Source organism: Streptopelia decaocto (genome assembly GCF_964273445.1).
Source record: "Streptopelia decaocto genome assembly, chromosome: 11".
NCBI lineage: Eukaryota > Metazoa > Chordata > Aves > Columbiformes > Columbidae > Streptopelia > Streptopelia decaocto.
This window is the reverse complement of record NC_138666.1, coordinates 4,673,126-4,809,462: the sequence shown is the minus strand read 5'-3', so window position 1 is coordinate 4,809,462 and position 136,337 is coordinate 4,673,126. Positions and strand designations below refer to the sequence as shown.

General features: G+C 40.4%; 2 protein-coding genes across 2 annotated transcripts; both read right to left on the bottom strand.

Annotated features, from left to right (window-relative positions):
• Positions 1-27,931: 27,931 nt before the first annotated feature.
• MMP2 (matrix metallopeptidase 2) lies at positions 27,932-62,035 on the bottom strand. The gene is made up of 13 exons (XM_082062381.1): positions 61,733-62,035; positions 57,569-57,795; positions 55,874-56,022; positions 53,643-53,771; positions 52,049-52,222; positions 46,620-46,793; positions 44,484-44,657; positions 43,229-43,384; positions 41,422-41,569; positions 35,581-35,717; positions 33,819-33,978; positions 30,262-30,371; positions 27,932-28,954 (listed from the first exon to the last, which is right to left on the bottom strand). The coding sequence occupies exons 1-13, from the start codon at positions 61,874-61,876 to the stop codon at positions 28,851-28,853; spliced, it is 1,986 nt and encodes a 661-aa protein (XP_081918507.1). The 5' UTR covers positions 61,877-62,035; the 3' UTR covers positions 27,932-28,850.
• A 3,535-nt stretch (positions 62,036-65,570) lies between these two features.
• Positions 65,571-91,999, bottom strand: LOC309444808 (uncharacterized protein; the record flags this gene model as incomplete). Its single annotated transcript, XM_082062936.1, has 4 exons — positions 91,861-91,999; positions 88,998-89,063; positions 87,906-88,891; positions 65,571-65,803 (listed from the first exon to the last, which is right to left on the bottom strand). Exons 3-4 carry the CDS (start codon positions 88,876-88,878, stop codon positions 65,571-65,573), a joined length of 1,206 nt encoding a protein of 401 aa, XP_081919062.1. The 5' UTR covers positions 88,879-88,891; positions 88,998-89,063; positions 91,861-91,999.
• Positions 92,000-136,337: the final 44,338 nt, after the last annotated feature.

The following is a 136,337-nucleotide window of genomic DNA, read 5'->3' as shown; positions in this document are numbered from 1 at the left end:
AGCTTGATGGATGTAGGGTTTCCCTTGGCTGGTTTCCAGGGTCTCCTTGTGGTTGCCAGTCCTTGCAACCAGCACTGTGCTCAGAAAATCCCAAGGGCTTTGTGCAAACCAGGTCAGCACAATTGTCACAAAAAGTAAGGCTGGGGGAACTCCAGAGGAGTTCTTGACAGATGATTGTAGAAGCACTTTTTAAAACCCCATGACTTCTCTAGCTGATCTGTTTCAGCACTTCTTGGATGATATCTTGGAACGATTTTTTTCTGTATCTGAGCAGAGTCTTTCTCATTGCAATTTATATCCATTCTCAGCGGACATGAGAACTGTTTGCTTTTTCTTTGCAGCTGCTTTTTGCTTGCTTGTGTAGTGTTACAATTCTCTCAGGCTTTCACTAGACTAAACAATCTAGTGTTCTCAGGTTTTCTGTCCGAGATTGTAGTTTCTAGGTATCTGAGCATTCTTAATACTTTCCTCTGGCCTTTCTCCAGTGAGTCACACCTTTCTTGAAGTACACAAACTGGAAATACTGCTCCCTAGGAGGACTGACCCGTGCTACTGAATGGGCAGGAAGGATTAATTTGTGTGTGACATGTATTACTGATATATCACTATACAATGTCTGTTTTTTTTTGTCACTAGCCTGACCCTGTGACTCACACTGTGATACACAACACTCTGGATCTGTTTCTGTTATTTAAGAAACACTGCATTTGTCCTCACCAAATGGTAATAGTGATCTTACCTCTGGAACTGGGACATACGAAAATACCTGGCTTTACAGACGTGATGCTTTTATTATGTAGAAGAACGTTTATGGTGACTTGTAGGTTTGTTAAAAACAGTGATACTGATCATAAATATTTTACTCTTCCAAGGCTGGTTAGCCAACCATAGCACCATCAAAAAGGCTTAACGTCACAGGCACCAAAATACAAAGTGCAAAAAACTTTTTAATGTTCAGAACGTGTGAGAAGGTGCGATCATATGTAATTTTTTGCCAAAATTGATGTCAGCATCTCTTTTGAATAATAATTCCTTTTTAGTCTGTAATCTGTAGTAAAATTAAACTTGATCAGTGGTCCACTAACACAAAACACCACTAACCTTTTGTGAAATGGATATGTAGAAGAATCACCTCAGTATCTTTCCTTCACCAAAAGGTACATATAGTGCTAGAGATGGGCACTGAGGGAACAGTACCATTAGCTTGCAACTAATTACTTTTCTAGGTTGAAGGTGCAGTTTTAGTTCTGCAGGTCGCTAGGAAGATGTATGCGTTCTCTGAAGAGCTTTACCCTATATTGCCTTGATTCTGCCTCAAAACTGTAAGAAAAGTGGCTCTGGAGCGGAGGTAGCTTCCCTATACAATCCAAGTGAATCATTATTAGTGATAAATGAAAACCCAGTAAAAATTTCTGTAGTGTAAGACAGGGATTCTTCTCTCATATAAACAGACAAAGCTTTTTAAAAGTCTATGGAGCTTTATAGTTTTTAATATAAATTATATATACAGTTTAAATTGAACTAGGATCTTTGCCTCATTATAGCTGCCTTTGGGATAGTTTATTCTCTCCTCCTGGTAATTGTAAAAATACTCTCCAACAGATCTTCTTATCATAAAGATTTTAATAAAGGTGTAGTAATTTCAAAGTAACTCTAGTATATATCAATTCTATAAAATGTGGGGTGAGCAAAATCTTGTACTACAAAATATGAAATCCTTGCAAACATATTTTTAAAATCTCCTGTCAGTTATTCCTAATCTGAATTGGAAGCTGAAAGAAGTTGCCCTTTTTAGCATTACGCTGTTTAACTTTTTTTCTGATTAGGGCAGTTGTCTTACCTTTATAAAAAACACTCACAAAGGCATTTTTGGGTATAGAAATTGTCAACCTAGTTTTTGTTTGAATTGCTCCCTGCTTGTATTTGACAAACACCCGCCATCTCGTGGCCACAGTCATGTAATACTGCTGCTGCCCAGAAAAGTTAGGGCAGCATGTGTTAACTGCTTGTGTGAGAAGCAACTACCTTTTCCCAAGGATTAGCTGCAAAACTCCTTAGTGCAAAGTACCATTCTGATGTTCCTGTTTCTTTCTATGATATTAAATGTGCAAAATGGGTATGAGAGCAGAAGTAGATTGCCAACGTGTTTTCATTGTCAATTTAACAACTTCTTTCTTTCTTTCTTTCCAGGCTGTGGTCCCCTAATGCTGCTGGTTCAGTCTCTGCTTCCCTCCTGGAGCAATGCCGCTTGATGCCTTCCAAGAGGCAATCTGGGCACAGCTGACAGCATTTTCTCTCCAGGGACCAGTGCAGCCAAAAAGTGTAATGCAAGTCACATCAAGTTTGTCTTTCTCTACCTGGGACAGTCCTCCAGTGTTATTCTGGTAAGCCAGATACCCTTAAAGGTCTTTGTGCCTTGACCATGCAACACACAACCTCAATGTCATGCAATGTAAATGGCACTGTGGCAGGCTGCCGCAGGTATTTTGAACTAAGAAGCCATAAATATTTTTGATAATCATATCTCAGTATCAGAAAGGGATTTGCGAGGCTTCAAGGAGATACAGGCACAGCACTAAGCAGTGTGGATATACTTGTCTCCTTGATAAGGTCTACAGGGATAAATTTGATCTGTTGTGCAGACAATATCAGCTGCAATAGTAGACAAAATACTTATTGCAGAAGAGGAATTACATTTGCCCTGTACTGTTTCAAGATCTGTACTGATAAAGGACAAATCAAATGGCAGATCTTGGGGAAAAAAAATCTGTTTATAGAAAGTAACTGAAACAAGAATTATTTAACAATCCTTAGAGCTAATATATTTTTAGCATTGAATAAAAAATGCGATCCATGGGAGTGCTCAATGGGCCGGATAACACATGGTGTAATTTGTTAGGGCTCCATCCATCAATTTCAGTGTGCTGGGAATCTAGCTCTGCATGTCCCCCAGTACAATTTATTATTTTAGTGTGACTTCAAACAAGAAAAGCTGTTATGGACTGTTCATGTCAGTGCTCCAGTACTTGTGGACTGGAGGATGTGCTGACTGGCATACATGTATCCCTCCAAGCAGGCACACACGTGTGCATGTGTGTGTGTACACAAACCCAGGCACACTTTCTCTTTTATTCTAAGACATTTGCACAGATATATATATCTTGGAGTTTTTATTTAATCTTAAATAGGACTGAAACACTGCTCAAGCTAAGCTTTCTCCTGTCTATTCCTAGATGTTTTCTTTTACAGAAGTTCCTTTCTCTGCCTCTCTCACTTCTTGCCTAAATCTTAGATTTTCTGTGCTGGTGTTATATCCCTTATATTGGTGCACACAGGGTTTGCCTGGTAAGTTTCCAAATTATTTGCTCTGTTTGACAGTTGTTTCTAGCTGGTTTTATTAGAGGGAAGTTGCTGTCACAGTATCACAGTATCACAGTATGTTTGGGATTGGAAGGGACCTCAAAAGATCACCTAGTCCAATCCCCCTGCTGGAGCGGGAACGCCTGTCCTGGGTCTCTTGCAAATCCAGCCCATAGGTGTAGGTAAAATAGTCCAAGAATACGTCCTAGGATTCTGCACCAAAGTGAGAAACCTCATGCTAGGAGTTCCCTGGAGCTCCTTCTGCTGGATTCCTTTCTTTTTGCACTGCTTAAGAGACAGAAGGGAAGTAAAATCAGAAGCAGGACCCTAGTCGCTCCAGCTGGCAAATCGTACCCAATACTGACCTCTGCAAAGGGAGGCACTTAAGTAAATGCTTAGCTTGTGTGTTCTTAGTCCCAGTGGAGTAAATAGGACTTGTGTTAGATTTTTGGTCCTAGACAGGCAGATAGATTGCTGAGCTGACGCTGTTAACAAATTAGGAAAAAAGAGCACTGTGTCTTGCTGATGCTGAGTGAAAATAAAGGTAGCATTATCTCAGGGAATCCATCGGGTATGTCCCCTTGGAGAACCTTCCTTCCTCACCTGAGCTGGCTGCAGAAATGGGCAACTTGACAAGAATTTATCTGTTGTTTCTCTAGGTAAGGAAAGCTCTAGACTGATGATGGGGGATCTCCTGCTCCCAATACTCTCAAACGGGCACCTTCACTGATTATTGAATTCACTTTAAAATAAAAGAAAAAAGTAGATTTACAAGAAAAAGAGAGACTCCAGTGAATTCTGTGAGACTAAAATATAAAATTAACTTTTTTTTTTGTTTTGTTTTCCTTTGAACTGAACCCAGGAGCCTCAGTAAAGTTTACCCTATTTAAAGCATTAATTAGGGAGCTGACTGTACATAAAGATAAAACAGAACTCTTAAAGAAGTCTCCAGGGACTCCAAAAAACCCAGTTTTGTCTACATGAGGCAAAAGAATTTTAATTAGAAGCAACTGAATTGAAGTGAACTGATATGAGCAACAAAAAAGAGAATTTATCCCACAATGTATTCAGGGAACATAATTGAGTGTTCATTAGCTAAGAGTTATATACTGACTGTTAATGAGCAGGAATGAATATGTATTACTTCTTATTAAGCTAGAAATGTATGGAACTAATTACATTTAAATATAGTAGCTGTTTATTTAGTGTTGCTACTAAGAACAGGAAATACATAGGTGAATTTGTATTCTTTACTGCAGTATCCTTTTAAATATTTATTATGCTAAGTGGTATTAATACATAGTTTTTTGTGGAAATGGTTATTATGTTGTGCTAGTAGGATTCAGTGGTGCCTTCATTTGGATAGGGTTTATGCTTTGTTTATTATAAATCAGGGAAGGCAGCACAACCAAGACAGAAGCTTTCAGATTACTCTAAGACAGTGTTATTTTTGTTTCTCAAAATGAGAGTCCTCCATTATTCATGGTCAAATGGCACTTGGCTTCTTGATATTATGGCCTGACAATAATTTCAGGAGAGAGACTTTGCAAGGTTTCTTTGTTGAAGAGGTACAGGAGAAAGCCATCTTATTATTAGGTGTGGTGATAGAAGAGCAGAAGTAATTTGTATTGACCCAGTGGATGTGCTGTGCCTGGGAAGCCTCAGCCTACAGGCTGAGCCTAAGAGGAAACTGGTAGGGGATGGTGGCCTATGTAGAGAAGCGAGTCGGGGTAAGCAATCACAGAGTTGTTTAGGTTGGAAGGACTCTCTGAAGATCATTTAGTCCAGCCCCCCCAAATGTTAGTAAAGTGTGCGTGAAGAGGGCAAAGCAGAGGGAAGGGATGACGTAGCCAGCCAGAGGCTTAGGGCAAGGTGGGAAATGGAAACCCTGATGTCCAACAGCTGGTGCTGGCCCTTGCTTTCTCTCATCTTTGGAGTTTGGTGAGATGAGGGGTGGTGGCTTTGCCTGAATGTTTTATGGCTTTTACCATTATTTCAATGGCCTCTTGGGAAAGGAGAGGGACAGGAGAGGGAGAAGGAAAGGAGCAGCAATACCCTGAGCATGTGCAGAGCATCAGGGAAGAAAGTAGTGCCACAGAGAGGAAGCTCCTTAAAAATAACTCAGTAGAGTTCTGATGGTTTCCCAGTGTCGAGTTAGCCAGTTTTCTTCTGGAGCTGCTGTGGAGTGCTGGGCCTAGACACACCTAGTCCTGATTCTGGGAGCTTCACTGGGGTCTGCAAACAAAGTTAGATTTAGACCCGTGATTATTCATTGCAGCTGAAAGTCCACCTCTTCTCCTGCATGGCAAAAATAGATGTTTTCATCCTCCTGCTCCTTTTGAGAATAAGGGTACTTTGGGACTGCAGTCAGGGAGGGTTAGCACACCTCTGAGCTAGCCTGAGCCATTTGACATCAGTGCTGTAGGCAGTGATTTTGTGGAATTTAGATTGCTGTCTTCCTTCTTAAATGGGAAAAAATACCTTGTTCACGCTGACTTGAATTTGGCAATTTATACTTTTCTGATTAAATTATTCTAGATTATTACAGTGGCCAGTAGTTCTGCCTTTAGTAATCCCAATTTATGTTTATTAAGTGTACAGTAGCAGCAACAGCTGCACGTTCATTTTCTGAAGGATTGCAACTTTTCTGCTATTCACAAGGGGGCGATAAATCCCTAGTCATCTTTACCCAGCCGTTATTAAGTGATCAGTACCTTACTGCAAAATCACATGAAAAGCAGCTTGCTGTCAAATAACATATATCTACTGATCTGTATAAAATGTTGTGACTCCTTTTCTTTTGTTTTATGGGAAGTTTAGGCCAGGCTCTGTTCATTTCATGCCACTGTAGATCCTATTGTTGGTAGAAACTAGGTGTGGAAAAGTTATTTATAACATTCCCTCCTGCTACAAGTGCAAGTGTTTTCTTCATGATACACTTACAAGTATTAAATTCAGATGAATGTCAAGTGCTTCAAATAATGTGATTTTCAGCATACTCTTTGGGAGAATTTCCCATAGCCTAAAGGTTGTTGCATATGGTTATTTCTTCCTCATAGTGAAACTGTTTCCTTCGTAATCAGAATTTTCCATTTCTTAACTTTAATCCTTTTCTTCAGTTAAAGTATCTCTTCTCTTGAACCTCCCTTTTAAATGCAATGTTATTTCATCTAAATACAAGGACCACAACTTTAAGCCTTTTTGTGGTGAGATTATCATCATGGGAAGCTGCCCTTAGCACTGTAATCTCTCTGTGTAGACAATTTTATAGTTTATTATTATATTTTAAAATATTCATATTTATTCACTTTTGCATCCATTGTCTCTCTTAAATAGTTTCTGGTTTACCTTGTGTAGTAAGAATAATTTCAGGAGTTTTACATGGAATAAGGAATAAGGGAAAGAAAAAAGAACAACTGGTTGGGTATACCAAGGTATCTTATGCCTTTGTTGATGTTATATGAATTCATTTCAGGTCCTGCATATGAAGGAGCTGGATTCCTTCTAACTTTAAAGCTCCACCAACTCAGCCCATGCAATTTTTAAGCTGTTGGTATTAGAACAAATTCTTAATTGTTTATGGTCTGGTATGGTCTCTGAAGAATTTTTTCAATCTTTGTCTTAATATGGAAAATAGATGCTCAAAGTCTCTAGTAGTGTACTGAGGCATTTGCTCAAGGTGTTAGTACAGTGTTCAACTGCATTTAAGAGCCTCAAATGATGTAACTTCCAATATATCCCTTAAATAATAAGACAAGACCATGACTCTCAAGTCTCTTTCTACAATCTGAATGGAGTTCTGGGGCTGTCTCAGATAGCTGAGACAAAACCACCTGTGTATTGTCTTTCAAGGACTTAATCAGTCTTTCGCCATAGAGGTTGTCTTGCCTGGCCCCTTGCCCAGTCTCTGGTAACCTCAGGCTTGTGGTCAGAGAGAGCTGTTGGAAAGCAGGGCTGCCCTTAGCTTATTTATTTCGATATTATCTTGCCTGTAAGAACCTTAATAATTCACCTCCACCCCCTCCTCACTACTGGTGTCTGCAGGGGCAGAGTAGTCCTTGTTCTCCTGCGCTGCTGGCAGCTGTAATGCAAACAGGAGCGTGACTGGACAACAGGTGGAGCTTGGGAGAGGTACAGATTGGAGTTTTGGGGAGAAAAGCTATATCTTGCTTAGTCAAAGTGAGATGAAAGTCTACCCCTTGCCTAATCACCAGAGATGGTCTACGACCTCTTCACTGGTTTTTGTCAACTGCAAAGCCCAAGAGTTTTAATGGGTGTCTGGCCACAGTCAGTAGTTCCTTGTTTGAGAGCTCCACTTCAAACACAAGCTCCTTCACAGAGATTCTCTCAGTACAGTCAGGCATTTTGGCTATTTTAGTTAAGACCAAAATTATATAATAAAACCATGTGACTGTGTCTGTTGGTTTACCCTCAGCTTTCCTCGGGACAGCAGCAGAGTTCTGTGTGCTTCATCAACGTCTCCTAACTTATGTGGCAGATGTAGCCTCAGTTCTGCTGTGTGTTCGTGGGTATGAAAGTCTTAATAGGGCAAATTCAATTGTAAATATGATATGCCTCACAGTAATGTGTAACTCATGTGTTTCCAGCTAAGGAAAACAAACCCTCTTTACCACAACTATGCGCCTTCCAGAACTCTATCCATATGTCAGAAAGATACTTGAGTCATATTATTTAAAGTTTTAAGTATACCACAACAGTAGGAGAGTAAGTATGCAGATGGGCCAATTCTTTTTATATATTTGCAAGAAATAAAGAAGAATTGAGCAGAAAAAGCAAGACCAAATGCAGCATTTCCAATCAACTCACTTAACTGTGACTGAGCTTATTTATCTGAGGAAGGTAAGACACTGGTGACTATAATTAAGGAGGGAAAAGAAGGCATGCAATAAATATATTTATTGTAGCAACTGTAGGAAGATGTCCTCCACCTTTAGATAATTTTATTGGAGTCTGTCGGCTTCTTACAGTGAGTGGGATGAGAAAATCATCAAGAACTTGCTTTAGCAGTAGAAAGCTGAAGATTGAGTAGTATCACTGACTGAGCAAAACCAGTGGGAAGCCAGGGACACAGCATGGGTTGTGTCAAACCATTAAGTCAGCTTCACCCTGTGTGTTGAAATAAGCCTGGACATGACCAAAGACTATCTTTCTGTAGTGTTAACAGCTGCTTTGCTCAAATAAGTTTCTGGATGCATTTTAAAGTGCTAACACTGAAACCATCCTAATGCCATTAATAAGACAGTTGTGGCTGCAAGACTGTAAGGAGAGCAACAAAAGTCAGGTGTGTGAGCTCAATTAATGCTAATGGAATCTGCCCTGCACCACACTACCTTTTCAAGTGCTGCAGATTTGTTGTTGATGATGAGAAGCTAGCTAATTTAAAGCAAGACCAAGTATTCATGTGGTTTGGCAGTCAGAACTCATGAAGACCACAGCAGTGTCTCTTCTATGCAGGTGCTCACAGGTAAGGTTGCTATGGAATAGGGATCAGCCTAGAATTTTGCTATGAAGTACATAGCAGAGATGTGTTGTGAGCATTGGAGTACCAATTAAATAAAATATTTTTTGAGAGGAAAAGGGTAGGAAGAGTGGAAATTGACAGTACTGCAAAAAAGGAGTGAATGCTAGGGGAAAGGCCTGCTATGACTTGGTGTTTTTCAGGGACCTGCTGCTAGTAGTGCATTAAGAATGAACATTCTGCTTTTTCTGCTGAGAGTAGCCAGAGTTGGTGCCAAGCCAAAAGGCAGGAGAAGCTCTGAAGAGCATGTAACCGGGACATTTCAGATGCTGGTTACAGGTGCTTTGCCCATATGTTGAAACTCCTTATTTCAAAGAAGGTTTGAGCTTCGAAATGTGCTTTAGGATTAGAAACACTGCCTAAGCTTTACCTGGCTGTCTTGGAGAAGCTTTTGGACACTGATATGTGAGGCAGGCTCAGGAAATTGGGATTGGAGCTTGAACAGTAGAACAATAACTTTTTTTTTTTTTTTTTTTCCTGTGGAATCAGATCACAGATGTATATGTTAATGATGGATTGTGGAGCTGTAGCTCAGTTCTCATCAAGAGAAACAGTGATTAGTTACAGAGACTTGTGAGCTGACTTTACCCCAGCAACAGAGTGGCACAGACCTGCAGGGGCCGGGTGTTGGAATTTCACCCGTGCTTATCTGGGCGAATGACAGCAGCTCTGTGCTGGTTTTCCAGTCTTTGGAATGATGTGGTTGTCTTACTGAAGGGATTGAAAGGCAAAATCAATTGTAAAATGCATTGAAATAGAAAGTGCTATCTCAGTGCAAAGTGGTTTTATCTGCTGCTGCACACCCAAAGGATTTAATTTTGAGGTGGAGACACATTTCCTAATGCCTGCGATTTGTGCCAAAACAAGTGGAAATTATAAAGCCTTGGGTTAGTGGTGTTGGAACCTTGTTCTTACTGAGGTCAGTGGCAATTCCATCACTGATTTCAGCAGGAGGAGGATCAGGCCACTTTATCAGTTAGCATTAAGTAAATACAAGACTTCCAAAACTAAGGATCTGGGATTTTTGGAAGGCTAAATCAGGCAGTGCCAGTCTTCACCCCAGCAGTCCAATAGTTCCATATAGACACTTTATGTCAACTAATTACTCAGGGATTTATTAACTGGAAATTTTAAGGATGGCTTCATTGCTGTCTACAAACGAAACAGAGTGAAAAATGTTTGAATAGCCTAGGGATTTTGGCAGAAAGTGAATGTAAGATAAAGTATGTTAATTAAACGAAGGTAATTTGAAAGGATGTGTGCTATTAAAATGGATCGTATGATCCATGAATGAAGTCACAAATAAATGCAGCGCACTACTCTTGTGGAAATCAAAATGAGACAATAGATGGGGAGAAACCAATAGAAAGAAAGATAGAAAAAACTCCACAAAAAAACCCAAACCAAAAAAGACCTTGTGGAGATTTACCCCAGCATAAATCTAGTTTAAAATGTATTGATATTTGGGAGATGCCTCTGACAGTAGTGAAGTCAACCAAGAAGCATGGCTTTTGCTCTGAAGAATTTCAGAGTGTATAGATCTGCTAACAATTTATATATCAAAGCCATCAACAAATGGGCTGGAGAGGCAGAGCAGCAAATCACTTCCAGAAACTGCCATTATCAGGATTTAAAAGTAATGTTAATCTCAGTGTTGCTACAAAAGTGAATATTAATGTCTGTATTTTAAGTAAAATCTGATTTTGATTTTGGCATGGGGGCATAGAACTCCTTGGAATTGGTCTTGGAAAACTGTGCTCTAGCCATGTCAGCTGGAGTCTGTCGACATAAAAATGACAGAAATCTGGAAAGCTTTCTAAACTATGTATACTGTCTTGTTAAATCACAGTGCACTGTTTCATCTGACCATTGAAGACCTGTATAGTAAGTAGAGCTAACAGACGGGTGCAGAGGTGACTTTCTTATTAAAAATCAGAATACCCCTCATTTATTTCTGATGTTTTTCTAAAGGATTTGTGCTTCCAGATGATTTTATGTGTTTGCATTCATTTCTTATTTTGGAAAGGAAGATCTTTTAATAATATTTAGCATCAACCTCTCCCAGCCCTGCAATTTTCTGCTCTGGTAAAAGTGCTGTTCCTCTGCAAAAGCTCATAACATGCTATATGAAATGTCGAGAATGATAAAGCAAAACAAAGAACCTCTGAACGAAAATGTGCTGCCATGAATATCTGAAATCTACTGAACCACTGCTTTATTATACTTAAATTTCAATAAACACTTTTCTTAAGAGCTTATGTTTCAGTAGGCAGGGAAGTATGTTTTCTATGTAAATAGCAGTGTTTGCCTTTTCTTTAAAAAATGTATTCTCGCCACAGTGGTAAATCCTACAAGCAAGCTAAAACACAGTTTAGGCCATGAGATATGGAATAAAATATCTCTGTGCTTGTTGGGTTACTGTTTGTGGCCATAGAGCAAGAATGCCTCAGAGAACTGATTTTCACTGTGTTTTTCCATATGTTCAAGGTTCAAAAATAAGAGAGAACGGAGGAAGCCCAAACCTTCAGAAGGGTGCTAATAAGCTCACTTGCCTCTTCCTTGTTTTATGTCTTGCTCCAGATTTTATAGTTTCACTTTTAGCAGCCATGGTATGGCACAAGATTTATTTCTGAGTGCTTATCACTCCTTAGTAGAAAGCATTAAAATTTTTCCATAAGAATGCTTTCTGTTCACCTCTTCCTTTATAGCATTTCTATCCACTTAACTTTACCCTGAGGTCTCACTTGGAACGCTGCTCCGGGGTTGGCAAGGGTCAGTGTAACCATTAACGCGTTGGAGTTGGCTGCTGGAGGTGTTAATGCTCTGCTGCCCCTTGGATTGCAGTGCCAGCTGTCTCTGCTGTTGAGGACTGCCTGTCCTAAACGCAAGCCCAGCGTTGTCCTTATCTTCCCCAGTAGTTCTACTAACGCTCCCCATTGCCACTTTTTGTTTTGCAAGACTTAGAGCCTTGAAAGTTTCAAAATGTATTTGTAATTGTTTTTACAAATGTTTGTAAATACAGCTGATTTTACTTGGTGTTAATTTCAACATATTTCATTTGCATGTCTTGAGGGCCAATTTAGGAACCAATTGGGAAGACAAGTAAGAAGGGTAGAGTGTAACAGGCTCAGTTTGTGACTCCAACCTTTGCAGAAGTTTCACTTGAATAATATTTTTAGAATGAAAGGCAGATCCTCCACTTCAGTTTTATATTCTGCTTATGCTTTTGTACTCCTCTCTTCCACATAACATGTGAGAGCTTTTGTGTAGTTTTTCAGGTGAGAGAACAGTTATCTGTCATGCAGAGCTTTCTCTTTTTCTCCTCCTTCTTTCCAAAGAGGAGTGTTGTGAGGGAGTATAATAATAATATTGCTGCCTGTACTACATTGAGTGCTGTGGTGATTGCTTAGTTTTGCATGGACTAGACGAAGGCTAGATTTGTAGTGTTCTTAGGGCTGCTGGTGGTTTATTCGCTGAGGTTGGATTGGTTCTCAGGCTGGTTTAGAAGATCTGTGTCACTGTGGTGAAAATAGGCAATCACAGGGCTTATCTGCGAAAGCGAACTTGCTTTTACTCAGAGTTAGGGTACATCTCCTTGGAGATAATGTCATAGAAGAAAGTAGTTTAATGAAGGAAGAATAGAAACATTGAACAATTTCCTGTTTTTTATTTTATTTTTTTTTTTTTTGAGATTTCATCTTCCTGTTCTCTGTCTCAAAGTAAATATGTTCTCTGTCTCAAAGTAAATATCCTGTCCTTGCGTAAGTTGCACTGTACGTCAAAACCTCTGAATGCGCTTGGATGGTTTAAAGTGAAGAGGCTATGTTATGGCGTGGCCGAGTTTAAATGCTTCTGAAGGGAGAATAAACATGTTTAAGGAACTTTGAGATAAAAGGCCAAGGATTTTAGCACGCACAGTTGTGCAACAGCATTCCAGCTTGTGCTTCATTAGAGACAAAAAGCAGTGTGAAGAACTACGAATGTCCTGTGACACAGTGGTCTAATCAGATGCCACTGGGCAGATCCTAGGTACAGCATGGGTTGAAGCCTTATTGAAATAAAGAAAAAGCTAATTGCTATTTTGGGCTGCACTGTTGCATGCTGGGTCGATTGCCTTATCCATTTGGGAATGTCTAACGTAATAAGCTAGAACATACTGCCGCAGGTGCAGAACTTCCTATCATGTTGTCTGGGGAGAAGTCCAATAAATAATTGTGCAATTTTTATCAATAACTCTGAAAGCTGTGTACTCTGCCCTTGCCTTTCTGAAAGGGAGACTCTATTCTGTTGTCTCTACACATTCTGCAAAGGCAGAGTCATGACACCAGCTGTATTCTTTAGTGCTGCTGGGCTGGAAAGCTGCTGGCTCTTGGGCTAGCACTGGTAGTCTACCACTAGCTGCCCATAATTGTGCCAAAATCAAGATGCTCCATAATTATGAATACGGACATGGTTGCTTCTGCCCTTCCCTGCCTGTTGCTTGCCATCCAAGTGTTCATGGGTGAGGGATGAGCGAATGCCTGTGGTTGCTCTGCAGTCCTTCAGAGAAGGAGCCATTCTGGATCTGGTGCCTCTTCCCGTGGCAGCCCAGACTCCACAGCTCCACAGCAAACTCCCCAGTGCTCACAAGTGCTCCATGGATTAATTCGTTCATGTTTATAATGTGCCTTGATGTAGAAAGTGCTCTTATTATGGCAGGCTCTTGAACTACTTCTTGGTATAGTGATGCAAGAGTAATAGGTTTTAATTACAAAAAATACGTATGCTGAGAAACACAATCCCATTGTCTGAATTCCAGTGAATTTTTCTTTGTGGTTTCCTGTTGCCATTCAGTTGACTTTTAAGAACATGTGATATTTTTACTTTTTTATTTAGAATGGAAGTTGCTTGATGTTAAAGTATTTAGATTTATTCTGATTTTATTTTTAATTGCATAAAGAACTGGTTTGATTGAAAATATTTAGACTGATGAAACCCACGCTGGTATGCTGTATTTGTATTTGGGCTCAGCTCTTCAGGAAATTGCTTGTCTGTGGCTATAATGCGCTTAATGAAACCAGCTTTTTGTTGTTGTTTTTTAGAGTAAATCTGGTGTAGAGGCTTTGGAAAGAAAATGCTGCTGACTTCCCAAATAATTATAAGAAAAAAAGTGTAAATCAATTTGTGTGTAAGCTGCATTATTTCCCATTCATTGTTTTCCTTTGCGTCAGAAGCCTTGGAGAGATTAGAAATAGGTTTTGGTGTGGGCAAATGATGTAACTGATAAAATGAACATGGATTAATATGGAGTAGTTGACAGTCCATCTGTTTTAGAGTTATTTATTCCACTACGTGTTGATCACATGTAGTACTGCAAGCTGATGAAAGCAAGAGCTTATTTTTACTTCTTGTTGTAATGAGGAATTGTTTCCTTGACTGAGTCTCACCAGAGGCTGAGAAGTCCAGACCTCATACATGTCTTTGCCTGAAAAGATGGACACAATGATTAGATATTAATAGTTGTGTTACTGCAATTTACCTTGTGAAAAGGTGAAGTTATCCTTGTCAATGCTTCAGTTCTAGGAAGACCAAGTAGTTCTAACTTCTGCTTAGGGTACTAGGGTTAGCCTGAGTTAGTGAATACTGTAAAACAAAGTGGCTGTCAACAAACTAACGTGAAGCACATTTTAAGAAACACATCTGCAGTCAATCTTGAAGAGTAAAGACCATTATGGACAAATTCATTGAAAGTGTGATCTATATTGAATATGAAATTCTTGTGCACATGTATGAACTGCATAATTCTTGGGCTCTGGAGGATGATAGAGGGCTTTGGATAGACACTCAGCTGCCAGGGTTTGTATGTTTGCACATAGTTCGTAAACAGCATGATTTGGAACCCAGTCATGTCCTGTGGTTTCCTCATATCCTTCATGGTGGATGAAAAATAAGCTGTCATTTATGGCATTGTGGAAACAGAACTACTTAAAAAGACAGTCATTGGATGTGGTAAATTTTCTGTTGTTTATAGCCTTTAAATCAATGGTTGTTGCCTATCTAAAAGTGACTGTGATAGATGTAGTAATCAGTGGCTGAAATTTGAGGGGACATTTAAGGAGATCAAGCTAAATTATCACAGTGTTCTTTCAAGAGTAAAAGCTACAAAAGCAATGCTGAACATATGCACAACCAGAATTTTATGTACCACATTTATGTGGAAATAGGTATCTTCTGTTTTAAAGCACTTTGGGGGGGAGGAGGAGAAGGAGACCTTCACTTTAACCCTCCTTTCCCCAAATCTGCAGAAAGACTGGGTTATTTTACAGTGCTGTGCAAATAGGAAGGAAGAAAATAACATCCCTCCTTTATCCATAATGCAATGCTGTTATGTTTGATTCTAGGTCAATGTTGTTTCCCCCCCGCCCCTGCCAATAAACAAGAGAATCTTGCATTTTGATAAACGAAAAGCGAATAGCCACCAGCACTGCAATACAGATAAAACCTGTTCACATTAATAGTATGTGCCCATCCCACCAGGGAAATGGAGGGGTCTTGCCAATATAGATGAGATTGTGATAGATATTTGACAGTAAGGGAGAACAGATTAATCTATATAAATATGAAGTATTTAGTGGTACTCTTCAGCTCCAGATAATGAAATGCCATCGAGACACAGTTATATTTCTGTTTATTGACAAACATCTGCTGCAGTAAAGAGCCTGCCAGGAGCATGGTCTATGTTTTGAATTGATTTTATATCCTGATAACTCTCCATATTTGTGTGAAACATACCCAAGTGCTAGAATGGAATTCAGTGGTTCTGTCTGTAGTAGCAATTTATCTGTTACCTTGTTTATGATTATTCCTCTTGACCAAAAGTGTAGCTTTATGTCACTGCTCTTCAGGATCCGACAGGTGGGGGGGTGGTGGGGGTGACGAGACCAGTGCTGGTTTCCCAAGGGTGAAACAGCCGTAAGCGCTGTGGAGATGAGCCACATGGCTGCTTAGCTCCACTATCCCTTTACTCTAACACTTCCCTTGCTCTTTTTCTATGGTTGTTCTCACTTATGGCCTCTATATATTTTGGTTAGTTCTGTGAAGTTACTGGCTGGTAGCTCTGGAGTTTCACTGTTAATCCTAGACTCGGTTGTGCTGTCATTCTGCAAAGATGTGTGTTAGGAGTACGAGTGTGCAACAATCACCGCTCCTAATTAGCAGGATTTCTCACTGTATCTGCTATATTCTCAAGTACACAAAGGTATTTCAGACTATATTTTCACTGTGATGCCATAGTTGTGCCATACTTTCTATTTGTAGTGGCAAGGCCTGCCTAATTTCCCATTCTCCGGGCTGGGAAGTTGGCATGCTAATCACATGCCAAAATCTGTAACAAATCACTTTGTTTATTTGTTTAAATAAACAGTTTTCTGTGTGGAATTATACGAGAGAATTGCAATAAGGTGACCCATTAAGGTCACATTCAGGTGTTATCAGTTTAGAGAACAAAGAATTTAACAATATGCATGTCTGGAAAAAATACAGTTAATGTGTTGGAATAGAAACAGTGCATGGCTGAGATACTGCTGAGACGTGGGCCAGGGCAGAGGTTTACTGGCAGCACACTGTGCTGCTCTAAAGACCATCTCTGCTCCTCAGACTGGCAGGAACTGCTGTGGGGGACGTACCTCCTACCACGAGGAAATGCCTTGAAGCCGGCTCAATCCCTCCCCACCGTCTCCTGGCTGAAGGCTGTGCAGCTCCGCATGACTTTCCTCATTTGGCTGGGAGGGATGATCACTAAAATGCAGAGCCTGAGGGACATGGGGAGGGGGGGACAGACAAGGGAAAAGCTTCTCCTAAATAAGTATGGAGTACATATATCAGGCAAGTATATAGGAGAGTTGTGGGAGATAGTACAACAGTTCTCCCTCTCTTTAAAGAAGTGCCTTTGTAAATAGATTTTCACACTTATTCCCAACAAAATATGCTTTGCTTTTGATGTTTTAAATACCCTTTATCTTTCTGAATAGCTTGGTATTACCCCAAAATAACTGACACAAAGAGAATGAAATCCTGCAAACCTGCTTGGCAGTCTTTTGCTCTGCATGGAGGACTCGGAGGGATGGAGCTGTTTTCTATGCTGCCTCTGGTACACAGGCTTGTTCTGGGGCCGAGATTTGGCTGTGTGGGACGAGTGGGTTTGGGCTGGATGAAGACACTTTTCATGAGCTCGGACTGGACGAGCTCCATGGGGCGGCTGGTGCAGTGATTCGGTTTAGCCTGCAAGTGGCATTGTTTGTCCAGTTACCGGGGATTCAAGAGTCTACCCAAAGGGAAGTATTTCAGAATCGCTCTTTCTTTTCAAATGTTTGTCTATGACGGCCTGTCTGCTGACTCTGGAAATAAAATCAAACTAGAAGTGGTGCTGTGTCAACTGCAATAACTCTCCCTTGGTTTGCTCTAAACTCATCAATTACTGTAAAGCCACTTCTTCACACTGCAGAGGCTTTTCTCTCCTTGAACTTAAGGAACACTTCTAGTTTACATCTACATTTCACAAATGCCCTTCTGAATAAGCTGCCTACCTTGTGATTGAACATTGGGAGAACCTAGGACTGTGTGTCATGAATTTTGGTTATATTATTTCCACTGTAATTTCTGCAGAGGTTCGTTTGGCATGTTCAGCAGTGTGCCTTGTGGTGTCTACAGCAAGTCAGCTCACACCACAGTTATTTGGGTCATACTCTGTTATTTAAATAGGGAGCTACATCTTCTATTAAGATAAAGGTATTAAAACAGCATCTTTGTTTCTACTTTTTGACCTGCTGCAGTTAATTTTACTCCTGTATCTCCTTAGCAAGAAAATGGAATAGAAATTCTGAATAGTTTGCTATTCATGACATTCCAGATGTACCTGAAAACAACAGTGCATTTCCTGTTGGTCCACTTGGGGTGATACTTCACTTTTGAAAAACTAGAATGTATTCCCATAAAGGGTGTGAAACCCAGGAAGGCCTCTTATAAAATTTTGATTAGGAAATGTGGGAAGGTGGTTCTCCTGTGGGGCTGTATTGTGCTGAGGAACAGATATGGAGCTGGGAGTCTGGATTCTTTTATGGCTTTGAGAAGTCTTTGCACTTATATACTGAAGTTATTTAGTCAGGATTCATGGTACACTTACAGACAAAGTGTGAATCATTATCTTTATTTTTTTTAAGGAGAGAAACTAGGGCCAGTTCAATACATGAAAAAAAACTGAGATTAATTTCAAAAATAATCACTTAAATGTATGTTATAACACATGTGTTCTTAAGCCCTTCAGGTTCCACAGAATGTAGCCTTTGCCAGCAGCGATTAAAATACTAATGAGGAGGAATGAAGTATTCCAAAGAGAGATAAGGAAGGTGAATTAGGCTTGGTGTTTACCTGTAAAGATTTAAAAGGCAAGAAAGAATGTATTCCCTTGATTCTAGACCACTTCAACTTCATATAAGAAAAATTCCCTGTGAATTTAGGACTTCACTGCTTGTGTGTAACAGCCTTTAAACAGACACAGTTTTCTCAGGCACACTAAAAGCTCCCAGTGTGCCCTAGAGACATAATATATTTTAGCAATATTTATTATGATGTTAGTTTTAATTTTCACAGACCACATTCATTTTTGCATGGCTAGAATTTATGGAGCAGAACTTTTCAAGGACTAAAACTATTTTAAAAGAAATATTTTTATTTTTCACTGGCAGAAGCCCTGTGATGTTTCAGAATCCGCACAGCTTTCCATTTTAGGAGTATTCTTTCCCATGTTTTCAGGAACTTTTCACATTCCTGGATCTAGTTATGGGATTTTCCCCCTAATTTAATCCAGACTTAAATGCTGGAGTCACACATTCTGTCAATTACTACAAATGAGTTCTCTGAACTCAGTTAGTGAGTACAAATAGTTTTTATTTAGCACTGTAGCACTGTCTCTTCAAAGTATTTTTTCACACTCATGCAACAGACTCTGGGATGTTCATACTTCTGAACTTTCCAAGAAGTTTGGGAAAGGTTCATTGTGCAGTGCCAGTCAGCAGTTCTGCTCAGCTGGTGTTCAAGGTGCTTTTCTGCTGGTGGTCCAGCAGCAGAATTAGTTACAGAGCTTTTCTGTCTCGCGGATGCCCATGCTGTGGTTCCCTAAGGTCAATGGAGCACTGGTGGAGGCCCTGACTGGACCAGTGCAGTCCTGGGTACTCCATAACTCTGAGCCTACATGCAGACATCTGTGTGGCTTGGGGGGGCTGTGTCACTGAGCTGTCATTCTCTTAGGGAGCATTGAGAACAAGTGTGTGGAATCCTTTTCTCAAAAATGGTGGATTTCCTTCACAGAATCACAGAATGATTAGAGTTGGAAGGGACCTCTGGAGATCATCTAGTCCAAGCTACCTGCTAAATCAGGTTCACCTAGAGTAGATTGCACAGGAATGTGTCCAGGTGGATTTTGAATGTCTCCAGAGGAGACTCCACAACCTCTCTGGGCAGCCTGTTCCAGGGCTCTGTCACTCTCAAAGAAATTTTTCCTCATATTCAGATGGAACCTCCTGTGCTTCAGTCTGTGCCAATTGCCCCTCATCCTGTCACTGGGCACCACTGAAAGGAGTCTGGACCCATTCTTTTGACATCCACCCTTCAGATATTTATAAACATTAAAGAGATCCCCTCTCAGCCTTCTCTTCTCCAGGCTGAATAGACCCAGCTCTCTCAGTCTCTTTTCATAAGAAAAGTGCTCTAGGCCCCTCATCATCTTCCTCCTTCTCAGTGAAACAGCAGATCTGCCAAGATGAGGTCCTTGCCCACGTGCACCCTGGGAAACCAACAGTGCTGTTGGCATCAACAGCCTATGGAGACTTCTTGGCCAGGTTTCCGGCCACCTTTGTGGTCAGTGTTCTGTTTTTCTGTTCTTGTTGTACAGTCATGTACTTATGACATACAGTCAAATGCAGAGACCCGTCCTGGTACAAAATTTGGCCTCGGTGAGGGAAAACAATGTTTATTTTATGTTGTGGGAGGTTAGTACTGCACAATTGTAAAATCTTGTGCCCAGAACTTCTCTTACTGCTGCCTTTACTGAAGTATGTTAAGTAAAAAGCTAGCAGTTGGAAGAATAGTGGCATAGACAAGACCTCCAGGGTCGTTTTACTCTGCCTGTCTAGTTGTGTTTCCTATCATAGTATCTTGTGCAGACTGATGAAGTGCTCCTGCACTGTTTGATTATTAGCTCTAGCATGCTGAAAGCTTTCAGCAGGCTAAAATCCACTGCAGTGTGTATTTCATGGGGAGACTAAAGATCTCATAGTATTGTAAGCAATCCATATTTAATAGCTTTCTGGATGTCTTGGTGAGTGTGGCTTTCCATAATTTAATGTGGAGAATTGCTAACACAGTAGAAAAATCAATTGTATTTATTGTACTGAAGGTAACCTGGTATGAGTGCCATCTGTGGGTGCCTTTCAAATCAAATTAGTGTATGAGTGCATAGTTATGTCAGTGATGGCAGTGATACCAGGTAAGTGGCTCATGATGAAATGTTCATACTGCTTTAAATTTGATATTTTATTCTTCACTTTCCTGTTAAAATCTGCTTGTGCCTAATGGCATCATCTTTGTTTGGAAGTGTGCCTCCTTGATCCAAAAAATTGGGAGGGGTGAATTAGCTCCTTACTACCTTCTTACCCATAAAGGTCAGTGGGAATTCCTGTGTGAAGAAATACAGATTCAGATCCTGAACAGGAAATGTAAAGCTTTGGAGTTATAACTTTTTTTTAAACCAACTTCATTTATTTGCAGTTTAATGTGAGGATTTTGTAAATTTTCTGGTGTTATATTTGCTAATTTTTTTTTAATTAAATGCTTGGTTACCTTTCAGAAAAGCTTGTTTTCCACATGGCAAGATGGGGCTGTGTTTATAGTAGACAACGTGAAGAGTACTTGCTGGGTGCCCTATTGCGATAAACATTGGTTTACCCTGAAGAGAAAATAGTTTTAAAAAGGATGTAAAGTAACCTTGTTTTGAAGTCTTCAGTGTAATGCAATTTCAGTGTGCGTGATTATGTATAAAACTTGCCAAAACCAACATGGCCAAATGACGTAGCTTGAAAACTGCTGGGCCGCCTTTAAAATGCCTTTGGGAGTTAAGCAAGAGGTGGTTACCTTCATGTAGTTCAGGCTCATCTGCAATTTCTTGGCTCCTAAATATTTTTAAAAATATGACTTAAATCCTGATGTGCTATTGATTTCCTATGCCTGTGACAGGTTTTCTGTGAGATCTACATAAGCATCTCACCATATTCTACCTCATTTCTCCGGTTTCTGCCACAGCTCTCCGGTTTCTTTTTGTCTTGTTCATTTTAGACATTAGGACCTCTGATGTAGGGACATGTCTTGCTGTCAGTTTGCCATACATTGCACACCAAATGTCCGCTCTCAACTGTGAACTTCCACGTGTTGCAGGTATACAATATTTTACACAAATACAGTTATACAGAAATATCTACACATATTTATTAGGATAAATCCACAATAAGATAGTTGGCATTAAAATTCTTAAGTGGCCTCTCTGGCTCGAATACATATAGAAGAAACTCCCTTATTCTGAACTCAAAATCAGAGGAGTTTGTATAGCAGATGTGTTAACATAGGGGTGCTGAGATTCAAATGGAAAAGTGCTATTTAAGCTCATGGTTCCACTAAAAAAATACAGCAAATCTAGCACAGAATCTGCTTGCAACTTCTACTGTCTGGTATTTCCTAGTATTTCTGTCCACAGTACAGAATTTGCATACAAAAATATCTGAAGATGACATGATCTTGTTTCCTAGAGTGGGTTCAAACTGATGATTTACAGGTAATGGCCAACTCCTCCCTGACAATTTCTCTTTCTGGTCCAAGTGTCTAGTTGTTAATGTATGAAAAAGCTGAAAGAACAAAAGAGCAAAGAGGTGATAAAAGGACAGTGAAACCAAAACAAAATCTGTAAAGGCTGGGTGTGCTTTGATATATTATGCATTTCCTCAAAGGACTTGCTTGAAGCAAAAGCCGAAGCAAAACCTGAAAGCTGAAGATCCCTTAGACAGGTGCCCTACCTTTTGGGTTGAGAACTTATTCCTAGATTAAAAAAATATGGCATGAAAGTGAGAGGAACTGGAATTTACCTATTTGAGCATAGAATCAAGCCATAATGGTACACACATAACCAGTGATACAAGAGAAGAGCAAGAAGACTGAGATAGTGCTATACAGTACTATATAGGGAGGCATCTAGATGTAAGAATGGATGAAAGGCATTATTCACAAGGAAAGGAGTTCTACAAAGTCCTACAAATGAGGATTTTTGAAAGGCATAAATAGGAGCCTCTTTGACCCCATGGGAAACAACAGAAAAAGGATTTTCAGGGTAGGTCCTCCTACTTCATACTTTTGAGCTGTTGAACAAAAGAATTGTCAGTGGCCTTGAAAAATACATGGGAAAGAGAAGCATGAAAATGTAATGAGCCTTGCCAAGCCTTCAAATAGTGAGAAATCACTCTCTCCCTTCAGAGGCCTGGGTTCAACAGTTAGTGCATTGACCACAGAGAGAATGCAGGCTTTTGCATGCAAGACTTGCCTCTTGGTAAATTGCTTCAACTTGTTTTTTCTAATATGAGAGTCAGCTGCCGTCCTGTAGCCATGAACTCTACTGTGGTGGGATTCTGCGTAAGTCAAGTTAATGGACTTGCAAAATAGAGCAATGGAGAGAGACAGTGGCCAGAACTGTCTAATAAAGCACAACCACAGAAGAAATATTGTCTCCATGGCTTAACTAACTGTGTGGTGTGACACTGGCTGGGAGACCTGTGGCTGAATTTCCTGATTCCTTGGCCGGTGGTGATTAGATACTTTGTGCAGGGGAGGTGCTGGATCTTCGTCATTGCCTGGCACCCAACTGCAGAATGAGAAGCTGCTCTCTAGCTTCAGCCTTTTTGGCAGCAGTATTATGGCTACTGTAATAGGCACAGGGAAGGCAGAATAAAGCTGTCCAAGGTTAAAGCAGTGGTCAGAGACCCAAAAAATAAGGCCACTTGGATAGCTTAATATTGTGAATTGCTGTCTTTTAGGAAGGGGGGACCACCCCCAAATAATTCCAGGGACAGACTGCCAAGCTCCAGGCTAATGTAAATTAAAACAATTATGCTCTTACAATTTTAAGTTTATTTTGGCAATGCTAGCAAATTCTTAACAGCGAAGTGAGTTAGTCATTCGGGAGAAGTTCTGAGAAGTCCCAGAGGAAATTACTGGGAATAACAGACAGCTGAAAGCTCGACAGTTTTCCGTTTTGTCACCCTCTGGTTCATTGTGCAGAGTCTGCAGTTGTGTTAGCAAGGGACATGTGGTGACCTGAGGTCTTTTATTCTTATCTCCCTTTTCCAGAGTGGCTTGTGGGTAGTCTGGTAAAGTCTGAGCATGCATGTGGTGAAGCTGGCTGAAGCTGAACATCAGAAGTATACGAGGAGTTTGGGGATTTGCAAAAAGAGGTGAAAGAATTATCCAGATATAATAGTGGCAGGCAGTGCAGATACAGCATTGGTCAGGCTGACCAACCTGGCGGTGTTGGTAGAAGCTGCTATGACCTGTTGAATGGTCACTTGTTCAGCTATTGCAGCTATGGAGAAATTATTTGTTGTTTCAGCACTAAAACCAATAAACTACTGATTATTTTGAAATTCTTGACTGTTATCTCCACTAGTGCCACCAAGGAAGAACACCTGTGCAGACTGAATACTTGTACTTTTATCTCACCATGTTGTCTGTTGCTCAGAATGTGATGTATTTTATGGAGAAGGGAAAAACTAGTGTGATGCACTAAGCAGGTTAAGGTTGATTAGCATTCAGGCAGTTGGACTAGATGATCGTTGTAGGTCCCTTCAAACTGAAATATTCTGTTCTAATGTTCATATTAAATCCTTAATACTAAATAAAATATTGTAATCTGGCCATGAGATATCTGTGTGTGTGTATATATGCATGTATACATGCAGGTATATATTTAATACATATTTTTTTTAAGCTATTGTATATACTTAAAATGATATAAATAAATTCCATAGCCTAAGGCAGTCCAAGGCTAGAGGAGGCTATTGCTTTACATAATCCAATCCTGACTTGGTCCAGGCCAGGATTTTTTTCCCCAATAGGCTATATTGACACCAGAAATAATATATCTGAAAGATATTCTCTGAAAAGACAGTGTCTTGACCTAAAGACATAAAGAACCCCAAAACAAACAAAACTACAAAAAAAAGGTCTCTCACTTCTTTTGACAGCCTGGTACACAGGTCTGTTATTTTTACCACTAATAAATTCTGTATTTGTTTCAAATTCTGTTATTTTCTAGGCAATGGTTCATGTCATATCTTTCTCCATTAGATTAAAGAGTTCTGAGACAATAACAAGGTTTCCTACTATCTGTCTCAATTACGGAAAGACCAATTGGAGATCTTATTAGAAAACATTTTTAATGTGATGATGAGAATGATTGAATGTTGTTGAATTGTCTTGTTTATACTGAATATCATATACTCGGAAAATTTGAGCCCATTTATTTCTGCAGGTAGAGACTTGCTGTCACAGTTGGGGTGGGGAAGTGATGTACCCAGTCCTTCCTGGCTGGTTGTGTGTGAAATCGTGGCTGTGTGTGCACAAGTGTAAATCTCAGAACTGGACAGTTTACCCTGAGATGCCATTTTGCTCTTGCTTCTGTTTGAAAAGGCAGAGCCAGGAGGAGCAGCATTCCAAGGAACAGCATGTGGGTCTGACTGGCTGTGTGTGCAGACACCTTTCTGGAAGCTTTGGAGACACCCCAGTTCTGCCTGACTGTGCCGTTTCTCTGACTGGGTCTCAGAGTTGTTAGTTTTGTTGTTGTTTCGGGGGTTTGTTCTGGTTTTATGATTTTGTCCTTGCTACAGTTTCCTACGTTGAAATACCTTAGTACTTATGAGTGTTTTACATAACCAGTCTGGAACAAGTCTGTTTCCCCTTGCAGGTATAAATCTCTGTGTTTGCAGTGGTCCCACAGAGCCTGATGCCTCTTATTTCTTGGCTTCATCTCTTCCAAGAGCAGAAGAATGTTCATTCACCTAGTCTTTGCTGCTAAAAACATGCATGTCTGCCTTCAAAAATAAAAAGTTTGTCCAAAATAGACCCAAAGGACCTACTTCCTCTTGAGTTACAGCAGCACAGTTACAGTCAATTGCCTAAATTATTGATAACTTCTGCTTTGTAAAATCATGACAGAATAGAAGGAAGAAAATGTGTTTTTAGCAAATATGGAGTGTTAGGGAGACATAAACTGTTTAGCCTGAAGTGTGAATCAGGCTTCTGTGTTTAAGTATTTAAACTATGGCATTTCATTATAGCCTTGGCTGCCTTTTATGTATTGTGACAGAGCAGTTACCAAACTGCTGCCCTTTACTCCATTGGATTGGAGTTGCCCTGCTGGGTGCGTGTGGCCTGTCCTGCTCCTACCTGATGGAAAATTTCCTTCAGCTCCAGGAGCAAGAGGGACTGAGCTCTGTCCATGTTGCAACAAGCCCCCGTGCAGCACGTGTGCAGCTGTACCCTGGCACCAAGAAGTCCTAAGTGAACCTTACTTAAATTTAATAACACTGTAGGAGTAGAGCAAGATAGATAAGGGCGTGATAGAGTTTTGTGCTGGTTTTCATATGGCTTTGATGTAAACATTTATGCTTTTGGACTTTTTTTTTTAATTCTGTAAAGAAGGTAGGTAAAAATCTTGATTCAGTTCTGAAAATGTCTTAGGAGAAACCTGTTGTGGACAGGAGAGGCAAGGGCACAGTCTCGTAGTGCCAAAGGAAGGTGAAAACAGCAGGCCTGGGGAGGGTAATCCAGTCAGCCAGGAGTCCAGGGGTCACCGGAAAAGTCCATAGTGCTGGAGCAGATCCAAAGTCAAACAGAGAAGCAGGTCAGTGGGACAGATGGGCATGGGACATGGCCAGGTCCAGGCAGAGCTGCAGTGCTGCCTGAGAAAGGACCTTCCATCTCACGGTTAACTCATTACAAACAGAAAATAAGAGCTACAAAATCATTGAAGAAATGTACAATTTCTCAGGTTTTGACCATCAGACAAAAAAGCATCCCTAACTGCAGAAAATGCATCAAAGTAACTTTAGAGTTTCTTCTCCATTATCATGACTAAGTGATATCCTGGAGGTGGAGCAGGTTCCAACAGTGAAGTTTTGAAAGTGGCTGCCAGCAAGTAGAATTAGAGCCAAAGACTTTTTCAGGACACATTTTGTGACTTTTGACATTTCACGGGTCAAATGTGAAAGGTTAATGAGAAGGGTCAGTACACTCCTCCAGCTGGTCTGATATACATAGGTGATAACCTGGCAAATGTTATAGTTCATGAACAGAGACAGATGTGTTTACAAATGACCTGTGATAAGCTTAAGGTTGCCGGTCTGAAACTGAGCACAAAGAAGAGTGAGTTGGTTTAAGGACAGAAAATTTGTGGTTTTCTGTCAGTCATGTAGTCGTTGGGGAATAGATTTACACAGGCAAGAACAAAACAAGATGCTGAGCAGAACTCCTTAAACCCAGCAGATGTGCAGAGTTTTGTAGGATTGTGATCTTATTATTACAGAAAGTAAGCTGGTAGATTTGCCAATGTTGCAAAACATATACGTAAGTTGTAGACAAAAAGGAAACTATTTCAGTCATGAGTAGCAATGTGATTTCACAAGTTCAGAACTGAAAAGACCCACTGCAGATGTTCATCTAGTATATCTGTGTTTCAAAACCCTCCCATATTAAATACAGATGCTAGAGCGTGCAGTTTGGGGCAGTATTGACACAAGAACATAAAAGTCTTGAGGGGATGTTTATTGAGGATTCTTAAATCAGAGTGCAAATTCTCTAGGGAGAAATTATTGCAACACTCAAAAGGAGCTCCCGGCAGTCATTAAAGCTACAGAATATTTTCAGCACTAGTATAGGAAGATATTTTTGGTCAGGACAGGCCATACATCTCTGCAATGGCTCAACAGCTCCTGCTATCCTGAGAAGGTTGCCAGGTGTCTCTAAAGCAGCAACGCTAACATTTTGCAATTACAACTTATTTGTTTTGTGCCTTATTTTGTTGTTTGTTGTGCAAGACTAATTGGGAAGGCAATTAATGATTTCTGAAGAGAATGTGGATGCTCAGAAGGAGATAAGCCATCTTTTCTTTTGGTATATGTGAAAATAGTACTGGCTCATCCAGGTAAGAATTGTCTGTGGTAATCAAAAGCTTCCCAAAGTGGGAGTTATGTCTGGCTAGTGTGCAGTGGGAAGGTGATTTGGCAAATGCAGCTGCTGTAGAAGCGGCATCTTTTCAGAAAACTACAGCAAAAACCCTGTGCTTAGAACAGGAAAGCACTGAGTGTAAACATGAAGTTGTAGGGGATGTAAGAACTAATCATTGGTTCAGGTGTTAGTTGGTTACCAGCCAGTTCTGTGAATCATGGACTCAATGTGAGAGATGTTGTGGAGGATCTGGGCTGACCACTGGTGTGGTGCAGCCCATAGAGTCTCACTAAACGTTTCACGTTCATGACGCTGGACAAGATCCTTGGCCAAATGGTGTCTGATCTCACAGTCAGGAGTAAGGTTTTACATCTCTGTTTCTCAAGCTTACCTTCGCTATAGGATGCATTTGCTACTGTGTGTGTGCTGACTCTCCTGTCTGGGTTGTGGTGAGGCAGTTTGCTGATAAGGAGGAGGAGCTCGGATGACAGACAGACACGGTGACTGTCCTGAGGAGGCAGTGGGCTTCGTGGAGCTGTGGGACCATATCAGCTCAGTAATGGGAATTGCTGCAGTTACGTCTTAGAACTAACAGAAAATAATCTAGCTTTCTAAATAAATCCTGTATGCAGTTACATATTGGGGTAATATTGTCTTTCCTTTGACAGGCATTTTACTGTAACTTGCTACTGAATTTCTAATTTCAAATGATAAAAGGAAGCCTGGCCATGAGAAGTGTTGACAGTGTAATTTGATTTTATTTGTATCGTTGGCACTTCATGTGTGGGACATTCTTTTCTGTTTTATTTTTTTTAATGAGAAACATTCCATCAGACTGTGAAAAGAACATTTTTCTGTTGCACAATGCGTAAGCAAAAAACCTAACCAAAGAAAACCCCAATATTATAAAGAACAGAAAATAGAGTTAAACAATAATACTTGACTTTTATGTATAACGCATTGACTTCAAAAATCTGAGTCATTCCATCCATATAAACAAGTTATATAGTAGTAACAAAGTGCATGAAGCAAATTGCTAAATTTAACTAAGGTATTAAAATAAAAAGTACTTTAAAACAATACTTTACACTTTCTTGCCATGATTCCATCATGCTTCAACACAAATCAAATCCCGAGGCAACCCGTGCCTTTGACAGTCTTTCTGTATTATTATGTAAATAAATGGAAGTAATGATCAGACTTGCAAAAGGGTGAAAAACATCAAGACAAACCATCTATTTATAACAGAGTTGTATTTAAAAAAAAAAAAAAAAAATCAAAGTGCACTGCTGGTACATCTCATCTGAGCCTATTTGGGATGTGTCTAACACAGGGGGTGATCCAGTCTCCAATGGTTTCAACGCTTTGTTTAAGCACCAGGGGAATAAAGAATGATGGATAAAGATGGATGTTCTGTCACTGGCATAACTATGACTAGCATGAAAACGGAAAAATTGTACCAGAATATATACGTAAACATCTTTTGTATACTGAGGAGGCAAACACTCTTAAATTATCAGATGTGTACAGTACTGGTACTTAAAGTTTTGGTGCCAGTACCAGACTGGTCCAGTAATTAGCGTTCAATTCTATTTCTAATTACAGATAAGGCATATAACAAAAAAGTAAATATTTGGTTATTAATATCTCATACAGTTCAGCAACCCAACCAGTCAGAGTTTATCTTGCCAATTTTAACAATCTTCAAACTCTTGTCTTCCATTTGTAGATAGTACTGATCTTTGAAAAAGTAGGTGTATCCTGTGAAGGTAAATAAAAAAAGCATATTCGGATTATAGAGCACATAATTCTTGATCAAATTTTTTTAGTCTGTTTGATTTCATGAAGCATAATGAACTTATTTCCTGAAATATTTATACACAATAAAAAGATTTATTTTTAAAATACATAAAAATTCCTATCCTGGAGAAGAACAGTCTTCTTAAATGGAGCCTGAAGTCAGGTTACCATTTTGTGAGCCAGAATTTTCTGGGAAGAAATGCTTACTGACAAAATAGATGTTGAAAATCAACTAGAGACTAGTGATATCAGCAGTGCTTCCAGGCATTTACACGTATTCGTGTAAAATATGAGGCCACTTAAAACCATGGGCCAGGCTCTCAGCTGCAGTTGATAGGAGGTTAAAAAAAGAAAAGCAAAATACAACCCATTTGTGCCTGTGATCAAGGAGATTACCACATTTGGGTTCTGGCTGTGCTAGAGCAGGGTGATGCTGGGGCCGAGGAACCTGTGGGGCTGTCAGAAGTTGTAAATTTCTGAGCCACGGACACTGGTGTGAGGACACCCTGTGCATCAGGCCTTGGGTGGCAGGAGTCGCTTTAGTCTCTGTCTCAAACTACACTAGAAGGAGAAATCTCAGAGCTAATTTTCCCCATGTCCAAACTGGAAAACCAACATGGACCTGGATCCAACCCTCAGGGAGACCTTGACATACAAGGGACTGCATCATGGATTGCTTTTCTCCATAGCCTGCGGGACGCTTGTGTGGCAGGTTTCTAGACCTGAACATCATCATAATGGAAAGCAGTAGGATGCTTCAAGATGCTTAAGGCATTAAAAACAAACAAACAAAAACAAAACCAGAAAACCAACCAACCAACCAAAAAAACCCACAAAAGGCAAGGAAGGAAGAAAAGAGGGAAGATGCTAATAAAAACTGTTTCTTGCCTTGTTAAGCTTGGCAAAGTGTTCAGCATCAAGGAAGTAAATGATAAAGAGTAGTAGCAGATTGAAAGTAAATAAGCTTCATGAAAAGGGAAATTAGCATAATTATTATTATTTGCTTGGGTAAAAATATTCAGGAGAGGTCATATTCCCTAAATGCTTCATTTTAAAAAGTTTAAACTGTTACTAGTAGGGAATTTAGCAACTGATATTTAATGGGAAAATAACGAGATGAAACAAAGTTTCTTTGAAACAGTAGTTTGCAAATTTGAATGGGAATTTGGTTGCTACTCATGGGCCACAAGAAATTAAAGTCTCCAGGAAGTTTAACAGCAGACAAATAGGAGAGCTTGGTAGAGATTTAAGTCAGAATTGCAGCTTACCACTGTCACCAAGGCCCAGGACAGCATCGAGGTTATCTGGAACTCCATTCCAAGAGTCGGCAATGAATTTAGGGGATGCAATCTCCATTTTCTTCTTTTCTTCATTGTACCTAAAGAAAATTATATACACGCATTAAAATTCTGTACTTAAAATTTACTGGAATTTTTCAGGGAGTCCTCAGCAAATGTGACTACAGAAAACAATCAAACAGAAATGTAATAACTGAGATTGTAACATTGTTTCTGTTTCATTATTATTCCTGAATCCTTTAAAACCCTGTGAAATTTTACATTTTTCCTTTTGGAAATGCAGTTCTTGCTGAATTGAAAATATACTTTCTAAGAAAAACCCTTTTCAGAAACATGGCTTTACATTTTAAAACATGATTCTAGAAAAGGTAATTTTTTTTCTGGCAGTAGCCAGTATCTGAAGGTATCAGATTTTAATGTGAAATGGCTATCTTTAAAAAATCTTACATGAAATATGCTTTATAATCCATGTAATTGATAGTATGCTATTAAATTACTAATTACTTTCCCTAACATTTCATTTCAAAAACCTGTTATTTTCACCCAGTCCTATCTCTTGGTGATGATCAACAGATAAATGGCAAGCTGGGAGAAAACAAACAAACAACAAACCAACCCAGACCACAATGGGTTTCATGATCTATGCTTTAAAGAGGAAAAACCCAGCTGGTGTAGATGTGTTGAATTGCATGGAAATGGCATCTGGTTTGCAGTGTCCTTCAGAAGCGATGGCTCTGTCTGTACCCACATCTGCAGATGGCGAGTTGTTTCATCACCCTGTCTGCTTCCCACTGGAGTACACAAAGACAGGTCTGTGCAAAGCCAGTTTTACCTTCCCACAAGCAAGTAATCCAGGATCTCCCTTTCCATATATAGGGAATAAAAGTCTCAGGGGTGCAGAGTCCTTGAGAGTGAAGGTGGAAGGAGCAAACCTGTGTCCTTATTTCCCCATTTTTCTGCTTTATAGCTGGGAGCCAGTGCTGAGCGGGAAGAGTGGGGACGTCCTGTGGAGCAGTGACACGGGATAGAGTTTGAACCAGGCTTTCGATGTGAGGCCTCAGTCACCCCAGCAGCTCTTCAGGAGCAGTGGACCTCAGAGAGGTTGTCTGAGACTGGTAATGGAGGGAGGAAAGCATGTATATTCTTGATTTTTATTTATCTGTGTCTGTATATGTGTCACCTTTCCCTTGTTGCTGTATGGAACTACTTGGATTGTATCCAAAGTTACACCAGTGCAGATGAGCAGTAGCTTGGTCAAAGTCAATTTAAATGATTAATTTAAATTACTTACTATTTTTAACTTTGATATTTAAAGGAAGTCTAGTAGATTGCCTGAGTAGCTTTAAAACTTCATCTGTGAAATCTGACCCAGCTCCTCTTCTCCCTTGCAAAACTTCACTTTGCTTAACAGTCTTGTTATAATAACACTAAAATAGCTTGGGGAGGGAGAGGAGAAGGCTTCCAAAAAATCTGCTTAAAGTAAGTGTGATAATGGCACAGGAAGGACTATGGTATGTAACTGCTTTGATTCCGTGGGGCAGAGTCCTTGTATAAAACAAAACAGCTGCATACTTCAGGGTTGTGGTGTCCGTGTTAAACAGATGCATGCTTTTCTGAAATATTTGTCAACTGCTTGCTTTCTTCTTTGCACAGCTAGAAATCACTTAAGCTTATTTTGATTTCTTAACAATAAATTATGCATTTTGCAGTGACTGCAATTGATAAGGTACTTTGATAGAAATACTGTCTGTGATTAGAGTGATGAATTAGTCAGAGGCCCTGGAGTGCAGTTAATCAAAACAATGGTTGGTACAGAGGAGACAAGCAGCTTTGCAAACTCATCATCTGTAGTTGTTGCTAGGAATCCGAATTATTGCAGATGGCTGTATTAGAACTGTTTGCAAATGTTTAAGATGGTCTCTGCAGTATGATATTAAAAAATGAATAGCATTCTTTAGCTTTTAAGGTTGTTCTTTTCTTTTCTTTAGATAATGGAGAAGAGTGCTGTCCTCAAAGTAATTGAAAGTTATGATCAAATGGCAATTGTGAAAGGATATTTTATTTGCTTACAGGAATCGACAGCCATTAGGATATAAAAAAGATACTCATCCAGTTTGATCATAACATGAAATTAATGTTCATATAAAACGAACTCAGTTATAGTGACACCTCCTTTGATATTTTATATAGAGCATCTCTCAGAAAGGATCCTTATAGCCTGGAGAAGCTGCTGGGTGCTTCTGATGTTTAACTTTTCTCTAAATTGTCAGTTCATGAGTGGTTCAACTTTCAGCCTGTTGTTTAATGTCTGCATTCCCAACTTCAGGTCCTGTTCTTGGAAAAGACCTCTGATGGTGAAAGCAAGAGTTAGTGTCTCTGGTTTAGTTTTGTGCCATTCTGACAGGCAGCACAGAGCTAACCCACAAAATTCCTCAAAGCACCGAGGTGTGTCTGCTTTTTCAGATGATCTTTTGTGCCAAATCTTCCTGCAAGTTATGATCATGAAATTCTATCAAATACTGTTAGTAGACTCTTCATTAGGTGCAATGTAGGATCTCTATTTCTACCACTGTTAAGAGACTTCAGGCATTTTAAAGGCATTCCTTCTTCATCTAGGAGTCCAGGATCTCTTCTGGAAAGAGTATTAGTAGCAGGTCACCTGAGTTTGGTTGCTTATCTTGCATCGTATTTTGTTTCTCATACAGTCTTTCCAAGAGAAACCTTAGTGCAAATACAGTTACACACATTTGTGGATATTTGTGGAGTAACACATTTGTGGTGTTCTTTGCAACAAAAACTTCTCTGAGTGTGGACTGGAAACATGAGTAAGGATTGTAGAGACTGTCAGAATGAATTGAAGCCAAGATTTTTCCCAAAGCACTAACAGATATACTTCATGTGGTTTGTTCAGATCTCCTCAGTGCCAACTCTGTTAGTAGAGCAAATGTACTAGTGACTGGTGCATCAGCTGCTGGAGGGATTTACAGCCATCCCCAGTGTGCTTTGCTAGTCACATGGCCACTTCTTTTACATCTAGTGCCTCTGAACTTGGTGGCTTAGTGAAAGAATTTCAGAGACAATCTGGTCAGTCTTTGGCTTCAAGTGATTGGAGATCAGCCCATGTTTTAGGAATTCCTGTCCGAGTCTTCTTGCAGGATCTATGAACTGACAGCAGGGACAACTTCCCTCACTTCAGATCCTGAGGCTGTCCCAGGCAGCTGCTGGTATGTAGGGGCGGAGGGATGGGTTGTTAGTGAGACTCGCAGATATCTTCTTCCATTGCAAGCTGTTTTCTCAAATACCTACCAGTGTCCTGCTGCTGTACGGAAACCCTTTCCTAGCCACACTCCCTGGTTTGGTACCCTTGCTTACAGCTGCTGTCAGCGCTGTCCCGGCAGCTCTTATTTTGTATTCTCAAAGGGTGAACCCCCCGGGTTTGGTTCCTGCCTCCTGAACCTCCTTGTGCACTCAGCCCTAGAGGCACAGCGTGGCTAACAGCACACCACCACCGCTTCAACGTATCTTACTTCCAGTATCTGTCTCCAGCAAAAATGTACGTCCTCTTGTTTCTGCCCCAGTTGAAAGCTGCATCAACACGCTGTACGTCAGGGGGTAGTCCCAAGGCGGTGAGTTTCTTTGGATATCCCCTCTCCAAGTTACTGGCGGAATAAACCCAGTACTCATTGCCTAAATAGGAGAGAAGGCAGAGCAAACAAACACTGTTTATTAATCAGATACAGAGGAATATTTCTTCATTTATGCTTTGTTATGGGCCTTTTTATTGCACTAACTCTACTACTAGTCTTTATAGTATTTTACCCTCTGTGAAGCACTAGTTAGAGAGCAGGTGTACTGTGATTACAGTTTCTACTTCTGCCTCTCCACAACAGACATCACCTCATTGTGTTCTTGCTTCCTTTCTTCTTAGCTGTCTCAGCTTAGTACAGCTGAGGTTATGTTAAAACAAATTAGTAGATTTTCTTGTATGATGAAGATGGTCTGAAACCAGGCGTGGGCACCTGAAGGTCAATGCAGAAACTCATGGTCACCCTTCATTTGTTTTGTTGAGTAATTTTATTGAGTGATTAACAGCAAGTTTTTGCCCAGGCTTCCTGTTTCTATGGTCTTCTGTCATACAACATTTTCTAATGTCTCTCCAAATACGTACTTGTGGAAGATGTTCTGGTATTCTTTATTCCTTACACGGAATTAGAATTTACTTAGTAAATACCCTCACTGGATTCACTGAAAGCCATGGAAATATTCTTTTATGAAAGGACATTTGTTTGATTTTGTGCTAGTGAGAAAGAAAGTAAAGCATTAATGTAAGTATAAGGTGTAACATTTGAGTTCCTGAGAAGTTCAGGATAAAAGGGGGGGTATCAGTAGCAAGTATTTTAAGATAGTTGGGTTACAGGTCACTTTCAAATCAATCTTTGTTTGTTGATAGTTCTTATGTATTTATTTTTTTAAAAGCAGTTTAGTTACATTTTCCTGGGAATTACAGAGAGAGGGAGAGAGGTGTAGATGCAATAGGCTTATATATAGTATATGCAAGATTTAAAGTGTTTTGGCTTGACTGAAATAAAACTTTTTAAAACTTCTTTCTTTTTCCCCTCCGTGTAAACTACAGCAAATGGCCTTTGAGACATATGGAATAGATTATAATTACTTTTTTCCCTTCTGTACAGAAAATGTACAGCAGCATCTGCCATATGGTTTTTACATGATTGGAGGTGTTTAGTCATATTTTAGTAGATATTGGAGCCCAGTTTTTGCTGGCTCAGTTTTTCATGTTGAAAACAGCCTTCCAGCCCCACTGTTGTGGCCAGTATGGCTGAGCCATGTGTGTGATTTGGGATGGGCAGAGCAGGGCTTCACTTGCCCTCCTCTCCTGTGGAGGCCACTCACCCGGCCGCCCGTACCCGCTGCCTCATGAGCCACCAAGGCAGATAAAACAGAGACTGAGGAAACAGCTCACACTGTTGTTGCATTTTATGTTAAATATGGACTCTTGTTCAGTCTTGCTTACTGTTAAATGTATCTTTCCAGGTGCTCATAGCTCCCCTTTGCTGTAATGAAGGCTGAATGCTGTTCAAAGTCCTTCCAATCCAGCCTTTGTCCTAAAATCCTCAGCATGGGATGTCTGAGATCTGTCACCCATCCCCATGGGCTATACTGGCTCTTGGGCAGGCCATTCCCTGGCCCTGTTACAGCCCAGAGGAAACTGAGCTCCAATGCAATATTTATGCAAATGGCTACTTACATTTTAAAACTTAAAGCTAATACCTGAAAAAAACACAGCCTTCTCGTCCTGAGGGGCCTCATAGACAGCATCAATTTTCTCTGGTAGGTCAGGCCAGAATGTAGCAACAAGAAGAGGACCCGTGGGTTTTGCTCGGGGGTTTACAGTCCTCCACATGAATCTGTGCACAACAGAAAATGGTACGAGATTTACAATGAACTAATTCACCAGCACATCTGTTTCTCATCAGTTCTGGCAAAGGCCACATAAGCATTGCACATACACACATGTTAGCAGAAACACATGCTTGCAACTCTTTTCCTGCAGTGACTGAAAAGAAAATCATTCATCTAAAAGCATGTTGATAAAACAGTCGCACAATAGGCTGCACACTGGACTGCAGGTGAAATTGCTTATGCTGATTGCACTGGTTGCTTTTTGCATCAGGGCAAAATGTATTCTGTGCTTTGAGTTTACAAATAAATTCATTTATACAAGGCATTTAAACTAATAGAGCTCTCCTGCTGTTGTGTGTGGAACAGATGGATGAACATTTGACAAAACCAGAGATTTGTATTCCCTGATTTGCTCTTGCAATTACTATTGTAGTGACTAAAAGTTCAATTTTAGTAACGGTATATCAAACTGCTCGGAAGTGTGCTTGGCTGTAAAAGAAACTGCTGGCACTAAAAATGTTCATTAGACAAATGCAAAGGGTAATTTATTGGCTATTTTATGTTTAAGTAGTATCATAATTTGATTTAAGCTTTAAAAAGCTGTAATTATCTTTAAATGGCAGAGCTTTGTGCTGAGGGCTTTTGGTATTAAGAATGATACTGCTATTACCTCCTTCATAGAATGAACAACTTCTTCCCCCAACAGAACAAAAGTTTTGCCACAGTCATGAAATGAAATATCAGCAGGCTGGTGGAATTGCCTTTGCACCAAGCTATAACTATGAAATTCTCCGGTCAAACAACTTGTGCTGTTATGATGTTGCTGAAGCTCAGGATGCTACTGGCATCTTATTTTTTGCAGACTATAAATGGTCATTACCCATTCCTACCTAGAATAATGACATCTTTGAGAAACCCATGATCTGAATCAGAATTTTGGTTTTGACTAAAGCTTGGAGGAAGAGTCCTAAATTCACTTGATACACTGCTGGATTTTTATCACGAGAAGTTTGCGAATAGAGCTAGCTAGGACAACTAAAACATTTTGAAATGCATTTGCAAGTACAATTAGTTGCTGCATACTGAATTATGATAATCTATAGTGTTTGATATGAGGAAGAGTATTACTGGCAAATGCATAATTTTTTGTCTCTTAATTAAAAATACATATTAATTTAACCTGACATATGGTACTAATAATTAGGATAGTAATATGTTAACTTACTCTCATATTGCATACATATATGTATTTTTAGCATGGACAAAAATATCTCTGAGCATAACTCATCACAATTTTCATTTAAAAAAAGAGACAAGGGATAAGGCATTTAGCTAATTACTCTTGCTCATGACAGTGTTTAAACACATATGAAATGCTATAAAATGTAATAACATTTGTTTTGTGCATCTTTTTTTTAGACAGAAAAGCAGATCCAATAAGATATGAAATGGAAATCCATATAGCAAATATTTCTAACACTGCATTCATAGAAGTAGTTCCTTTAAAAATCCAAGTTACAGAATTCTCAGTCAAATTTGGACCTGATTTATGGCTGAGTCAGCACTAATAATTACTATCTGCATGAATTCCAAAATTTCCAGACCCAACGGAGACTTGAACGCTGGGTTTTTATTAAAGCAAACATTTCAAGGGACTTATTAAAATGATGAGGCTTTCTCGTGGAAAGGAAATATTTATCAAAGCTGAATTTTCGTTTTGAATTGGATAGGAGGTATTTTTATTTTTACTCATCAAGGAAACAGTGAAATTAATTATTTCGCTTTCTCATTTTGCTTTGGATATGTGAAAATGTTTTAACTCATTCAGGTTAAATTTTAATATTACATATATAGAGAGATTTAAAACTTTGTTATAGTAAGTATTTTACATTATATTTTAACATAATCAAGATTAGCCATTGTTATTATTACATGCAGTTATGTGAAGGGACCAAATCAGTGCGTCTCTTTTAATGTCTTGGGGAACTTCAGAAGTTTTGTTCACTTTCAAAAGAAAAATATCTGTGTAAATGTTGTACTTGGGCATTCTAGTTGCTTGGAGGATTCTGTGCCCAGTGAAAGGCTCGACTGCTCCGTATGGCCAACACCACTTCCAGTAATTACCATTGAGTTCCTTGGTTTGAGACATGATGGGAGGGGAAGGGGAGAACCACATTTTTTGAAAGAATTGATTCGATCTGACCTCTTTTTTGCTATTTACTCTTTCTGCCTGTGTAATATGATAGTTGGATGCTGTGTTTGTTTTCATGAATCATAAAAGTCACACGACACATGACAGACATTTGTTTTTTGAATTCCAAAACTGAGTCATAATGCTGCTTGCCTGATATTTGGAAAGCTGCAAGACTGACAGGCAGAGCCATTCCACAGCAAAACAATTCCACAGTTGTCAGCTCTTGCTGTGTGTTAGATAAAGCACGAGTCAATTTGAACAGATTGGTTTGGTATTTGCATGGTTCTGTGACCAGCTGTATCTGAATGCAAAATGCTTCTGTTTTGTTCAGATTGTATAGAATACTGAATCGCTTTGCTGATTTAGGAAGAGATTTAAAATTGTTCCTTATTGAATCAAGCCTTGTGTGATTACTAGTTTACAAAAGCAGAGGCAAGGTGAAGGTCTGGCTGAAAACCAAGGCCCATAAGTGAGCAAAAACAATGAGTGTGTTGTGAATACTGCAGAACTTGCAAAGTTTTTCCACGTGAAGACCCTGAGCTGAGGTGAACACATTAGCTCTCTGATAACTGTTGGTGAAAGTGGGCACCGGTTTTGGCAAACATGTCAGGTCAGGGCAGTGGGGCCAGCTCTGTGCAGCTCGTTGGTGGAAAGGGCCAGTGCTGCCTTGCTGAGGCTGATCTGCTGGTACTATGGGGGCATTTTGTGCCTGAGAAAGGGCTGGCTCTTGTCATCGGGGGTCACTGGATTGTAAGGAACCTCAGCCTGCCACTGACAGAGCCAAGAGGAATAGTACAAAAGGTATCACACATGTCCCCACAAACATGTTGAATTTGCCCATAGCAGCTGTAGTAGAAATGGGGGACAGTATGTTCTTACAGGCAGGAGTTTTTAATCCCAGTTTCTGCATTGCTAAAACACAAAGCTTGTAATAAAGATTAAGTCAAACTTCAAACCCAAAGCACTGCGTCACTATCTGGGTGTCACATAGATGGGAACTAGAAGGAAATGCACAGAAGGAATTACTGCATACCACAGACTATAAAATTACCCAATTGCCCCTGATTTTTTTGTTATGAGAAACCGGTGAGTAGAGTTAAACTGTGCATCACAGTAATAAACCCTTCACATACTCTTGCTGAAAATGTACATCTGGAGAAGGTGGATGGACTTTGAACCAATGGCAGATAATAATAACTATTAAATTGTGTTTTGAGAGGGGAACCTTGTTTGTCAGATCCTGCTCCTGTTTAAATTTCAGCTGTGACATCTAGCAAGGAGCAATGAACAGGTGAGTTGTAATAGTTGTGGCAGCTTCACATGCTTGTGTATGTTCCTGTATGATAGGAGACAGTGCTTGATTTGGGTACATGCAACGAATATACATGGGCCCAGATCTTAAACGGCTTTGGGAGAATGTTCAGGGTAACTGAGCATAAATGATTTCAAATTGGGCCTTGATCTATGGCAAGAAAAAAGAGCATTAGTGTCTCTCCCCATGGTGCTTCCAAGTCCCCTACTCCTTAGGAGATGCTCTTCATTGCTGAGCAGCTGGGTAATGCAGGCCCTGGCAAAGGCAGTGGGAGCTGCAGCTGTGCAGCCACTTCGTTTTATCAGGAATGTCTCTGCTCTTGCATCAAAAATGCCTTTTGTGTCTTCTGTGTTGGAGCCCTGGCACACAGGGAGCCTATCCAAATCACCAGGGTCCTTGATTTGTTATTACAACAGCCGTGAGTCACATAATACTGTTATTTAATGATTTTAGACTCAACCTGGATTAAACCACTCGGAGTTTAATCACAAGATTTTGCTCACAGATTTCCATAATTGCATCTTTATGAACATGGGATAGGAACAGATCTCCTTCAGACCAGACCTTCATAATGGAAGTTATGCTAACGCTGAAGATTTGCTTAAACAGTGTCACTATGATGGAAGAGGCATTTGAGATTATTGCTACTAACTTTGGATGAACTACTTTTTTGGAGGGGTGTTTTTACAAGCTGAGATTGGAAATTTTCCTGCAATCAAATTTGAAGCTTTCCCCCAGAGGCAGACTCTGTGGGATGGAATCAGGAAGAGTAGAGCCCCCAGAGCTCTGCTCCACTGAAAGTAATGGGATTTCCATTGCTGAATTACAGTCCTTGTAGTTTTTGCTACAAAAGGCAAGCATTCAGAAATATTTTATAGGGAATGAATCCTTCTTTGGCAGGCAATAGACTCACTAATGTATCTCTTCTCTTGCTAATTTTGTGATTAACATTACAGATGGGTAAATCTCTTAAGCTTTTTGAGGTCATATCTGGTTTGTGTAAGCCTTTAGAAGTTTGGATGCATCTCCCAGTTACTTCACCCTTTTGAGCAAACCCCTGTGACTCTTCGGAAGCCAGCAGAGTTTGACACCAACGTCAATTTTAGTGCTTCAGTCTCTAAAATGGGCAGATAATATAACAGGCTTTTTTTGGTGGGGTTTCTGTCATTTCCTTGCTCTGATTTTAGCTAGAACTACCACCAACCCAGTCGTTGTCATAGCATACGCAGTCCCAGTGTAGGGCATAAACCAGAAGCTAAAAACCACCACCAAACTGCCTAAAATAATCATTGAAGCTGGAAATTCCAGACTCTCAAAGAAGTTTGTGAGTTGGTGAATTTATGGCATAATCATGTCACCTGTCTCTAATTACAGGCAATCTTTTGGACATGAAGGTGGCTGGGAGTAGTCAGATTCTGAAATGAGAAGTCATGCTTGACCAACCTGATAACCTTCTATGATGAAATGACTGGCTTGGTAAATGAGGGGAGAGCAGGTCAGAAAGGTTTTTGACCCTGTTTCCAATAAGAGTCTCCTAGAGTTGCTGTTCAAGTATGGGTGAGGTGATCGGAGGTGGACTGAAAGCTGGCTGCACAGCCAGGCCGAGAGTGTGGGGTGTGTGGTAAGAGGTCTGGCTGGATCCAGTAACCAGTGGTACAGCCAGGTGTCAGGGCTGGGTAGAAGCCTGTTTAACATCTTCAGTAACAATCTTGATAATGGGGCAGAGTGCACCCTCGGCAATTTGGCAACAGCCCAGCACTGGGAGGAATGGCTGATACACCAGAGGGTTGTGCTGCCATCCCAAAGGGACCTGACCCCAGGACAAATGGGAGGACAGGAACCTTACACAGTTCAGCAAAGGCCAGTTCAAGGTCCTGCACCTGGGGAGGAACAACCCCAAATACCAGCATATACTGGGAACTAACATGCTGGAAAGTAGCTTTGTGAAGATGGACCTAGGGGGCCTGATGGAAACCAGGTTGACCATGAGCCAGCAGTGTACCCCATGACAAAGAAGCCTGTATTATTTAACCGTAAAGCCAGAATTTGCCATCACTTTCCCTTAGGAGTTGCTATCTCTGAACACACAGAAGAAAAGGCAGAGATTGTGCTTTGTGCCTGATAATAAATTTCTGGATTTTGATGAATAGGTCTGATAGATTCCTTCACTTGAGCCCATTGGTAAGTAGTTTATTTCACTTACCTATCTTTGAAGAAAAATGTTTCTCCTCTAATTTGTGCAACTCCATCAAATACAATGTCGTGCTTGCAGAGCTCTGGTGTGACAGGTCCAAGGGTTGGACGTGGGCCTGGCCCTGGTCCTGGCCCGGGTTCAACGTCGGGCGATACTTCTGCAAAGGTGAACAGAGATGTTCTGTTACACTGAAATACAGTGCTGCATAGGGAACACAGGGAACATGAACTGTCATCATTCATGTTATAGAAGGAGAAAAATTTGGAGGCAGTGCTGGAAGGGGGAAACTTATAAAATCAGAAGTCTTTATACTGGGTTCTAATGTTAACATTAACTAAAATTAACATTTTTCTTTTAATTTTACTGCCTTCTAAAAAGAAAAGAAATGCATTTTGTAGTCCTTCTATTCAAAATTATCTGCCACTCCACTAAGAGAGAAATAAATCAAAGTGGATTTCTCTTCTTTCTACAAGTGCAAATATTTTGCAAGTTACAAAGATGCATTTTGAGCCATTTGTATGATCTCACTGCCTTCATCAATAACCAAAATGTGCCATCTGGTTTGTTTTATTTTGTTTTCTCATTTGGCTGCTGCTGTATTGCCTTATGAGGCATTTGCCTTTTTTTCTTAGATATCAGGTCGATTTACTGCATGAAATAAAGTGAGTGTAGCTGATTTGAGATAATAATGATGGAAGAAAACAAAGGTGGTTTTGAATACTTGCTGTATATAGAAAGCAGTTTGTAAATGATTATATCAGTTATAAAGAGCCAAGAAAGAGTTTTGTCCCAGGTTTTGAAGCGTGCCTCGAGAGAACTGTGTTATATTCTGAAGTCTTTCAAAGATATGCTTCGCAAGCTTAGAAATTTCACTTACCCTTGCCCTTATTTCAACTCCCAGTCTTAATTAAAGCAGCTAAGGGCAAGGTAATAATGAAGATTCAAATCAGATTTTTGATAAAAAGGTGTTTTGTGGTAATCATTTTGGTATATTCTTATTACGATTTGTAAGGTGTTGAATACTGTAGAATTTAGTAACTGACAATTAGGAAGAAATCTCACTAGAAAAGTGAAAAGCACAGAAAGACAGATAGTATAGATTTTCTTCAACTCCTTAGTTGACTGTAGTATACTTGTGTCTCTATAAGATAGAAAATATATATATGTAGAAGGAATTTTAATAATAATTTCTATGTATTTTCCTAAGAGTATGTCTGGAGAAAAAAATAAAATTTAAAGATGTACTAACACAAAAATACTTAAACCCACTCCTTCCTCAGGAGCTTGCCAAATACATTTACACAGAAGTATATCAGCTCCCACGTGCTCTCTGGAAATGTTATTGTGATGGTTCAGCTGGAATTGTTGTGGGAAGGCAATGTGAACCGTTTCCAAGCTGGGACAGGAAACAAAGTCTTTCCCCTCTCACAGGGAGCTGCAGTCTGGGAAGCTCAAAGTGTGGGAGACAAAACCACCCCAAAACGCCCACGTCAGGTATTTCAAGCTAGAGAAAAGCATGACATTTCATTGTCACAGTACAGGCATTAGGAACTATCATCAAAAGGTTCGGCTATCAAGGCAGTTTTGGTGCTCCTGTTAGTTCAGTAAATTTAATGACTCCTCATCCTTAAATTGTTATATTTGTTTGAAGTAGAAGCCCTGACAATAATATGAAGAAAGCAGGGAAAGGAACAGAGGATGTTTCTGACATTTGTGATCTTGCGCGATATGTTATTTACTGCAAGTTCCGAGTCTCAGATTTCAACCTGTACTGCACGCTTTTCTGATAAATACAGCTGGTGAGGGAAAACTTTACCATAGAGCTCCTGGATCCCTTTAATGTCATCCTGTGAAAGTCGGAAGTTCTTGGTGTAGGTGTAGATTGGGGCCATAAGAGCTCCTGGGTCCTCGGAGTGCTCTAATCCCATAGCATGGCCAAACTCATGGGCAGCAACCAAGAAGAGACTGTATCCTGAATAACACAGAGACAATATCAGCCACTTGCATTGCAATGGAAGTGTACAGCTTATTCGTAGTCTCATAATTTTATTTTCCTTGCTACCCATCAAAAAGCTCCCAATAATAAACATCATAATTAGCACGTACAGCCTCCAATGGTGCATGTCAACATATTGCCAGAGATGACATTTCATTACAGAGATTCTAAAACCTCTTCTGTAGTTGATGTTTGCTGCTGTCCTCATGCAAGTGACTTTGACCACAGTCTTAATACTTCTGTGAAAACAGAAGTGTAACTTTTTTTTTTTTTTAAGCAAGAAGAATTAAACTTGCAATCCAGACCTCAAATAATATTTTTCATCAGTAAATGACATGCAGGTGGTAAACAGGTTTGTAAATCTGTGCGTCTGTGAACAGAGCATGTATCAGTACTGATGTACCAAATATTGTTAGGGCAAAAAAAATCTTTTCTCATAATTTATCAATTATGTCCAGTTTCTGAAAATTGTCAGGTATTTTCCTTCTAAAAGAAAAACATGAATCCAAAACTTTTTTGTAAATGTGTAAAAAGCTTTTTGCTTTATTTAATTTTACCCATGCTACAAATCATGGTAAAGATTATCCAAATTACTTTTCAATACTGATGTTGACCATAAAAACTTAATACTGTATCTTTTTTTAAACATGTTTTTCGTCTTTGTCAATATCAGTTACGAATTTCTTAATTTACATTTAACATTTATTACTAACTTGGCCAATATCAGAGTATAGTTCTTATGCACTAATGAAATACTGCAGTAGTTGTGGGTTTTAGCCATCGAAGGAAAAACTGGTGAGGAGAAAAATATTTCTTCTTTTATATTTTTTAATATATTTTGGAAAGATACTTCATCATTATAATTTTAGAAAATCTGAGTATTTCAGGCAGATGGGCTCTGTGATTGACTCTTTGACATTAGTCTCACATTTAAACATAGGGTTTTTGCTCAGATTAAGGGTTGTGGAGAAGGACTATAGCCAGACAGGAGTGAATAGCATGGGAATGAAATGATCCTGTTATTGGTGTGCTCAACACGCTGTTCCCATTGCATCGCTTTGGCAAAGTGTGTTACCTTGATCTGGACAAAAGCCCCATTTGCGGTCATCGTCATAGCTGCTGGTGGAAGCACACCACAGCTTGCCGTCATTGCGACCCGCACTCGTGCACGACTCGTATTTATTCCCAAGGAAGATGAAGGGGAATACGCAAGGGGCTCCCTCTGAATTTCCACCAACGGTTGACATGGCTGTGGAAAATGACAGAGAAACACAGTGAGAAGGGAATCCCTTCTGTGAGATTAAGCTGATGCATCTTCTCCCAGACTGTGCATTAGAAATAGAAAGCGAGCAGAAAATCTGCAATCCTCTTAAGAACATGAAGAGTAAGATTAGAAGTAATGTTTGAAAGGAAAATTGTCTGACATGGGGAAAAAAGAGGAAAAAGTCTAGGTATTGCCACGAATTTGCCATTAGTTTTGGTGGGAGTAAGAAGGAGCCCCAGACTCGTGTTCCCAGCTGGGGAAAGCAGCAGTTGCCAGCGGTTTGTGGAAGAGGGTTGTGTGGCGAGTAGCTTTGTGTGGTCATTTTGATCCTCCTTCCTGGTGATGTTTTAAAGTGTGTCTCAAATAGTTCAAAAACAGGTTTAGTGTCAGAAAGGTTAAAGGGCTACAGGGCTATTGCATATCCAGCTGGTTAGTAGATGTCCCACTGAATTATAAGCTTTTTTACTTTGAAGTAAAAAAAAAAGTCCAGAAGAGGAGTCTTATCAAAATAAAATAAATGGAGGAATTGTTTTATGCTGACAGAAGGGTACAGTTTCAAAGCATATGGTTTCTAAAGAAAAGGTTATAAAATATGGATGACTTTTCTTAACTACTATTTAGACAAAAACTTGTAATTTTTTCCTGTGCTGTCATCTATGTAGTATATGGCAGTAATATATAAGAAATAGCATTCGTATATGCATGTACAACTGTTTTCTAGGGGGGAATTATGCTTTAAAATAGATATCGTAAACAGAATATGAAAATAATATAAAACTAACTGGAATTCATTTACACTGCTACCTTGCATTTACAGTTCCATTCAAATTATGGTTTGTCTTCTGGGAAGGTACAGGAGAGCAACACAGAGGCAAAGCTGGTTGTGTCCTTTATTATTTATTATTTTTTATTTCTCATTCATTATTATTAATTAATAAACCAGATTTTTTTTTTAAATCACAGCTACCTCAAGCAGTAACTTTTTATGCTGAAAAACCCCTTAAACTAAGTATATTTCTTTGTTCAGTTGATAGACACTGTTACCTAGGACTTTGGATAGATTGATACTAGGTATATTGGCTCTTTTGATTGTTGAACTAGCATTTATTTTTTTCTCTTTCTAACTCTGTAGCAAGTTATAATGAATTTGATTCCCCCCCCCCCCATATTTAAGGTAAAATCGAAAGGTTATACCTGAATATCAAAAATAACAGGAAGCCAAATACCAATACATCAAATTCCTATTGCATATGGTTAGTGCATTTTCAAAAGACTCCCAAACCAGGGTGTGTGTTGGTTTGAATGCAGCTGCACCTCAGCCTGAGGTCTTAGAGCTGCCATAGCTGACTTATGCAGTCTAAATGTTATTGCTCTAAACTGCATCCCAGAATTGAACACCTGCCAAGCTACACAGGGCTAGAAATGATTTTTTTTTTTCCCTCCTACTTTATGTAATAAAACTCAAAAAGCATGAAAAACTCTGAAGAAAGCAGAAATCTATTTTCCTGGCTAAACCATTTCACTCTTGAATTGCTTAAAAGATCTATTAACTCAAGCTTAACATACCAAACAAGATTTCTTTTTTCAAGTGTAAATGGTAAGTACTAAGCTAAAAAATTATTCATGCTTTCTTCTGTCACATAGGGTGAGACATCTCTTCCAGGGCCATTAATGAACTGTAATCTATTCTTAATTATCCTGCAGTGGTAGACATTGAGTCCTGCCGATCAGTGACATTTGTGCACCCCGATAAATGTGGTGTGCTATGGCATGCAGTGTCATTTGCACAGATCGCTCCTGTTCTAGTTACTTCCTTGGCCACCTGTGCTGAAATTGTGCCTAACTCATCAACTTGTATGTGCTCTGCTGAAGGGGCAAAACAGGAGACTTTTTTTACTTAAAGCAATGACAAATTAGGCTCTGTTATGAAAACAATGTTTCTCATACCAGTCTCTGGACAGAATCCATATTTCTTATCTCTGTCGTAGTCTTCTGTGGTTCCACACCATCGGTAACCGTCCGTCCTGCCTTCTGTTGTGCACTGGTCGTAGGATTGCCCTTGGAATTTGAAGGGAAATTTGCATGGCTGCCCCTCCCCATTGCCGCCCATGGTAAAGAGTGCTGTAGGGAGAATGAAAAACATCAGTACGCGACGCTCAGCACCAACAAGGAATCACAGTGTGCCTATGGTAACATGCAAAGGTCTTGACAGAGATTAGCCAGCCATTGTGCATGGTGCAGGTCACACTTAGAATCTCTACTTTACAGCAGCTATGAAGTGTTTTGGCAAGATAGACAAGAGGTGCTACAGTCCCTCAAATGTATAGAAAGGGATGACTGACTGGGAATGAAGAAAATTCCACCAAGCTGCTTGGACGTGGTTTGAATAGTGTATATCCTTTATAGCCTACCCCATAACATAAATGAATATCCCTTCTTGAAGCAACATTTAGAAAGTGGATGCTGGGAAGGTCACTCATGTTTAATGCTCTGCTGGTTCATTTGTCTTGCATCAAAAATGTTAGCTGGGATGGCAGACTTTGTACAGAGCCACGGACAAGCCAGATGGGTTTTTCCTAATGGCCATCTGTGTACATTTTCAGTTTCTTTAAGATGATAGTGTACAGTAGAGTCAGAGAACACGCAGAGGCTTTTCCTCTAGGCTTTGCTTCACATTTTTGAGGATCCCTGCAGCTGGGCTCAGGCACTCAGCAGGTAAGCACGAGAGGACAAATACGAGTCCTCCGACAAAGCATAACACAGGAGGCTTCACCTGTCTTTTGTTTCATTAATGTTCCTGCACATAGTGTATTGGTCTTCTAGGGGCTATTTATTGTCCATCCACATACACAAGGCCATGTAGCTCAGCCCTGAGAACCAGAAATATCTCTTATGGATGGAAGAGTACAGATTAAACTGAGTCAAGTGTTCTGAGATCTGGTTTAGGATTTTAGTAAACTTTCTGGAATATCTAGAGAAATGTCTCATGCTGCTATTTTAAAAAAAGTATTTCCAAATTGAGTTGCATGAAAATGCAGCTGGCCTGGAGCATCTGACGTCTTGTGAGTCTGTCTGTGACTTCTGGCTGCTCTATCAGTGGGAATCCTCAATGGTGGGACAGTGTCCATGAGTGCCATGTGCTGGGGACAGGAAACCATGAGGGCAAAAATGGGCTTGGCCTTGCACTGAACAGACACCAAAAATCCTTCATGCAGCCTTATGCTAATTCCTCTTGAGATTTAAGAACAATGCCTCAGAATGGAACACGTCTGTGTGAATTCCCAGTGTGCAGTATGCATGATTTGGCCTTTTTTAAGGTTCCCAAGGGGACACCTTTCTCCCTCTCCTTCTCCCAGTTTAAAGCTACAGCTCAAACCTAAACATGTATGTGGGAAAGCTTGGCAGGTTATTTCTAACTTCGCTGTCATCATTTTTGATGACCAAAAAGCTGTCGTAACCTCTGTCTTGGTGTAGGATTTGAAGGGGTTTGCCTTTCCTTAGTCTTATACATCAGTGGAAAGAGACTTTTTTTTTTTTTTTTATGAGCGTGCTTCACTTTTTAGAGTAGTAATAAATAAAAACCAAAGACCTTTTCTGTCTGAAGGGTGACTGGGAAGGCTGTTGACAATGTGCTATTGTGACACAGGTGATTCATTTTGCTTTTTCAACTTAAATCAGTAATTGGCCACAGCATGAGAGGCACGAACCAGTAAGTTACTGGGGTCAGTTCCAGTCCCACGAAGGAGAGAACTTGGAACTTTGCAGGCCTGGCTCAAAGGCAGGAGTTTGTAAACTTCTCATCTGTATCATTCTGCATCAGGGACACGGAAGCAGCCACACAGGGTCCTGTCTCTGGGCCAAAGGTACTTGTCAAGTGCTACACGCACTGTGCCTCCCCAAAAGAGCAAGCTGCAAATGTTTGTGTTTGTCTCAGATGCTGTAATAAGTTAGGAAACGTGAATTAACTGGGACTGTGGGTATTGTGATTGGAGAAAGACTTTATTTTTTTATAAAGAAATGATAGAATTGGAAGGCAAAATTAAACAGAATTGTTTAGATGACTCATTTACCACATGAGCTCCTTCCAGCTCTAGATCTGGCGAACTCTCTATATTAATAGCCTTTTTTTATTCATTTAAATGTGGCTATGTTGCCAAAACCTTATGGAAAGTCAGTCTCTTACTGCTGAAGTCTGAGTCACAGTCAAAATGCAGTTTTTCATTTTGCTTGAGGTAACATCATGTGATGGTAATAACAGCGGTTTATTAAGTTTTCAAATCCTCCTCCCTACCTTAACTAGAAAATTCTTCATTTTAATATAAATGAAGGTTAAAGACAGAGACTAGTCCAGTTTGCCCCAAAACAAACCAAAAGCTTTATTTAGTTGTCAAGGGGTCTTAAAGGACCTGACTCTTGTTCTGCATCGTGGTGAGCTCAGCAATTTAAAAACCAGTAAAGCTATGCTGATGTGAGAGCAGAATCAGCCTGGATATTACTAATCTCTTGCAGTACTATGCTTTAAAAATGCTTCCAAATCCATAGTGTGGCTCTATAAGGAGAATAATTGAAACTAACTACAGTGAAATAAACAGGTGAGAAACAAACACCAATATCTAGGAGTGTTGCCCCCAGCACAGACTCTGTGATGTAAATCCTGCCCTATCTGAATTTATTAACTGGGTTTTAGCAAATGGTGTCTTGGAATAATGAGTGAACAATGCTGCTCTGAATTTAATAAGAAACATCTGTGCATAACTGTACAAGGATCTTGCGAAACAATTACATCAGAAACAAAAGGGTGAAACCCTCTGTTCCATTTCAGAAACCTCGTCACAAGCATTTCCAGGAACATCAACTTCCAGAACTGATTTTCCCTGAGAGTTCTTCACTGCTTACATTTTCGGTCCTCTATGACTGGGATTTTACAAAGGTATCAGTCAGGATATGTGGATCTAAGTTTGTCCAGCTGCCTATGATCTGGGCTTCGTTCTGACCATATCTGAGCATTTGGAATATTTTGAAGAAATAAGCCAAATTTTGCTCTTTTCCAGCTGGAGGGATTAACTTGGGGGGAAGGTGGGGATGGAAGAATAGGGCAAAGTTTTAGGAAAAAATGTTTGTGTGGGTATGTGCATGCCTATAATCTCCTGAAGTAATTGTTAGGCTAAAGAAGCTAGTTCTGAAAGTCATGTAACTAATGATAACTTTTTTTTTTTTAAATTAACTGAAGTCTGTTAGAAGTTCACACTCTTGTTTGTTCATCCCCAACAGTTGTTTAAATAGCTGTCGCCATGACAGATCACAGCTCTAGATGTGATCTATAATGGGCAAATAGGGTTTTGGAAATCTAAGAATATTTTTTATCACATTAGGGCTAGAAGACAGCTATGTTCTATAACAGATTATCTGTGTAAACAGCTAGCATCCTGATGCAGAAGGTTTGTAATCTCATATTGGAAACTGTATGGTCTTGCCGATGAACTTGAGAAATTCCCCAAATTTGTCAAGCAGGAATTCTTTCAGTGTTTGGCTACAATAGGATAGCAGAGAAGTTTTGAAGACAGGATATCTGCACTTCTTCTGCATACACATATCTGTGGCCTTTCAAAAGATTGCGCATACTTACCTGACACATCCATATTAACGCACACACGTGTTTGTACAGTACTGGTTGAGGCTTGTCTGGGCCGTGTCAGGCTGTGCTTGTGCATTCTTGGTCTGGCAAAACCCCAACATGTCTTGTTTTTTTTAGCTTTGCATCTTAAGCATCACTAATGTAGCCCTAATATTATAAATAAGTTTAGTACTATTGCTCCAAGCAGGATTAGCATGAGTCCAACAAAAGCTCTGTTGTTTTCTGTTTCGTTCTCATTCATAACTCCCTTATTATTTGTTATGACACAGCACTAGCAGACAGGAGTTTGAGTGACCCAGTGGGTCCATTGCTCAGGACATAAGATAACAATAGGGGTTAAACACTCCCTCCTGCCAAAAGCTTAGAGCAATCGGTTATATACGAAGGGGAAAAAAGTGAATGTGGGAAAGTGCAGTCCTGGGAATGTCTGTGAGTACAGGTGCCAGCACTGGAGCTGGCAAACAGGAGATGGAACCCGTGGCTAAAAGCCCCACACCCTCTCTGCTTTGCTCTCTGCTGATAAATTAGCACAGTAGGCTACAGCCAATTATACTTAATTGTTTCTCTGAAGGTTTCCTGCTGTGTGATATACAAGAAATCAAATTAACACTCATATAATAATAAATTATCTGAAATCTTATATCTAGTAGACTCATCAATATTTTCAAGCATATAAATATGAGTTCCCAGTGTTTAACAGGAAACATATTGCTATAACTTCATTTGAAAGATAATAATAATGTGTATATTTTTTAAAGGTTATGGCTACATGAAAGCATTATACTAATTGTTTAATTTGTAAAGGAGTGTTTCCAAATATGAAATAAATTGCTTATGAAATAGAGGATTCTGTGCATGTTCCAAAAAGTCAGAAGTTTGGTACAATCTTAGATTTCCTAGGCCCTCTAAAGTTTTGTACAGACACTAACGTGGAGTTATGATTTCTGAAATACAGTGTTATTCCTGTATCTAAAGTGAGCTGTTGGCACTGCTTTGTGAGTAAGAGTCCCAAGACCTGCGGTAAAAATAAAAACCTGAATTCTGAAAACGTAAGTGCTCTCCTGGCTAGCAATTTGCACTGTGCTAACATATAAATAGCTTTGTACCAGTATGGATACTCACTTGAAATTCAATCCTTTTTATTTTGAACAGCAGTATAATGTCATTTAAAGGGTGATTTGTGACAATAGTAGTGTCACATTGTACTAAAAGGGCTCCTAGACTCAGAGCACCAGTTGGTGAAATTGGTATGCAAAGTTTCAGAGGTTTGGTCTAATGAGTTTCATCCTTAACTGCTATTTTTTGTCAGTTACAGCTCTTGAAGGAGATGCAGTTGTTAATGGAATGGCTTGCAAGTTAGGGAGAGGTTTCTGTCATTCAGTGTGCTCCGGCTCCAAATTTGGCCCTGTCCTTACTCTGAAAGTTGTCTGTCTTGGATTGTGAAACTCGCCCTGTGGAGTCTTTGGTGGATATCTGGGGCCAACATTTCTTCAGACATATCTTCAGTGTGTTCTTCTTTTAGAGAAAGGCCTTGGCCTGGGTCACCATCAGTTACAAACTCTCCTACACCAAGGGAGCCTTTAGGGAGTTTTGCCTGCTTAGATACTGCGGAGATATTAAACAGCCATAAATCTAAATCTGCCATAAGGGAAATGGAAAAAGTACAAGGAGACTTGGATGGGCAAATAAGTAGGGAACAGACTACCAGGAGAAAAAACAGTAGAAACAATGATCTACTTACACTCATGGGGACAAAAGCCGTATTTGCCATCTGCATCAAAGTCTTTGGTTGTGGAACACCAGAGGAATCCATCGCTGCGTCCTGCATCTGTGCAGCTGTTGTATTCCTTGCCATTGAACCAGAAGGGAAATTTGCAGTATTCACCATCTGCATTTCCATATTTCACTCTAACCACTATAAAGAGAACAAATGCAGTGGTGAAATTAGCCACCAACTGATATTAAAAAACAAACAAACCCAGTTTCTGGACACCTTTTCCTGGAGGATACCAGTATAAAAATGCAGCCTGAATTTCCACTTTGAAATTCAACATGCTGCTGGTCTCTCTATTGGCAAGATGATCATAGCTGAAAAAATAACTGGTAATTTTGAAGGAGTTACATGTATATTACTCATGGCAAAGTGTTAGAATGAACAGTCCTTTAAAACCAACCCAGAAAAATATATATGCTGTTGTTACTATGGCAATGCAAACTTATAAACATGCTGTTAATACATTTAATAATTTAGTTTCTTTGGTAACATCTAAAATGTTCAGCATGGTTTGAAAGGTTCCGGGCAGCAATTGAACATGAGCCGAACATGGCTCATGCCTCATAAACCACTTTGGTATTTCCAATTGGACATCAATGAGATCTGCTGTGGCAATGGGGGACAGGGTGGTAATGCAAACACATCCAGATCCTGGGATTTGTTTCAGTTTGTCACGTATAGTCTTAAGTCTACAGTACCTGTTGTGTAATGTATGGTACTGTGTACATCAGTTACTTATCCATAGCATTTATTTTAGCAGTAATTAACTGGGTGCTTGTGCAGCATTTGCACTAATATGGGAAACAGTTCCCTCCTGTTGTCAGTCTGAGGCAGGGATCCAGTCCAGTTAGTGCAGCCACCGGTCAGTGCTGTGCTGAAGTTAAAAGCAAGCCAAACAGAAGGAATTTGACTATTTTGATAATAAAGTCCAATTGCTTTTTCAATGGGAGGACAGCTGAGAAAACTAGAATTTGAAGTGAAAGGTAAACGTGAGTTTGTATTCTTATTCTAAGATTTCCAAATTATACTACGGTAGAAGAATTGTAATGAGTACTGTATGATTGTGGCAAAGTTCAAGCTGAAAAAAGAGGCTCCAGACTACTAATACTTGGTCTTTTTTGTCCAGTTCAGGTGGTATTATCTATACTTCAGTTATTTTCTTCTAAAGGGTGTGGCAAATGGCCTGCTAAAGATTCTTGGAGATGTTCTTAATCCACTGTTTGATGTCAATTTTGTTTCAGTCATCAGCATGAGGGATTTATATTCCATTTGTTTTTGACAGAGACCATGAGTATACAAAGCTTATTCTGTTGGATTGTTCCATTTTGTACAGCTGGAGCCACAATTTAAGTCATCTTAAAAGGGGTATGTCAGCAGAAAAGCACTGGCCAGTCTGCCTCTTACAAATGAACTTGAGGATGTTGTAGTTTGTATACAGTAATTTTCACCCCCTAACATTTATTGAGATGTGAGTGAATGAAATTTAGTGCAGTGCCTGAAACAGCATTAAAACATAGTGGCCAGCAGGCCACATGTTCCAAAACATTAAAGAGTCTGGTACCTTGCCCCTCTCCAAGAGTCCACAGTTCATCATCATCAAAATGGGAGTCTCCTCCAATTCCTGGCCCTGGTGCAAAGGCATGAGCCAGGAGACCGTCTTTGCCATCGAATGGATAGCCGTCACCGTGTTCTGCGGGGGGAAGCAGACAAAAAAGAGCAGTTTCTAATGACCTCAGCTCTGTCAGAATCCATACGTGAATGATGATTATCATGTGTATTGTCCCAGCACCAGAATAGTCCAGTGAGTGGGTTTACTGGTACGGGTTGTGCTGGCAAGACTGAACCAGAAGAGAAGCAGCCAGTTCTTACAAAGAACATTAACTGTCAGTACTGCAGTTGTCACAGTATGTCATTTTGTATCTCGTAAGTACTGTGGAAAGGAATTGGAGACAGTGCAGAGCACTGCAATACACATTAGATGTGTGGCTGCACACTGCTGTTTCTCAATGGAGACTGGTAGGAGCAGCAAAATAACCATTGTAGGTATTTCCAGATAACTTGTGTCAGTCTCCAACACAGAGACTGGAAAGTAAAGATGGATTTCTTTTTGCAGGCTGCTCTTTTCTGCTGCCCCTCAGACTGCTGTGCTCTTTGTGCAGGATAATAACTACTTCATGCAGGAAAGCAAACCAGCCGAGCGTCTCAGCAGTGAGCCCCTGGAAAGCAAACTCTTACTGAGTGCTCTGAGTCCTGTGAATGAGCCTATTCCCCCTCCACATCAGGCACTCGAGTCTCGGGCAGCTCACAGGGCAACACCAGGTTAAGTAGCTTTCCTGTTATTACACTGTAGGCTTTTCTTGGAAGTACACCGTGTGTGGGTAAGGCAGGCTGGCAAGGGCATAACCCTGGTATTCATAGCTTTCCTACCACACTGACCTGTGCATCAAAGCTGGCTGCCAGCATCTCCAGTTGCATCAATTCAGGCCTTTTGGTCTGATGTCTTGCCATTTAACAGAAGCCCTAAACACACAGGCCTGATTCTGTACTCTGTTACACTAATTTCATGCTGGTGTCACTCTCTTAATAGTAGCTTCAGTTCTTTCCTTTCAGTAGACTAGTATGTCAGTTGTCAACGAGAAGATTTTGGCATATATTAGATGCTTTAGTCCTACTTATTTTAAAGTTTGCTTAAGAAAAAGTGTAAAAATTAAAAACCTTGTGGATGTCCTGTGAATCTGACATGCAGTAAAGTGATAAGAACGAATGAATGTGGAAGAAGCTCTTCTCCCACTGTTTCTGAGCTGCCTATAAGCAGCAAGTACTGAAACCAGCAGAAACACTTCTGCTTTTGTAAGACTTTTTTTTTTTTTTTTTGTGAACCAAGCCAGCCTGGATGAGGATCTGAAGTTTTGAGTTCTGTACAGAATCTCTGAAGCTTTTGAGGTCGACTCATCAGTAGCTAAAGCAAAGCAAACCAGCTTGAAATGAAGGCTCTTACAAAGAGCCTTTGAACTGATCACTTCCAAAGTCTACCTCCCAAGTGATTGGCTGCACAAGTATCTTCATTAGTATTAAAAATTCTGTGACTGTACATAAAAAGTTAAAAATGCCCCAGGTTTACACTGAAAAGCTATAAACATTCTTTCAGGGGAAAGCAGAATTAATGGAGAAGGCATGTACAACAAAAATGAACCAAGTCACCTATCATCAGCTAGACTCAGACCATAATTCAGCTTATGATCCATTTTTTTAAGTTCCTCAAGACCAAAGAATGCATTGAAAGCCTGCATTCTGCTATGCTGAGGAACAGAGACCAGCTCCAGGCTCAAAACCGAAAGTCACAAATGCATTTTTAAACTCCATTATGTTAGGACCTCCACTTCTCTTGCTGGAAAACTAAGTACGGAGCTATAACTAAACAGTATTATGATGGCATTCCATTCTTTTCCATGGCAGGAAGCCAGCTCACATCATCTGAAGATCTGTACCAATATTTCCCAGTTCTATTTCTGTTTTGTAAATTTAAAAATAAAATGTTGCCCCTGGTGATTCTCTTTTGGAAAGATAAATATAGTATAAGGATATTGTATAAATACTTCTCACTCTCTCATGTATAAGAAAGAAGAAAAATATCTTAGTGAAATTAGATCTTAGCTTGTTTAAACCAAGTGCAAACTAGGACAAGGTTTTCCAGAAAGGCTCACGGGTACTATGTATTGAGGGTAGATCGTTCCAATACTAAGGATTAATGAAATGAAAATGAAAAACATATGTAAAAATAGAAAAATATACCCCATCGTCCAAAATTAATCATAATGTCAGCTTCTCCATCATTTATTCGATTAAATCTCAGCGGTGTGACGTCACTCCAGACTTGAAAGGCTCGAGCAAAGGCATCATCGACTGTCTCAGGATCCAAATCTGGGGTATAGCCTATAATCCTTAGAGGTAAAAGAAAGAGTTAAATAACACATAAACCCTCTCTCAACAGTATCTTTTGTTTACTGATCAAAATTCTGAGTGGACTCAGTAGTGAAACCGGTTAAGCAGTAACACTGCTGCACCTGAGATCTAGACACTTGCCTTTGATTCAGAAATGTGTTCAGGTGTGGCGCTTACTCTTTATTTTCCTTTGGAACTGACACAGCAGCATGAATAAAATTCTGTAGCCAGAGGCTGTAAAGCTTGCATGGCAGTGGGCCTTGCACCAGATATTCAGGGTTTTGTGTCAGTGTTGAGATGCTGGCAACACAACACCTTCTGTTCTTTTGCTCCATTACATTTGAGAGTTAGGTTTTGGTAGACTACCTAGCTTGCCAGTCAGTCTGTCACTTTAGACATGAACATAAAAGCACATCTTGAGATGCAAGATGTATTTACCAGAAAAAGAGCTCAATAATGTTCTGAAAGTTTAAAGTGTGGATTGTTTTGCTGTTTAATAAGAGTCAAACCCAGCCCTTCTTCTTCCCCTTTGTAGTTGGCTGTATATTGTTTCACCCCAGCTGATTGCTAACCCTTTACCAGTGTGTTGGCTGTGTTGGCAATGGGATACATAGGGAAAGGGGCAGTAAAAGTGTGTCAGATAGAGCCACAGGCGTGACATGAGAAAGGGACAAACTCTTAAGTGCATTGCTTTCTTCTTCTTTGTATGTTTTAATTGGTCTTCTTAGTGCATTATATTATAACAAGCTGACCTCCATGTAAAGACAAGTTTCTAGTTCTTTGCTGCTGGGGCTGGGAATAGTGAGGGAAACTACTTTGTACCTAAGGAGCGTGAGGAAGAGTAAGAAGGACGTCAGTAAGTGGGGGCTGCCAGAGCTGTCACAGGTTTTTTCAGTGTTTATTCGGCTAGTCACACAACAAGGGGGTCATAACTTGTGGGGAAGCAGCAGACCAAGTCAAGCAGTGAAGACAAATCTGCTGTTTGTTCTCATTGGGGCTAAAAGTTTATTTCTAGATTTTTTTAAATTACTGACTTCAGTGAGAGCTATATTTGCCCCTAACTCTTCAGAGTAGGAGTAAGAAATTCAAACATGCCAAACCTATTGCAATGGGTTTGTTATAAACTGTGTTTGTATATATCTGGAATGTGGTTGTTGTATTTTAAAATCTAATTGATGACCTCCATTTTTATGGCTGTGGATGCAGAGGAGTTTGTCCTCTGCATGGCCCCTGCTGAGCAGGTGAGATACTCCTGCTCCACTTCCCTTGGCATGCTTGTAGCAGAGCAAATGATAAAACCAACATTTCTTTAGTCTCAGCCGGAACCATAAAATTGCGCTTTAGGTGATTATTCCTGAAATTTTACAATTTGAAATTTCAGAGGTGTTTACTAAAGCATCTGGTAGTTATCCAAGGAGAGATTCTAATTCAAGAACTCCTGTCTAGACCTCTTAGCAGCCACTCCACTTCTAAGTGTCTTGGTTGATTGCTTCTTAAAAACACTGTGGTTACATGTGAGCAAAACCCAACATCACCACCCAGTACCTGTATGTTATATGATTCTTTTCCCATTTTGGCTTTCTTGGAAAGAAGTTGTAATTGGCTACATCTGGGTTACCACAGCGGGGTTTCTTCATTGTCTCAATAGTGTTTTGATCCAAATCTCCTGTTTCAGGCAGGCCAAAAAATTTTTGCATTTTCTTCAAAGTATCTTTCAGGACAAATAAATTGCAGTTGTCTTTTGGACACCCATAGTATTTATTCAGGTATTGCTTGGGAAAAAAACACAGAACAAAGACTTTGAAACTCATAAAAGAAATAGTTAACCATTACAAATAAATACTGTAACTCCATGTTAGCTTTCCATCTGTAATTTGCAAGTTTCTTTTAAAAATTGCTATTATTAGTAACTGAGAGACCAGCAGAATCTCCTTAATTGACACAGACCATCCTTGATCACACAACATTGCTAATTAAGCAATCATTTCCACTATTAGCTATCACCTTTACTTAATGAATTGCTTTATTAGTAAGTAGAGCACAGAGCTTTAATGTAGAACTACAAAGTAAAAATGGGTTTATGCTTTTTGGTTTCTTTATGATGTATAAATCTGCTTACAGTTTTAGATTTTGTGCAGTTTTTTTCTTGGAAGACTCTATGGATTATTGAGAAACTTGTCAAGTTATCAAAGCAACCACACAAATGAGACCACATTAATTGAAGAGAAAAACAAACCATTGCTTATTCAAACTGCACAGAGCTATTTGAATGTTGTGTGTGTTTGCTTTTGAGTCAAACATTGCAAAGATCTGAGGAAGAATATCTTTGGTAACATCTCAGTTGCCTGGACACTGCAGCCAATCAATATCTGTTTAAAAGTCCATTGAACGCTCCCACAGATTATCGCCAGACTGGTCTTTCTGATACAGCCATGGCAGCAGGTCACAAAATTCTCTCTCCTTAGAAATCCGTGGTCATAAAGGATCAAAAAGGTGGCAGGAATCTCATTATTTTCATTTCTTATCTAAAATAATACCCACCTAAGTCTCCGCCACTGTCCTTTTTTATCAGTATGACCTAATTAGCAGGTGTAGTGCGGTTAAAAACCAACCAACCAACCAAAGTAAATAAAATCTGTCTGTTGTTTTCTGCAGTCTCTAGTCCTGGAGGAACAATGGGTTAGTCTCTTCCCTGGCAATTGTTCCAGTTAAGCAGCTATGTCTTTCAGATGTGTGTTGATAAGTTGTGTATTTATGTTAAACTGACCTGTAGATAAACAGCTGTGGTCCTCATTATCTATATGTGGTCCCCACTTTCTGTGCAATACACAAGTGGGATCACACAAACAATTTAGTATTTATTATTTTTTCCCTTAAGTTCATTGTTCACTGGCAGAATAAATGTGAGCTGCTTGGAGTAGGGGACAACCCATATCCTCATTGAGCAGTAGATAAATGGATCACGATGAAGATATTATTTTCATTCATGGGTTCTAAATAGCTTGACTGAACTATCTGGAGTTGTAGGTGTTATCCAGTAAAGTGAATCCTACTCTTGCATAAAGATTTCAGGAACTCTGCACTCAAGTCTGGGTTTCCAATATTTTATACGTAGCTCTAAAAAAAATGCTACAGCTGTGCCAAATGGCAGGTGTACCCAAACTGATGCACGGGCCACCCAGACTGGTGCTTGGCATGGCCCAGAGCCCTTACCAGTGATGCTGTTAGACAGGAAAATTGCATGTTGCTGATCTTTCCATTAAAACTGTCTGTAGCAGAGGAAGAAGCATCCTTCAGGTATTTTATTGAAAATATTAACTACAAATCCAAGGTATGAAAACACCAAAATTGTATCAGAGAGAATTATTTCTAACTGAGGATTACAAGAAGCCTGGCAAAGTGATTGCACATTCCAGTTCTTGTGCCAAGCGGTATTCCTGAGGGAAACCGTACTTTGTGTATCTAATTAATTGACTGAAGTTCACCCAGGAGACTGGGGATAAGACCACTACATCAGCAAAACATAGCAAAGGATATTTGATGACTACAGTTGGTCAAGCCTGGATTTCACCACCCCCTGACTAAGTCTGAGCTACCAGCATAGGAAATGGTTCACAGCTTACTCAGAAAAAGGATTTAATCAAGAAGTTACACCATTTCCTTCAGAGGGTCTTCTATCCACCTACTGACTCAGCACAGACTATGCCTGTTTTTTGTCGTGTTTGTAGCTTTGATGTGGTATTTCTCCAGTGGAGACTGCGGCACTGGGAAATACTGGACACGGAATGGCTTCACCTTTGCTACCACCAAGCTTCTGTCTCCTCATAGTTAATGGGGCCTGCTGGGAATTATGTGAAATGCATTAAGAACATAATCAAACAGGCCAGCTTGGAGGATCTGTTCTTATCCCAATTTTCATTTTAATGAGGTTATAGACTTTCTTATGCTTCTGTTTCCATCTCCCAGTGAGGTACCATGATATAATACAGACTGTACAGCAGAACTGATGTTTACTGAAGAAGCAGGATGCTGTTCTTGCTATTTTAGGTTTGGGAGTAAGATATGCAACCAAAAATATAAAATGAGGCATGGTAAAGAATTTTGCTTGCTAGGATTCTAAATAAAAAGCTAACCCCTCTCAGTTTTTCCTAAAATGGAGATTTTACTGAAGATGAGAAATGAACATAACCAGCTGTTCTATGAGAGAGAATCCTGAAGAAAATGTAGTGTCTATGTAAACCACATCTTGGCCTAGGCTGTGAAATTCAGTTTCCCCAGAGTCAGCAGGGAGCTGTGGTGATCTGGAATTTTGATCCAGCCCGTTAATGAAACAGGGTCCAGCTGCAACATAGCAATTTGTGTTCTGCTGCAGTGTTGGGGCTGTTCCGATGGAGAGTGTGAGGCAAAGGCGGCCAGTTAGCATTACCCAAGAATACTCCAAGAAAGACAAAGAAGAATGCTAGTAATTTTCCTCTGAGTACACGTAATAAATAGATTGTTTGAAATAAACAGAGGTATGGGGAGATGTGGATTGCTGTTATTGAATAAAAGCCTGACCGTGTCCAGGAAAATAGATTATTTAAGAGTGGTTAAATAACCATTAGGCATGTGGGACCCCACTCTCCTCTCCCACATGCACTGCCCCCCATCCCCTGGCTGGTGTGCTAAGGCAAAACCTTGGGTGAATTTGTTTTGCTGAAGGCTGAGGAGTGCCCTTTTTGGGTCAGTTTCTCTGTTTTTCCTAAACTTTCCACCACAGCTGCCATCTGGAAATTCTCTCGCGACCCTCCCCCAGACGTTCTCTAGCCTGGCAAGCTTTCCCAAGATGCACACCAGCTCCTAAAGAAAAGTGGACAACTTTCAAACCTCTGTGTCCTAAAATAAGAATAATTTATCTCACTCTTCCTTAAAATGGACTTACTGCTGAGGAAGAGAAATGTCTATAATTTACATGCTAAAATAAGGATAATCCATCTCAATCTCCCCTTAAATGGACTTTCCCATAATGTCATTTTTATGAAACTTCAGAACATCAAATAAGGTTAGAATAAAATGCTGTAGAGTTTTGGCTATAATTTGCTAATGTCACAGAAATCCAAACTCCCTCCACCTTTTTTTTTTTCCAGATTGAATTTGGAAAAAATATTTCTTTAAACCTCTGATGAGATTTTTTTTTTTCAAAGTCAAAACTAGTCACAATGGCTTCTGAAACTCAAGCCAGCTTTTGATTATAATTGTCCCTTAAAGCTGTGTTTATGCAACTCACGGCAAACAATCTGGAAAACAAACTTCTGAAAGCTGTGAGACGTGCATTGAGTGAGTCTAAACAGCCCTCACTCCTACCTGACTTAAGTAAAAAAATTACATGTCTCTTATTTGCCCTTCTCCCCTCTTACCATTGCGATCTTTTGATTATAGTTGCAATTATTTAATGAAAGTATTTTGCATGTTCAGACTTACAAAAAAAAAAAAAAAAAAAACAACAAAAAACGAAAACCCCAACTTTGCTGGCTTTAAAAATTTAAAGAGAGGAAACATTACTTGGCTCTGGTTTTAACTTTTGAAAGCTGATACCTTTGTTAGCTAGCTAGCACTTCCAGAAACTCTAGGGAGAGAATGCTACAGACATTCCTCAGCCGAAACAAGAAAGAAACATCTGCTTATGAAACAACAATATAAATCTGAAGCAAAGATGAAACCAACACTTACCACTGCTAGTTCTTTGTCTGTTTTGGGAGTGCTGTCTCCAGGAAACTTAATGATTGGTGACGGTGCAGCTAAAGTTTTGTTCAATAGATATACTTGGATTAATAGGACTTTAAAAACGAAGCCACAGACAATGTGAGTCTTCATTCTGCCTAAACTGGTGCTCTCCTCTTTGGAAAAAGGTTTTCCCCGCCTGCCTGTCAGTTCTTTTAGCTGCACAGTGCACCAGTTGCTTATCTGCACATCTTGACTCTCTGCACCGTTTTCTCTTTTGCTTGCTCTAGCAATTCCTTTGTATGTTTAAAACATCCAGATGCGCAGTCTCAAGCTACCACAAGAGGAAGTCTGAAAACTAGTGGAAACATGAGAAAAGGGCAGTTACCAGATGTGATTGCTGTGATTTTAAGGTAGCAACAGGCAGATACTTATTACTGCTGAAAGAGGCTACATTTTCTCCTTGTTTACATATATGAAAGAGTTTAGTTATGCCAGAGAGCAGAAAAAAGCAAAATCCGACTTAATCTTGAAGTGCCCCACATATATTTTAGATTAAAAAAAAAAAAAAAAGTTTAAACATTGTTTTCCTGGCTAAGTATTTTTGTTATTTTTTAACCTATCTTTTTTGCCACAGACATGATATTCTGCTTTGGTCATATGTGGTCACACTCCTACACAGTGCCTTAAAGTAAATATTTTGGTGACGGGTTTTGCGGCAGACCCCGCACGGGCTTCTTATCCCTCTCCGGCTGCGCAGACTGTAGGTCTGTGTATGCCGGGCTCCCCCATGCCTGGCGTAAGCGTCGCTCCCGCTGGGGTCTGTGCAGAACATGCACAGCTCTGAATAAGATTCTTGTGGCTTGTTTGGGTTTGGAACCAGTCTGAAGCTTTGCCATGAACAGGCACGGTGTGTCACCTTAATCTGTGGGGTAAGAGATCATCAGGCAGATTCAGCAATAGAAATTATCCTCACTAATTGACATCAGGGAATTGTACAAAATTCAGGGTTTGCTTGCACTGGGTCCTTGGTCCGCTGGTGCAGCTGCCTTAGTCTGAAATTCTGGTTTAAGTATGGCCATTGTTCATTGAGTCTTTTTATTGTGTCATTCATAATGTTGCCAGTCTCAAGATGTTAATACAAGCAGAATAAAAAAGCTGGATATTCCTAGTCTAGGGGCTTGGCTCATGACTTTTTAAGACAGGAGGCTGGCAATTGTGCATGAATGTGAACTGTGTTCTGGCCAGCCAAGCATCACAGAACAATTTCTGTTAAATGTGGGTCCAGCCATCACAGTTCTTTTGAGCATAAAGGTTGTCGTGGCTTTCCACTAAATGTTAAATGAAAGTTTTCCGGATATGAGTCTTGTTGCCAAATGGGGCTGTTAATGAAAAGGAAATACTTTGCTAGTGTTTGGTACTTATTAATAATATTTTGATATTTGATAGTAAATAGTCAATTTTGACAGTTCTCTGGTTTATGCTAATATCAAGCTATTTTGCTAACTGCACCTCACCATCCATGAACTGAGCAGTCTCCTATAAAGGCACCGGGCTGAGGCGTTCAGAGAGAAGCATTAGCAGGAACTTTTGTGCCCATCCAGTTCCATTGACAACCCAGCGCAGCAGCTGTATGCGCGGCCGCTGGGTGAATCAGCCATGGGAAGCAGCACTTAATGCTCAAGAGAGAAAGAAGAGTTACGGGAACTTCACACATGAGTGGTGCTTTCTTTGTAAGCAAGTAGTTTTGTATTGATACCCTTATATCCTTTTATGTATGGCACTTGAGTTACAGTGAACAACTTTCCCCTAATGGTTTGACTTTGAAATTACATCTTCTTTTTTAGCTTTTCCCCATCAGCAAAAGACCCACAATCATTTCTAAGAGTTGCCTTAATAAATAGCAGTTCTGAAAATATGATCCTGTTTTTCCACTGCCCTGCACTTGGCACTCTCCTGCTTTGTTTGTGATGACAGCTCATATTTGTGTCCAGCCACGTGAAACTGTAACAGAACAAAGGCTAAGAAAGCCTTCACTACATATGCCAAATTACTCTTAACTTATCCTTAATTAAGCAAGTGAAAATATGACGTGTTGTGTTGCAAAATTCTGCAGTTATCACTGTGCTCTGCAGTAGGTCAAGGGCTGCTGTAAATCTTAAAGCATAAGAACCACATAATTTTCATAAGAATTTTAATGTAATTTATGGTGGCTTAGTAGCTTTCATTTAGAAGGGTACTGCAGGGAAGCCATTTAAAGCCAAACGTGTCCTGGCACATTCCTGTTGCACTCTTAAGCCTCATTGAAATCTAATGAATGCTCAATTCTCAATGTGTCCTAACGAACGTTGAATCAGAAATGGATGAGGGAACTTTTGAACGGGCTGTGAGGCCCATGCAGTTTGAAAATCTCACTTGATTTTGTTTCTTATCTCTTCTGGTGGTGAGAGTCGGTGGAAGTCACCTCTAAATACATTTCCTCAAAAAAATTGCAAAAATTAACAGAAACCATACAGAGCTGCAGTGAAGCATTGCTTCTTACCTTTGCAGTTTTGCTGGTAAACTGCTTTGCTGGCACTGCTTCAGCTAGTGAGCGGTTAAGCAGGTTATGTCCAATTAGGAAACATAATGCATAATGGAAAATGGGATTTATGGTTGCGGGGTGAACCCATATATTGAGTTTCTGACCATTCAGCAAAAGGCATTCTCTGCCAGTAGCACCTGAGATCAGGAGCAGTTTATGAGATCCTAGCTGAGGTGCCCTCTTTCGGATACCCAAAGCAAAATGAACGCTGGTGACACATCCTTGTGAGAGTAGAAGTTCTACTGTATTACAACTAAATTTGGGCTGAAATGTTTATCTCCTTATACTTCTGTCTAAGCTCCATGGGATCATCCTGTTCTCAGTGTGCTTTAGAGATGCTGCTCTTTCTGTCTGGGAATTTATCTCTCCTGAGTCATAAAATGCTCTTCTCTAGTTACTGTGTTTGTTTCAGGTTAGAACCACTCCATATTGAAAATTTTAAACCATCTACTTTATAAGTAAGATGCCAAATTTACTTTTTAAATGCCTACTTTCATGTATTAATAGGAACTGTATGGCAGAAACCACAGTGTCTGAGGTGGCAAATGCCTCTTTTGAGGACACACTTCAGTAATAACGGTGAAAAGGGAATGATGTCTTGTGAGCTGTAAGCTACACATCTAAGTAGATTTGGCTGTGGTTAGAGACACATAAGAATGTATTAACATGCTGGTTTTATCAAAGGATTTTTCTGTTTCAGAAAGTTATTCTTGAAATGATTCAGGAGCACTCAGCGGTTCCAGGATTAGACTTCAGATGATGTCCTGGGTAATTTGCTGACAGAGTAGTCATCCCTTCAGAAATGCACTGCAGCGATGCCTACTGCCACTAATTCCAAAATTCTATCAGAAGCTGATGATTTCCTGGTGATTCCAGAGGAATACATTAGGCAGACTGTCAGTAAGCACAGTCCATGGGAGAATGACAGATTTATTCTTGGTGGGGTTTCATGAAACCTGTTGCTAGGCTGAAGAAATAATCATCAGGACAATTAGATTCTCAAGAAAGGTGCTGGTCTTCTGATTGCAGTGTCATCTGGCTGTAACTGAGCACAGTGGGATGTGTGTCTCCAGGTAAACTATTGCAGTATGTCTGCATAACCTCTTGTATTTGTTACTTCCAGTGTCTGCGCTGTCAGTTTATAGCTTCCAGTTTAGGAAGCAGAACAAAAATTTGATTAATGCAGATGAACTTGCATTGATTTTAGCAGGATTCATGAAAAATAAATAACCAATTAAAATTGTCAGAGCTAATGTGGTGTTGTCAGAGTGTTTCATTCAGAACTTCTAAGGCACTGGAGAACCTGAAGCTCAGGTGGTGCAGCAGTTTGCCTGGGCTGCAAGGAAGATGCCCATGGGACAGTCCCAGGTCCAGGGTAACCAGCCCTTTGGCTTCTGCTCGGTTTCCTGGGTTTCCTTGTGACTCATTCTCCTTTGCATGGATCCTGGTCTGTAATTTCTCCTGGATCATCATTCCAGTGCCTTCTTTCTTCCTGCCTGAGGAAGAGGAGTTTTTAAGGACCAGGAAACTGAAGAGTTACAGAAGAAAGCGTGGAACTTGGCTGAGCTAAAGGAGGGATTCTGGTGCATTTTGTCCCATGTCTGACCTGTAACATTAGCAGTTTTGGTGAAGTTGTCTCCAGGATGCAATGACTAGTCGCGGCAGTCCCCATTTGAGTTTAAAAGGATTAATAACTTAAGTAAGAACTCATTTATATTGCAGGCAAGTGAGCTCACCTAAGGCACGTATGTTGAAGGACTGAACCCAGCGAAACTTAAGCCTGAAACATCCACATCATTTACTATCAGGATACACTCTGTGCGGGTCCAGTGACTGGCGCAGACTCCAGTGATCTAATTCACGATATCTGACCACCACATGAGGGAGTCTTTAAACTGTTGGAAATCAGTGTGTGTGTGTGTGTGTGCATGCAGAGGTGAGAGCGGGACAAGGTATGAAGGGTCAACTGGTACCAGATGTGATTTTCAGCATTTAAGGAAACAGTTCTATTTTTGCTTGTGTTTCTCTCATCCCTTCTGTTTGGAAAGGTAGGGCATAAGGATGTGAAGTTCTGTTGACACATGGATTTTATTTGTTAACTTGCTACTAAATTAGAAATTAATTTTAAGTAGATCTATTACTTCCAACAAAGCATTTTTTTATTGCATTTGTTTGTCTAAACAAGATATTCCTGCTTCTGTGCTCAGCTGGTGTTAATGGGCATTGCAAAGCTTCTGTTGGGTGAATTAGTTTGGCGGAAATATGCTGGACTACAGTGGGCAAAACCTCAGGCCAAGTTTACATGTGTCACCAAGACAAACTTATTTGTGCCTTATTGACACCACCAGATAGTCTAAAGGTGGTTTAAAATGCAGACTCCTTTGATGAATTTCTCTCTGGTCCCTACAGATTTTCCCAATGTACTTCTGACCTGTTTAAACTATTTTATTTTCAAGTATCTGGTAGGATGAAGTGACATCTGGTGAGTTCTTGTAGCTTGACTTTGGGGCGTTCTGATTACTCTCTGCTAGTGAACATTCTGCTAGCTTGTTAGTTCAGAAATCATAAAACCTTTGAGAAACTAAACTTTGGTTAGAAACTAAATTCAAACATTTCTGTTTGAAGTTGGTCATTGCCTACTTGTCACCCCTGAATTTCAGACAGAAAATAGATAAAATAAAAAAGTATCTTAGGTGTGTCCATTTAGCAACTGATTATGGTAAGTAGCATATGTCTGACCTGTTAACTGTTAAGGTCACTAATTGAAATATGTCTTCAGTGAAAATTATGCTAGTAAAGTGGAAAGTATAGTGCTTTCACTAAAAATGATGTAGTTTAATAATGCAAGGGATGTGAATGGGGAAATATTCCTAAATGCCATAAATGGAGCACAATATAAGGCAATTCCTTATGGTGAAAATGAGAAAATACTCAGAGAAATAATTCCTATACAAGAACAATTAATTAATAATGGACATCATAAATTGGACGGCTAGTGTGGAGTATTTTGAAAGTTTATATTGATAAAATTTTTCAGAATGAGTCTGAAGAACTCCGTTCTAGCTTATAGGGCTGTTGAATTTAAAGGAAACGGGGTTGGGCTGTTGGTCACACAAGCTGCCCAAGGAAAGCAAAGTGCGATTGAGGAGTTGGTGATGGCTTCCTCGGGACCTTGTCTGATCTGCCCACGCCTCCTGGGACTGGGGAGAGAGAACAGCTCGAGCTGCTCCTCCGCACTGAGGTGAGAAAAAGGTTTTAGTGTCAGACTTTCAGCTGCAGAGAGTAAGAGGAAACCTTTACTTTGGAAAATGAGTCAAGCTGATTTTGGGTAAGGGTTTTTTGGTTTTGAGTTACCAGTATTCTCTGCGGGCGGTGCATCTGTAAAGGGTACAGAAAACCTGAGTTGGTTCCAGTGTAAACCCAAACACCTGCTTAAGATATAAAGTGCATCAGTTTGTGCATTGTTTCAAAGGAAAACGTCATGACTAGTAGTATCTGATTTTATACTTCTCCTTTTTCTCCCTTTTTACATGTTGACTCTTCCACTTATTTTTAAGCATCCAGTTCCACGGTGATTTACAAATGAGGTTGACACCTATATATTTTGTCTTCATTCATATTTCATTTTGTGAATTGTCATCTGGCCAATGGCTTCTGTATTTGAAAATGAACTGGACCTTGTGGATAAAATGTGCAGAACTAATTTGCCTTTAAAAGGAACTCCAGATCACTGCTGGCTCAGCAGAAGAATGAAGTCTTGGTGCTTCTGTATTCACTTAGGTTTGGTAAACTCAGCATGATCAGCAGCAGCACTGGGGACAGACCCTGCCATCCACACTGACGTTGGCTTGTGTTGTATTTTGTCTGTGAGCCTGTTGAGCGTAATGAGGCACCTAGCAGTGAAAGATGTGAGTAAGCTTGGTGTGATCCAGCCCTTAGCTGGTGAGGCAGCCACTATTGCAACACATAGTGAGAGCAAGAGCTCGGTTGATGTGATCGTGTGATCAGCTCCTAAGCCCAGTGCAGAGCTAGAGAATTTCTGCTTTTCAGATTTCAGAGACAGACCCTAAGGAGCATGTCACTGAGTGACCCATTTCTCAAATTCTGGGAAGAGGCACATTACTTAGTGCCATGCCAAAGCTCGAGTGTTCCCCACTGCTATTCTGTTTGTATTCATGGGAGATCCCTGTGCTGTAACATTCTGCAAGTGCCATCCTGAACATGTCAGAATAATAGTTCTGCTTGCTTTGCTGCTGCTGCCGTGCAGCCGCTTGTTGATAAGCACTGTACATCTCACTTGTCATTATAACGTTAGTATTCAGACACTGAGGGGCCTTAATTAATGACTTTGAAGATCTGGTCTTTTATAATTCATGACAGAACTTTAATTAAAATCAAATATATAGCAGTTGAACTAGCAAAGGATTTAAAGTGCACAATCTTTGATGGAGACAACGCTTCCCTCTGACCACTAGTGCTGTATGCTGAATGCAAATTCCATTTCATTACTGCACATTCAGAGAACAGAATGGGCTTTTTTGAAGCAGAGAGGTCCCTGTTGTTGTAGACTCTGGAAAAATGGTAAAGCCAAGGGGCCTGCAGTCATTTGATTTGCCCTTCTGTTCCCTCTCTTCCCCTTCTAAAATCCTCATGTATTTTAAATGTCTGTATTGATAGGGGAAAAAAAAAGACATAGATTAGTATGATGCTTCTATATTCATTTATTATTTGTAGAGACAGCATCTTAAAATGCTGTGTGTGGCTCAGATACTCCAGGATTCTTGTCAAGGCAGTAGGAAAATTCTGATTTCACATAAAGGGAAACTGAGGCAGTGTTTCACTCAGACAACATAGGGGAAATCCATGTATTTTTGAAGAGTTCATCCTGGTGCACCTTCAGTCACATCTCTTTCTGGCCTGTCTTATGGTAACCAGACTTAAGCAATTATGTAGCAGAATATATTGCTGTAGATTAACTCTGTTGTGCCAGGGAACATGGTTTTCTTATGACTGCTGAATTTGTTTCAGTTTAGTTGGTCTTGCTGAATCCCTTAATTCACCTGAATTTCTTATCAAACACGTTTTTTATCTAGGGGACTTGTATTGCTATCCCATTACTGCAGTTGCTTCTGCGAAGTTCTTTGAATGGACTTCATAGTCTTGCTGGTTACTCTGCCTTTTCAGGGTAAAATTTCAGAGGATAGTTGTGCCTTTGATTTTACAGTTGTGTGCTGAATTTTAAGGTTTATCATCTAGTCTGGTCTACTAAGGGATGGGTCTTCCTTTCTGTGGGATTAGTTGGTTACTTGGGGTTGCTAAGTTTCCCCGTCTTGTATATGGAGGCCGATCTATGATTTTACCATCAGAAACAACAAACAAACAAATAAAAACTAATGAACAAGAATAACTACCTGCTATATATACAAATGCTAATAAATTAAATGAAATTTACAATTTAATATAGCTAAGGGAAATTGGTCAATAAGCCACATCAAGATCTTTCAAAAAAATTGCCTTGAGAGGGAAATGAATAGCGGAAAAAATTACATTTGAATAAATAAGTCACTACACGCTGACAAAAGTTCAGAAATATCTTATTTACTAGCTATAGAAATGCCTTAACAGTAGGAAAATATGATTCACAATTTTTCAGCAGTTGCTGAAAAATGTGTTTGATAAATCTTGAACATCATTCAACCATCTTTACCTTTACAGCAGAAATAATTTCACAGTTATAAATGTAAAAATATAAATATGCCTTAAAAATATAAACTAACTTCCCTGGAGATGAGACATTACTGGATTTCTTCAGTGGTTGCTCTTGGTAATGTTGCAAAAAGTTTGTCTGTTTTACGTTACTAACTTTTCACATAGCATTTCGACCAACTGCTAAAATGACAATTTGTAACCTGTTGAAGTTTTATTCCTGGTCGCAGTCATGGAGGAGTTTGATCTGGAGTTTTTTCTTTCATTTTTATTGTCAATTTGCTATAGTAAACTGTTCCTCCTGTTTGATTATTTAAGGCTGTTTGGTTGGCAGATACATTTGTGTGAGAGTCTTCCTAGCACTGTTAGGGCTGGGCTGGGGTCACGTTCAGAACATTAAATCCAAGTAAATGTCACCTAATTGCAGACTCTCCTCTGGCTGAGCAGTATTTGGGGCATCACGCTGGAAAAGTTTTGGATTATTTTTAAGCTCAGATGTACAGACGTACATTCCATGTTTATACGAAGATTGTTCAGTTACCAGCTCTGTTTGAGCAGGCTTCGGTAAATCTCACGGCTTCCATTAAGTGACTTCCTTTCTTGTATAATTAGCTGTCCGGGTCAGCTGCTTTTCCTTTAACAAGACGTACGAGGTCACTGGTCCATCACAGAGATCTCAGGAACAGAAGCACAACCTCAAAGATGCCAAAAAGGAGAAAAATCTAAGGGCACCGTGGGAGTCCCAGTCGGGAAAGGGGGGAGGGTCTGCCAGCCCTGCAGGGCTGGACGGGGAATTGAGCTCAAAGCAAAACCTCCCTTAATGTGAAAACCCGGCCCAGCAGCCACACCTGCTTGTCCTGTACCCTCTGCGCTCCTTGGTAATGGGATGACTGCAGAAAGGCAGCGTTTTAATGGTCACTGAGAGCGCTTCTATAAAGGGGTTAAATTCCAACTTGTTGTCTTGCAATATTTTTATTACTCCTCCTGTGCTTTTTGTGAGCCTTTAATTTCTTTCATACCTGACTGTTGTTTGTACAGGGCAAATAAATGGCTAAACTTCTTCCAGAGGCAACTCGGTGGGCCATACAGCCTGTCTGCTTTTTCCTGTCAGGAAGACTGATCCTAGGGCCATTGCACAGGTTTTATAGTGGTTTTTGTTCTTGATTATAAGATGAAATTAAGCAATATTACTACTGGTGCACACAAAATCCTGATCACATATTTTTTCTCTGTTTCAAAGAATAAAGTGCTTAAAGTTTTACTCTGAAATCCAAACGGAGATTTAGTTTGGTTTTATTTCTGGGTTTCCTTTTGCCCCCTTTTTTAGCATTTCCATCTGTGATGGAGCAATCTTCCTGTTCTGGGAAGGGATATGCTTTAAAATGCAACAAGTTCTCTTGCTTTCAGCTCTTCACATTCAGGGGTTTTGAAACCTCAACAGTCAGGGTTAATTGTCCTTCTTGGCTTTATCTCTTGAGTAGCTTTGGGAATGGCAGTTGACATGTCACCTGAGACAAGACATGGTATTTCACCCAGACCACTGGTTACATTCTGGACACTAGGGAGCTTTGGTCCACTCCTCTGGTGCTTGTGCCTGCAGTCTACAAATCTCTCTCAAGTAATTCGCAAATCACAAATCTGTAACTTTAAAAATCCAACTTTCTATGTTTCTGGGAGGGAGGCAGGACTTTCAGGCTTCTTTGGGAAATGAAATAAGTGATTCACCATTTATTATGGCCCACAGAGATCTCACAAATTAAGAAAAGAAGCTTTTTTACACTCTTGGTCCAAGACCCAGTCCTCTCTCCCCATCAGCTCTTTCTGAACATAGCGATACGCAGCATTTGCTGCTGCCAGTTGTGTTTAAATTAATCTTCACCACATTTCTATGAGAACTGGCCCAGTACGTTTCCTGATGACAGAATTTAGTTTTTGCTTACCTTAACAATACCTGAGTTTGGGGAAGGAGGGCTCTTTAGGTGTCCCAGCTACTCAAATGCTTGCTTGGGTTTTGCATCATGTGTCCAATGGAGACTGTTACACATTAGTTCTCCTGGTTTTCTGTTCCAGGCAGAACAGGCCCAGATTTCCCTCCCAGAATTCACATTTTGAAGGAATATTGGTGTGTATGTTGCTCATTAATTTAATCTTACTGTGCTAGGCTATTTCATAGGTACATTGGCTACTATGCACAGAAACTTCCATTTTCATATGTTTCACTTAGGACCATCAGGCTCTGTAAGGTTCCCCAATACTGTGTGTGGAGCTGGAGCTGTCATTGCTTGGCTGGTCACATTTCAAGATTTTCAAGTTTTGATACGGAAGCAAACAAACAAACAAAACCCAAAGATCATACTCAGCCTTCTGCATTTAATTCTGAATAAGGAAACCTATTTTTATTGAAGAAAGATAAATCCCAATAATCTGTAATAATGGAAGTTACAAACTGCAGCTCTTGCCACAGTGTCTCTGTCCTAATACAATATCTCAGGAAAACCAGTCTGAGTGGGCAGGGTTTGTATTACTTTCTGGTTTATTGCAGATAGCATGAGAACTGATTCATAGCAAGTGTTTGTTATCGGAGGAAGAGGCAAAACTATGATGGGAAATTTGTATCTCTTTATTGTTGTTTTTTTTAAAATCTATGTATACAAATATTGCACCATGTTGACTTTGGTGAGATGGCAGTTTCTTCAAGATTTGGAAGAGAACTTATTTCAAATTAAAGGCTTCAACTGCCAATTGCTGCTTATTCTTGCAAAAAGTCTTACAGCCTAATTTTGACAAAATGCTTGAGCAGTTGTTTTTACTCAATAGTCACGTGAAACAGAAGAGATTAGTTTTATGCTTAAATGCTGAATTGGAATGTATTTGCTTGAAGGAAATGAAATGCATTTATCATTGCAAAGAATGTAAATTCTATACTGTCAAGTTCTAATGGGCTGAAGTTCAGTCAAAAGAATAGCACTGCTCATAAACAGTGTGAAGAGGAAAGCAGACATTATAGCAAGAAGAATATTTAATACCTCTAAATCACCTTTTACCCAATGAGTTCACATGGCTGTGTGCATAAAAATGATCAACATTTCAACACCTCTGTGAACTAAGCTGAATATCTCCTTTCTCAGATGGGAAAGTCAAAGCACAAAGACTTTGAATGATTTATCTGCATGAATTGGTAGCAGAGCTAAGAATCAAATCTTGGCTTGGCTCAATCTGCCATGGTATTATTGCTCATCCCAGCTATTCAGTCATTTATACTACACAGAACTGACAAGCTCTGTCATTCAGCTGGATAAAAATAATTTTAAAATATGATTTCAGTACAGCTTTTACTCGCCATTCTCCAAATTCCTTTTATAAGAAGTTTTCCCTTTTCTCTCCCATGATATCAAGCTTTGAATTTCATTTTTACTGCATTCATTCTGCTTCTAACTTCCACCAAATAGTAAGTTTGGGCTGGCCAAGTCAACTTGTGCAGTGTTAGTACACTACTATAATAAAAGCGTGAATAGGCAAGGCTATATGGAAAAATCATTCCCCTCTTACTGGCATATAATACTAGTTGTGAAGTCTGTTACTTGCTTCTCACTCTGAGAGCTATACAGCGATGTATATTTAGAAGATGTGTATGTAGTCCCCTGAAGCATGGGCAGAACCTTTTATCATACAACCCAGCAATGCTTCCCTCTCTTCCAGCCCCCGTGGGCTCAAGGTGCTGCCTCTCCTCTCTTCCCGTTGTGAGTCATGAGAATGGATTTTTCACAGTTCTTTCTGTGTAGAATACACTGCTAAAAAAATTTTGTTCTCCTTATGTAGTAAACTGAAATGTCTAGATCCTAAGGAAAATTGCATAGCTAAGAACCTTAACATTATGACTTCTTTACAATAAGAACCTTCGTGTTTTGACCAAGAGTTTTTCAAGTGTAGTAAAAGAAATAGCTGGTGTTCCACTCCTGAAAGTTTTGCTGGTGGACTCCTCCTCTCACAGACCTCAGAAGGTTGGCCATGCACTTCACTGGGAAACAGGACAGGGTCCCTTACTTTAAAGACCTTTAATTGCTTTCAGATTTCTATTGTATAGAATCCAGATGCTTTTCTTACTCCAGCTGTCTCTCACACAATACCCACATGCATATCCTACTTCCAGTTTACATGCTGCAAGTAACTTCTTCTTAAGTGCCATTACAGTGAGGGAAATGACTATAAAACAATGGCACTTGCCCTATAGACCTGCTGCCCATGTGTCTGACGTATCTGCTTACCTAATGGAAATGGGCTTTTATTATTGCAAGCAATTAAGAGACAATATAGTTGTGGAAAAGTAAGCTGGTCTTCTGCTCTGTCTGGCACATTAACAGCATCACTCTTGGATAAATCTCTGTTACCTGATTTTTATTATTGGTGATGATACTTGAGCCCTCAGGATCGGACTTCTGATTCCAGGTTGCATTTGTAGAGCTGGCAGCATGGAAAAAAAAGGAGAAAAGAAAACCACTTGCTTTGTCAATTGAGTAGACTTAGCCTGGAAGACATTGAGAGACACTGATAGTTCATGAAAACACATTTTCATCATTTTTACATTCAAACAAAGTTTGGAGGGGGAAAAACAAAAACGAAGAGTTGTTAATGGTGTTTGTAGAAAAAATATATCAAGGTATGAAAGATATCATGATGGATTGTGGGTCTTTCTTTTTAAAAGGTGTGACATGCTTTTACTCTGTTACCTATTTTATGACATGTTTCTCCTCCAGGACATCAGCCTCACCTCATCGTCTGGCTGCACACACCTGCTCTTCTGTCTGCCCCTCCAGCACACTCTCCAGAGGCACAGCTTGTGCTCCGCGTTCTGTACATACCCACCACGGCAGTTCTGGGTACCATCGCGCTCTGCTTCTGGTTACTTTACTACAAGACACTTCTGTGACCAGCACTTTTTAAAATTGAGTTTTTTATTGTTGTCGAGGTCATAGTACAAAATAATTCAGAGATTAATTAGTCGTTTCTGCAAATTTGGTCAGAATGTTTAGCACCAGCTGTAATAATGAAAGCCAAGCTGTCCTAACTCTGAAAACACGGAATCAAATGAACTTTGAGAGGAGCTGGGCCATTGCAGGATTCTGGAGATGCCAAGAAATACCTGCTGCATCTTTGCTCTTCAGCAGAACTTCAATATGTAGAGTTAGAGTTAGAGTTACAGTTAGAAGGCTTGTTTGTTTGTTTTTCTGCCTGGTAATGCAAAACAATTGTCAGTGCCATTTAGTCAGCAAGTTCAGCTGAGGTTATGGTGGCAGAGAAGCCAAGGATGGTGAAGTGTGTCCTAGAGTGTAATAATGACACCTTAATTTGTGCCTGTAATATCTGGAGTAGAGGAAATGTTACATATTGTGCTGGAGATCACTGTCTGTGGTAGCTGAATGAATGAAACATGGGGATGACAGTAATGTGAAAGGCAGGTTGGGAAGTGATCCCAGCTATGTGTGAGCAAATATGAACAGAGAGAGTAGAATGTGAAAACCTACATTTTTAAACCTACCCATAACAATAACAAAGTGAAAAAGCACAAACCATGGTGCCAGGTGTTTCAAAAACAACGCAGCATGGTTAGGGTGTGATCAGAATAACACCAGGTGCTTTTTTGTTTGGTCTCTCTGGCAGTATCTGGGAAAGAACTAAATAGTCAATAGGATGATATTATAAAATATCCACTGTGCTCATGTGGCTTGTTTGACTTCCAAGAGGCAATTTCTCTCCCTTTGTAAATTGGGGAGCTACCAGCTCCAGTATTGCTGTGTGGAATGGTGAGTGTTGGTAATCTCTCGGGGGTTGGGAATCCCTCTCAAACAATGTCCTTCTGGTTCTCACCAGGAGCCCCAGCATGTCCCGCAGCTGCTGCTGGCTCCTTCCCTTCTGAGACCACTCCTTGGGGTTCCACTGCCACTCCTCTGGTTCTTTGGCATCATTCTTTTAAGGCTGACTCGTCAGGAGTCCCCAAAATTTTTATAAATGGAAAGCTGGTTTGTTTGTGTTTGTCTGAGAATTCCTCTGGGAACACGGTGGATATATCATTAATCCTGGAAAAAGTTTGAAGTGCAGCTTTGACTCCCGGTAAATAGCATTAGGTTATATTTCAGTGGAACAGAGAGCACAGCATAAAAGCACTTCCTCAAGATGTGCAAAAAGAAAGTTGCCAACTCTTAGTGCTGTCATTTCTCCCCTAGGAAGTACGGGTGATGCTGAAAGGGCTGTACCATTTAGGTGTGCTCATTAAATAGTGTGTTCAGCTCCTTTGCAATGGACAGTGTTACAAGCAAATTGTGAACTCTTAGTGTCTTCTTTCTAATGCATGATATTCAGGAAAAAATACAGTGCCCCACTAGTTAGCCTGGTGTCTATAGCAGCTTCAGATATAAAGCAGCTGACAAAATGTCAGTTGATACAGTAATGGATAGTTTCCCATGGACTACCAACTCTTTGCTAAGTACCAAAATTCTTTAGTGAGACATGAGATCACTGGCTGTATGACTTGTTTTGTTATCAGTATTAGAATACTGCCATGCTTCATTTATGAATATTTGCATAAATCAACACATCTCTTTCTTTAATAGGGTGCACAATGCTAAGACCTTAACTTAGGCTAGAATTGCTTCTTTCCTCATATTTTATGGAGCACATGAACTTGATTTTTAAATTTTTAATTCTAACACATCTTATTAAATGTGCAGGCATAGAGAAGCACCACCAGTCAAAGACATCATTATTATATGCATGGAGGGTTATCTTCTGCCTTTCTACCCTCATCATTCATTAATGATGCACAGAGGCTTGTCATTTGTCTTTTCAATTCTTTTACCTTATTTTATTGCTCATATTTTATGACACATGGAGAGCTCTGTGGCAAGCATTCATCATCGGCCTTACATATCTACAGAAATATCATCTCTGTTAGGCCAGAAAAAATACCTTTTGTTCTCTTTGTTTTTTTGCTTATGAACTTAGTCTAACATCACTTTTGTATTGATGCTGTTTCTTTCAGTCTTTAATTTTCTAAGAAAACTACTAACACAGCTCTGAAAGAGAAGCTAACTTACACAGCCTCACCTTTATCTCATTTCATAGCTGCTCATATAACCCACCACACACCAGGTATATTAATCTGAACCTCAGTCTTAACTCCAGCTTGCCATTCAGATCGTGACCTTAGATGTGATTAAGGTGCTGCTTAGTCTTTGTATAACTGGCAGACAGAAATCTCTTGTGCCAACTGTGTTGGGTGTGTGTCTTCTCAAGGCAAGCTGTGGTCCACTGGGAGCAGTGAGGAGACTATTAAAGCAGTTGTGACTTCTACGTGCCACTTCGGAAAGCCGCCCAAGATACTCTGATCACAGAGTGTTTGGAGTGTTTTAAGTTTTTCAAGTTCAGTTTAAAGAGCTTAATCAAACTTTCTGACACAACTGGCACACATTAACATTTTTCAGCTGTAAACACACAAAACCAGGAATTCTAATTGCCAGTAATTAAAGTGTGTGGTTGGTTTTGAAATGTTTTCCTATTTAGAAGAAGTCTGAAGTGGTACAGCTCCCCAGTGACATTCCCAAGGAGACAGAACCCTGCCTGAGGCTGCCTCGCTGCCTCTCAAAAGGTAACAGGGAAAAAGCTGGGCTGTGTACTCATCTTGCATAAACATTTGAGCTGGGGCTACTGTTGTGTGTGTTCAGAGCAAGAATTTACTTGGGTGACTCTTTTTACTTAAAAAATTAATTACCTCACCATGCAAAATATCACTTACTGCCTGATATGACATTTAAAAGGATCCTGGTGTGCATCAGTTTTTTGCTGAAATGGTTCAAGAGCTCAGAAACACAAACCCATACTGTCCCAGCAGAATGTGGGTGGCTTCCATTGCTTTATTAAAAACATTTACAAATGAAATGTTCTTTGGACCAGAGCTAACCCTGAATTACTCTGAAAGGACCCAGAGACCTACTAGTTAGGGGCCAAGTTGTGTGCGTTTCCTCCGGGCTCCTCGAGTGCAGGGGGAGGCAGTCCTGCCCGATGCTTCATCCAAATGCTGACTCTGGGAAACAGGACGGAGAAGTCTCCTGGGGAATATGATACACTGGAACTGTCTCCGCTTCCTCTGGAGCATCTGGGGCTAATGACTGCTAAGAGGAACTTGATAGGGGGCATAGCCTAATTTAATATGGTAATTCCTAGATTTTCATGATAGCTTGACAAAAGCCACTGCTGCTTTTCTCTGTCCATGCGCTCACAGAAGATTCTTGCATAATCTAGCTTGAAAAAAAAGAGCAGGGCTGCTGAACCAGGGCTTGGCAGTGCATTCTCTAGGGATGCACTTGCAAGTATTTTTGCTTCTAAGAGTGGTATTTCTGGTGGCCACATCACAATTCAGTTTTCATGCGCTTGTCTTTTATTATCTCTCATAGGGTTTCTTGATCTTTCTGTCTCTTCTAGTCAGTTCAAAAATACTCTACGAGCAGCTTTCTTGTGGTATCTTGGCACTTCTGTTTTCAGTTTCAGCTATAGTGAGGAAGCCCAGAAGGAAAAATGCCTTTTTTAAAAAAAAAAAAGTTAACTGTTTGGAGCCTGAATTGGTTCAGGAACTGCAGAACAGGGTGATGTTTCTTACTCTATCTGAAGACTCAATTTGAAAAAATCAAACATAATCTAAAGTTTCTGCACTTACACCAACATGGGATCAATTAAAAAGACTTAATATTTAGGTCATGAAAATGTGTTCCATTACAGTACTAGCAAACCGGTTACACAAGCAGAACCTTCTTTTACAGGCTGCCCAGTCTGTAAGTGCACACTGCTTTAGGTTACTGTCATGCCCGTGCACAGAATGGGTGAGACCAGAAGCAAACCTTAGGCAAGAGGCATTATGGAGCCACCTGAGCTTGATACTTTATGTGCCATCTTTTATTTCTGCTTCTGCTCCGGGCCAAAGAGTTGTGCTTGCGATACAGCAGAAGTGCTATAGTTCACATGCGTACTAGGACTATGATTGCTTTCACTGTAAATGCCATGTTCCCTGTGGATGCATATCTGTGCCAATGAGATGAGCAAATACACTAAAAACTCATCTGACATCCTGACAAATGGAAGAGAGAGTAGTTTACCAAGAAGATCAGGTTTATAACTAAGTACTGCTAGAGAAAGTGTCTTGGGGGATTAAATTAAAACTGTTGAATTCCAGTCACTTCATTATTCTAAGACACGTAGTAAGTATGTGTTCTCCAGAGTGTCCATTTCCTCTGGCTCTGCACCATCACCTGTCAGGGGAAAAACATTAAACTGGACGCACTTCCATGCACCATGGATTGGAAAAGAAAGAGAATCAGAAGCTTAATAAAGTGTTTATTGCCTACTAAGAAGAATCAATGCACAACTTTTTTTAAAAAATTGATTTGTATTTCATTTTGCATTCTTCAAACAAGGGAGCACAGGTTATTGAAAATACATGATCAGACATTCAGCAGTACTTTGGGTCACTGTGATAAAATGACTCAGGTGTTAGGCTACTTCCTTTGGAAAAGTGTTTCACAGCTGAATAAACATTCCTACAGGAGTCCTTCCTGCAGTGCTTTCATTCAGAGGACAACTGAAAAGGATCATGGTCCCCCTCATTCTCTAGGACAGAATCATACGGGGATCTTTGGCAAACAACACGAAGGTGTTTGGAGGGGAAAACGAGAAAGTCTAAATGTGTGGGAGAGGAAATGTGCACGGAAAATTTATGCTTTTGAAACTAAACCAGACAGTAGTAGAATGAAAGTAAAATGTCCATCCTAATGAAGGCAGCTGTAGAATATCAGACAGATGGCAATTATGCGATGATGATGTTTTCATTTATACTTCTGCTTCCAGAAGATCCCACTTGTAGGCAGAAGCCATTGAGTAGCAACACTAAATACTCAGACACTAATCCTCCACTTGCAGTCAAGCAAATTGCTTTTTAAACAATAAAGTCTTGGAAGACCAGGCCTCTAAATCTCCTACTTAGAGCTTTTCCATGGCATTTTTCAGATTCCAACTCTGACACTTCATATTCCAGACCAGAGTTCCCCTATTAGACTTCCAGAAACCCACGGAGTAATTTTACAGGGATTTACTCAGGAAGCAGCTGTGCATCTGCCCCAGCTTTGCACAGACAGGTTGTAGCTCTGGGGCTGGAAGCAAGTCCCTGTGAGTCAGAGCAAACTGCTAGAAATACAGGATTACACGGTCTTGGTAAAAGTTGTTTGCAGCCAGGATCCAGGGGGTGTCTGCCCTGCTTCTCTTGTATCCCAGGGTAATGAAAATTTTTCCACTTAGAGTATTTTAATGAGCATAATTGCACACACTTGCTCTATGTGGTTTGTAATGCTCTGACTTCTCGTCTCATGTTTGCAAAGCCACAAATCAGAATGCTATTTTTAGATGGAGACACTGTCTTGAATTCATACTGAGTATAAATATTTATAAGAATACAGAGCCCAAATAATTCAAGAATGTTAAATTCATCTAAATACTTCCAGCATGTGGGTGAAGTTACTTTTGGCAAGTAAAAAAGGTGAAAGTTAATTTCTTCATTCTCTTACAACAGAATTTGCTGAAGTTACAGTTAATATATATTTTCCAGACTTGTGTTTACTTAAAGGTCATCTATACTAACAGCAGAAAAAGAGACGTTCTAAAGATTTGGTGTTGTAATGTGTTTTGTGTCCTCTGTGTTAACCAATGCAAGACAGTTTTCTCTCTGAAGGCAGCAAGTGCTAATGAAGGCATCACAAGTGTCTGATGTGATACCAAGAGATCTCCATGTTTGTCACATCCAGCTGTGAGTGACTTGCAGACACTTGTGCCGTACGCATCACCTGGAACCGTGTGTGACTGAAAGGCATTAATGCTTCCACTCTGGAGGTATCCGAGTCAGGTTTTCTTCTGAAAAAGTTCCTTGCTGAAGTGTCAGGAGAAAGGACCCATGCTAAGTGTTAGCAGACAGTGTAAGTGTGCGTGGGATTGTGACACACTGACATAGGGTGGAAGAAGGAAATTGCAACTTACTTTCCTTGTTCCAAACTTCACATTAATCCAAGACAAAAAGGACTTTTACCCCACTTACATCGACAGCAGATGTACACATAGGAGTCTCATACATGTGCTGTACCCAGCGAAGGGGATACGTTTAGAGGCAGATAGTGCTACCCCTCGGTTTTCCAAGCTCTCTTGTGACCCAAATGCTACATTGGTAAATCTCTGCTTCCTTTGGCTGCACATGGTCAGAGTTCCACATTCCACATCACTGAACCATGAGGAGAAGATCCAAGAGCAATGGCTGTTTATACCTGCCAAGCAGGCTGTGTTTTCTCAGGTGCTTGAGTTGCTCGTTAAGAGCTATAGGTCTGTGAGCTCTTAAGAAAGCTTCTTAAGAAAGATTATGAACTACCTCAAAATAAGGGTGTCGGGGTGAGCTGGCTAACTATATGTCATTGGCTTGCATTAAGCAGTGAAATACAGCCTCTGCAGTTGGTGTTCACAGCCCACAGATGAGGTAGGAAATGTTAATGTCAATTAATATGCATACAGTCATGGTGAATAATGCCAGATCTAATCCTAACTCTGGTACTGAAATTATTGGGTTAATGCTAAACTTAAGTTCACAAATCAATCAGTTGCTGTTAAAGTGGTCTAAAGGCATCCTCCAGCTCTGGCAGTCCCTGAACCACTGACTCTTAAAAGTTTGTAAATTTTGTACGAAGGAAAATCATGCTATGTGCTTCTTGTCTCTTATGTTCTTCTCTAGACAGGTACTCCTGACCACCAGGAACAGCCATGAAAGAGCTAGATGGGACTTCTTCTTTGAACTAGCATGGACTTTCTTAGGTTCACAAACTAAAGACACCCACTAGGCTTAAATTTAGGTCCAAGAAGGGGTGAGAATACAAGGGTTGAGAAACAGGAAATGCCTCTTGGCAAGAACTTGGGAATGTTTTTCTATGTGTCCCAGAGAATTTCTTTGGGAGTGAGTGGCACCACTTTGGAGAGAGATTCCATTTCTCAGACTTAGCAGAAACCCACCACACTTGTCTTTTTAGATCAAGATCATTTTCTGCTGTACCAATCAGTAAATTGGAAGCAGACCTGAAAGGACAGCTATTCTATACTATATTGGTTCGAGAGAAGCAATCTGCCCTAACTGGGCCCCTTTAGGCTGGCTTACAGGCTCAGCCTTACACAGGCACTCAGATCTCCAGCCTGTAGAGCTTCCCTGGTCGCACTGCAGTGGTGGTGGGGTGTTGTACAGCAACTGCATCCAATGCTCCTGCATTCACTAGGGCAGGTCAGAGGGGCAAGAGAAGAGATCAACTCTTAGTTTTTGGACATGCTAACTGTTGTTAAGAAGTATCATTTTTTTTCTAGGGAAACGTAAAGGTCAGTCCAACATCACCCTGAACAGCTGGCCAAAATGTACTGTTTGGATTTTGAGCTCCTCAAAGCATGGATTTTATGTCTTCATTTAGCTGCAAAATGCTTTTCAACACCCTATTAAAAATGCAGACATTTATAACCTCTAGCTGTTCCATTTGTGCTTGTCTAACCATAAACAAAACATTTCTCTCGCATCCCTCATTCTCATCCTTGTTCTTATCCTCTCTCACTTGTCATTCAGACAGGGAGGATCGATGGTCTTTTCAGGTCTTCTATGGTAAGACATGTTCTGACTCTTCTGCTTTATAAGCTCAGTGAACTTAATGAAGAGGGCCGTGTAGCACGGGCAAGAGATGAGTGAAACAAAGGTCTGCCTTAGGGCTTGTAACTGTCTGCGAGAGAAAAGCAAGCAGGTGAACTCCAGGTGTGCAGCAGAATGATGATCCCGCTAAGTATTCTGCTGTCGAGCACTATCTGGGTTGCAACATCAAATAGGAAAAGGAGCAGTCACCACAAACAGATGATTATAAAGTTGTTTTATAACTGCCTAGCACAGCTTTTAGTAAATTAGCGAGAGATCCTTTTCTTTAATGCTTGGTGACACATGCACAAAACCCCCAGTACATCTGATTTCTAAGGCTTCAAATGATGGCATGTATTCTCTGCCATCCAGAACATAAATAAATATGAAAATGCCTCTTTATCTAATACTGATTATGGTCTCTGTTCTAAGCAATATGGAGGAGATTAAAGCCTGATGCTTCTGTGTACAGCCTAAGGCACTCTCACAGTGGGAGGACGGCGGTCCCCTTGTTCCATGTACTGCTCCAAATTCCATAAATGTCTCTGTCGCTGCTGTCACCTGCCACCATGTAAAGATCAGTCTAGTTGTCTGCATCAGCTTTGCTAAGTGCTTGTTCTTATTAGCCTGAGCAGTGACAATTTGTTATTGCGGGCTGCTCTGGGACATTTCCCTCTCCAGAAGTACATGGTTTGCCAAATCTACATGTTATTGCATTTGTCTGCAGTGCAGACCGCTTGTAAGCATAAAGCTAGATTTTTAAACTGGAACACTTTGTAGCTGTAGGCCAAATTCTGTTCTCAGTTACATCTGATCAGATCAAGGCCAGCTTTTAGTCATGTTGTACAAATACCCCCACTCCTTCAGTCACAGCAGAATAACTGTAGGCAGAATGGATGACTCAGCCTTGGGTGTCTTTTGTTTATTGAAATATAACAAAACATCTTTTCTATTCATTTTATTCATAGAGCTTCATATAAGCATTAAAATAATTTAGCTGTTTTGAGCATCATTTATTTGAGCATCATTAAAGTCACTTACAAAAACAATCACATTATTTTCTGGGTAGAGGATAACAGGGCTAGTTGATGTAGCAAACCGAACACTTGTGGAGTCACATGTGTCATAGGAGGCCTCAGGCAGCTGCATTCCTGGGGATGAGTTTTGGCTAAATGGGTGAAACTGGCCCAGCGAACCTCATGGAGGCACATGAAGGTTGCACATTGCCAAGAGCAATCTGCTGGGCTGTCTGCGGTGCATCCTTAGCAATGCAGGGGGGGAAGATGTACTTCAAATTTCCATGCCTTCTCTTGCTACCTCCTTCTCTTAAGAAATAGAACAATTCTCTTAGAAGGCAACAAAGCACTGATTTTTAAGTGGACAAGACACACGTAAACCACATGACCAAGAACTGCACAAATGGCTCCGGTTCCTGCCATCCCTGTGGTCACTGACAGGCTTGTTCCTTCCAGCTGTGCTGTCCTCTCAGACAGGGCCATCCTTCCCTAAATCGTCTGCTGCATTAGGTCCTCAGCTGGTGTAACTCAAAGTGAGCTACATTAAAGTCAAAGGGAATTCAAATCACTTGAGCTACCTACATTTGCAATGGCTGAAAATCTCAGTGACAATCTGTATTTCAAATGAAGCTAAGGCTTCTTTCCCCTTACTCTCAAAAGGTTACGTTTGCTCAGGAGGAGTTAGTCTTTCTGAATGCTGGAGTGCACCTGAGTATTTCTTGAAGGCATTATCTACTGCAAAGTAAGTTTTATTCAATAATGGTTATCTTTTAGTTTGAGTTTTCCTGTGTGTTTCAAAGACAACATGACTAATGCAGAATTTTTCAGAGTGGTTTTGATCTCCTTATTCTTTTCTCCTGTAAGAAAACAAAAGACACTAATAAATCTCTATTATAGAATTTCATTTCAAACAGGAATATTTTCTATTTTTGCTTTAAATGCATAGCTAGTGGTGTTCGGTTGCTAATTGAAAAAAGGTTTGCTTATGTTTGAAAATAATTAGTGTCAATATCATGTAGTGAAAAATTTTATGAAAACGAAAGTACCTAACATATCTTCACCAAAGTCAGCACACTCTGCTAGTTTATGTTACTTAAAATCTTAGTTTCAAACATGTGTAGCAAGCACAGAAATTAAGTAACTAGACATCTTTCTTTAAATAGGATGCAATAGGCTTTATGGATCAGCATTATAGAACTAGCTTTCTCATACCTAGTATGTCACAGCCAAAACTGAAATACAAGAGAAGAGGTAACTGCGTTTGTGGGCCTGTGCACTTTTGGGATGTCTCGGTGATAAACTGATCTGACCATTTGGTAACCTTGAACAAACCTCAGAAAGTGAATACAAACCTCTGATGTGGCAACTTGAAAATCTGCAGGGTTTTTTCGTTAGGTTAATCGATTATTTTGAGGTGTGCAAGTTTGGTTAAGGATAGGTAGTGATTGTGGTGTTTCTTTAACACACTTAGATTGAGCCTGGGCTTTTTATTATTACTGTTTTATATTGTAGTTGTGCCAGGACACCCTGGCGGTACTGCAGACGCTCCATCTGGACTTCTCAGCATTTGAGAAGAAAAGAAAACAAATGTGTGGGATGGAATGTTTCCTAATGAAATATAACATCTCAAGTATTTTGTTCCTGTTTAAAAATTTTATCTGGTAGTGGGACTTGATATAATCTCACCAGAAAGACTTCAGACAAAGCAGCTGATTCTGAATCCATGTGTTTTGATGAGCAGTTGTTCCTCATTTCCTCTAAGCAGTTTATTTGGGTTACTTGTAATTATGAAGAGTATCAAGACTAGGCTGATCTTGTGGGCAATGTAAAAGATTCTATGAGGAGGGGCTTTTTATTTTTTCCTCTCTCACTGCTTCAAGCCTTGACATAGACTCATCTGCCTTCAGCCCGTTGGGTCTTCAGGAGCCAATTTGGCTCTCTAGGCTTGTGTTTCTGTTGAGAGAAACTTATAATAAATTACTTCAGGATTTTGGGAAGCACAAACGTAACATGTATTTCTAAATGGCTGTAAGGGACTAAATACTCAGAATGAAGTGGGCATTGCTAGGCAAGCAAAATGGAGACAATTCCTGACTGTATTTTCAGTTTTACTGTACATGTAAGGGAAGACCTGGTCATCTGTGAAGCCAGCTTTACCCAAACCACTGTCAGTAGTTGTCTATCTACAGTTGTGGAGCTGAAATGAGTACTTTTTGTCAGCTCAGTTTGAAAACCAGAAAGTCTTGAGAGTAGTTCTGGTGTTGTCTTCAAAAGAGTCTTGAAAATTATTGTGTTGCTATTAAGTTTGTAATTTGCAGTGTATTAGTATTAGTTTCTGCTAAACTTGGGGTGTGGATTTCTATGCAGGTGTACAACATTGCTTAGTTTAACTAGGAATGACTTCAGGAGTATTTTCTGTGTGGTTTGATAGTGGGTGTAGTGTGCATTGAGATGACTAGCATGTGATGCACAGCTCATTCATTTATACGACCATTTAAAGTGGTTGTGCCTGAATCCAGAACTTATGAAACTTTGGAGATGGAGAGAATTTGGGAACTGGAGTTTGCCAAGTTCCGAAAGTTGACAGTTGCTAACAGTTTTCTGAGTCTGAAGAAAATTCTTTTATATTTTTTTTAAGCAATAAAAGATCTAGTCTTGTAGCTGTGGAGTCAATTTTGGTTGGTTGGTGGTGTGTGTGGGGGGTGTTTGTTTTGTGTGTGGTAGGGTTTTTTGTGTGGTGTTTGTTTGCTTTTCCTCCCTGTGCTACAAGCTCATTCAGGGTGAAGTGTACCTGGAAATGTATAGAGATTATGTGGGTCACCTGTATCTTATATCTGAACAAATCTGGTGCACTGCAGCAAAAGAGATCACAGATGTCTTAATCTGAAACTCACTAACTGCTGGGGATTATTTTTCTTGCTGTGTTTAGTTTACAACTTAATTGTGTGGACACTTGATTTCAGTTTAAAAATATAATAACTTGTATTCCCTAGCATATATTCGTCCTTTTGCCCACCAAAAATAGGTTATTGTGCAGTTCCTTGAACACAATGGTTAAACTCAGAAACACAAATCTACTATAACCCACTCTCCATTAGTTTTCTGAAAGTATTAATCAAAAGTCCACTGAAATCACATGAGAAATAATGCTGCAAATCATTCTTCAGACAAAAAGCAAGGAAAATAAATCACAGCTCTTCTATAATACTTCTCTATATTTAGAATATTTTTTAAAATTTATTTTAAGCCTTTTGGGGATATAGATGAATGCCAGTACAGTTTGGGAAAGTTAACCCACTCAGTCCATCAAAGCACTTGACATGACCCTTGTGATTTTTTTTTTGCATTTTCTTTTATTGCTGTTACTGAGCAAGTAATAGTTGTTTTCTGAGATTTTAGATACCAGTCTGCACACTTTATATCACCTGTATTGTACCTTTACCATTTTTTGCTTTTTCCATGTGAATCCATTTAGATTTGCACATTAATGTCGCGGTTGAGACGGACAAACGACATGGACCAAGTTCTTTCAAGATGAAAGTAATAGGTGCCGTTTATTGCTACAAGTGCATTTTTATACAATTCTATCAGTTCACATGTCTTTTCACTATTGGTTACAAGTTACAGCACTAACATCTCATTGGTTGATTTTGCTATCATCCATGTTATTCTTCTATCCCCTTCTCTCTCACGGGTACACCTCTCCTCTCACAAGTACAACTCCATATCTCCGGATACTCTTTTACTCCCATCCTTCTCAATGGTAAATCTTAATATCTTCAAGGCTGATCTCTACTCCCATATTTTCTGTCAAGGATTCCACAGACCCGCTGCAGTTTCCCACAATTCCCCCTTTTTGTATTTGTGCTAAAAATGCTGCCCTCATTGTCCACTGCAGGGCCCTTTGCAGCAGAGAAATCATGCATGGCAACATTAGTAACACAACCACAACAATCATCAAAAGGATCAGTCCTGTTTTCACTACTGATAACAACCACCCTGAAAGCCCCCAGCTACTAAACAATTTATTTAAGTAATCCCATCCATCATAAACTTGTAACTTTTCCACCCCTTCTTTCAACAATTGTATGCTTTCATGAATTGACTCAGAATGATCTGACAAGTTCATACAGCACATACCATCAAAATCTTCACACCCGTGCCCTTGAACTAATAACAAAAAATCTATTGCAGCTCTATTCTGCAGTGTAGCATGCCTTACAGAATCTACATCTAACAAAAGTCCACTTAAAGCCTTAGAAGTTCTGTTAGTTTGCTTAGCTAGCCAACATCCTAATTTTTCTAAAGTATTTAGAGATTTAGCTGTGCCAACACCAGGTACAAGCGATCCTACAACCCTTAATCCTGATCCCCAAGAATCTACTCTGTCATCACATTTTGACTTATATGCATGCAAAAAACGTTTTTCCCGTGTCGCTTTTCTGTGATCTACTATCATGGATACATTGGGCATTAAGAGAGTTAATCGTCCCAAACTACATGGTCCTCCAACAGCATTAGAAGGAATTCCTGGCCAGGCTCTCTCTCCACAGATCAAGAATACACCATACGGGAGTTTTCGGGGTCGCTGTCCCACATTGTTAACAACACCCCTTGGATTCTTCTGCAAGGCATTGCACCAACGAGTTTCATTTCTGTAGTCATCAAGGATAGCATTAACATTTTGCAGTCTTATCCATTCACGCTTTAGCATATTGTCCTGGCACTTTTCACAAACCAGCTGGATACAAGCATCCATGGGCACAGATCCCAACAATTCCAGTTCCTGTGGTTCAATGTCTATTTCCGGGAGACAGTTAATCCAAAGTGCCATGTTAGTATTATTACAGTTTGTTGCAATGCCTCTGCACCGACCACTATTTTGAAACAGTTGTGTGATGCTGCTGTAGTCATCAAGGGGGGTGCCAACCAAGCATGTGTGGAACGGGTTTTCCGGAGATGCCATAGCTAGGCATATGGAGTCCTGGCCAGTCATGTTGGCTAAAGTAATCCACATGTTAGTTTTTGTCTGTGCAGGCATCCACGATGAAGCAGCTGCAGCAATCATCATTAGGAAGGCAACACAGGTTTCACATTTCACGCAGGCAACCATTGTGGTCCTTGATCTGTAGAGACACAAGCATAGCCTCTCCCCCAGGTTAATAATTCATGTGGACCCGTCCATTGTCCTGTGCGCAAATCCCGCACCAACACTTTTGCCCCTGGACCCACCCTTTCTTGAGCCACTAAAGAGGAAAAGTGACATAGAATGGGTGGCATCTGGGCATCATCAGAAACCTGCAAAAAGTTTAAAACATATGTGACTTTAGCCAAGCGTGCATCAGGTGGTTCACCCAACATTCCCCCTTTTTGTTTTAAAAGAAAACACTTGAGTGTTCCATGAGCACGTTCCACAATACCTTGCCCTGTGGGAGAATGAGGAATACCTGTAACATGAGATACTCCCCAGAGCTGTAGAAATGAAGCAACTTTTCAGGATACATATGCTGAGCCATTGTCTGTTTTTACCTGTTGCGGAACGCCCAAGAAGGAAAATGCACGCTGCCAATGACGTATTACATCTCGTGCAGGTTCTGCAGTATGAGCAGTGGCAACGATAGCAGAAGAAAAGGTGCCTATAGAGACATGAACATACTTCAAACGCCCAAATTCAGGTACATGTGTAACATCAGTTTGCCAAATTTGCAAGGCTCAAAGGCCACGGGGATTGGTACCATAATAAGTAGGAATATGCTGACCTTGACAATCAGGGCACGCAGCAACAATAGCACGTGCCTCAGAATTTGAAATGCCAAAGTGTCGTCTCAAGGCACGATAGCCTTGATGATAGAAATGATGTGACGCTATTGCCTGTTGTTTAACATCAGGAACAGGTCCTAAAGTCACTGCTGAAACTAGAGAATCTGCTTTTGCATTTCCTTCTATTATGAAACCTGGTAACGTAGTATGACTTTTAACATGCATGACATAATATTCATGATGACGCTTCTAAATTTCAAGCCATAACAGTTTTAAAATACCAAATAACTTTTCATTAGACACATGTCCCAATACAGCTTTATCCAACCGTTGTACAAGCCCAGCCACATAAGCAGAGTCTGTCACAATATTCACAGGGCCAGGAAAGGCCTGAAACGCCATGGTCATTGCTCTAAGTTCGACCACTTGTGGTGATCCTTCCTGATATTCTACTTGATGTTGCCACTGTGGCCCATCCTTCCAAACAACGGCTGCCTTGCCCATCCTTCCTGATCCACCTCTAAATACTGTAGGTCCATTTACTGGGCTTGATTGATTCAATTGCTTCTGACCAAATCTTACCTGACTGCCTAATTTAATCACTGGATGTGAAGGCAAATGATAACTGATTTGACCCATATAATTCATCATAGCTGCTCGTAGTGCAGAACTATTAGCCATACACCACTCCAAATAATCACTTTGCACAGGAAGCATGATCGTTTCTGGATCTCTTGCCATTAATTCCATGCAACGTAATCTGATTTTAATAATTACCTGAGCCACCAGTTCAAAAAGACCTGGGGCTGCCTTTTTTGATTTGGCTGGCAAAAAGACCCACTCTAAAATATGTAGAGGATCTCCCCACTTCTCATGCCATTGTGCGATCATAGCAAAAGGAATGCATTGATCAATCAAAACAATTGCTTGTACAGACACTGTCAAATCAATTCTCCATACGTGCTTGCTACTGATTGCTTGTTCAATTTTCTCGATTACCTGCTGTGCTTCTGTTGTCAAAGTGCGAGGGGCAGAAATATTAGTGTCTCCTTGCAAGAGATCAAACAATGGCTGCAATTGAGAAGAGGGGATTCCTACATAAGGCCTTAACCAATTGATCATTCCTGCCAATTTTTGCACATCATTCAGTGTTTTGATTTTTACTTGCAGTTTTATAGGTTGTGGTATCACTGTCTGATCCAAAATTTTCATGCCCAAATAAAGCCATGACTGTTGTCGTTGCACCTTCTCAGGTGCAATAACCAGCCCATACTGATTTAATGACTCACGTGCTTTATTTTCCATTTCACTCAATTCTTGTGGAATTGCTGCGGCCAACAAAATGTCATCCATACAATGACAGCAATACTCTGATGGAAACAAAGCACGTACTGGACTCAGAGCTTTTGCCACATACCATTGACATATGGTAGGTGAATTTTTCATCCCTTGTGGCAGCACTTTCCAATGATACCTTTTCGCTGGCTGTCCATTATTTACAGATGGAACAGTAAAGGCAAACTTTTCCATGTCTTGTTCTGCTAAAGGAATCGTAAAGAAACAATCTTTCAAATCTATTACAACAATTTCCCATTGCATTGGAATCATTGTAGGAGAAGGTAAACCTGGTTGCAAAGCTCCCATAGTTGCCATAACCTCATTAACCTTTCGTAGGTCATGTAATAATCTCCATTTTCCAGACTTCTTTTTGATAACAAACACAAGAGTATTCCAAGGGCTATGTGAGACCGCTATGTGTCCCGCAGCTAGCTGTTCCATCACAAGAGATTGCAGGGCTGTAATTTTTTTCTGATCTCAGGGCCACACATACGTACGCTTCTCCTCTATTCCTTTTAACTTTCCAAGAAAGTGTCGCGGATCCTTATCCGTGTCAGATAGTCTGGACTTGGGAAGTTTGATGAATCTTTAGTAACAGGGGGGGTCGGAGTAGTACTTAATCTTGCCTTTTCCTCCGAATCTGGCCCAGGAGAGCCAGGAAGACCATCTCCCTCCGCCAGCTCTGCCTTATCCTGTTGCTGTTTTAACTCTTTCAGAGTATCTAATAACAAGAGCCACGTTTTTAACAGTTCAGTTGCTTCCTTGGACCCTTGGGTAGCACTATCAAACAGTTTATCTCCCAAGTCCATCCATTGTGACACACTAAATGCTGTCACAGGATTAACCTCTAAACCTTGTGCTTTGCCCCATAGTAACATTTTTCTTAAAGTCAGTTCCGGAAGGCTAACACCCCTGCTTCTTCAGAAGCAGCTTCCATGTGGATAATATAGTACCCTCTTCTTTAGGTAAGTTTCCCCCCACATTCCCGGTAGCTCACCTACTCCTTAGCGAGGTGTCTTTTCAACGATCCGGATCTTTGGCAGATCTCCTCGGCTGCTCTCATCAGCTGTACCGGGCTCCGTCTCCACAGCTCTTCTTCGGCTGTTCACAGCTTCACGCTGTCTCCTTGTCATGCGAGATCCTCTTCAGGCAGGATGACGTCAGGGTCACCAGATGTCGCAGTTGAGTCGGACAAGCGACATGGACCAAGTTCTTTCAAGATGGAAGTAATAGGTGCCATTTATTGCTACAAGTGCATTTTCATACAATTCTACCAGTTCACGTGTCTTTTCGCCATGTTATTCTTCTATCCCCTTCTCTCTCACGGGTACACCTCTCCTCTCACAAGTACAACTCCATATCTCCGGATACTCTTTTACTCCCATCCTTCTCAAGGGTAAATCTTAATATCTTCAAGGCTGATCTCTACTCCCATATTTTCTTTCAGGGATTCCACAGACCCGCTGCAGTTTCCCACATATTAATTACTGTGTTGTTGTGCATTATAGTGCAGTTGTATTACTGAGCTGCATGTTAGAGGAGTTTAAGTGGCTGTGATGGGTCTTTTTTTTTTTTTTTTTTTTTTTTTAAAAAAAAAAAAAAGGGAAGATTGTATATTCAAAAATGAAAAAGGGGGGAGGAAGGGAAGACAAGTTAATTTGTCAGATGGCCATATCCATTAAGAATATCTGGGTATTTCTTTGCAACTGAAACTAAACTCTAGGATTTTGAATACCCGTGCATGTAACCAGAGGAAGTGAAGCCAATAAATTGATTTAAACCTAATAGTTCATGAGAAATTTAAACCCTTCTGAGTTTACAGCATGAAGATGTCCTCCAGACTCCGGTCAGTGCAGGTGATGACTGTCCCGCAGCCCACGGAGCGGTTTCTGCCCCTACACCAGCTGCACGTACACGGGGATGGCATTTCCCCCCTGGTCGCGTTTTGATTTTTTGGGTGGGAGCCATAAGATGGTGTTTCATTGGGAAGGAATGTCCTGGTAGGAAGCTGCTTGCGGGCACTGTGCGACAAACATCTTGCTGAATAAATTGCTGTATGCTCGCCAAAATTGCAAAGCAATTTAATGCACTGCTGCAAAGTGGGGAAGTGTTAGAACTTTGTATTATCAACAGCAACCAAACAAAAAAAAGGAGTGTGAAGGAAATTAAATGGCACTTTGCCATGACTGTTCACATGTGAAGGGGACAGAGGAATTGAGATGTCGTATAATACCTCTATACCTTTGATAATTGGCCAGTACAACTACAACTCTTTCTCCTCTGAAGTTGGGTCAGTGTGTGACAGTTCAGGGTCCTGTAATGGACACCTTAAACCTCAGTTCTGTTTAACATCAAATCCAAACTCTGTGATTTAGACCTGTCTTTGGGCTTCTGGACTTTGTTATGTCAGCCCATCAGACAATTGAAGTCAGATGGGACTTTTTCTGGTGTAAAATTAGTATGGGATAGAGGGATTTAGTTTATCTGCAGAACTATTTTATATGTATCCTTGACTTTAAAGACGGGCCATCTGTAAATATTTTACTGCAGCACAGAGGAAAGTGGCAGAGAGACAGAGGGCTCTGTACCCAAGTGTTGTCTTGTTACTTAAAGCAGTTGATGCAGCTTCTGTGCCTCTGTTTCAAGAAACTATTAAGGCAGATATGAGGGCATTTTAAGGTATTTTATGGTATAAACTGGGCAGCTCAGCAAAATGGGATGCTGTTGAGCATGAAGAAACACTGCAGACTAGGGCACTCACCACAGAAACCAGTACTTTGAAATCCCAGGCTGAAAGACATTATATAGCTACAGAGTTGTTTTAGTAAATATTTATGATCCGAAGTTGTTTTCTGTTTGGGTATTTCCCCGAGACCTTCAAAGAGCCTTTCTGTGTATTTATTTTCTCTTTAAAAGCAAAAAGCCTTTTTATGTATTTGGTTTATATTTGAAAGGAAAAAATAAAAGCCAAGTAAATAATATTTGAAATGCTGTAATGCAGCAGTTTCTCCTTTGCTCATGTCATGATGGCTGGTTTCTGTTCCATAAGCCTCTTGACACCAAATGCAGGCAGGCAAGTGCCGAATGAGAGGAAGAAATAGTGCTGGGGCTTTGTTGTTTGACTTGGAGCTCCCCGCTAGCATGGCACAGCGGAACGGCAGCTGGGCAGCTCTGCACAGTGTTATTTAACACATCGTAAATGCTCCAAAGTGCCCTTCCTAAGGTCAGTTATCTGCAGTCAACTCCAGGGTGATATTTCACAAACATTCTGAAAGACTGAGTGTGAAAAATGGAGTCTGGTTTTGCAAGTGCTTTAGTAGCCCCAATTAGTTGTAACTCCCAGTAACTGACGCAGTGTTGCTTTGGGGCTGGGTTCACTCGGGGTATGAGCAGCTTTCCTGGTTCTCAGGTTGCCAGCTGGCCACAGCCGATGGAAGTGTTCATGGGTCTGGACTAAGACCTGGTTTGGATGTTGCGTTTTAAGTGGTGTTTGATCATTTCCATACACCAAGGCTGTAAGATTTGGACTCACTGAGACAGCAACCCGGCTGTGTGGGCACAGTCCCAGCCCCAGATGTGGCAGTGAAACCCTTCTGCCTGCTCACGCTGTCACACTCTTTTCTTCAGGCTTCACCGGTAACTGTAAACAGCTTGACTAGAAAAACAGCAGTTTCAGGAAGACTTTTGATCTTGAGTATGGAGGCAGTCAGGCATTGCGGTGTGGGGTGAGAGTACTTGCACTTCTGCTTGTCCCAAAGGTGTCAGTGGGATTTTTCTTCTTACCTGTATCAAGACTTGTGGTGTGAATGGCTCATTCTTTGAATTGGTTTAATGTGAGATACCTGACCCTCAGGATAAAAAAAAAGAGGTTGTCAGTGTCGCTGTGAACTAGCTGTGAGGGTCTGTGACAACATGTAGCTCTGGAGTTACCCCATCTGCAGGCAGGGGACAGAGAGGAAGTGACATTTAAAGCTCAGCGGAGCACAGTCAGGGAGCACTGCAATGCTTATGCCTTTGGGCAAAAGTGTCCCAGGAGATGCTCCTTCCAGTTGGCTCCATGTGGCCGACACTCGTAGCCCTGAGCAGAACTGGTGGAGCCTCTTACCATGGCAAACATTTCTGCCAGGGGCTCCCACGCATGGGGAGAATGTCAGTGTTGAGCTTCTCTTCCTCTTTATCAGGCTTTATCCTTAATTACCTGACCTACGCTGAAGGCTTCATTACAGTTTGACAGGTCTGCTTTCTCCTGAATGGAAATAAAGGGAAAAGGAGGTGGCTTCTCACCAGTTCTCTAAAGTGTGTGTCCACATGGGAAAAGGCATTATAAAGAAAAGTGGAGAAAACTCTGCACTGTATTTCCTAAATTGGTCGTCTTGTGGAATGTTGCCTAATTGAATCCTGCCTTTAGGAGTGATTGGTCAGGGCATCCTTGAATCAGTAAATGAGATTTGATGATTTGATGGGTTTTTTTTTGGTATTCTGAAGATTTTCAGCTGAAATGACATAATGTAAAACTGTGATGTGCCAGGGCTAAAAGACAAAGGTGGGGTGGAACTTCACCCTTTTTATAGATTAAAGAAATCAAGGTCATCTAAATGAATTCAGGGAATTCATTTTAGCAGAGACAGACATCAAAGCATGACATAACTTTGTCTTCACAACATTTGTAAAATTCAATATTAAAGTCATTCAACTTAGGGAATAAAATTTGATGTGTGCACATGTCAAGTGCTGTAATTCCTCAATCAGCATCATGAATCTGAGCTTTTTCAGCATTTGATCAAAGGTTAACTGCATGGGTTTCACTTTTTTTTAATATACTAGCCCGTTTTCTTCTTTGCATGTCCTCTAGGGCTTTCACTAACAAGATGTTTCAAAGTATTTAACAAACCCTCAAATCAATAAAGAGTCTCAAACTGACAGATCTGGTCAGCCTCTAGAGAGAGGTTTTAAAAGGGTAAAGACCCTACTGTCCCTAGTTTTATTTTATGACCTTCAGAAGAGAAGAAAATATCTGAGAGTCTTTAAGGGATATTTTTAGGATTATTTCTGCTACTTCCATTGGGGATACATTGCATTTTCTTTTGAGAGTCTCTGTTGAAATCTACTAGAAATTAGGTCTTAAATGCAACTGGTGAAAGAAGCGACATAACATCCATGTGCAGAAAATGCTGAAATAGGTAGAAATGAAAACAATCAAGGAACAAGGGGGAAGTTTGGCCTCAATGCTGTTTGTGTTGGCTTGTGGGGGATTTTCTGATCATAAATTCATCCTGTCTGGAGGCTGGGATATGGACACGTTAGTAGGTGTGTTCCACAGCAGGATTATGGGAGAACTAGTTTGGGGTCCAGCTTAAGAGTTCACACACTCTGCTCCACTGAATTGTAAGACCGAAGTTTGCTTCTGATCTATTCCCTTTTGGAAGTGCTATTTTTATACTTAAAAGGAGCACTTTGGGCCTCCTGGGGAATCTAAACTACTGATTCCAGAAATTTGAAGGAGAAAAGAAACCCTAGAATACTGGTCCTATGCCCTATTTCTTCTGGCCTGGTACTACTGAACTCCCAATTTCTTCTGGCCTTTTTTTTTTTTTAAAATTTTTCCCTCTATTTTGATTTCCCCCCTCCCCCAGGAAATTCTAACCTTTTTCTCTCTGATGTTGTTAAGAAGTACGGTACGATGCAGAGCCTGTAGTAGACAGAGGATGGAATCAATCTTGCAAGAGATTCTAGAGCATCTTTCTATGTTCCATCATAATGCATAAGATAGGAGTGTTGTGAAAAAGCCATTTAACTGGGGATGATTTACTGTAGAGATTTTATTAAGTTACATTTTCAAGGAATAAAATCACCTGGATTTATCAGTTTGCATAGTTGGGTCACATCAGAGGAACCACTGCATGCTTTGGATGGATGCAGACTCAGGAAAACATGTATGGGACTGATGCCTTAACTCCTCTACCAAAAGTCTGACTTCACTCTGCAGTGAATAAATTATTTTACTCATTAATATGGTATCGAAGCAATCTCTTATCAAACAATGCTATCACTGCTCTGAAACTAGGGATCATTTAAAAGCACAGTTTATCAGGAGGTTAAGCATCCCATGAAAGCTTTATTACTTCCAGTATTTTTATCACTAAATCAATTTTTATTCTTCCTCAATTTCCTTTCAGAAGTTAAGGACTTAATACTTTATATGTTCAGCTTAAATAACTGTAATGAGATCACAAATGTATCTTCAAAGTCAGTGGTTTAGGTTTTTTTATTTTGTTTAAAGGATACATCTTTTGCAAGCTGTTCACCTGTTGGGATATTTTATTTTCTTTAATGACAGGTGAATATCACATTGGGAGGTATGATAACAAGCATTGGGATTCTTCTTTGAAATGCACCAATGTCTTTGGTTTTCCAGGATAATATAGTAATTTTCTGAGGACAATCCTGATACTCAGAGAGTTAGCCACAACCAGGAACAGAAATCAAAGATGGTAGCTGTCTAGACAATTTTAAACTGTAAATATGTTCTGGTTCAATTTTGGATCAGAATTTTAGACTTCTCATCTTTATTTTTGTTGAGATTATAGGAAATAGCTTCAAAAACCTGCTTTGAAGTAGTAAGTTTAACTGGATAGGAAGATCACAGCCCCCAGTGTGTATGGTAGAAACATGGCTAAGGTTCCTCAAGTATCCACCCAATTTATTTATTTTAAAGTACTAACATAAATAAGAAATGGAAAGAATTTAATGTAGTAAGTATACTGTTCAGGCAAAGCTGTGGTGACTCTTACTGTGGGTGAGAAAGGAAAATTACCCACTTTGATAACCACAGGAACTGAAATATTAGAAATGGATAAGACTTTCTATTATTAAAGTGCAAGGCAGTGAGCTTAGAGGTGAATTGCAGTAATGCTTGTTCTACACTTAGGTAGCTCAGTGACCAGATTGGTGACATCTGGACATCTTTACACGTGGAGCAAAGTCTGCCTGGTGAATTGTTTATGTGGTGTCTAATGCAATATTCTCCTGAATTTAGGAGAAACTTGAATGTGGCAGAACTGATTCTTGGCAGGAAGAGAATGCACATGAGTTGCTGATAATCTTAGGGGTTTACTTGGATTGATTTCAGAATTTCTTTATAAGGCTTCACTGAAGCTATCTGCTGTTATGTGGAAAGGTATATCTAGTGCTGCAGGTCTGCTGGGAATGAGACTCACCTGAGTGCTTATTTAGGCAAGCCTGTGCCTTTAAGTACATACCACCCAAAGCAAAAAGCTGTTCAGTGAGCTGTGTCAGACTGCCTGAATGTCTTGCTTTCTTCTCACTCTCAGAAGCAAATTTGCAGCTTGGAGAGTGGTGAATACATCTTACATTTTAAATAAGTGTCTATATACAATTTACTAGCTCTTTAGAAGCACATACTTTTATTCTGTATTGCAGAAAACCAAAATTACATCATTTTGCAATCACCCTCTTGAAAACATGCCGTGGTTAACTATCATGGCACTGTTCTGGGTCGTAGGATAGAGCTGGGGATGCCATGGGTATGTCGCTGCAGAAGTAAAGAGAGTAAGGGAGGGAACTGGCACTCCCCAGAAACCTCCATTAGATGCTGTATTCATAAAGACAGTGGGAGTGTTTAGACCCAAACCTTGTTATTTGCTGCTCCAATTTCATAGAGTTGGATAGACCTGAGCACAACTTGGCTTGGGTCTTGTCTTAAACTACAATTTCCTCCAGGCTTAACAATTGGCTTGTGGCCTTTGGCCAAGAAACCAATGTGTTCTGAAGTCCTGAATGTGTGCAATGATGTTTTTGTTGGCTCTAAGCATCTTTTACTGTTGTAAAGATTTCTGCAAGGCTAGCCCATTCTCTGAAGGACTGTGCTGTGCTGTTGTTTTAGTTTCTTTGGTAAAAAAGTTGTGTGTGATGAAGCTGGAGCAACACCCTTTGTGTGCATATTAGCACTGGCAGGCAGCCCCTCCAGCCGCTCTTAGCTCACTTCCAGTCCTCAAGTTCATCACTGATGCGAGCGCTCTTGCCCAGCACCTCAAGTGGGAATGTAAAATCTGGGTTCTGTTGTGATGACCTTTCTAATGAACAACACTCAGTCACGGAATCTCATTCGCATGGAGAAGAAACGTGAGTTCTCTGGCTATCTGGGAAACTTTTTTCTCACCAGCAGTAGTGGGACAATCTATCATCAAGCATCACAGGATCTCACTCTTGTCCGATGGGATGCGCAAAAAATGCAAGGAAACAATTTGTGTGATTCTATGGTGCAGCCTTATTAAGATATTTATTCCAGAATTACTCTGGTGGGCGGAAAAAAAAGGCAAAACCCAAGAACCACCAAACAGGATACTAAACTTTGATTCTGGGTGTTTTGTCAGTAAAGGGAGCCTCAGTGCTCCATGTGTGCAGCCCTACACAGGACGCTTCAGGGCCACAGGACGGGTGACTCAACCTGAGCTGCCTCTGCCCTAAGGCCCTCTGTTACTTCTGAAAAGCTCCCAAAATGCCCTCTGGGTGATGGCCTCCCAGGTTTTCCTTCTGGAGCTGCTTTCTGCAGGAACTTTGCATGCTCTTTCCTGAAGAGCTGCTGATACTCCCTTCCAGGGCAGAGGCTGCTGTCCCTGGGCAGCAGCGGTGGGATCCAGCAGACAGGTCTCCAGATCCCCAGCGCCGTTCTCCCCTCTCTGCTCTGGCCAAGGGGGAAACAAAAGGAGAAGCTGATGGACAGTTTATATAGGTTCTGAAACCAAGTCGTGGTTGGGAAATTTTAGGGAAGATGTTTAATTTTTTTTTTTTTTTTCCATGAGGACCTTTTCAAAAAAACTCAAATGTAAACTGTTTTATTTTTGTTGTCACTTTTCAGCAGCCTTTGAGTTGCAAACTGGCAAACTTTCACACAAAATTAAATTTTATTTATTTGATATTATACTGAAAATATTTCATGTCGTCCACTGAGCGCTATGTTTTGATTTTTGCTTTTGGTTCAAATTACTTACTTTGGAATTGAAATTAGATTTTCTGCAGCAAAATGCAGCTACCTATAGTAGTGAAGCCTTGTCAGATAAGGAGACTGCTATCTGCCTGCCTGGGGTTGCTCACTGTTTCTTGTTTGTGATCAGGCAACACTTAAGGGGGTACTGTCAGAAAGCACAGAATCAAACTGGGTTTGAGTTTAATGGAAGATACATGGGTGGCAGCAGGTCTTGTAGAAGCTACTCTGAATATAAATCCACTCCTGAGTGTAACCAAGTGGCATTAGGAAGCATAGATCCTGGAGATTTGATACTGAACATTCATTTAGATGGCCCTAAGGAACGTACTCTGGTGCAAAGTGGGAGCAGATCCCATATATCCACAGTAGGTGGATCTGGGACCAATTACTCAGTTGCTGAAAGGATTGTGGTGGAGTCAATGTTGCCAACCCAGGGCATTCACAAACTGAGACTTGGCCCTCAAAAAATCATGGGATTCTGAAAGCAGTAGGGGTTGATATCTTGTAACTTATTTCCAGCTTTTAATCATTCACAAGGCGTGTTTTCAAGTTTTCAGAAATACTGACATTTTAATTGCCTTGAAAATGACAACTAAAACAGACCCTGGTGTGGTTGTATAGCTGGGGAAGCTAGGTCTTCATTGAAAACAAACATTGCCATAGTGACAAATCAAGGTATGTGTTGGCAAACAAATGAACAGATTTCCCTCAAATGATAGGCCAAATAAACTAAGCCATGAAAAGTTGGAATTGATTTTCATTTTCAAGTGACCATTCTTCTGCAGGGTTGAATATTCATTTGGTCAGTCTGGTTTTGCTGGCATTGGAAGCCAGTGATTGAAAATGACCAGTCTCATTTTGGAGTTCATTGAGGCTGAACAGTACAAAGCATATGGCAAAACACAGATTGGCTTTTAAGAAGTTATTTACATTTTAGTAATCTGGAATGATAGGCATTTTAAGTGTTTTATGCTGATTGAGCCTTTAAAATGAAGTCTGTTTGATCTGGTAAACATTAATGCCTATTTAAAGCAGACTTACAGAATGTCTAAAGTATTTCTATAGATAAAACGACCACATGCGTTTTGCATGTTTTTAAAATCTAACAGCTTGTTGTTTTCCCTTCTAGGGGACAAGACTCTCTGGATTACGTGTGGAAACACAGAACATATTCTTAAGTCTTGTACAAGTTTTCTCATGTACTGACATTTTGATCGGCACCGGCACATCAGTGACACGCTGTTGAGAAACATGTTCTACTAAGGTAAGACACTTCACTCTGAAAATAACTTGCCTTAGATGGACCTAAGGGCCTCATAATTCCCTCTAGAAAAGTTGTCACTGCAATTTCAGTGGTTTCCTTCCCTGCCTCCTGGTTTTGTGGCATGTTTTTTGTGTTGTGGTGGTTTTTTTGGTGTTTATAAAGGTGTCACGTCTAAATTTGCAATACTGAAAAGCAGGAATGAGTGAACACTTCCCAGTTCTATGTACAGACATTAGATAATGTGGTGGGTCCCCTAAGAAATAAACAGAGAGAAAGCCCATGAGATAACAGTGATACCAGCTTCCAGCTTTTCAGCCGTGTTCATGCCAGCATTTCACTTTGGTGTATTTGACAGTTGTTCTTTCTACTGGAGTGTGTACCTGAGCTTCTAAAGGTACTTTCTGCTGCTTAGCAAATCAGTTTTGGGAGAAAATCAGTTGCTTTTTTTTTTTTTTTTTTTAATTCTCGAAGCTCTCAAGAAGTAAGAGGTACATAACATTTCCAGCCTCCTGGGTGACTGCTGTTGATGTTGCTGCACCATGGGCAGCTGGTGTCTCCCACTTTGGCAGGGCCAGCTGGGGATCTATCTGCCCTGCTGTCTGATTAACAAACTGATTGTTTATGTAGTGAAAAGGAGTCAAATGTCACCCAGGCCTTTCATGCACTTGTACTCCCAGCTTTTAAAGAACTTGGCAAATATGACATCAAATACATGGGACAAAATTTGTTCTGCTATAGCTGTTAAGAGGTAAGGCAGCTCTCGGTGAGCAGCTTGTAGTGAATTAGGGCATCAGTTGTCAAAACATGAACAGATTAGTCTTGCTTCATATAGCATTTGATTGGTTCGAGGCTTTCCTTTCACCAGGATCTATTTCCAAGATGTTTTCTGTCCCGATTCATACTTTTTAATCTCTCTGATTCAGAAGTTAAAAGCAAACAAATGGAGTGCAGCTTATTGTAGCAAGGCTGACTCTGTTAAGCAACAGTGAGTGAAAAGGTTTAATTCTTGGGTTTGTGCAAATTATTTTAAACACAACAAGTCATTTTATGCTACCTACAGCCTTGGTTTAGACTGGCAAGACATGGTCTGGACTCAGCTTGGCTCTCCAAATATAGGAAAATTTTATTTTAAACTCATGTTTGTCTAGCATAGAGAAGCTATATTGGATATGCTGCGCACGTTTGCTGGGAGCCAGAGGAACTTTTTCTAGGCCAGGTATAATCCTCCATGTTTATGAATTGTACTAATAGGAAATGACAGCTTGGTTTGAAGTGCCCTCTAGTGGCAACAGGGATTTTGGATGAGGCATCTGAAATAAAATCAGCGAGAAGGAAAGCAAGCCTCAAAGCTAGGTCACCTTTTGAGAATGACTAAGGTCATTATTGCCCTGGTATATGAATTACTGCTCTGGCAGCACAGACAGCACGAGTAAGGATTGCATGTCAGGATGGGCTAATACTTACAGGTATACTTCAGGTGAAGTCTGCAGATACAGGGAAATAACCTGAAAAGAAGCAGCTAAAGAAATCCGTGCAACTAGATCTAATCATAAGGGAAACTAGAGGTGCAAAGGTGTCCCACAGCCACCTTCTGATTGTTATCGAGGGAGATGTTTGCAAGTAAAAGCGATAGCTGTTAAATTCTACATGTTAGAAAGATACTACTTTGATTTGCATATGAAATTTGCTGTCAGGAACAGTGAAGAGATACAGCACTGCACTGTGCGTGGAGCTGCTCCCAAGCTCCTGCCGAGCCACCCGGTGCTGCTGCGGAGCCCAAAGCCCGCACACGGGATTGCTGCAGAGCCAGCTCCGAGGTGTCAGGGAACCAATGGCCCTACCTGTGTGGGTTTGAGAGAAGCAGGGTTTTGGAACTGCTCAATGAGGGTGCTTTTGCTGAGAAATTACACCAGTGGGGTGGGAGGGATATGTTGCTCACTGTGGACAGCGGTGCCACAGCTGAACTCCAGGTTTATCCCCTTCTGACTTCTACTACTGTTCAGGTGACTTGTTCTCAGCTTTAAGCTGGTTACTCATGTGAGTTCTGTGCTTCTAGATGATGCACGTATAGAGAGGAAAAACATATTTAGCAGCATCAGTGTATAGTAAAATAAAATGCACTCACGCTTTCCATGAAAGGGATGCCAAAGGGCCCGTTTTCTTCTTGTAATAGTTGTCAGCACAATTAAATGCTTACTGGGATACTTCCACGTACATTATTGTGAGTGGTGGCTGCTTTCCAGTTTGCCAATGCCAAGGGAGGCAGATACAGCAGCTCTGAGTGACCCATGTGCACGATGTGCCATAAACAGTTATGAAGATTTTTCTGTGTGCCGGGTCCTGGTTGGGGCTGCCCTTCCTGCACAGGCTGCTTGTGTGCACCACTGCTCTGTGCTTTCTGTCTGGAGAGCTGCCTTGTCATACTGAAAACTTAGGCCTGAGGTATTTACTATGTGGGGTCCTCAAAAAAAGAAGCCTTTGTAACAGTTGCATAGAAGGAATATTAGAATTGAATTTATTTTGATGACAGAGTTTTCAAAATAACTCAGTAATAAGAGTAAGGAAACGCACGATTATGTAATATTGATGATGTTTATCAGCTGAAACGATGACTAAGAATACTTGGAACAGACTTTTCCAGGATACTGAACATTAAGCAGTGGCGTTTCAAGCCCTTATTTTTATTTCATTGCACCATCTAGTGGCCAAATGCCCCCAAACAGCCGAGCTGGGCAGCAGGAGCGCGGTCACACCGAGCTCTCTCGTGGGCTCTGTACACCCACGGTACCCGCTGTGTGCCAGGAACCTGCAGAAGTTCCAGTGGGCGAGTTCAAATGTTGTGTTTTCACAAGGTATTGAGTGTGGGAAGGATGTGTTCTGCGGCACCATCCTGCAGTGTGCTCAATAGAGTTTCCCTTTGAACGGGATTCTGTGGGAGATGTAACAGTAGGGAAATATTTTAATTATATTTGCTGATCCGTGGTAGCTGGGTTTCCTGATGCAACATGATAAATCACAGACGTCTGTGAGTAGAACTGTTGCTGAAGTATAGACAGATAAGAATAAAGTTAATGTAATCACCTTTGGTTTTTGTGAGAAATAGATATTACTCGTATTAGTTCACCTGCTGAAACACACAGAGCAAAATCCGAATGAAAATAGGGCAGCTAATAACTTTCACATCAGTTGGCATGTGAAAATAGAGATTATGGGGGGAACAACAGGCTAGGAAAACTTTGCTTTTTTTTAACAAAAGCTTCATGTGCATTTAATGAGGGTCTGTAACCACTGGTTCTTACTATGACTTGTTATAAAATAGTAAGTATTTTTCATCTGGGGATCTTCAAATGCTTTAAAAGTGAAGTTGTTAGCATACTCTTTGTAATTCTACTGCATTCTCTTACCCGGAATATCTCCTGAAATAAATATTTGTGTGTGGGGGGGTTTGTTTGTGGTTTTTTGTGTGTGTTTTTTGTTTTTCCCCTAGAAGGGGTAGCATTGATAATTCAATTTGCCTATTAGTTAAACAATGAACAAGAGAAGTCTTTAGTTCAGGATGGTCTGAGTAAATTACTGTCTTGAATTCAGTTTGCAAGTAGCCCAAGTACTCCGCATGTTACTATGATAGCAAGTAATGCAAAGTATTTCTTTTACCACAGTGTAGAATATCTCAGGGCCAGTCTGTGTAACAGTTCTATGGTTAAGTAGAAACTGGATCATATAAAGGGATTTATTCACCTTTGAGAAAACCGGAGACCAAATTTAAGTCAGTGTGCTGATTCTTCTGTCCTCCTTTCACATAAACTGCGCTGCTCTTTTCAGCACTTTCCTTTGAAGGATGATTTTTAAGGAAATGTATAGATTTCAAAGGTTTCTTTAGAGAAAATGGACTGTTTCCTGAAACTAACATTAATTTCATCTTTGTCAAGTTCTGCAGCCACAAACTGGTGGTGTTAATGCCCAATAAATCAATCAGGATCATTTCATGTTCCCACCTCAGCTGTTTTTTGTTTTATTTTCTTTTTCAATCAGAGAATATGTACTTGTAGCACACCTGGCCTCTTGCAGGAAGAGTAGAAAAAGTAGATAATAAGATGATGGTCTTTATTTTGAGAAATGTGTCAGTCATGGAACAGACAAGTAAACTGGGCTTTATTTTAGGAAACATCCTGAAGCTGCTGTATCCTACTAGTTTTTATTGAGGGGAGAAGAAAAATTATTCATGGCTTGGAAGTTGCTTTCAGTGTAGTTGCAAATCACACCAGGAGGGGTGTGTTGAAGGATAAATACAGGTAGGAGTACTTATTTCTTTTAAATTACTGATCCATCTAATTTTCTCATCAGCAAAGGCAGGGGATACTTTCTAGTAAAAGAGGTGAAAATTCTTCTGTTTTTCCCCACATAACAGCATGTTTCTTGGGTTGATGAAGGAGCAGTTGTGTCATTGTGGAGAAAAACATAATGTAATTAGTGTTGGCTGGAAATAATTTCTTGGAACATTTTCCCCAGAAAGGTAATATGACACAAAGTAAGTCTTTAGAGCATTGCTTAATTAATTTCCTATTTTTAAAGGAGGTAAAATAAAGTTTTGTCTAAGTCTAACTTTGCTTCAAAACAGCCATGGTGTTGGAAAAGTTTCATCTGGGTTTGCAGTAGCATTTGGGTTAGATATTCAAATTAATAATAAAGTATTGTAATGAAACATTTCAAGAAAAATGTTCCGTCACTTTTATCAGTAATTTTGGGGATGAATATTTGTCTTTTTATGGTTGATTTATTTTTATATGGGCTTGTGGGGAAAAGGAAAGGAATCAGGTAGATCTGGCCAGACCTCAGTAGCTATTGCTGCTCCTGCTGCCCAAGGAGCAGAGGGGCCAGGTCATGGTCTGAGGAACTGGAGGGGCCCAGGAGCGGCTGCAAGGGGTGGCAGATTGGAGATGCCCTCAGGCTGGCCTGGCCATGTTGAGGAAACTTAACCTCTTATTTTCTTTTTATTTTCTTTTTTTTGGGGGTGTGTTTGTTTCATTGGTTGGTTTGGTTTTGGTTTTGCAGTGGGTTTTGTTTCAAATTCACTAAGGGCAGGCAACCATTTGTAATAAGTAATTCAAGGGTGGTGTTGGAGAGGGTGTTAAGTTAAAAAGGTGTGTGTTTGGTTCTTCATATTTTCCTCTGGTTCCAAGTGTTCTGAAGCTTGTCAAATGGTTTTCAAAGTTGCTTGAGCACCACATACAGAGTGCTGTCTAGTGAGCAATAAAATAATAATACCTGTTCTGCATACTTTTTGTATTAAAAAAAATTACTTTCGACATCTGCAAGTTACATGACTGTCCCAGCTTTGCGTGACTGTGGGCTGAGCTCTTCTATCAAGGGCTCCACTCTGGATGTCTAGATTCATTTCAGAATGAAATGTCAGGATGTCAAGCCCATATTGAATGCATTGGAACCAAAGAAAAACATTTCTGTGAAGCCCTGTGATGCACAAGCAGAGTTCCACACACGGTTCTACTACAGCGTGTACCAGCTCCACATGTGGTGCTGCACAGCAGGTCCTGGTGCGTGGGTGGACGTGGCTCAGGGCTGTGCACCCCGCAGCAGGGAGCACATACTGCTGTACCAGGTGGTGTGGGTGGGAGATCATCCTGCTCTCTACTGCCTTGTGAAAACTGTGTGTCTGGATAAAATGCTCAACTTGCCTTTACATTGTATCTGAAATCAGCTGAAATAATGAATTCAATTATCCATGCCAGAGAGCGGACTAGAAGGGATTTCTGATCAGGTTATGTGTGTTTTTCAGTCTACCCCCTGAACTGTGGTAGTGGAGAAACAACCGGAGGAGCTGGTTACTGCCCTGTCCCTGCTGAGTAACCTCATGTTTGGGGACTTTTTGATCCCAATAAGATGCTGGTGCTATGCTGTGACTTGTGCTGGAAAGGGGTGTTTGCCACTGGGTTTTTGTGTGGTCAGCTGGTACAAGTGTCCTGCTGTGCTAAGGACCTTTGTAATGTGTTTAAGGCCTCTCTTACTCAGAAAATATTCCTAGGCACAAAAGCTGCAAACACGCAGCTGAAATTGAGTGATACTAAAATGCAATGGGAGTAAGATTTGCCAGAGCTGCTTGATACCTCTTTGGTGAAGACAAGCTTTCAAATTTTTTTATATCTCCACTCTGAAGTGTGTCAGGGGTTCAACAGGCATCATGCTTTTGTTTGTGCTCCATTTTGCCCCATTCTCTTCTAAACTGTGCTTTTCCTTTTCTTATTTTTGGTGAATTTCACCACAGATCCTCCTCAGGGCTTGCTTTCTTGGCACCATTGATCCTGCTTCTGTCTAATACTGCCCTGTGGGGCTCTGGCTTAGGGTTTTCCCTACACCCCTGTGATCAATAAGAAGCCTTAAGTTTTGCCTTTGCCCAGGCATGTGCGTGGCAGGGAGCCTGTCTGGGTGACATGAAATGGGATTAGCTCAAGCAAGCGAGCCTGGATTGGAAGAAAGCACTGCAAGTTAGGCTGAAGATGGGAAACCAGATGCATGTGTACCACCTTGAAAAGGCATTGTTACTGTTTTAGCATTAGTCTGTACGTATATACACAGATTTAAAAGAAAATACACGTTCAGGCATCTTTGGCGTTGTAGAAACCGTGACAGTCAGTCTGTTGAAAGTAAATATACAAGAGAAAGTAGCTGTGAGGGTGGAAGATGGCTGGCTGTAGCAGATAACTAGTGGCTGGAGAAGTCTTATCAGAAATCCTCTAGGAAAAGCAGCCAAACACCCACAGGGCCAGGAGAAGTCTCCTCTATCAATCAAACTAACCCAAGAAAATTGTGCAGCGAAGCCAATGTTCAGTTTTGCCAGATCTCAGCCTCCTCCCTGGCTGTGTATTATATAGAAATGCAACCACATACAACAGCCTGAGCAAAGCAATGTGTGCAGGGAAGGGAAGGAGCGATGCTCGGTTATACTAAGAGCGGCTCATCCACAGAAAGCCCCCAGGCCCTTAGAAATCCGCCTGGCTCCATGTGCAGACTTGTGCCCAGCTGGCGTTGGTCTCCAGCGCAGCTGGAAGCCAGCAGTACTGCAAAGTTAGTTCTTGAAATGGCAGAGTTAACTCAACATCAGGAGGAAAGACCTCGCTGGCCTCCAGGCTCCCGTGAGTTTTTCTCCAGCACAAGTTGTCTGCATACCTGTGTCAGTCTCCAAATCAGACTGGTTTTGAGTCCCTCCTCAAAGCTACTGGCAGAGTTGGGCTGGTTCACTGAGATTTGGAGAGTTCAAGTTGACTTCTGGGATTAAAATACTGTAAAGGACACCTCGGGTGTGAATCAGGGAAATTCTCAGTAATGTATTTTAGTTATGTGATATTTTCAGTCTTGCCTGTCCAGCAGCAAATAAGAGCTGGCAGTTCTTGTCGTTACAGTGTTTTGTTTTGGCTTTTCAGTGCTGTTAGTAACAAGAGCCTTGCAGAGTGCTCGTTTGGGCTTTGGTCTGTCCTTACAGACTTCATGCCTATGCTAGATAAAAGTGAACAAGCAACCGGTGAGCAGCTTCTGCTGATATCTTCATTTAAAGCTTGGCGTGAATGATTCGCGAACATTACTTGTGAACATAATGCTTATCCAAATGACGCCAGGCTAAGAGTAGTGAGCTGACTTTGGGCATGAAAGAAGGCAAGTTCCAATGAGTTCCATCAAATGCTTTCATCAGCTGACCTCGTATTGGAACCAGACCCAAAATTTTGGGGAGGAACTCAGTGCTTGGCACTTTATTTCTTATCCAAAGGACAGGGTTAAAACAATGACAATATGATTCCTGAGTGAACATTGCTTGATATGTAGCTTTAATATGGGTTGATACAATGTTAACATATGAATACTTCATGTCAGAAATAAACATTTTCATGGTGAGGTAATTTGGTTGCAAAAAGATTAATTTGAAACCCAAGAATAGTATTAATTAGACTTTCTGAGCCAGGTTTCAATTTAGGAAGAGCCCACTTAACACTGTTCAGTCCAGACCTGGCTGTTAGGAAGAGGCATAAGTCTACCGAAGGATTTATTTTGCTTTTTATAGATGATCAGCTCTATTTGAAGAATGAACATACCTTTTAAAATCTTAAAATCTTTCAGCATGTGGGAGACTGAATGGAAGCACTGGCTTTCTCACCATTTCTGGTCTTTAGGGATGCACAGCAGTGTTGAGGGCTCAGTGCACCCACCAACCATCTTTCTGGAAAAAACTTCAGACAAGCACTACTGTAAAATGGAGTTAGAGGGACCTCTGCCCAGTGCCTTCCATACCCTTAAACTTTAAGGCTCTGCTGGGAGTTTTTGAAAATGAGCTTAGAATGGTCAAACCTTTTCCTGCCCCTTGTTATACTGCTTACATGCTTCCTCCCACATCACCACTAGACAATTTTAGCTGAAAATTTGGATCCTTAAATGGACTGTCTTCTAAATTAAGGGCCACAGAAATAGTGTTTTGACTAATGCAACAATCAGTGAGTTCTGGTCTGTATTTTACCTTGCACTTTTGAATAATCTTACAACTTTTTGACATCTACTAAGAATCCTCTGTCTACTGATAAATATACCCAAAAGGCAAAGGAGACTGATAGAATGCAAGGGAACTTTATATGTAACATACTGAACCTCTTTGACTCTGCTCCATTATTTCTCACTCATTTGTTTTCTTGATAGGAGACACTGTATTATTGCTCCAGACGGGCATTTGCAGATGTTACTGAATCAAAATTAGAAGCTAAATCTTCCTGGTTAGTATCTAGTGGGAATTATTTCTTGCAAAGAAAAGCACAGAATGTTTCAAGCCCTTGAAACGAAGCCTGGAAAACTATGTAACCTGTATTAATCTGTCCATTTCCTTTGCCTCAGTATTGTGGTTTGTTACCCTTGTTTTTGAGGTGCATCTGCAATACAACACTCCACACATCTGTTTAGAGGGTCACTCTTAACATCATCAGTGGCAGGACTGGCCAAGTGACAGTGTAGGAACAATCCTGTCAAAATTGCTTTTAGCACCTCAGATATATCATCAGCGTTACGAACCCCATTTGGCTTCGTTATAGCTATTTTTGAGAAAATAAACTGGTTTAATAGACAGCAAGTTTCTCTCTTCGTTCCTACTGTCACTGCACCATTTTAAATGTAAAATGTGGCTTCACTGTAGAAACCCATTAAAGAGAGATAATATTTCATTCAGGTAAGTATTGCCTTTCTGCTTAAAGGGAAAACACCGTTGTGAGCTTAGTAAAGAATTTAATTTGATGTATATCTGCAGGAAGTAAGCCTTACATCAAAAAGTAAGTACCAGCAGCTGGGTTCAATATGGGATTTGACACTGTTTTCTATAAGCTCTTTACCAAATGTGTGCAGTTTCTGAAATAGCCACATGCCCACCTTATTATGATCCTTTCCTGGAAAGAGAAATACCTTTAATCTTAAATATGACATTCACATGCTTATTTTTTAAAGAATTGATTTAATATGAAGGATTTTATTTCCTGTTTTTTATTAAGATCCAGGTTCCTTGTCAAAGTACTGCCGTAAGTAACAAGCTATTGCACATCCTGTTCTTCATTAAAACAGGCAGGATATCAAAGTAAAAAACATAAGAAACATAAATGTAGAGGAATTTTAGGATTGAACTGTAATCTATACCATGCAAGTGACTTAATAAGGATCTCAAATGATAAAGGAATTCAAGTCTGGGCAACATAACCAGAGCGACATTGTTTTTTCCTGACTTATGATCTAAACTAGTATTTTTTTTTTCCTGTACTATTAAAAAATCATGTTATTGAATTAATATTTATGTTAATTTATGAAGAAGCCTGGAAGAGATACACAGTCATTAATTCCTGCTAGTGTTGTTACCCTCCTGAAATTCTTATTTTTCAGGATGCTAGTCTTTTTCCAGTTACTATAGATTAATGCAAATCTTTTCTGGTTGTTTTAAGGAATTAATGTTGGCCATTCTAATATCATCTGTGATCATTTTCAGCAAATGTTTTGTTTCAATTTGCTGATGTGAGTTTCCATGTGCAACAAACTTGAACTGTCCAGGAATTGTTATGCACTGATCTAGTCAGGACAGGCAATAATACACAAATGTGATTTCATTGGAGAAATTGCACCTAATTATTAAACTCTCGCTGAGTATAATTACAGTGGATGTGAAATATGAAGTATCCTCAGGGAAATGGAGAATGTGAGTATGTCTGCAGATAAGGATACGTTGGGTTTAATGTTGACATCACAGCTCACCAGAGCAATGTAGGAATAGTGGGACAGGCTTCCATGTAAACTGGTGACTAGAGGGTATCTCCAGCTACTCTGGTGGGCTTGGATTAGGTATTTCGCCTGCCTCATCACTAATGCTGTTAGTTATTTTAGCTGGCTGAAGCTGGCGTGAATGGATCTAGTGGAGTTGCGTGCTCACCTGGACGAGTGGCACAGAATACAAGCGAAACGGAATTTGTCTGTGTAAATATTCTTTGCTGTTTATCTTTCAATTGCTTAACAACAGAATCGAGTTAAATTTCCACAAATATAATAGAGGAAATATGCAGAGGTAAAGCACAGTGGTGTTGGATTGGCATTATTGTTTGAAAATGTACATGTGAGGGGGGAATGGCCCAAATCAAACAGGATTAAGTAGACCTTTGGATGCACAAACCTAGGAAAGATAAGGGATTCCCTTCTGGCATAGGTATGTGATGGACCCAGGAGAGCTCGTTGTATTATGTAGCTGGAGTTTAGTATTGCTTGTAAGTCACCCTTGCATCTGAGGCAGCTAGCACAATATGAAGGCAATTACTTTGTGAAGTGTTTTTTATGTAACAAAACCATATAGAAGGTAAAGGACACAAAAGACAGACTAGAGAGGAGCAAAATATACAGTTGGGGAGGCTCTGACTTTATTCTATAGTGCATAAAATAAGCCGCTGTTCACCTCAGTGGAGATGAGTGTGAGCACTTGCACTGGAGCTGTGTGTGAAGCGGGTATGTGAAGCCACCACTCCCTGGGAGACACAGGCTAGCGAGGACTTAATCCTCTCTAATCCCTGATTGAAAAATTACACAGATACCGCAAACTTTGAAGAAAGAATATATTAAAAGAAGCCTTGGAGGAAAAAATAAAAAAGAATCCAAGCTTGAAAATCTACAGGGGAGATGGGATGTCTTTAGCAAATGCTTCCAGCATCACCCAAGTCTGTTTTGCTCTATTTGCCCTTCTTTCCAAGAGTGGGCTCCTCCCCAAATGCAATGAAATGGCCCTAAGGTGTGGGGTAATGCAACCTTGTGAGCAAAAACATTGTTCTTGCTTTTCCTTTCTGTTTTGGGAGCGGGTGTCCTTCCAACTTGCAAGCCCAGGGCAAGCTGCATTTAAATCAATGGGGTATTTGCAAGTGAGGAGGGCTGGGGGAGGAGAAGGGCTGGACATGAGAGTGGGGAAGCAAGGTAAGGTGGAGGGTCAGTGCCAAAGGGCTCACCAGAGCCTCATGATTCCTTGTGCCTTGGTGACAGGAGATTGTGAGTGGGAATGCCAATGTGCTGCTGCCTTCTCGGGCTGGGACTGAGCCTCGGCTGCAGCCTCCCTCTACGTATAGATTGAATTTAAGTGAAGGAAAGGAAGCCAAATTACAGTTTGTGATAACATGGGGCAGAGCAGCAAGGTGCTACCTGCTTGACTTTTCTCCGTTTCAGGGGTCCTGTGAGTGTTCAGGCTTTTTGCACAAAGTGTTTTTCAAGAGTGGGCCCAGGCTTTGCTGCAGGTAATGTCATGAGTTGCCTCCAGCCTCTGGCTCCATTTTCCTAACCACTTGCTTCTTGCAGATCTTCATATACAGTGGAAATTCACCAAACAGGAGAGGTAGTAAAGGAGAAGTTGTCTTCCTACACTGTCCTAATCATCTGATAGAGATCAAAAAGTTATATTACTGTCTATAGGAAGGGCTTCTTATCTGCACATGCAATTGGCTTTTGATGAGAGGGTGGTTGGGATATTAACTGAGCTGAAAAATTCGGCAGAGCTCCCCTACACAGGTCAAATACAAATTCTACCCTTGGATGTATGCACGCTGCTCCTATTTTGAGGACTGGGGAATGTGTGTATTAAAGTGGGATGAGCAGATGCCAAAGGAAACATCAAGTCTTGGGTGTCCAATTTTTATGGATATTACACTATTTCTTCAAAAAGTGCAAAGTGCATCACTGAGAAAATAAAGTTCTGATCTATTTCTACTACCCACATGGGAAAATAAACAAAACACCTTTGAATTGTTTTTCTTAGATCATTTTGCCTATCTGCAGTTTTTTATACACTAATAACATTGCACAGCTTTCATAAAGCCCTAAAATAGGTCAGATTTTGCAACCAGAAGATGCTCACCAGTGTTCTGCTTACCGTCTTGTAGCAGCAAATGTAGACAATGTATGAAAACATGGCACATGTGTAAATTTGCCATCTCATTGCTTTTGCTGCTCTGGCTCTATTGTCAGTAATAATACCACAGCAAGGATGGTTGGAGGGAAGCCAAACATTTATTTGGTCTTTAGGCATTGATAGTGTGTTGGCAGCTGTGTGATCTTTGTTAAACTCAAAAATACGAAGTGTAGCTTGTTTGTAAGAATCAGATGAGGCTGTTGAGACAGATGCTTTTTGGAGCGGTACCCGGCGAGCGGTGACACACATGTAAATGGGGCTGTTCGACCACTTGCCCATGTGTATTGAGACTTGTCTGGTCTCTGGAGCTATTTAATTAAGTTGGGATTTTCTGTTACACAAATAAAACATTGTGAAATGGACAATGGAAATATGCCTTTCGACATGCCTACTAGCTGGGCAGCCCCTCTGCTGGAGGCAGAGAGCACCCTGGATAAACATAACCGTAATCCTCTAAGAGAACACGGAGATGTGTTATTTTCCGACTAAGTTAGCTGTCTACATGTTTTATGTGGTACGTTCATAATTAATCTCTTACCAGCAAGCCTGGAGTTGGCATCAGCAATGGTTCATAATAACTCTGTAACAGAGCAGTGAAGATGCTTCTTTGCCAGCTTCTGGTGTGGCCAGGTTGAGGAAGGGTTTTTGTAAATGTAAGCGTACTGTAATGCAAATGCTATATAAGTGACTAATATATCTACTTATGTGGCTGAGGATGTGGTTTCTTTTGCCATTGACAGGGCTGGGAAGCATTTTTCTAATATTGTCTTCAAGTTTTTTTTTTAATGATGCAGAAAAAAGAGGTGGGAACGAGTAAATGGCTGAGTGTTGGTGCCCCAGGTCCTGTTTGAAATCTATTCTTTTCCAGAGCTTCTGCTAATGGGGAGGGGGTGGAGGAGACAAACAGGTTTTCGGTCACATCTGCAGTGGACCAGCCAACAGCAAACAGCTCCAGCCCCTGCTGCAGTCAGACTTTCAGCAGAAAGTTAGAATATTGCTGTTTAACTTTCTTACTACTCAAGCTGCGAATGAGAACAAACCGTACCACAGTATATAGACTCCTTTTCCCTTACACATTTGCAGCCAGCTGGGTATGCTAATAGCCAGAATCACACGATCAAGCCAATAAATCGACTGACGGAAACAGACTGTCATGCAACTGTTTAACATTTATTCATTGTTCTTAGTCTATATGTGTAATTTTATTGTTGTAGTCATTTGGGGGATGGAAGTCAAACTCAAATATGATTAATTGTGCTGATAGTTGCTTGCTGTGACCAGAGTGCAACATAGAAGAGAGTTCAAACGCGACCAGCTGCATAATAAATTACATAAACTAAGGAAAAGTCCATGAAGTAAATGAATCTACGCAAGCAAGATTAGCTCTGCCAGTCACAGCCAGAATGCTGAATATTAGGAGGACTAGAATACTTTTGAAATGAGAATAACCAAGATAAAACAAATAAAAAGAGCATAGCCAGGAAACCACTTATCTTTTGGGTCTTGTTAGTCCCCGTGGGACTCCCAGAGCCACATTTCCTTCTTTGAAATAATGAAGTGGCCCAGAGCCACTGTCTTGCAGAGCTGCAAGGTCAACTATAAAAAGCTGCAGGTTGCTGAACTCAGCAGCTATTTTTGTTATTGAGGTTGGTCTCTACATGCCAACATGTCAAAGCCAAAATGTAACTTGCCCGGGAAATTAGTTAGTGTGCACACAAATACAAGATTATAATTACAGCTACAGAATGCTGCTCAATGGAGAACTGAGCTTGGATGGGAAAACTGGTCCTTTTCTTTGCCCGTTTTATTTGGAAAGAAAAGCAACAGTGAAATCTGCCAATATTTTGATGTCAGCATCCTTTGTTTTTTCTGGCTATCTGAGACCTCTTTGATCCTTGTGCTGCCAGAAATGTTTGCACTGGCCAGGTTCCTTCTTTCTAGCAGATCAGCTATTTTGCTACAGGTTGTGAGAATCAAGGGCTTTAATTTGATGAACTATAGAGTGTTTGTCTCTCGGGCACCTGTTTCTGTCCAGACCTCTGTATTTTTAAACTTGGAAATTAATTTGTAAACTATGACAATAGGTAACACAAGTAGAACCTGCGTTCAGGTCCTTTGCCCAATGATGAGACTGTTCAGCACTGCAAATGTTATTGGATGTATAGTGTTAATTAAATTCAGTGACCAGGGTACATTGACACGGAGTGTGTTTTCAGATGGCAGGTAGCAGTGCTGGAATGTGTGATTCACAGAACTATCCTTCTGTCATATTTGGGACTTGGATGGATCTGAATAAGACTCCAGCTATAAAATAACTCTGATTAGTTACTAAGCTATATCCAGGCAAAAGCAAACCTATACTTTGTGTTTTGTATTGTATTTGTGTGCTTTGTGTGTCTCCCATGTCTTACAATAACTTTTGAGCTGGGACAGAATGAAAAACTTCCCGCAAAGCAGAGGGCCCATATCAGTTAGTCTAGTTATTCTTGGTACTAGGAAGCTCCAGCTATAATCTTCTAGGAGACAAATCATATTTTATATTGTACAAGAAGAATATATTAATTTTTCATATTTGTCTAATTTTTCTTGTCTGACCATCTGTATATATAAAGTATTAGTGAGATTAATCTTGTGATAGTTGAAATCCAGTTGGATGTTTTTAGTTGAAACACATATAAATAACTGAACTAGTATCACACCATAATCCAAAGCACTGATTTACATTATAGTCACATATCAGAATATTTTCTCTTCTATCAGAGATGTTTTATAACATTTAATGATTACAACAATGTAGGTGGTAGGATGAAATTGCACGTTGTGCTAAGGGTACTGCTGATGTAGGAAATTGCTTTTTGTATCCACAGATCAGAATACTAAATCATTTAAGAATTGGTGCATATCCAAAATGCATCTGTTGACCCAGATTCCGTCTTCTGATAACAAGACTGAAGTGATTGTTTTTCCGAGAACCCAATAGATTTTATTTACATTAGTGGAAGTGCCAATAAGTGCTTGTTGTGGGATTTGTAGGATACTGCTTTTCTTAAAGAATGTGTTCGTGAAACTCGCCTTTGTGTTATCTCTGCTTAGCTTTCTGATTTGGGGAAATATTACACCAAGAATTTAATAGCAATACGAGCATTCAAGCAGAGACAGAGGGGAAAAAAACATGTTTCAGACACTTGCGCACAATCGTGTAGTGTTTCCTGGGCAGCAAAAGTGATGTAAACACCATGAACCAGATGCGTATACCAACTTTTTCAGAAATAGAAGACAATTTGTACTTGCACAGAGAACAAAATGGAGGAGGAAATCTTGAGCCTACCACATCAATTCTCTTGATGGGTATTTAATTCTGTGCCACAGTGTTTCCAAGGAATGGGGTTCCACCTACATTCTTTATTTTCCCCTAAGTCAAGAGTCTCTTCTAGTGATCCCTCTGCTCTCTCCTTTACCAAGTGAACACATGTTCACATAGAAGTAGTGCTGGCATGGACTATCTATAGTGACCTGGAAAGAGTGAGCTGGCACTCAGTCATAGTTCCTTTCCCATATGGAGACATATTTCTGCCTCCTTGTTCTTTGTAGAAAAGTGTAAGCTCTGTATAATGAGGATACCAGATGTTTGCCTTTAGACAGAATTTGCATGATCATGGCTTCCAAGCTGCCAGGAAGGTCTGGACTCCAGCAGTGGGTTATTTCCTGACTGTGAGAGAACAGAGGAGACACATGCATGGGATAGTTTATCCTGGTCTGTATGCATTCATAATAATCTACACTTCTGTAGATATAAAATACTCCAGAGCCAAACAAGTAGAGGTTACAACTCTCCAAGCTGAAGACAACACATGTGCTTCAGTCTCCAGCTGTGCAGCTTCTCACTGTAAACTACACCAGGCACTGAGGTTCAGATCAGCTGCTCTAAGAACTAGGTCACAGTAGTATTTATAGGCAAACCTGCAACACGGACTTGAGAGGAAGGAAATACAAATTGCATCCTGCTTCCTTCTTCCACTTCTGGGAGAACGGGGGTGATCTGGCGCTGTCAGAGGACCTGCGCAGCTGGTGTTGCTCCTGGGGTGCCTTGTGCTCCCCATCGGCTCCACCTGAGCCCTCCGGCTTGCTGGTGGCTCTCGGCCACCAAGGGCTGTCCTGTGCAGGGACCAGCTCTGGCAGCTCCCCCTCTCCTCTCTGGACACAGACAGAGCCCAGCTGTCCTGTTTGTGTTGTCCCTCTAAGGCCTTTCTGCAGGGAGGTGTAGAAAAGGACTGCTGAAGAAATCAGAGCTCTCATACTATGTGAATAATGTGTACGTATTTATATCGAATATGTATATATGCAAATATATAGCATTCCTTTGTATGTGTAGTCACCCTTCTTGTCTCTACTTACAGCTTATCTTCATTTGTAGATAGCATTAATATTTTTATAACTTCCTCTATTCTTTATTTCATGGTTATTTTCGGAGTTCTGTCACTGTGCCGCTGAAACAACGAAAATTTATGGCTCTTTTGTTGAATAGCTTATAACAAATGAGACTTCTTTGAAGACCTGAAGCACTCCTGTTTTTCAGATTAGGTATTTCTGAGAGGCTTTTGGGCCCACTGTTGTGCTAATGCAACTACTATGGCTTCCGAACTGGTGCTGGCCTTGGTCCAGTGCAGCTTGGAGCGTGGGCAGAACTGCTGGCAGCTGTCAGTACCCGTCTGCAGAGGCATAACCAAGAACATTCATTGCATTTATAAAGACCCCTCACTAGCAAATGCATTCAGCCTTCTGAAACAATACTTCTTCCAACTAATTAAAAACAACATTACCCTAACAATATTACATACTCAAGAAATAAACAAACCATAAAACGATCAGCAAACACAGCAGTATTTGTTTAAAGTGTATCTGCTGGAATAGAAGGGTTAGAAAGTTAGCTCAGTTTTGGGGCTGGAGAGTATTCTAGACTCCTGGGATCACCACCCAAAACCTGGGACCACTTATTGATCCTGGTGTGGTGGCAGAGCTCTGTAGCAGCAGGTGACAAGTGGGTGAAAAATCCCATCTGGCAGGAACCGAGGAGGTGGCACCCAGAGCTTTAGACTCCAGCAGGTTCATCAGAGCATCTGTTTAATAGGCAACAATTACAAGAACATAAATCCTGGTGAATACGATCGCTGTTACTCAAGGCTCCGCTCTAGCTTGTCTCCAAGTCCTTTGTACGCGTAGGTGATGGGGCTGAGCAGTGATGATGCGAGACAGGAGCCGCAGCTGCTGAGCTGCACTCGGACCGCAGATGCCAATGGGCAGCACTGGCCATTCCGCAGGCCAGCGTGGGAGACTGAATGTTTCTCACTGACTTTCTCATAGCAAGTAAGACCTGAAAGAGTTTTTCTCCTATTATTTTGACATTAAATAACCTGTGGAAAACTGCAAAGCTAAAAACTATTTCCATACCTCGTTTGGCATGGGACCTTGTTTGGAGGGGGCATGATCTATACTGAGAACTAAAAATTTATTCTTGCTGTCTAAAGGAGTCCACTCGAAGTGATCTGATCAGGAGCAGGAGTGAATCACCTTGTCAGAACAATCTCAGTCCAGTAACATCCCTGTCTCCTCTGGGACGAGGACAAGGCAACTCTGACCTAATCAACTAGCAATTACATGCCAATAATGGAATAAGCAGAGAATGCAAAGCACATTCCCTGCTTGCTAACTTGTTTTGCAGATTTTGATGTATTGCTTCACCTTTTTTCTTCCTGCTGTCATAGATTATCACTTTGAGTTGTATGGTTGTTAATACACTGGTTTTCTAAGGAGGAGAAAAGCAGGTTCTAAATCCATAATTGTATGCTGCTGTCTGGGGGCTTGTTTTTTAAAAAAAGCTTTGGGTCTCTTGCTGAATGAATGTTTTGCTCACATCATAACTTAAGTACTGCAAAAATTTCTGTATTATGTAAATGTGTCTCCAATATCCCACTTGAGCAGAAAAAAATACATGCGCTGTCTGTTAGTCTTGTCTCTTGCTGTGTGTTCAATATGCATCCACTGTGGTTGTCTATAAGCAACTGTAGATATACCATATTGCAGGGACAACTGCCATTGTGTTCACTTGGATGCAAATACATCAGTTCTTACTGGTCTAGGTTTATGTGTGTTCTGTATCAGTATATCTGAGGACTACTCAAAAGTAGAAAAAGAAATAAAGTTTATAATCTTTCTCTTTTTCTGAATAACCATTCTTTTTCTAATGTTGGTTGTTGCTGGAGTTAGTCTTCCCGTTGCCAGCTTCTAATGGATTTTTACCTTAAGATGAATTTGGATACTGACTTAAACAGTATTTCCAGGAGGAAAATACATTTTCTTGTACTGATAGGCCATGATGACTGGGTCGTATCAAATGCCGTGACCCAAACAACAGAGCAAGGCAGGTGATGAGAACTGAATCCTCGCTCCCTGAGTACCCGTGTGGCAGCAGCCTAAGTCAGGCAGTGTTTGTAGGAAAGAGCAATGTCTCTGGTTAAATCAACCAATGTAGTTTCAGGATACAGACAAGTCTTTGGACATGTAAAAACTTTTGAAGTCCTGACCTTGAGAAAAACCTTCTGTTCCCCGAAACTGGCCTAATAAAACACATCACTGCTCTTCACCGGCATTGCCTTGTGGGCCTTCCCCATCTGGGTCACAGCCAGAATGGAGGAGTAGGTGGTCTTCCCTTAAATTCCATGTCCGCAGCTTATATTACTATTGGATTAATACAGGCAAATACCAACAGGGGATGTTAAATGTATACTTTGTTAATAACAGAATATAATGTATATTTTGCTCATCTGAAAATTCTCAAGTCGAGCTCCCTGTTGGCTGAATTTGCTGTAGCAGTGTCTGGTTCTTAATAGCAGATCCTTAGTGGTAAGTGCAGTTTGCACAGGAACAATGGACTCTCTGTCACAATGAAGCATTCTGATTAGACGAGCTCAGCTGAAAATGAAAATAAATTCTTCTAACTTAGGAAAGGCATCATCTGAGTTATAGCTGGGTCAGGTCAGGGCTGAGTGTGTATTCTAAGTAATTCCTCTGTGGAATTATCACCATAATAATATCTCAATGGAATAAAAATTGAGATATTTGTCCTGTTAGCCTTTCACTTTTTATTTGGAAAATCATTATAGTTACAATATCTCTCAAGGTTTATGGAAGAAAGATAACATCTGCTCCGGGAATCTACTGAAAAGTTATTTCAAGGGGAAAACTATTAAACTAGAAATTAGGCAGGTATTAAAACCAGAACACTGTTTTCCTTTGTGACTAAACTCAGTCTTTACTTGCACAAAGCTCCAGGTTAATCACAACTGGTCTTTCTGTCTGCAGCAAGAACCATCATTTCCATCACACTTTACGCTGCATCACTCTGTCTACCCCCAGGAAAGTACATATTGGGTGAAGTGAGTTTTATTGGGATGAGATATTAGTTCTAACGAGACATTCAGTCTGGCATTGTTCATTCTTGACTAGTTTATTTTCCCTAGTATGTCAGCAGGAAAGGTAGAGATCCATTATCTGTTTGTTGCTTTTCCAGCCACTGTCTGCAGTGATAGTCTGCAGGTTTCTGAACATTATGAACTTTGTCTTTGCATCTCCATGTGAAATTCGATTTTAAGCTGGTCTCCTGTCATTTTATATCCCTTCTTTTCCTTCAGCCCCTGGAAAAATGTGCTCACCACCACTTCACTGTGGGCTTCAAATGTCTGCAAGGCTTCAGCTTGGTGTTGGATGAGTTCCTTGATTGTCAGTATCTACTTCTGTGTAGGGCATGGAAAGCTATCTAGGGTCCTTCAATATATAATTTTACTCAGTCATAACTATTTTAATTTTTTAATGTAGCTGTGGGTCTCAAGCAACACTTCCATTTTAAAGAAATATTTCTTTCTATGTCTCCAATGTGTGCAAGTTTCTTTTGGAGGTGCTCTGCTTCTCACCCCGTAGATTCCATATAGATCTACTTTTCTGTGGACTAAGAGAATATTTTTAGATTTCCATGCTTGCATGTCTGTTTGCCCTAGTTTTCTTTGAACACGAGGAAGGTAATCCTGCCCTGAAAGAAGTCATATGCATTACCTTGCAGAGAGAAAGCTGGTTTTAATATTACTTTACTTCTCTGCACTCCAGGATGATAGTTCCAGTTTTGTTCGTGCTATGTTTTAGGAGATAGAGAAAGGCAAATCTGGGGAGATACTGCTTTCTTTTCGTTGAAAACCAGAGGAAATAGGAATTTTGCCTGGTGATTTGATGGTGACTGATCAATGTTAATAGACTTTTCTTCTGAAATCCTTGCATCTCTCCCTTTAAGCAAACAAACAAAAACCAGTTGTCCCAAACAAGTGAATCTTCGCCACAGACTTATGCAGCGCTGATGACCCGGTTTTCTATATCAAAGATTTAGATGTGGGAACTGGGAAAAATGTATTTTCTTGCAGGGAGAGAAGGTCTCTGTTAGCTGTGCTGACAAACCATGTGAAGGCAAATCAACTGTAAGACTCCATTAATTTGATTTTAATCTTTGCTTTATAAATCTGAGATGCTGGGTGATAGGACACAACCATTTTAATTAAACGGCTTGTAATTTTTTTTTTTTCTTTTTTTTTTTTTTGGCAAGAGCTTTGCATAGTTAATAAGGACAGGATTACCCTACCTGTACATAGCTGATTTGTGTACCTTCCAGGTTGTCATACCAGATGCCGTTGTCCACTGTAAATCATCTACAAATGTACAGGTTTTAAGCAACATTGAAGCCAATGCGTACTTGTGCTGATTGGCAGAATGATTAAAAACTAAATATAACGTTATCTATGTATATTTTCAATCCTCTAAAAAAAATCCTCTGGATTAACTTTTTTATTTCTTTACACTTTATGTTAACCACCAACATTGGGAAGAAAATCCGTTTCAGAGAAGTGGAGATGTCACGCTGCTTTGACGTGAATGCTCTTAACAAACCTTCTTGTGGGTCCTGGCATTACTTGAAGTAAAACTAGTATTACCTTTTTTCTCTTTTCTTTTTTTCTTTTCCCCTCCTCCTTCTGAAAGTCAAGCAGGGTTTGCAGCTCTGCCTGGGTAGGTGGTTTCCTGCAAATAACTTTAAACATCAGAAGCCAACTTGGGCTTCTTTCCTACGCTGATAAAGAATGCCGCCCGGTTTCCCAGCAGTCTGCCATTAATTAGCCCAACTTATTGGTAGCACATGCTGACTGAGTAGATGGTTTATTTTCCTTAGCACAAAAGGTGGCAAAGAAATCAACAAGTCTTACATCAGATGATAACTTTTCTGGTTTGTTTTCCTTAAGTCTTTTTTTTTTCTTTTTACTGGGACTTCTCACATGAGTCTGCATGTGTGCACTGGCGTCAGCCTTCTGCAAACGGAAATCGTATGCATGAAACTGTAATTGTTGCCAGCATCCCATAAAGTGGCTCCTATCCAGGGCAGTGGGATCAATTATTTTTCTAGGAGGCTATGTATGTGGTGCTGTTAATTTTACAAATGAATTACAAGAAGGAAGAGGGGAGCATATATAACGGATTGTTATTGATGAAAGAATTCATTTTGCCCAGTAATGGTTCACTGATCATTTGTGAGGAGGCAAGGATGCATTTGTACTGGTTTTGGTGCTCACCCTGGTGGCTGAGACAGAGGGGTTTGTGCTGTTCTCCTGTGTGAAATGGCTTTCATGTCATCTCCTACAGAAATTCCTGAAGTGTATGTGGACTGAAGCATGGAGAGGGACTGAATTTTAGTTATTTTAGTGCTTACTTGGTACTTTTACAAAGCCATTATGCTGCTGTCTCACTGAGTCTAGTGTGTAGCTGGTAGGACTGAAACCCAGAGGTTTTATGCAGATTAATTAAAAATCATATGTATTGGTTAATTTCTTAAATGAAGAGCTACAAGGTTGTATTCTACTGGGGCTTGGTTATTTGTTATAAATCTGAATTTTAAAATGTAGACCAGCACTCTTCTCCAAACAGTTTCTTTTAGTTTCCTGCAGATAAATGTTTCAATGGTTTTGAAAAATTATCTGTAAATGCTAAAGTATAAATTAATCTAAACACTTGGTCACTGTCCCACACTGTTTGTTTGTTTGTTTGTTTTTTAATTATCTTTTTATTTTTCCCTGTGTGAACACAGCAGTAGCACAGCTGGCATGATAAGTCCAGATGACCCTCAGAAAAACTGCCATAAAATACCAAGGGGGACCCCCCAGCCCCTGCCCCTCGCAGACTTGTGCCTCAGCTGTAGGACACGCGTGGAACATCTGAAAAGCTCCGTGCCCATTTGGGCAGAGATTGTCTCACTGCCGTGTGCAGAAAACAACCTGAGGAGCTGGGCAGCTGGTCTCCATCCCTGCCATCCAGCGCAGCCCGGCATCCCAAAAGTAGTTTAAAGTCACTGAGGCATGGTGCTTTCCCTAAGAAACCGTAAGCTTTTCTTCAGAGTGATTCAAAGTGACTGCCAGCACTAAACAGCTTTAAGAGGCAGCCCAGCTACCTTTGCACTTCATTTATTCTGGCACAACTAAACAGAGCCTTTCGTCTCCTCTGTTAAGACGTGAGAGCTCGTGAGCTTTGCACTGATCCATGAGATCACATACTGGGTCTCAGTTTCAGACCTCAGTAGTAGCAGCTGGTGGAATAAAAGGATTCCTTGAAATAGCACCAGGTCCATGTGGTTGTGACTGCACTGAGGGGAGCGCAGGCTTTTGGGTAAGCCCCGTGATCTTGGGCCTCTGCCCATCCAGACTGCAGCACTTCTGGGAGCGTGTTGTGGTTTCCTGCCTCCCTGCACCTTGGTTTCTTTCCAAAAGAAATCAAAGCTCACGAGGAGATGGTGCACTCGTGTTTGTGTCCCAGCGTGGGGCTGTGCTGCACACCGAGCGCCTCTGCTCTGCTCTGTAGCTGCATGTGCTTGGACTACATTGTCACCACTCTGTCAGGCTGCTTTCTGACTTCTGGGGTCTTTGTATTGCTTAACGCACTTACTCCGCTGGTCAAATGAGGCTTCCAAGTCTCAGCCTTTCTGAGCAGGACAAGAGCCGTGCTCCAGGCAGGGCTGAGCTCTCCGTGGACGCAGTCACACGTGTGACCGCGCCCAAGTGCTTCTGAAGCTGCAGTAGCTGCTCTGTGTCTGGTGACTCTGAACCTGCTTGTCCCTCTGCACCCTGTATTTACTTTGTTCTTGATGCAAACGGTCTGGAGGTGATCTGGTACGAGATGTGCGCTGAAGGCATAGCTGGCTCGGAGCAGTGGCAGACCATGCAGGTACAGGTGGCGCTGAGCTGTTTCTCACCCTCAGTCACACTCCGTGCTGGCAGTTCTGTGCCATGATGGTCGCTGTCTGTGCACTTTCTGCAGGTGGTGACACAGAATCCCTGTGAGAACCTCTTGTCTGTTAAGGTTCCTGGTTGGGGCCAGGGTCTGTGTGTTCTCATTGGTGACACTGGGTGTTTGGGGAGGGAGAGAAAGCAGTTGCAGAAGCGAAACAGCTAATTGGGCTTGTTTTTTTAGTTCATGCTTTCTATTGCACTTTAAAACAGGAGTTTGATGTTTCAGTAGTGTTTTGTTGTGAATAGTGGTTTGCTTGTTTGGGTTTCCAATTTAAAAAAATCATCCTTTACAAATCTATTTTAAAGTGAGAGAAATGGCAGGAAAATGCTTTTAATAAGCAAAACACACCACTTAGATTCTGCATTCTGGTGAAGAGAGATTACTGGTGTGTAAAACCAAAAGAGATGGGGATTCATTCAGTCTGTGGGATGCAGTGGGCAGGGCTGTACTTCCCTTCCAAGTTCTGGCTACCTGAACAAACAAAGGAATTTAATAGATCAGTCAAATTAACACGTAACAGTTTATAGTTTCATAATTCTTTCCAATGTCCCGTATTTTCTTAATGATCTTTCTGTTGAAGTAGGGTAAATTTCCGAGGTTTGTTTTCATATTAGATGCTTAAAGTATGAAAAACCCCACATTTGTTGCATCTTTTTTTTTTTTATATATAACTAATTTCTTAAAATGCAAACTTGAGCGTTTTGCCAAAGTCACACAGAATTTAGCAGTGCTTTGAATCTCCATGTGTTTTTGCTGTAAGCATTTAGGTTAGGATAAAACCTTGATGGTAAGTTTTTAGCATTTCCAAGCATGGCACCTCTATCAGAACATGTGTGGAGAAATCATGCTTCCCTCACAATATTTGTTACCAAATTTAAGGCACACTTCAGTAATGCTGATGGCACGCATGTTTTGAATCTTTACCTTAGCTAGAACCTTGCAGGCCTGACTTAAATGATCAGAATAGTCTGGCTGCCCACACTGAAGCCAGAATATTATTAGATACAGGTTTCTGCAGCGTGTCTGCCCCAGCCTGGAAGGCTCAGCTGTTGAGGACTATGGGATCATGGAATAATTCAGGTTAAACAGGACTGCAGGAGACCATCTAGGCTCACCCCCTGCTCCAAGCAGGGTTGGCTATGAATTCTGGTCAGTTGAGTCAAGACTGCAACATTTTACCCAGAGTGGAGATTTAAAACATGGGTGTCACCCACCACAGCCTTTCAAAAGCAGCACATGGAGACCCTGCACTGGGGGCTGCTCTGGCAAAGCAAGAAGGGCTCAGTGCTGGAAAGCAAACAGCCATCATCTGACAGAGTATCGATCGCATTACTGAAACTGGGGTCTTAAGAAGCACTGATTTGGACCATGAGTAAACCTTTAAAGGAGAATTGCTTTCAGTTGGGGAATCCTCTGGGACCTGATTCTCAAAACAGGGCATTTACATAATCATTGTCAGCATGCAAATTCCTGATTTTTGAAGCATAAATGACACATAAATGTTGAGTGAAGACGGCCTAATATGAATTTTTCTTTTTTGAGTCTTCCTCAGTTGTAAGACAAACATTATAATACTGTTGGTATGCTGCCGAAAGGTAAAGGAATTTGTAATAGGAAGAAATCTATTTTCTGCATATTTGTGTTTTTTATGCATGTGTAGCTTTGTGTTTGTAGGTACAATAAGTATATGTGGTTGATCCATACCTTGTAAGGTTGCTCAGCTGTTAAGCTATATGCATTGACAAATATATTGTCAACCTATACCTTGTACATTTTATGCCTTCTAGAGACAGTTTAATAAAAACAGGTGCTTTTCCATAAGAAAAGTTCAGCAGCCATAAAGAAATATGCACAGCATGTTTCCATTTCATCTTTACATATCTTGTAATTAAAGATGTGCCAAACTCCTTGAAAATAATTCACTTGGTCAGTGAACCACATTATTCAGCGATTTGCAGATATCACAAAAGAGAAAGCTGAGGCATTTTGATTCTCTCTGCAAATCCACACAGTATTCCTCCACATTACGTCTCGGTGATGCCCAGCAAATTGACTCTCATTGCTTCACACCACATTACTGTGCATCGGGTCAAAGTCGCACATTTTTTGTGGATCAGATGTGAAATGTTAGGTGGCAAATATTGAAGTCACAAATAATTTAACAAAAGAGCTATTTGCGAGGTGAATCTTGGGGAAATTGTTCTCAGTAGAATGATACTTTATTAATATGCTTTAGGAATACAATCAATGATTCTGAGGCCAGTAGTAAAATCAATCTTGATCTTGTCTCTCTCTGTAGAGCATTCCTGGTGTGAGTTTGGGAGGCTCAAGGTTTTGTTTCCATTGAGGAAAGGGGTTGCTGCACTGCTGCATTATGGCCCGTTCTCCTGCAGTGACACATAACCAGGGGTGCATCCTGCCACAGCTGAACCCACCGGGCTTTCTGCACAGAGTCCATTCCTGCTGGGGTTGCATACAGGTGAGCCTGGTGTGAGCTTGCCACAAATGTCCAGCTCTACTGCGAATGGTTTTGTCTGGGGCTCTCAACACCTGTGAAAGTAAGAGAAATATTTACCCCTGATCATAGGGTCATTTTTCTGTTACCTTGCTTTGTGTGAACGTTTGGAATGAAGTTTTCCTGTCTCTGCCTTCCTGCAGAGGTGAAGTTAAGTGGATGATGGTTTCCTTTCGCTCCAGCAGCATTGTGTTCTTGTGGCTCACTCATGCAGGCTGAGCAACACCTCGTGGTTCACGCAGCCAGCAACAACAAAGCTTGTGCTGGATTTTTGTATCCCAGCAATTGCCTGGTAGTTAAAATTATATGCTCTGTTTACATAATAGAGAAGGAAACATTCTTGTGCTGTAAGGCTTGGGTGTTTTGCTGTGGGATGGGTAGGGCTCTGGTTGAGCTCTGCAGGACATTGGATGGACTGGCCCGTCTCCAGACACCCCCAACGCCTTCTTGCTGAATTTATAGTCATTAGAGGATCGTGACTTGTGAGCTCCTTGTGCTGTTGTGTGTCATTCAGACCAGTTGTGTTGCTGTAAACACAGAATACAGAACAAGCAAGCAAATTAATATTAGATGTGATGGAGAGAAGAGGTGTCCCACAATAATTCACATGCCTCCTGGTGCGTGAACCGAAGCCCCTGCCCGAGTGTCAGGTGTCGGGCACACGGGAGCTCTGCTGTTCCCGAGCGTCTCGGCAGCCAGCTGATCTGATACATCATGAGTATGGTAGAAAATTGGTTCTGACATGATAAATGTCTGCTGGTCAGTGTTAACCCACAACGCTTGTGCAGCATCAGCTATACCTCTTCTATTTTAGGTGCTGTAACATGTTTTGTTTTCTGCGTGTGTACTGTACAGTGTGGGAAACAAAAGCTTTGGAGCTCTGCCGTTGATTTCACAGCTCAACCATTTTTCATTTTCTGGATGGACTGTGTTGCTGATGAGAATCATGGAAACTTTTATTTCTGTGTTAAATATTCTGGTTTTATGATAAAAAAAAAAAAAAAAGCTGCTAGCTGTGCTTTGTGGAATTTTAAAATTCTTCCTAGAATTGTACTTGACCTTGTTGGGGGGAGAAGAGGGGCCGTTGTCTTCTCCTAGCAGATGTTGGATCTTTTTGAGAGTCTGTGTTACTAACACCACGTTTCCTCCAAGATCAAGGGTGTATGGCATTTGGTGGTTTTTAAAAAATGGAAAGAATTTGCTAATGGCTAGGTGGGATTTGGAATGCTTCTTAGCGTGGACCTGGAAAGGTTGGGGTGGGCAATAAGGAAGAAGACAGAGTGTTTCAGTTAGAAGGTTTAACGCGAGTCACTTCAAATCTTCTTTTGCTGATCTGCTGAAGATTGTGTAATCTCTCTAGCATGCAGATGTTGAACAAAAGAATATTACTGTAACATCCTTAATCTGTCTTTCCCTCTTCCCTTCCTTCCTTATGATCCACTCCCCATTCTCCTGGGAACTGAAAGTATAAAATGGAATTTGAGGAAAGGTGCATTTCTACTTTCCAAGAACTAATTCTCTCCAAAGAGATTATCTGTATTACCAGGGAAAGCTACTGCTCATTAGATGTCTAGCAGTAGATGCAGTTTAAGGCGATAAATGAAGTATTCTGGATCACAGCACACAAGAATATAATTAATCAGGTATTTGTTCTAATACGACTGCATAGGGATTTAACAGGAGATAAGCTGTATTTAGTAATTTCACTGATAGCTTTTTTTTCCTTCCCCAGCTGAAGGATTCCACATTTTTCTGGAATATCAGACACTGCCCTAATTTACATAATGTAGAGTCTTTCTTTTGTATACCATAGAAGAGAGGAAACAAACAGAGAATTCTTAATTTTAAATTTTTAAACGATGCAAATATATGGGTAGTTTAAATCTTTTCACTTTTTTTGAAAACTAAGAGCTATAATAAATTTGAAGAGAAATACTTGAGCTCTAGAAGCAGTCATAGGATAATACTGTGCCTTTACTCCCACTGAAGTCCAGAAGCAAGGTGTTCATGCCCTAGAAATGAGGAGCTTTAGTAAACTAGTGAGCATTAGTCTTTATGTAAAGGTGTTACAAATGCAGCTGCTGAGGCAGGAAAGGGATGAGTTGGTCATAGGAACACAGAGAGCTGCAAAGACCGTCCTTCAGGGCCCTGCTCGGCTGTGCCGGAGCAGTTCGGCAGGTCCGTGCTGCCGATGGGGACGCGCTTTGCGGGCGCTGGAGGTGACCCCGGTGCCAAAGTGCTGCTCCCAGCCTGGGGATGGGCCCCGGGAGAGCAGCGGTTCCTCAGGGCTCATCTGCGAACACTTATGTCCATCAGCTCTCACGCGTGTGTGCGCACACATGTGGTGTGAGCGTGTGCGGGGGAGAGTAATCCCGTTTAATGAGTGGCAAACTGTCTATCTAGACAATTTGCATGGATAAGCACAATCCATCATAATACATCACCCAAGATTAGCCTGCTTATGAGACTGATGTGTTTTGAAAGGAAAACACCAAAGTGAAATTTATTTTCAAACTCCTAAGTCTGTGGCTTTGATCAAGAAAACAAAGCATGATGTTGTTTTAAGAAGACACTAATGACTGAAAAAGAAGTGATGTGTTCAAAACTCATGATGTGCTGTGGGTAATGGTTGCAGGGCTTGCCACCAGCTTCCCATTAGTCTCTGAAGAACTCCCGTGCTGTACCCTACTGCACAAAGCTAGCAGAAATTTTAATACTCATATCCCTGATTTAACTAGAGCATGTGTCTATTAAAAACTTATTTTTTTAAGATCAACAAATATATTTCATATTGCTTGCTGCAGAATACAAAACTATAAGATCTACAAGCATCAGTGAACAGTAAAATATATGGCCAAATGATTGACAGGGCAAGGAACAGACAGGTATTGTGTGTAATAGGCTAAAACCAGCCTGTGGAAAAAACATGAAAAATGGAAATTAAAACAACAGAAAAACAAAGAGCATTTCAAATTTGTCTTAATTCAATTTTTATAGTTTTGCACATGAATGTTACCCACCCAAAAGTGAGTGTAATATTTTATGAATTTAATAGTACACTTCTGTGTTTATATGCTTGTGTCTTTTATTCTGTATCAAAGTTAAATGAAAATGGGAACATAAAAGAGTTGACTGTGATCACATTCAGGTCATGTCTCATACATATATTTGAAATGTTAACTGCACCAGTTTGCTTGCAACTAGTAGTTATACGAAGCCTTTAGTATTTTTATTAACAAGTAAATGTAAGGATGGACACCTGGCCCTCGAGGAGAAACCCTTTTGGGTTTTTATGGGACCACTGGGAAAAGAAGTCTCATTTCCCCTTTGGAACTTTAGAGTGAATATTTGCATGTAGCTTTTGTTCTCATCTGAGCTACCACTAAACCTTGGCTGCTTGGGACTGTGTCTCATCCAAGGTTTGGTTTCTGTGCAGACTGTCTGGCTGAAAAGAACCAGTAACCTGAATCTGTCCTTTCTACAAATGTAACAAATCTGAGTGTTTCCTTCATTCTACTTGTACCTGTTGCATTTCCACACTTGATTATGTTTTTTCTTTCTTCCCTGTCTGACCGACATACGTCTGTATTAAGTACTAAGACAGTCCACTTCCACTTCTAGGGGACTGGATGGTGAGTTGCAAGTCTTAACTGAAGCAATTGGTTGTTTTCTGTTCCATGTTAGGAGGATTTTCACTGATTTCATAGAAGGGCCAGTTGACGTGACCTTTTTGAGCAATGTAAACACCATGTAAAATGATCTGCATCAAGAAGACCCAAAGCTTTTCTAGCTAGTAACAGTGGAAATAAATAAGGTCAATAAGGTCCTTTTGAATTGTTGCATCTTTTATAATTGAAATTGTCATGAAGCTGTAAGGTCTGAAGGCTGCACATATAGTTTGAACAAGTAGCCCAAAGATATGTGTAGCCTTTCAGCCTTGTTGGAGCAGGAGGGCAATCTCAGAACAGGTGTCCTCTCTCCTGCTCTTCTGGGTGATGTGATGCCAAAAAATGGCTCAACCATCAAATGCTTGGTTTGAATTCAGCCGTAACGTAGGTGCAATCATTCCCTTTGGATTCCCTCTGCTAGAATTACTTGTCAGAGAAATTATATGATGTCACTGATCTTTCTGCAAGTCACATTTGTATTTCAGTGGTGAGTAAATACTGTTCATGCTCCGTATCCAAACACTGGTCTGTGTCTAAATATTGAGAAGATCAGGAAGGGCCATTACAGGTCGCTACTACTTTGGTCAGCTCTGAGATCCTACTGTAAACATTTCACCCTGAGTTCAATATGCACTTTACCTGCATATTAGTACTGTTGTCACTCAGTTCCAAGGTATGAAACATCAGGAGATAAATGGGCATCCAACAGACTGCCCACTTTTTTTATCTCTCTCAGCTAGTCCAGTATGTCTTTCTACAACTACTACTTCTCTTATCAATGAATGGCTTCACATTGTGTATATAATCACAACCATTAAAATACAAAGCTTCAGGGTGAGGGAAATTGCTCTGAAAGTGGTGAAAAGTTCCTCTCTGGAGGTCTGTTTGCTTTCTGGTTTATTGACCTGGGTGTCTCATTTGTTGGGTTCCTCCAGCCATCTGTATGTAACTTGTACGTTCTGGTGGGATTGAAAATGTGAAATATGTGAATTTTTATGACTCAGATGGAGAGTTGCCGAGGTGCTGCCTGTTCTGGATGGCATATGTAGCAGAAGGCCGAGGAGGGGCTTTGAGCAATATTCAGAAAGGCTGGCTTGCCTGCTACTCAGTATAAAAGCAAACATGACCACAGGAGAAAAGAGTGCCAAAAAAGCAACATCGTAACATCTGTCCCATATAAAATACCTTAGTTTTCCTTCTATTGAACAACGTTCACTTTCTAGTTTCAGCCTGTACAACTGCAAAGCTGGTAGGGCACTTACAGTTTCATGAATATCTGTGTTGAAAAGCTCAAACTTATTTTAAGAGATCTAAGTTCCCAGCTAACTAGTACTTAACCTTTTGAATTACGCCTTTTTTTGCTGAAACTGATATAAGATACTGATTTAATTTTCACTGAGAAACAAATATTTTTATTCTTAGGAATTAAAATCTTAAGTGGTGATATTTAGGCCACACTAATTAGCTCCTCTTCTCTTTTTGAGATAGTCTTCGTGGTTTGTTTGCATTTGAAGCTTCTAGTCTCCAAAAATATTTGCTCCCAACATTATGTATACACATGCATATGTATCTACAAACACATCGGAAACATCTAATTGATGGTTTCCAGTCTGGTATGGGTCATCTCTAAAGTGCCTGGAACATTGGAAAAATTGGCAGTGGTGGTAGAGTGGGAATAGCAATCTGATAATGATAATAAAATCATGCTGCTTACATCAGAAGGTAGCAAAAAGTTTGTGCTGTTTGTAATGGTGAAAAAGTAATTGTTACATAAACCCGAAAAATAATAAAGTCAGTTTTTCTTTATAGCCTTAAGTCGTCCTTTTGTTTGTTTGTTTGTTTGTTTGCTTGGACTCTTTCTCAGTGTTCTGCAGAAGGCATCTCTGATATATATAAAGCCGTCATGTGTTACTTTCTTGCCAATTTTTTATAATTAGTTCAACATGTCACAAGACCTCTAAATGACCCTTGGTGCTGTGTCACAGATTGCACTTTGTATGTTTATCTGAAATACCAGAATAAGAGTCAGCCTGGGAGCGCTCTGGTGTTTTTCAAAGCGGAAAAGTCTCTGTGGGGAGAATGTTTGTGAGAACTACAATTTTATTAAAACTTTTGAAGAGAGTGAGTAAAATGAGACTGCAGAACATCATCAGTGACTGAGTTTTTTCCAATGGCTGTCTTTTTGGCTGAAAACAGAATTTAAAAAGGAGCCGGGCCCTGGGTTTTCATAGTGTTAAACCTCATTTTCTTGATTCCATGAGGGTGAAGAGAGTATAAATAATTTTCATTTTGATTCGATGCTTCGTACTATTATAAGGGACCGGGTGTAATATGAAGCCAAGGTGGGTGCAGCCTGTAGTCTCTTGAACATTCTGAACCAGTTGTGTGACTTAAGCAGCTACATGTCCAGCCACGGTTGCCCAACACCTTTAGATCTTTGGGAATGGGCATGATGAGTGTTTGTGCACTAGACGGACTTCCCAGGTGAAGTGACTTTAGTGTAGAAATTGCCTGAAAAATGTAACCTGGCTTGTTAAAGGAAAGATGTTGGCCATGTACAAGGAGTTTGCCCGAGTGGAAGAAGCAGGAGCAGCAGATGTTGCAGCTGAGAGGATGTGGTCTGTGCATGGCCAGAGCCAGGAAGGTCCCTCAAACTGTTCGGTGCTTCACTGTCCACCTGGGCTGCAGTGGCCTTGGAGCACAGAAGTGGAAATGGGGTTCTTGCCTCCTCTGGGGGCAAGTGCCCCCCAGCACCGTGCCAGCTCCATGCCCGACTCCGTGGCTCAACACTCTTGTCTTAGTCCTAGTCTTAAGTGTATTTCAGCACCAGTTTTCCCTCTACACTGCAAAAAAGTCTAAGAATAAAATCCAGTGAAAAGATGAGCTAAAGATCAGGGCGGGGTTGATGGATTTATTCTGCAAATAAAACAAAGCTGTTTTGGATTGTGAAAAAGTCATAAATTTTATAGTCCAAATATTATGAACCAAAGGCAGGGTATGCCAGATATTTCACATCCTACCAGTTGTACCAGAAACATCTGCACAAACACATCATTTAAACAAGTCATGTAAACAAACAGACTAATTCATTAAAATCCAGAATATTATGCTTAATAATAAAAAATAATCAGTTTTCTCCTAGAAATGTCCATATTTTCTGGTAGGTGACTGTAAGAGGGGAAAACAAACACACAATCCCAATAAACATTAAATCAAGGTTGGAGGCTGCAGAGTCAAGTTATCAGCTGAATGTGTGGTGCACAAGTAAGGACTATGAAAAGGCTGATATTGCAATGGTGTCTTCTGCTCAGAGCGCTTAAAGAGGACAAAATAGGTTTCAGGTAAAACAAAACTCTGAAAAGAATGGATGTTTTGGGGGGGATCCTTTTAACATTATCATTGAATCAAATTAAATTTAATCAATTTGATTTGATAGAACCTTAAAGCCTAAGTTCCTTAGGTCTCAAAATCCCAGCTTTAACCTTGGTTCCACTTTCTAAATATTAAAATTTTGCCGTTGGCACTGGGCATATAAAACTTCATATAGAAGAAACCATTGTGTGGAGTCGCTAGTACCTCTCCAAGTTCTGGAATCACTTTGAGAAGGAGGCTGCTTCTGAAAATACATATGATCATGGTTTGGGAGCAAAATTAATCTTCTGAGGAAGGAGAGATTTGGGGAGTGAGAAGAAAGACAGTCTAATAATAATAATTCAGTCCTGGATTTAATCTCTTAGATTTCCTGCAGTTGTACTAGTTCAATCTTCACTGCTCCTTCAGATAAGTTGATTTCTCCCTATTGTAAATAATGTAAAGCTTTGTTCCTCTCTTCTCACTTAATGGCAAAGGTTTTCCTGCATCATTAGGTTGTGATGTACTGGTTTTATAAAAACAGCAGCATAATTTTAACCAGAATTTATAAGCTGTTCATATATTCCTTCACATAACTGAATGCCTCTTGTATATCTTTGGTATGGACTTTTTAGTTATTGCTTACAACTGTACAAGCCATTTTATTGGGATATATTTTGTAGTTCATAATCTTCATAATCTTAACAGAATTGTCTTTGCAAATTGCTTCCTAGTAACTGTCACTGAATGTCCCTTTTAAAGATCCGAACTACTTCTTGACGTTTAAATGACTGGTAGTAAACAGTTTATTAATGGACTGAAAGTAGGAGAGACATGTTTTGGTAATATTTTAAGTTTTACTTCACTTCTTTCTTGTGAACAAACTCAAAATTTGTTTGGAGAAACACCAAATCACCCCTGTTTGTGGTCTTATAAACTTTTCTTCCTGAACTGCATTTCAGGGAAAACCTGCAAGAAGAGTCCTCTGTCTGCCAAGTCAGACACTCGAGTAAGCGGATGGGTTTAGTCATCAGCTTCCAGCCTGGCGGCCTGGGAAAAGGTGGCTCAATGTCTCAGTGCTGCTGAGAACATTTCTTCACAGAGCAGTTGAAGATATGTCCTTTACTAGATTAACAGTCAGCCTTGGAAGGAAAAGATATGAAGCATGGATCAGCAAATGAATTCAAATTAATAGGAGAAATGGTGTTGAATCTTTTCTTTAAACTCAAAGCCAATATTTGTTCTGAAATTTAGACTTCAAATACCTTCAAACTGTGGACTACATCGTAATGTAGTTTTTCATGGTCCACTCCCATTTAACTGCCTACCTCATAAACCCCTGTGGCAGCTGTAGCTGTGGATTAATAGAAAAGTAGAAGTTGGAAATTTTTTCATGTTTTTAGCTTCCTTTTTTAAATGGAATTAAGGAGCTGGGAATGGGAGCTCTCCAGAGAAAACAGTTCCAGAAGTTTGTTGCGAAGTCTGACTGCGTGAGCAAACCTTCAGAGCGGAGCAGCACTGCATTAGGCAGCATCAATCAGCTTGACTGGCGTGCACCAAATGTCGGGTTTGCATGAGATGAGACATGGCATTTGCATTCTGCTGTACCTTATAATGAAAACTTAAATGATTTTTTTGTTTGTGTGGTACTATCCATTCTTGGACTCTTACTGTTTGGTGCATAAATGAGAACTAGCACAAGTATGACATACTATTAAAATGAAACCTTATATTGTTCCTTATGCTTCAGAATTGCTTGATTTTGACATCTAAAGTTTACTGTTAATTCTTGCTGAAACCCCAGCAAGGTTGCAGAGGGTGAATTTTGCCTTCTTGCTTAGT

What these genes read in the sequence shown, in the direction of transcription:
- MMP2 (XM_082062381.1), bottom strand. Translation starts at nt 61,876, where the DNA reads ATGAAGACTCACATTGTCTGTGGCTTCGTTTTTAAAGTCCTATTAATC. An exon ending in GATTAATTTTGGACGATGGG is followed by an intron (nt 53,772 to 55,873) that starts GTATATTTTTCT and finishes TTCCCCCCGCAG; the next exon opens with AACACGGTGACGGCTATCCA. An exon ending in GGGCTTTTGTCCAGATCAAG is followed by an intron (nt 43,385 to 44,483) that starts GTAACACACTTT and finishes TGTGTTATTCAG; the next exon opens with GATACAGTCTCTTCTTGGTT.